General features: G+C 43.8%; 4 protein-coding genes and 2 long non-coding RNA genes across 6 annotated transcripts; 4 read left to right on the top strand and 2 right to left on the bottom strand.

The window, feature by feature from the left end:
* The first annotated feature begins 5,261 nt into the window (after positions 1-5,261).
* Positions 5,262-11,828, top strand: LOC140588983 (E3 ubiquitin/ISG15 ligase TRIM25-like). Its single transcript, XM_072711641.1, has 3 exons — positions 5,262-5,893; positions 10,897-10,992; positions 11,574-11,828. Exons 1-3 carry the CDS (start codon positions 5,303-5,305, stop codon positions 11,826-11,828), a joined length of 942 nt encoding a protein of 313 aa, XP_072567742.1. The 5' UTR covers positions 5,262-5,302.
* Positions 11,829-31,555: 19,727 nt separating this feature from the next.
* Positions 31,556-32,420, bottom strand: LOC111838764 (uncharacterized). The gene is made up of 3 exons (XR_011990203.1): positions 32,325-32,420; positions 32,086-32,139; positions 31,556-31,696 (listed from the first exon to the last, which is right to left on the bottom strand). It is a non-coding gene; the product is annotated as an uncharacterized lncRNA (long non-coding RNA).
* A 3,679-nt stretch (positions 32,421-36,099) lies between these two features.
* LOC140589023 (uncharacterized) lies at positions 36,100-37,729 on the bottom strand. The gene is made up of 3 exons (XR_011990204.1): positions 37,614-37,729; positions 36,755-37,067; positions 36,100-36,414 (listed from the first exon to the last, which is right to left on the bottom strand). It is a non-coding gene; the product is annotated as an uncharacterized lncRNA (long non-coding RNA).
* Positions 37,730-50,565: 12,836 nt separating this feature from the next.
* Positions 50,566-56,870, top strand: LOC140588724 (E3 ubiquitin/ISG15 ligase TRIM25-like). The gene is made up of 2 exons (XM_072710650.1): positions 50,566-51,197; positions 56,412-56,870. The coding sequence occupies exons 1-2, from the start codon at positions 50,574-50,576 to the stop codon at positions 56,532-56,534; spliced, it is 747 nt and encodes a 248-aa protein (XP_072566751.1). The 5' UTR covers positions 50,566-50,573; the 3' UTR covers positions 56,535-56,870.
* An 11,917-nt stretch (positions 56,871-68,787) lies between these two features.
* LOC140588723 (tripartite motif-containing protein 16-like) lies at positions 68,788-121,075 on the top strand. Its single transcript, XM_072710649.1, has 6 exons — positions 68,788-69,395; positions 74,479-74,574; positions 75,156-75,389; positions 75,561-75,720; positions 111,953-112,012; positions 120,109-121,075. The coding sequence occupies exons 1-6, from the start codon at positions 68,805-68,807 to the stop codon at positions 120,639-120,641; spliced, it is 1,674 nt and encodes a 557-aa protein (XP_072566750.1). The 5' UTR covers positions 68,788-68,804; the 3' UTR covers positions 120,642-121,075.
* Positions 104,695-111,582, top strand: LOC140588954 (E3 ubiquitin/ISG15 ligase TRIM25-like). The gene is made up of 4 exons (XM_072711599.1): positions 104,695-105,285; positions 110,336-110,431; positions 111,013-111,246; positions 111,418-111,582. The coding sequence occupies exons 1-4, from the start codon at positions 104,695-104,697 to the stop codon at positions 111,580-111,582; spliced, it is 1,086 nt and encodes a 361-aa protein (XP_072567700.1).
* Positions 121,076-144,179: the final 23,104 nt, after the last annotated feature.

A 144,179-nucleotide genomic window follows, 5' to 3' on the forward strand; every position in this document is an offset into this window, starting at 1 on the left:
GGTAATTTGCTGAACAACGCAGCTGTGAAACGCGATCCAGGTAAAACTTTTTTAGACAGCATAAATAATATTGAAGCATTTGTTTCAAGCAGACTGTTAAAGGCAAAAGCGACAAAGCATTTTAGACTTTGTAAAGAAACCATAGTAACCGCATGTATGATACTGTGTATGGTTAGCTTTTTGTAAAAACGAACTACAGTACACCCCGCAGGTTTTTTGTGATTTTGTGAGCGATCTTTGTGTTTTCAATGTTGGAGAATATAATTAAAGGTTTGTATCGAGAAACGACGGTGGTTTTTATTGTATACTGGTAAATCTCTGCTGTTAGTTGGTGCACATATGCCTTTTGTTAGCCAACATGTATGTCGGGGCCGGCTCTACGCTGGGGCAAGAGGGGGCAACGCCCCCTTAAGCAAACGTCCTGCCCCCTTAAATCAAACTTTTAGAAGTTGAGGAAGAAAATAATAATTACCCACAAACTGAATATGGACAAGATTTACTACAGTAGCTGAAAAATCCACTGAAAAAGGCACAAACGAGATGATAAGTTTCACTTCTTGTTCGCTCTTTCCTATGGGCTGATATTTGTGCCACTAGAAACTGAATATGAATTTTGTATATTTGAATCTGCAGTTATCCGCATTACAAAACTGAATCTGAATTTAATAGTTTGAATTTGAATTCCAGTAACTCGAAATAGCATTTATCCTACCTCGAAAAATTCAGTTTGCGAATTCAATTTCAATCTAGCGTGACACACCTAACTCGAGATAGTATTTATCCTACCTCGAAAAATTCAGTTCGCAAATTCAATTTCAATCTAGTGTGACACACATCCGGGTCCTTGAGAAAAAGTAATCGACCGCAGATTCACAACGCAACTCATTTCCACGTTTACGACAGTTCTGCAGGTCGGGGTAAAGAGTAGGCGTGTGCCGGGGTGTCGCAAGTGCAAATATTTTTATTATGCATTTATTTATTTTTCTACTTCCTCTGTCTCTCACCCCTTTCTCACTTTCTCTCTCTATTTTTTTCCCACTAACCCCCCCTGTCAGCTCCGGCTTTGTGGCGCAATGACATACAACCGATTAATAAAGAGTATACCTCAAGTAAGAAGAGGAGCTTAAATCCGAAGCTCCACTTGGCAAAATAAAAGTGTTGGCACAATAAAGCACCCAGACTAACATCCTGCTTGCTAAACTGCCGGACACGACAAGGGGAAAAAAAAAAAAAAACAAAATTCATATTCAGTTTCTAGTGGCACAAATATCAGCCCATACTTTCCCTCCGCGTTCTGTTTGTGCGCGGGCTCACACGGCACTCGGCAGAGATCCCCCACTCACCCTCCCCCCAGCTAAACATCCAATCACTGTTAGTATGCAAATGAGCCAGTTTCTCAGTAGGCAGGGCAGAGCGAAATGAGCTGCGCGATTGCGGGAGGTTTAGAGGAAGCAGCAATCTCTCTCGTCAAAATCATAGCGACTCGTGAGATCATGGTTCAAATTATTTTTGTCTATTTGGGGGGGTCTTGATCGGACCCCCCAATCAAGACCCACCCAAATAGACAAAAATAGCAGTTTGGGGGGGGGGGGTCTTAAAATTTTTCTTTTGTTTTTTTTTTTTAAAGAAAGATAACCTCACCTTGTAGGAAAATTTTATGTAAAACGATTTCAGACACCCCTAGTGTGGACCGTACCATTTTAACCACCTCGGCGCTAGAAGCAGCTTAGCCAGTCGGTTACGTCATTCATTCTCATTGAGCGACTTGTTCGTTGTGATTTCAAGATTTCAAGATTCTTTATTCGTCACATACATAGTTATAACAAGTACAACATGTAGTGAAATGAACCCTGACCGATCCTATTTTTCAGTTTTATATTTCAAGACTGAATATATAAATTGATTTGTGAAATGTGAATTGATTTTTTGTTTTTCATAACTTAGCCTACCCTTTTTAGTTTTGGTAATATTGGCAATAGTGAAAAGTGTTTTGTTGGGTTCAAATATGTTTGATATAGGCCATCCAATTAAGGTAAATGTCATGTTTTTACTTGTTTTAATCTGATGAGGAACATTTTATTTTATTTTTTGTTGTTTTACTTTTCAGTTTTCCCCCTGAGGGATTGCCACCTTACTGTGGTCAGGGGCTTTGCGTGCTTCAGTAACCCTAAGAGCTACACCAGCAGAAGCTTAGCCTTCAGGTGGGACCCCCAAGTTGGACAGGTTTTAGGGTAGAGGCCTGACAAAGTGCAATCCAATTACATGACAAAAACAGTTATCCAGAGCACCACCCCACCCCTTTCCCGCCTTTGTCGCCACCATGTGCCCCCTTCACATTTCTGTCTTCCCCCTCATATATGCATGTCTAGAACCGGCTCCGATGTATGTACATATTTATAGCATGCCGATCGCGTCAAACAAATCGCGGCAATGCCAAAAACACCAAAAACCCGTGCATGTACATTCTCAGTTACTAACGCACATAAATAAATTTCAAGCACATGTTAATATATTGCTGCCATATTGGTTTTCGGTTATCTCGATCATCGGTTATCTCGACGCTTTTTGGCAACCCCATAGGCCGGCGACATAACCGGGTTCGACTGTATATGAATAATCAGCCTGTTCTAGTTTAAATGGAAATATATTATTGTTAATAAGCTGAGTCTGAGAGTTTTATTTATTTGATAGTTTATTTCACATTTCTTGTTTGTAAAGGCTAAATACAAATAATAAGTGAACCTTATTTTTTTTGTACTGTTTTTGTTTAAAAAAAAATTATATAATTTTAATAGGAGGAGCCTGGAGGTATTATAGACTTTGCAAATTCAGTTTGTGTGTGTCCTCTGCAGTTTTTCCTGAGGCTTTTTAATATTGTCCATATCAATATCGGAATTATATCGTATCGACCAAAATTAAGAGATATATCGTGATATAAGTTTTTGCCATATCGTCCAGTCCTATGTATACTGTGTTACCGGAAGTACATGTGTAAGAAGGGAATATTCCGGTTGATGAAGTGCGCGGGTTAGTTCTCCTACGTGGTTTTCCCGCTCCGCTTGTATACTGCTGCTTGCGTGCGTGAACTTAGTAAAGTTATACGGTTACTCCTGCTTCCTGCTCCTTATTTGACACCAGCCATCACAACAGATTTATTACACAAAACCGAAAACACTACAAACACGACAAAATCAAAAGGACCATGAGGGGTCAAAAACTAAAGGGGATAAACAAAGACTAGATAACAAAAACTGGGCAGGTAAACAGAATACATATCTAACCTCACAAAACTTAAGACAATCACATGCTCAACACATTGAGCCACATGACCAGACAGGTAACAGGGGAGAACAAAGACTAACATAAAGAACGGGATGACCAGCAAATTCCTGCTGGCCAAACGGGAAGGGACACAGAAGGACCACAACAGGGGCTGACCCTGACACTCCGCTTCTCCCTCCTTCTCGCAGTGAGCTCTGGGGTCCGTTTGGAAGCCCAGACCGCCGACCAGAGGGTAGCCTGCTGTCGACATCCACCTGCCGAAACATCGCTTCCGCTGCCACTTTTCTAAGCCGCCGGAGGTTTTCGCACACCTCCTCCGCTTGTTGCGCGTCGCCGGGCAGGAACATTTCCTCTAAAATGTCCCTGCTCCGGTTGGCAAAAGCCAGAGCCGCTGGATCCACTCTTACCTCGGGCTGCCGTAGCCAATAAAGTACGAGGTACTCCTCTTCCTTGAGGTTATGCGCTTTCTTTTGGAGGTCTGTCATTCTGTTACGATCAGTAGCAGTGCGCAAGACGGGGAAGCAGGAGAAGGAGATGTAGGATTGGGGAATACGGGATTTAATCAACAAAGGGACTAGGGACATGGAACAGGCAACGGACGGTAACACTACACAATGATACTTCAATGACAAACCTAGGGAAACGGACATAAGACGCTGACTACAATACACAGGACTTAATCAGAGATCACTCAAAACAGCTGATTACTAACGGGGCAGCACATGTGGTTAAGGAGGGGGCGTGGCACACACAAGGATTGTACTAGCAGGTCATGACACTTACGCCTACCTGTAATTAAACCTCGTATTCCCCGATACCTTGACGTCTGCGCCATTGTCTCCATTCCGTCCCCGCTCAGCACGACAATATTATTATAATTAAATGTATTAATGGTTTATTATTAATGATATTAAAATAATTAATGAGAAATCTTTATTTTAAAATGTATTTTATTATATAATAATAATTACTGTTACTGTCTATCATTGTCCAAATGTATTTTTACTGTCTAAATATATGTATTCAGCTAGTGTAAACATGCATGATGCTACAGTATCACAGCGAATGCGAGGCTGAGACTGAAGCGTTACCCTTTGTTTCCGCTGAGAGACGTGCTGCGTGACTCATTTCCCCACGCGTGCAAGTTATCTTAGGTCAGTGCTCACGGTTCAACTTCTGAGATTCAGATTGAGTTCTAGGTCATTTTCTTTCGAACTGGTTGGTTTGACTTTTAAGAAATTCGACTTCTAATGAGTTTGAGAACTGAGGTACCACTGTATGTAGAATAATGTAAAAAACAAATATGTGGATTGACAGTACTTGGCAAAGCTTGTTCTGTCTAAACCTGACACAGTCTGTCTATAACTGCACATACCTGCATGTTTCACCTGAAACCACATGATCCCAAACATGTTTCTAAACAGACACAGAAATTCATTCTCAGTAGAACTGCTCTCTTATACCTTTCTACCTAACACAAACACACCCCCAGCACACAGCCAGAAAGAAAATGAAGATATATGACATGTATACCCTTTATTTTCATGAATATTATATATAGAACAATGTAAAAAACAAATATGTGGATTGACAGTATTTATCAAAGCTTGTTCTGTCTAAACCTGACATTCTGTCTATAACTGCACATACCTGCATGTTTCACCTGAAACCACATGATTCCAAACATGTTTCTAAACAGACACAGAAATTCATTCTCAGCAGAACTGCTCTCTTATACATTTCTACAAAATTTCTATCTACTATACAAAATAAAAGAAGTAGGATTATAGCTTGTTTCTGGAAAAACTATGTCAGTAACAGATATTCTCATAAAAGCTAAATAAATGTCTGTTGTGTGTATAGTTTGCATAATGTACTATTTTAGTTATAAATTCCAACTCCAGTGTTTGCTCAGTCTGCTCTTCTCAGTCTGGCCTCAGTCCAAAACCACACCTACTGCAGCCTGAGAAGCAGGAAGTGAGAGAAAACGAAACTGAATCATATCAGTGTTCATGGTAAAATGGCAGAAGCCAGTTCCGCACTGGATCCGAACCAGTTCAGCTGCCCAGTCTGTCTGGATCAACTGAAGGATCCAGTGACTACAGCCTGTGGACACAGTTACTGTATGAGCTGCATTAAGAGCTGCTGGGATCAGGAGGATTATCTTGGAGTTTACAGCTGCCCCCAGTGCAGACAGACCTTCATACCCAGACCTGTTCTGGGCAGAAACACCATATTGGCTGAGGTGGTGGAGAAACTGAAGCAGACTGGACTACAAGCAGCTACTCCTGCTGACCATTATGCTGGACCTGGAGATGTGGAGTGTGATTTCTGTACTGGGAGAAAACACAAAGCTGTCAAGTCCTGCCTGGTGTGTCTGGCCTCTTACTGTGAAACTCACCTCCAGCCTCACTATGAGTCTCCAGCTTTTAAGAAGCACAAGCTGACTGATACCACTGGACGTCTGCAGGACAAGGTCTGTTCCCACCATGACAGACCGCTGGAGGTTTACTGCCGTACCGACCAGCAGTGTATCTGTCTGCTGTGTGTGATGGATGAACACAGAGGCCATGATACAGTCTCAGCTGCTGCAAGAACGACGGAGATAAAGGTCAGACCAGAAGTTTTCTTATATAAATATAAAGTTAATTTTAAATAAATGGATTTTGTCTTAACAAATGTTGCCACAAATCACTCAGAACATCTGATTTGGTAACATGAAAGAAAAATTAACTGAAAGTGCACGTTTAAAAAGTTCTGATTTAATTGCTACTGAAACTCCTTCAAACATCGAATCATGTGGCTGCAGCTGAATATATACAGCAAGCAAACAGGGTCAAGAGGTTCACTTACTGTTTGGCTGAGCATCTGAATGGCTGAGATGTGTGAGCAAAGAGGGTTTAAATATGGTGTGATCACACATACAGTGGCTAACAATTAACTGGGCTAGAACTGGGGCCTGTTTCAGAAAGCAGGATGTCTTGCTCAGTCAGACAGCTTGTCAGATTTAAGGTAGTCTGGCCTAAATATAAGTGAATGAAGAAAAAGGCCATTTAATCTGGGGCACATTAAATCCAACAAGTTATCTGGCTAAGAAGAAATTTTGCTTTTTGAAACCGGTCCCTGGTTTTGCTAAATGGCTGTCCGACTTGCTGCACTGGAACGTGTTTAACTCGTCTGTAACGTCATTCCCAGCTCAGAGTTCCGGCCTCTGAGGTAAATGGAGCTCAGCATAAGAGTCGCGACTCCATCATCTCAGAAACAGCCACAGTCCTGGATTTTAATTTCACACACTGCAGTGTGTAGACTTTACTGAGAATGGTGCAGTAAACATGAAACAGCCCGAGTGTAAAGTAAAAGGAGCAAAGTAGTCAGGGCTGGAGTGGGACTGAATTTCTGACCAGGAATTCAAGCCCCCTGACAGCCCAATATAAAACTATATAAACAATTACACTGTTATTATATGTTTCAATTCACACGTCCATTTTCTAGGCTACTGAACACACATTCTTACCTACATGCTTTAATTTTACATTCATGTAATTTTTACTGGCACATTTCACTAATATTAATAAACCGTGGAGCAGCTTTGACATAAATAATGAAGCTTCGTCACAGTGCGCTGTCCTTGTGTCTCTTCCCCGTGTGGCCGGCAGCCATCGCTGTCCTTGTGTCTCTTCCCCGTGTGGCCGGCAGCCATCGCTGTCCTTGTGTCTCTTCCCCGTGTGGCCGGCAGCCATCGCTGTCCTTGTGTCTCTTCCCCGTGTGGCCGGCAGCCATCGCTGTCCTTGTGTCTCTTCCCCGTGTGGCCGGCAGCCATCGCTCTCCATCCGCTTTGTCGTCTCATTGTCTTTGACCCTAGTGTGTTCTTCCTTTTCCCCACATGGCTGTATTTGACTCAGTGGGTTGAGTGTGGGGCACCGAGGCTGGGACCAGCAGGTCATGGGTTTGAGGCTGGTCAGAAACCAAGCTCACCTCTTCCATTTCATTATTGGTTTTCTTCTCTTCCTAGTGATTCTTAGTTCTGTGTTCTCCTTGTGAAGCTTGTGCCTTGTTTTATTATATTCCACTGGTTTATATATTTTCCAAGTGTTGAATTCCTAGTGTGTGATTAGTGTTTTGTTGGAGTTTTCCTAGTCTTGTGTTCATTAGTATAAGTTACTGCACCTGTTTCCTGTTTTCCCTGCGCTGTTGTTATTGGTTAATTGTCTTATGTGTCACATCTGCCTCTTCGTTAGTTCGGTTGTCTGTTGTATTTAAGTGCTTGTCATGTTTCTTGCTGATTCCTCGTTTGTGTGTTGCTGGTGGAATGTTAGGTCATTGTCTTTAGTCACAGCCTGTTTTTCTACCTGGTTGCTTTTCCTGATTATCTTCCCTTAGTTGCCCATAGTGATGGCAAAACAAAGCTTTCTGAAGCAATTGTTTCGAAAAATGGTTCAGTACTCTAAGATTTTCTAAATGGTGAACATTAGTGACACTAGGTGGTCAAATAAGTAAATAGCAGTTCATTTTGACTGAGTGTAGTGCATCAAAATAAATACAAATAGGCAAACATTCAAGTAGTCTGTAGTGCTTTATGAACCTGAACGTACTGGTTAAATTGGGCTGTGCAGTTTCTTATGGATTGGGCTACCTCTGAATTACCTGGGAAGGGGTGCTTGGGTAACTCGAGGGGGTATTGGACTACAGATGTTTGTTGAGGAACAGTATTTGTTGAACAGTGTGGGGACTAAGTTGGTTATGTTTTTTGTTTATTCACAACTTCTGCTTTAGAGAATATCCACTGACACGCAATGGAGGATGCTGGAGTGCAGAGAAACTGTATCGCAAGTTCACATGTGTGTTTACACAGCCTTCTGCATATCCCAGAACTGCAAAGGGTCTTCAGAATGCAGTATATTTGGGTCACTGAGGTACTGCTGAACCTCCACAGTAGCATCTGCTGTAGAACCCTTGACCCGTTTGTTCTCCCCCATCACATCACTGTCCAGAAGATCCTACAGACCTGGAACTAAAATGACAAAACATGAATCATTAAATACACTGTGCATTTTGTACTGTGCAATAATAACTGTAATCCCAGTTCAGTTTAATTGAACATTTTCATTAAAACGTGAAAGGTTGCAACAGTACCGGTATGCATTGCAGTACCAGATGAGGTTCCTGCAGGCTCTGGTTCTGGTGCCTGATTGGCTACAGAAACCTGCAGTTTTATATCCTGGATCCAGCAGTGTGCCCAGTGTCATTATGCTCATGGTCTCAAAGACTGACAGCCTCTCAGTGAGCAACTTAAAGAGGTTCTTGCAGAACTGCTGGGCCTTGACATTCTGTGTCTGGGACAGTTTCAGATTCACAGCATGTCTAAGCTTGCGGATGAGAGGAATTACCTTGGATGCTGATACTCTCTTCTCTTCAGAAAGTGCAACAGTTGCCTCATTGAAATGTCATAAAACACCCAGACACTCATAAATTACATGATATTCCTCTGAGGTCATGGTTGTGAGCTCTGTCCTCAGAGTGACCAATGCAGCACCAGCTGGCTCTTCTTGATCATGTGATCATTGCAGCATCGAATAGGTGCTATTCCAGCTGGTTTCCACTTCTTGAATCATTCTGAGAGTGGGTCTGCCCATCTGCTGTTGGATTTGACAAAGCCTTTCTCTAGCAGTTGTACTGTTCTGAAGTAGGTCACGATCTGTCCTTCCTTGGATCTGATATCGCCAGGGTCCTTGTGTCTGATCAATGGCTTCACAACCAAATTCAGTGTATGAACAATGCAGGTTGTGTGTCTGACACAGGTAATCATATTTTGTGCAGCGTCAGTGTCAAGCATCGGACTTTATTTTGTATTCCCCACTCCTCCATCAAGGCTGCCTTGACTGCAGCCATGTTTTCTGCAGAATGAGACTCTGGGAATTTTCCTGCTCCCAATAATACGGCAGACAGCTCAGTCTTATCCTTTATAAAATGGCATTTGACTGCTAAATAAGCTTCCATATGTATGGATGTCCACGTGTCAGATGTTAGACTTACTGCTTTGGCTTTTTTCACCTCTTCCTTTGCTTTCTCTTTGTCTTAAATATTTCTTCCACCAGACCCTTTCATGTTTGTCTGGATAGGAGAATGTAGGTTGGATCCAGGATTCCCACAAACTCCCTAAATCCAGCATCGTCCACTATGGTGAAGGGTTGTGAATCTTTCACAATCATATTGACCAAAGCCTCATCAATCATTTGCTTCTTGGTCTCTATACTGGGAATATTATACAGATTATTCGGTAATACCCTCACCCAAATCTGATATTATGTATTCATACAATTAAACTGAACCTTAAACACAATAATGACTAATGATGATTATTATTATTGTTATTATTTTTATTATTAAATTTTTAATAATAAATTAATATTAAATTATTATTGTGATTAAAACTTATGCTGCAGTGTGTGCGCTGATATATTTGCTCTACAGCATGTTTGAAACCGGCATTGAGGTTTTCGCCTCATTTTCAGTTTCCAAAGCAGCCACATGGCTGAGTGCAGAACCAAGCTTCAGATGACCATGGTCACATGTTTAGGGAGGAACGGAGGAAACCTCGAAGCTGTGCTTCAGAATGTAGTGAATCGGTTTTTTTTGGCACATATCTCAGAGCTTCGGTGTCAAGCTTAACATCACTAGCTGCCCCATTCCCTCTGTTAGTCTGCGTGTCGTTTTCTTACCTACTTTTTCCCTGGTGAGTTCTGACCCCTTGTTGTTCCTTTATTTTATGTCTTTCCAGTTTTGTTCAGTTTCCTTAAATCCCTTTGTCTTGGAGCTTTTAAGTGGATCGTCACCTTGTTTCCCTGCCTGCACCAGGCCGCGCCCCAACATGCACATTAAATATATGATCTGTGCAAATTCTGAAACATCTTTAATAAATCACATTTTACACATTTTCTTTTCTGAATTTGCATGTAACATCAGTGATGCACACTATGATACGGTTTCTGTATGAATGGGTCACAACAGTCCAATATTAAACCAACTTCCCAGCAGATTCAGAGTTTTTAGTGTCACAGGAGAAAAGATGCATTATTGTTGTTCACAATGCAGTTTACTACACAGTGGCCCATTATCAACTGACATGCGATCTGACATAAATCAAATAGGGCGTCAGTTGAGTAGCCGGTCCTGCAATGCAGCCCAGGACACATTCGCCTTCACATTGCTGTAAGAATGTGGCCATATGCAGCCCAGACCACCTCCCAATGTGGGTTGAGTGAGCGGATCTCAGTGCATCCTCAATGTGTCCTGGGTGTGTTCACACCTGCAATTAGTGCTGTGCACTTGTGATTGGATCACCCAGGACGCATGTTAATACCAGGTGGAAACAGAACCAAAGGGTCTATGTCCATCTTATCATACCTACAGTCAATAAATAATTTATGAATATCCATCCATCCATCCATCCATCCATCTCCTAACCAGTAATCCCAGTCAGGGTCATGGGGACCTGGATCCTTTCCCAGGCAGCACAGGGCCCAAGGCTGGGGTCCACCCTGGACAGGATGATTAATGAATATGATCTCAGCTAATGAAACAAACTTATTTTGTCATCTTGTTTGCTGTCTGTAGAAACAAATTTGTGAAACACAGAAGGAATTTCAGCAGAGAATCCAGATGAGAGAGAAGGAGCTGCAGGAGCTGAGAGAGGCTGTGGCCTCAATCACAGTGAGTATGAACCTGAAGAGAAGATAACAGCTGGCTTGTGATCATGTTGAATCTTCTCTCAGATTCAACACATTGCAGATTTATAGAATTGTGGGGATTAATCAAAATAATGCTGCTGAGGGTTATTCTAGGTCAGAAATTTAATGGGACAAAGTTGCTAGATAACAGAGTTTAACCAGGCATTGCAGCAGTAGTAGCTTATTTATTTAGAAAAATACCATAAAATGCCCATTTGAGAAAAATGCAACTTTTCTCAACCCAGCATAATGCAAATAAACACCAAGAAAGTCACCTATTAAACTGAGACCTATTGGTGGCAACCAACCTGCCCCACACGGCCACCAGTCTCTGCCAAATCCCTGCAGCTGACAGTGTATGAGCTTAATGAGGGATCATCTCCAATCAGTGCTGGCTGGGTTTCAGTACCTGAGGCATCCAGCATGGTGACGCTCCAAACCCCAGCCCTGTGCTGTTTTTATACCTCCTATCGGCTCACATCACTATCGTACAATGAGGCTCTCTGGAGTCTCAAAAGGGGCCAATTGTAATTTACTGTCCTCTGCTCCCTGTGTCACCAACAGAGATCAGCACAGTCAGCAGTGGAGGACAGTGAGAGGATCTTCACTGAGATGATCCGCTCCATTGAGAGAAGATGCTCTGAGGTGACACAGCTGATCAGAGATCAGGAGAAGGCTGCAGTGAGTCAGGCTGAAGGAGACATGAAGAGGCTAAAACAGGATATTGATGAACTGAAGAGGAGACACTCTGAGCTGGAGCAGCTTTCACACACAGAGGATCACATCCATTTCCTCCAGGTAACAGAACAGCTACTTTGACAATAAGAAAACCAGAGTAATCAAATGGATGCATGTTCTCATTTGTATTTCAGCTAGTCTGTCATTTGTCAGATGTTAATGGTCTTGTTAATTAGATTTCTATACACATTTGTTTTGATGAAGCTGTTTAATCAGACTGTGTGTCTGTAGAGTTGCCAGGGTCTTCCTGTCACCCCTGAAGCTGGATTTGGACCCAGAATCTCCATCAGTCCACGCTGCTCTTTAGAGAACATGAGGAAGGTGGTTTCTGAGCTGAAGGATCAACTGGAGAATGTTTGCAAAAAGAAAATGCCGGAGATCCATCATGCAGGTTGATAAATAAAAACATTTTTCAGTCTGTTCATGTTAATATAGACCATGCAGAGAGAGTATGCAGTACAGTCAGCCTCACGTTTGTGTCACCAAGTCAGTTTCTGTTTCCAATAAGATTAAATCTTTATGAAAACTAATGAGCTCTAAATTCTACAGGATACAAAACCCAGATCACAATTCATGTTTCTTCTACATTACAGAATCCAAATATCTGTATCAAGTGTAACTTACCATGATTTGCAGTTTGTTAAAATGCCTGTTATTGTCTCTTATAATTATAATACCCTACTGTTGTCTCCACAGTGAGTGGAGTCCATCTCCCACAAGTAAATTCCTTTTACTCACATCCCTGTTTCTCTCTGTCACCTACTAGTTACCAAAGACACCATCCTTCCGGTATTAGTATCCAGGACCAGAGCAGAATTCTTACAATGTGAGTCTGTTCACACACACGCTTCTCTCTCCCTGTATGAGGTGGAGTGTGTTTTATTGTCTTTCGTTTTCTTCTGCTAGGGGAGCTTCTCTTTCTCTCTCCCGCTGTCTCCTGACCTTTCACATTTACATGAGCTGCTTTTTGTCAGTAGCTTTTGAATCCACTTGCAAAGCAAAACAAGTTTATTCAGGGTGTTTTTCCACTGCACCAGGTACGGTACTTTTGGTACTTTCCCTTTTCCATTGACTTCTGGTTGAGTACCAGTACCAAAAGTTCCAGTACCCAAAGTACCCTTTCTTTTTTGGTACCTTGGAACTTTGAGGTGGGACTTGCAAAAGCATTCATTGTTGATTTAAAAGATACATGTAAAAAGCATAAAAGCCCAAAAAACAAAAAAATAGTTAACTAAAAAGAAGTTACATTGTAGGCTACTAAACTCAATTACTGCTTAATTTAACTGAAAATTGAAAAGCTGTAGCAAACAGTAACGTTGTAAGCCCTGATTATAATGAGCTGACAGTGTTTGCAGACCTCAGGTCTTCAGGAAGCTTGTACCACAGACAGGGAGCATAGAGACTAACAGCTGCTTCATCCTGCTTGGTCTTCATTCTGGGACACTGAGTAAACGTTTCACAGATGCCCTCATGGGTCTGGATGCTTCATAACGTTACGGAAATTAGTGCCATTTAGTGCCTTGTAGACAAGTAAATATATTTGAAAATCAATCCTGTGATGCATAGGAACCCAGTGCAGTGATGTAAGGACCTGTGTAATATGCTCTACTTCCTTGGTGTTAGTGAGGACTCTGGGAGCAGCATTCTGGATGAGCTGCAGCTGTCTGACGGATTTATTACCAAGACCTGCGAAGACACGATTACAAGAGTCTAGCCTTCAGAAAATAAACACATGAACAAGCTTTTCTGTATCTTGAAATCCTTTCATTCTTGCTATGATTTTAAGGTGGTGGGAGGCTGATTTTGTAATTGTCTTTATGTGACTGTTGAAATTTAGGTCTGAGTCCAGAACTACACCAAGATTTCTAGCTTGATTTGTAGGTTTCAGTGTCATGGATTCATGGTGAGCAATAGCTTTCAGTCTTTCTGACTGAACCAATACAGGGATTTGGGTGCTGGGAACACAGGAGGATGGGCCAGACCCAGGGAAAAGAACATGGACGCATCAAAGGAAAGAAATTAACAAAACATAACACCTCTTCCCTACCCTGTTAAGATAACTAAAACCAAAGATAGAAAATAAAAACCCAGACTACACTAGGCTTACTCACCCGAACGTAAATACAGAAGGTGGCACTCGACCTCTAACCCAGTGTGTTTATACAGAGAGAGGACCTACGTGTTAATGTATGTGCACACACTTCTTACCTGTTAAATTTCACAAGGGGGGGGGGGGGGATTGCAGAAGACAGGAGGAGAGTATCAAAGACAACAAATTCACCAAATGACACTAACAGCACATCCATATCTCCCCTCCTAGACACATAGACACAGCCAGCTTTTGAATGCTAGGCCCCTCCCATCAGGAAGAGACCAGTCGGGATTGGTTAGATCTTCCACTGGAATACTGAGCACCAATGATGGGTTGCCCTGTATTTCAGATGGATAGGGCTTAACAGCCAGGAGCAGCAGTCCTGTTCTTGACAGATCTGGGAAAAGAGGGAGAAAGAAAACAGATATCTACACACACACACCCCCCCCCCCTTCCCATGTGACACTATAGTCACATGGGGACACTGTAATGTAGAGTTGTGTGTCATCTGTTTAAATGTAATAAAAGGTTTTGGTAACACTTCACTGAAGGCCATATTTTTAGTAATAACATTCATAATGCATTACATAACAGTTAGTTCCGACCAAGAAACCTGATTGGATGAGAGGCGTTCTGTGAGTGCCGTTATCAGAGTATAACCGCATTCAGACATCTCACACTTTACAGGTGTATCTATAAACCATTACATATGAAGGGTTGCCAGGTCCATGGTTTTCCCGCTCAATTGGGCATTTTTTGTGATAAAATTTTTATGTAACAATTTTAACATAGAACAAAACACAACAAACCCCCCCCCCCTCCCCCATACCCTGAGACAGCATGTAAGCGAAAAGAAAAAAACACAGACACACACACACATATATATCATCCATCAAGTCGCCGGCACACCCAGCCCCAGAGAGAGTGCAGCTGAAAGCTGAGGACAAAACAGCGATACAAGTAGAAACAGTGAAAATAAAGACGTAACAGAGTGAGATTATTTAATTAAAATAGATGAGTAGATAGGTAAATAAATAAATAAGTGAGTAAATAAATAATGCAGACTCACGCAGTGACCCCCAGCCAGCCCTTGACTAGCTGCCCATGTTGAAGCTCTGAAGAGTAGAGCTAGAGGGATTATTAATTCAGGCCGCAGACAGTGTGAGCAGCAGCAAGTTAAAGAAGGTAGACGTCCAGACAGAGGGAAAGGCGGTCAGGAGATTTACAGTGAGAGGTTAATAACAACTTAGCTGCCAAGGAGGCGGATATCAGGAGCCTGTGCTGGGAGAGAGATAGGGAGAGAGAGGAGAAGTTCAGAGGAAGAAGGACTGCAGGGGAGAGAGGAATAGAACAGGAATAAAACGATGTGAGAGATCTAGCTACGTAATCGCAAAGAGCAGCAACAGGAGGACAGTCCCAGAACATATGGAGAAACATGCCAGGGACTGGAAGGGGACAGAGGTGACATAATGGATCAGGCTCTAAACCCATGAGATGGTGTTTCCTGGGAGTGGGGTACAATCTATGGACAAATTTAAATTGTGTTTGCTGATGATTTGTATTTTTAGAACAGTTTTTTCCATCTGCCAGATGGCAGTGACAGAGAGAGGTTTGTAAGAGGTTTGCTGAGAAGGGAATAGAGACTGGACACAGGCTTAGAACTGGGGGAGAGAGTCGAAGCAAATGTGCAGAGCGGATGAGGAGGAAGAGGAGAGGAGAAAGAGTGACTACAAGCCCTAAGCACAGACCTCAGCTGGAGGTAAAAAAGAATGCAAAGAGGAATGAAGGTTAAACATGGACACAAGAGACTGAAACGTTTTGAGACCCAAGCTGTTAAAAATATCACCCAGAGTAGAAATGCCAGACGATGACCATGGTGAGCTGGAGATGGGGCCTCCAATGTTCAGGACAGGGTTGTGGAACAGCGGAGTGCGGGGGTGTCACTTCGGGAAGGGGCTCAGCAATCGCTCAACCCTCCTCCATGTACGAAGGCCATGGGAAATAACTGGACCAACAGAGGACAAGATAGATTTTAATTTAATGGGCAAGAAAGGGAGAGAGGTTAGACAGTGGGGAATGACATCCTGCTTGGATGAGAAGCCAGACAGGGGTGGATTGATCCAACTCCCTTAGGGTGAAAGCATGGTGATACAGTTCAAAATTTGGGAGGGCGACACCCCCATCTAACCGGTCACGGAATAGAGTGGAATGTTTAACAGAAGGTCTCTTACCATCTCAAAGAAATACAGAAACTACAGACTTAACAGAAGCCCAGTATCTAGGTGGAGGAGGAAGCGGAAGTAAGGAACTAACAAAATTAGTCCCCTGGAGGACGTTCATTTTAATAATGGCCAGTCTCACCTGGAATGAAAGGGAAAGAGACCATGAGGAGATCGAGATTTTAATACCCTCCAGAACATGGTGGAAACCAGCAGCTGTAAGCTCCGGGACAGAGGGGTAGATGTCTAACCCCAGGTATCTGAAGGAGTCCGCCTGAGGAATAGAAGAAGGAAATGAAGAAGAGCGACAGGCAGGATTCAGTGGAAGGAGAGAAGACTTTGACCTGTTAATCTTATAGCCAGAGAGGGATTCATATGTTTAAAACAAATTAAGGATGTGAGGTGTCACACCCTGCTCCGTACGATCCCGATGTGTGCCACGCCCCCCTCATTACCTCGTGTTCAACCCTGATTGTGCTCGCCTGTGTCCTATTAAGTCTAGCTTGTCTTGTGTATTTAGTCCTCGTCTGAGTCAGTCTTCCCCAGACTTGTCATTGTATTGTCATGTGCTGTGCTTTGCCCGTCTTTTGTTCATTAAACCCCCGTTTCCCTGACGTCCTGGCTTGCTCGCCTAATTCCCTGCTCGCCCACATCGCCCGAGCGTGACATGAGGAAGATCAGTGGGGGCATTGCTAAGATAAAGTAGCAGATCATCAGCATATAAGGAGACTTTTTGAGGAACAGGATAGGAGAAATAAGATCAGAATGACAGAGGCCTGCAGCTCGGGGCTCTAATGACAGATTAAAGAGTATATTATATGATAAGGGACAGCCCTGCCTGGCACCTCGAGAAAGTCAAAGAGGAGGAGAGGAGTTGGCATTAGTCAGGAGGACTGAGGAGGGAGAGGAGTAGAGGGTCTGGACCAAGTTGGTAAAATACGGGCCGATGCCCATTTGATCGAGGAGCCTCCATAAGAAAGTCCAATTCATCCGGTCAAATGCCTTCTGTGCATCTAAGGAGAGAAGGGCAGCAGGGAAGAGAAAGGAGCTGCCTGAGGAGAACATGGTCTTGGAGAAGACCAGACCCAGGATCTGCAAACAGAAACATACCGAACATCATCAGAAGCTGGTCCAATTTGAAGCGATGCCACTTCTTGTACATACAGTTCATGTGTACGTAGAAGTTTCTTGTGTCTGTCAAAACTGTTTGGTTCACTTGTTAAGCTTTTATTATTTTTTTAGAGTAAAGTAGTAATTCCTGGCATTGAAGAATATCTGCATCATGCACCATCGACCATCGCGAGCCAAACCGCTGGCAAAGGCGACCATGGCGTTACGAAGGAAGCCCTTAACAGGCATCCAGCAGTAGGCTGGGTCATCAGCTGAGCCGACATTTTTATTCAAGAAAGCCCAGCAAAGATTATACTTCCTGTGGCAGCTGAAAGAAGCAAGCCTTCCCCCTCCCATCCTCACCATGTTCTATAGAGGCACCATCGGGAGTGTTCTGACTAACTGCATCACCATCTGTTATGGCAGCTGCAACAAATCTGACCACAAGTGCCAGCAGAGAGTAGTGAAGACTGCAGAGAACATTATGGGATGCCTCTCCCTTCCCTACAAGCCACTTCTCGCAAACGCAGTGTCCACAAGGCCTGCAGCATTGTGCAGGACCCATCACATCCCTCACATGGTCATTTCACACTCCAGCCATCTGAGAGAAGATACTGCAGCATCAGAGCCGGGTCTGCCAGGCTGCGTGGCAGTTTTTGCCCCCAGGCTGTCAGGCTCCTCAACACCATGCTGCCCCCCAGGATCCCTCACTCTGCCTCATCACTGCCTCAACCCCCCCTTAAGCCACAACTAAAGGCCACAGACCGACCCTTAAGCGCTGCACTGCACTTAACACTTTGTCACCCTGACATGGGGGCGATAAGAAGAATCCCCATTATTCTCTGTCTGCTCCATTATTCTGCTTCTATTCCTACTTTCGGCTGTTAGAAATTTTAGACGTCTTACTGCTATTACTACTATTATCATGCACTGTTTCACACTGTGAACTCAGGCTGTTACAATGTACATGATGGTGAATTCAGGTCTAATTGATTAGATAAATACATCATATATTTAATATAGTTCTAACAATATTACACATTACTGTATATTGCACAATGCATTCTTCTTCCTAAATTGCACTATCCTGTATGTCCTTTGCACATTGTCTTGTCTTGTTTTTTTATATTGCACTAAGTTTATGTTACACTGAGAGTCCCTGAGCGTCATCATTTTGTCTCTCTGTATACTTATATATGGAGGAGATGACAATAATGTTCACTTTGACTTTGACTTTGATCTCGGGGTCTTGTTCACGGTGCAGCAATTTGGATAAAGAGGGAACTGAGCTGGAAGGCGAAGCTTTCGATTTACCAGTTGATCTACGTTCCTACCCTCACCTATGGCCATGAGCTCTGGGTAATGACCGCGAAAATGAGATTGTGATACAAGCAGCAGAAATGAGTTTCCTCAGCAGAGTGTCTGGGCTCAGCCTTAGAGAGAGGGTGAGGAGCTCAGACATTGGGGCTCAAAGTAGAGCCGCTGCTCCTCCGCATTGAAAGGAGTCAGCTGATGGTTCGGACATCTATCTAGGATGCCTTCTGGACGGCTCCCTGGGGAAGTGTTTCAGGGCATGTCCAACTGGGAGGAGGCCCTGGGGCAGACCCAGAGATTATATATTATATATACCCTAAGAGATTATATATAATATATACTACATTATAGATTATATGTTATATATACTAGATTAGATAAGTGGCACAAAATGGATGCATGGATGGATGGATGGATGGATGGAACTGTATTGAAAAATAACGCTAATTATGAAAGCAGGCAAGTAAGAATTTCAAGTTATTTCTAGTTCAAGTTCCATTGTACTTTGTATACATGACACTGCTTTCTTATAAACTTATACTGCCATTAAATTTTGAAGCCGCTGTACACAGAAGGACACAATAGTGTTTGGAATATTTTCTTTCTTGCCTCTGAAAAGACAGTTCGTCTGGCCACTCATTCTTAAAAAATCAGTACCGTATGTAAAGACAATGTCCCGCGACAAAACGTGACCATACTGCCACCCCAATTTCAGGTGGTACTGCATCTTGCGCATGCGTCGCGTTATCCTCATGTAGAGGCACAGACGAAGCATGGTAGTTTGCAAACCCTACAGGCGATTTACAAGGTAATAAAACTGTCACATGCATATAAATGCGTGAAAATCTCACGCCAGCCAGTTGATCAAAGTTGGCAGGCCTGTGAACTGGCGCTTTGAATTTGTAAAACGTAGGGAAATATACACAGCCCTCATTGCTGTGGTACGTGTGCAGGGAATATCAAAATAATAATTTACCAATAATAATACTTAAATAGGACACGTGCGCATGTGCAAAGTACACAGCTTGACCGAACTATTAACGTTTCCGTGTACGCATGCGCAGTGTAGATACGCGAGTGTTGCGCTTTGCGGAGAACCAGCCTAGATGCGTCCGCGTCCGCGTTGGGAGCATCACGTCGGCTCGCTGCTGGAGAGAGGTGTGTGTCCAATGTGGTTTGAAAGAAGTTCATATTGTGACGTATATACAAGCTCACTTTTAGTGGTAATCTTTGTCGTATAATTTTATGGTTAACATGTTTGATGATTGCTGTTTGTAATTTTATTTACCTGTAATTAAGCCTATTAGTTTAACGCGCATCATTTTGGCGCGTATTCCTGCCGGCGTCGCGCGGGCATCCGACATTTCCTGAGGTATTTCACATACTTGAATTCCTGCTTCGTTTTTATATTTTATGTATCATACAGAATAACATAACGCAGGCTAAAGTGCAGTTCGGTCCACAGCGAGTCTCTCAGCGCGGCGTGTCTCTCAGCGCGGCGTGTCTCACAGCGCAGGGGGCAGCCGGAGCGCCGCAGACTCGGGCGGCTACATGAGTATATTGGGAATAAAATGTGTGTATTGGAGCGAGTTCTGTGTTAGTGAGTGTGTGAGGTGTGACACTGATAATGATGGAGATGCTGGGCTTCGTGATGGGATTAATCGCTCTTCCTCTTGCCTACAGACTCCTGCCAGCTGACGCTGGACCCCAACACAGCAAACAGCCGCCTGTCTCTGTCAGAGGGGAACAGGAAGGTGACAGAGGGGGCAAAGCAGCCATATCTTGATCATCCAGAGAGATTTGACAGCTGGCCCCAAGTTCTGTGCAGAGAGAGTCTGACTGGTCGCTGTTACTGGGAGGCTGAGTGGAGTGGAAAAGGAGCCTGGATAGGAGTAACTTATAAAGGAATCGGGAGGAAAGGAGGGAGTACTGACTGTCTGCTTGGATTCAATGACAAGTCATGGAGTCTGTTCTGCTCTCCTGACAGTTACTCTGTCCGGCACAATAATAAACAGACTGACATACCCATAAAGCCCTCAGGCTCCCGCAGAGTAGGAGTGTATCTGGACTGGGCGGCTGGTACTCTGTCCTTCTACAGAGTCTCCTCTGATGGACTGACCCTCCTGTACAGCTTCACCTCCTCATTCACTGAACCCCTCTGTCCAGGGTTTAGGGTTTATTATAACTCCTCCATGTCCCTGTGCATGCTGGGATAGCTCACTGTGTGCTGGAGGAATCATTTTTATCTTATCAGAGTGTCACATGTCGCCGCTTCTCCATGGCAAAAAGGTAAAATCTGCTTTTTAACCAGTATAACCCTTTTTACTCTGTCTGAAGTGTGACGTGTCAGACAAAAATAAATGAATGTTTGTTCAGTTGCCAAACTCATGCAAAATGACTGTTTTTCTCTGACTTCTGTTCTGTGTTGTCTGTGAATGCACAAAAACTGCCAAAACAAATTCATAGTACATGCAGTTGTACCAATTAAGTCAATTCTGATTCTGAATAAAATAAAATGTAATGAAATGTAATCCTGATGAGTGGGGGGACTTTTCCCCTCCCCTGTATATATACATTTAATATATTTCTGTCTATATACAGTATTTGCTACCTGTACACTGACAATAAAAGCTTCCTATTCTGTCCTATTAATGTCCCGGTTCAGTGCTGCCCAAAGCGTAACTGAGTAACACACGTAATCCGCGTCTCTGGTCGCAGCAGCCTGATATCGCAGCGGCGATGCTTTGGCCAGCAGGGGGCGGCAGACGGCAGACATTTTATTAACTCAAAACCTACAGCGGTCCTCAGGTAACTGAGTAAAGACAAATAATATAATCAAATTAATCACATGTTAACTAAATATAGATAAATGACATAAAATCTTAATAAAGTAGTACTACAACAAAAATTTTGTGATGTTTCAAAAAAACACCTGATCATCAATGATGGCATGTAGGTGATTACCAATTACCAGAAAAAGCATGAATTCTGTTTCATTAGGAATACTAATATATATATATATATATATATATATATATATATTTAGGTTTTTTTTTAAGTTTCTTTTTTACTCCACACAATTTAGGAATGACACTGTCAGCCACAATGTGTCCCACAATACACTCACAGCAGCATTGCAGCAATACAGATATATCACTGAACACAAAGGAAAGGTGGATTCTTACTCTGACGTCCCTGTCCGTCCTCTAGTGACGAGCTCCACATTCTGTGCTGCTGCCTCTGCTGGCCGCTTGTTTGTTTCTCTCCCCCCTGTCTAATTTAGATGTGGTGCACCTGTTCCCCTGGGGGGGGGGTCTATAAGGTGGGTTCCCGGCTAAGGGGGGAGGAATGGATCCTGTGGCAGCCACCACGCCGGCTTCGGCTCTGCATCGGTGTTTCATTGTCCTTTTCTGTTATGTTCTCTCCTGTTTGTGCTCTTTGTTAATAAATTACCCCTGACAATCGAGCCATCCTGGGTCTGAGTCCGTTTATGCTGCGTCTGACAGCAGCCGGAACGTAACACTTACAGAGACTAAAATGCATGAGCATAAGGGTTTACAGCCTATATGCACAAGCATTTCTCTCACATCTGTGATATACTTACAGACAGTGTCACACATGCAAACAGGGATATTTATGCCTCTGGTGACATAAGGGGGGGGGGGGGGGGGGGGTAGGTGCAGAAGGAAGCAAGTTTCCATTTGTTATTTACAACGGATGCACTACGTGTATGTTTGTATCTGCTGCTTTCAAAAGAATTACCTCCTGAGATCAGTAAATTTTATCCAATTCTTAATCATTGAAATTCTTAAAACGTCGACAATATTGTCATGAGTAAGAAGCGTATTGGTCAATTACAAAAAATTCGCATGCAGATACAGTATAAAGTCAAAGTAATTAAACATCTGGGGCCAAGAGCCTGAAAGACCACAAGTCCTGCTACCGGTTATTGTGTTTGTGTCTGCAGCCAAGTTTCCAGCAAATCCAAATAACTCTGGCCAATGCCATAAACCACAGGCATCACCCTAACGATAAGTAGTGGATGTACATTGGAGCAGTGAGTAGTGGTTTACATTTAGTCCCATGTGACACTAGGCTTTTCTCCCAGGGGTGTAAGGTTAGAGAGACCTACCAGACAGAAAACTACCAGTATTTTTTTTTCATATTTACTAATGTATATTTACATTTATATACTTACTTATTTACATTTTACTTATTTATCAGACGCTTTTATCAAAACAACATACAAATAAGGAAGCAAACTGATACGGTGCTGGGCGTCACCCCGGTACCCGAAGTGCTTGGAAAGATTAAAAACTGAAAAACATTGGATCAAAGATCGAGTCCAAGCGCATCAATTATTAATAATAATACTTAAGAATATCAGTGCTCAGCATCAGCATGTATGGGCCCTCAGGACCTATGATGATGAGCACAAAAACACCCACGCAAATTCCCAAACTGCACAATATTGTGTTTTGAGTGAAACCTCAATGAGTCTTTAGGTCCGGATACTGTAACAATACCCAGGAACTCGGGCGTTACATGCAATTCCCAAAGCGCACCACTAGATGGCGGCTTCCTGCCGTGAGCTGAAACAGCCGCCGGAGGGCTGATGCGCGGCAAGTTTCCCCAGCCGCCAACCAGCGTGTATCAGGGCTTTTGCCTGCTGCTTTCCTCCAGCTTATTTTCTTGTGTAACTTGGTGCTGTGCTCCTCGCCATATAAACAAACTCAGCCTCGCAAACATTAAAAAACCTGGATGCTATAAAAGGATCGTTCTCCCATAGTCCCATATTCGGTTCTGATTTCATCCGACATTTTCACTATCCTTTTATGTTGCTGCAAACGTAATCGTATGATTACATTATATCGCGACGTCCCTTGTCCCTCCTCCCAAGTTTTGTTGAAGCTGCATGAAGGTCTGACTTACTTTTGTAATGTTTAAAATGTGTTGATCATTTTGTCCACTGCAAAAAAGAAGCGTTTACTTTTATTTTGGAGATGTTTATTTGCAAAGCAATTTACAATTGAGAAAGCAGGGAGCTGAGCAGCAAACTTAGGGCAGTGTGACTATGCAGGTATGGACTCAAATACCCACGGTCAGCAGAATGATGTCACCATTGGGCCCTGGGGCAAGACCCTTAACCCCCCAACTGCCCCAGAGACTGTCTGACCTGCTTTCTCAATCGTATGTCACTTTGGATAAAAGGATCTGTTAAAATAAGTGTGATTGCTAAAGTTTATCTGTTAAAGAAGTGGTTGCTCATCACATTCTGGGTTCAGGTATGACCCAGACTGAGGCCACGCCTCCGCACACTAAACAGAACCATGAAATATGATGGCAGCCCTGGTCCCAGAGGGAGGGGCTCAGAATGTATGTCAGTTCCTCGCCACTCCGACAAGATGTGGGTTTTTAGGGTGACAGTGGTAATTCCCAGCTCCCCCGGTCAGTCCCTGGAACACCGCCATGGGAATCGCACATCTATGTCCTGTTCACGTTTCTGCACCCTCCCAGAATGCCTTGCTCGCTGGACTCTCTGTCATAAAGACACCTTTTGTTCCCAGCTCGCAAACACTGGAGGTCCCGTGAAGAGAGGAGGCAGGCGATAGACTAAAAGAGGTTCAGGCTTCTACACACACAGCCCCCCAAAGCCAAAATGGACTCAGGCAGAACGTTCTGTTCCCCTGGTAACCCTGTGCCTTGACAGATCAAGATAAGACCTTCTGTGGGGCCTCTGAGTCCACAACTATATTAGTGATGTAGAATCGATGTCTGGTGATCTCATTATATTTGTTTTTATATAAATATACACTCACCTAAAGGATTATTAGGAACACCTGTTCAATTTCTCATTAATGCAATTATCTAATCAACCAATCACATGGCAGTTGCTTCAATGCATTTAGGGGTGTGGTCCTGGTCAAGACAATCTCCTGAACTCCAAACTGAATGTCAGAATGGGAAAGAAAGGTGATTTAAGCAATTTTGAGCGTGGCATGGTTGGTGGTGCCAGACGGGCCGGTCTGAGTATTTCACAATCTGCTCAGTTACTGGGATTTTCACGCACAACCATTTCTAGGGTTTACAAAGAATGGTGTGCAAAGGGAAAAACATCCAGTATGCGGCAGTCCTGTGGGCAAAAATGCCTTGTTGATGCTAGAGGTCAGAGGAGAATGGGCCGACTGATTCAAGCTGATAGAAGAGCAACTTTGACTGAAATAACCACTCGTTACAACCGAGGTATGCAGCAAAGCATTTGTGAAGCCACAACACGCACAACCTTGAGGCGGATGGGCTACAACAGCAGAAAACCCCACCGGGTACCACTCATCTCCACTACAAATAGGAAAAAGAGGCTACAATTTACACGAGCTCACCAAAATTGGACAGTTGAAGACTGGAAAAATGTTGCCTGGTCTGATGAGTCTCAATTTCTGTTGAGACATTCAAATGGTAGAGTCAGAATTTGGCGTAAACAGAATGAGAACATGGATCCATCATGCCTTGTTACCACTGTGCAGGCTGGTGGTGGTGGTGTAATGGTGTGGGGGATGTTTTCTTGGCACACTTTAGGCCCCTTAGTGCCAATTGGGCATCGTTTAAATGCCACGGCCTACCTGAGCATTGTTTCTGACCATGTCCATCCCTTTATGACCACCATGTACCCATCCTCTGATGGCTACTTCCAGCAGGATAATGCACCATGTCACAAAGCTCGAATCATTTCAAATTGGTTTCTTGAACATGACAGTGAGTTCACTCTACTACAATGGCCCCCACAGTCACCAGATCTCAACCCAATAGAGCATCTTTGGGATGTGGTGGAACGGGAGCTTCGTGCCCTGGATGTGCATCCCACAAATCTCCATCAACTGCAATATGCTATCCTATCAATATGGGCCAACATTTCTAAAGAATGCTTTCAGCACCTTGTTGAATCAATGCCACACAGAATTAAGGCAGTTCTGAAGGCGAAAGGTGGTCAAACACCATATTAGTATGGTGTTCCTAATAATCCTTTCGGTGAGTGTATATCAGTGGAGATTTCTTTAAGACTGCAAGGGAAGCTCAGCTTCCCCTATAATGTCACAAAATTAATGGTCAAATTATGTACTATTGTATTAACATTTTATTGACTAAAAATGCGTTAGGAAACGTTCATCTCAAAGACGAGTTCGTTCAGAATCAGTTAGATATAGCAGGTCGGAAGAGTGGCAGAGATTCTCAAAGCAACTCACATGTTGGGGTAAATTTCTTCCAGCCTCTTCTCATGCAGGAAGGTCAAGAGTTCCATGTTTGTCATATTCTTTGATGGCAATGCTGGGAAATTCTGCATTTCCTTTGCAAGTTTTGTGCCATCAATGTCTGGCTGGCTGTCATGGGTCAGAGCAGTACTTAAAGTGTGACACTTCTGTAGCAGGTCTTCTTCTCCTAAGTAGGGAAAATTGAGGAGCACACCAAACTCTCCAAGATTCTGAAATCTTTCATCAAGAGAAGAGATGGCAGTATCCACGACCACATTAAAAAATGTGGTTTCCATTTTGCGCAGTGCATCTTGTATGGGCTCATCTGGAGACTCCTAGCCAAAGTGTCTTTTTGTGGTTCTCAACCGCTTTTGTTTTTCAGCCTCCACGTTCATCTCTTCACACATCTCCTTTGCAGTTGTCTGTGCATCAGAAAATCCAGTGTTTCTGTAACTGGTGAGGGAATCTCTGGTTTTCTTCAGCAAGTCGACAGCCACATCAAGCTGCATGGAGGGTGAATGTATCAGTTTACTGACATACCAGATCTTGCTGAGAATGTCATACCGTATGGCAGTACAAATGCAAAAGCGATAGGATCCAATCTCCTCAGTCAAATACTGGGCTTCAACTCTTACCACAGGGTCTGCAGTTGCTCACCTCCAAAAGAGCCTCTCTGATTTGCCCGACATATTACAGGGTCCTTACCCGACATGTTACAGGGTCCTTACCCAACATGTTACAGGGTCCTTACCCAACATATTACAGGGTCCTTACGAGGTGCACGATCACATGCACGACTAGAGTTCTACAGAAGAGCAATACTCTGTGTGAGCTGAGCCAACTGCTCCTGCTGACGCTTCAACAGTTCTCTCACTTCCTCCATCGCAGCCGACTGGGATGAATTACCAGCACCCTGAGGACCACCTTGAACCCCATACTGAATACTGAAAAATGCAGGTATATCAATATATTTTCAGAACGAGATATGGGATTACAGAATACCCTTTATATCAATATACCTTTATTGTGCTTTAAAATTAGGGCTCTATTAAAGAATTTTAATAGAAACTTATAGTATTCCTTCCTGACTGTAAACAACTCGATGGCTTTGCTGTAATGAATGCTGTCCGGCGAGCAGGCAGGAAGCGGGGAATGACAAGGCAGGCAGACCAGATTCCAAAAAGCAAATGGGTTTATTCAGATGAACAGGACAGACAACAACAAACATCAATGACGGATCTGGGGAAAAAGGCCTCAGACGCGGACTAAATACACAAGACAAGCCGAAAATAACAGGAAACATTTGATCACAATCGGGGTAGTACGCGTAGGTAATGAGGGGGCGTGGCACACAGGAGGATCGGACGAGCAGGTCGTGACATTTGCATTATGATGGTTGGACTCTGAGCACTGGAAAGGTTCTTTTAGAATAATGTGTTCATCATCTGGCACAGTCTGCAGTTTTTGGCCAACTCAGCCAGATATCAGGTAATTTTGACCTATTTTTGGAATTTTGTTGCTTAACGCAGGCCAGACGATTAATGAAATAATCTTGAACACGCATAAAAAATTTTTTATTCCTTAACTGAAATACCTGGCCTGTAATGGTTAAATGCAACTCGCTAGTACAGTACGCGGCAGGTGGTAAAGTGTTTTTTTCTCTTTTTCTAACTATTGTCGTAACCAGTGTCTGATTGATATGTAACATTCGAATAACATGAAAATCGCCATCCATATAAGGTACCTTAAACTGTATCGGGGGGTGATTGTCTAATGCTGTCATTCCATTTATTCATGCTACAAAGTGCCACCACAATAATGGCGGCAGTCCAAGATGGCAGCCCCCACAAAGAGCTCATTGCATTACTATATACAGGCAACCAAATAGTAGCCACAGTCTAAGACCTAGGAGTTTACTATACAAAGTGACGAGTGCCAGAATATGACGAGAAACCCTTCATGTTTCCTGTAGTGTTTTCCCCAGAGTGACTGCGGCAGCATGTGCACCTGCTGAAACCGGCCATGCAGACGCAGTCATGGAGCAGGTAGAGGAGGCCTATCCACCTCAGAGCCACACACTTTCTTTCTGCTGTGGGGAGCCAGAACACAATGACCCAAACTGCCCCACTCAAGCACTGCATCCTCACCTTGATCAGCAGCCGGGAAACGTGGGGTGGGCTGGACTTTGCAAGACTTATATGTCGGCAAGCCTGTATGTCGACTGCCTGGTGGACGGGATGCCCTGCCAAGCCCTGGTGGACACAAGGTCCACCATCACCCTGCTCTACCCATTTGTGCTGCCCACACCAACAGGGCCACACCGGGCAGCTGGGGGGCAACAAATGTCCAACTGACCTTGGTGATAGTCAAACGCGTGGTCATGAAGATGAAAACGCAGCTGCAAGTCATGCTGACTAGACACACACTGGTGCAGAAGGTTTAGCTATCAGACATTGCTGACCACTCTATCATCAGATTACTTACTTATTTGTCTGGGGGCCGCCATCGATGTGCCTGGGACAGCCTTCCACCTCAGGGTAGACCTGGTAGTCCTCCAGCATGACAGACATCCGTGCAGTGAGGGAAGATGGTGACCCGCAGCTCCCATGGTAAAGCCACCACCAGTGTCACAGTCACAACCTCACCTGAGGTTGGTGCACGAAGTCTACAGGGCTGGCAGGACACTGAGGTGTGTGTACATTGCTGCAACATTTGCAAGATACAGAAGGGTCCTAACCAGCAGTCCCAGGCTCCTCTGCAGTCATACCTGGTGGGCACCGTGTGGGGGTGGATGTCCTGGGCCCCTTGCCCTGCATGGAGGCCAGGAACTGCTACATGCTGGTTCCCATGGAAGTGGCTTGAGGCATACATGACCCCTAACCAGACTGCCACCCTCACAGCAGCGAAGCTCCTGGAGTTCAATGAGGTGTGTTGGCGGCTGGGGATCGTGAAGACCCGCACCTCCCCCCTTCATCCCCAGAGTGACGGGCTGGTGGAGCAGTGACCAAACTACACCTGCTCCAAGGGAAACTCCCTCTTAGGGTATACTAACATTAGTCAATCTGTACCGTGCAGTTCAGTTGATTTGACTATTGTGATCACTCCAGTCTGTGCCCAAAAGGAATGGATCGGATTGGCTGTACAGATTGCATCATTTTTTTTTCTACAAGACTATGTTGTGAAAAAGTTGTGTGTAAGAAGAATATTGGGAGGCTGTCCAGTGCCATGGTTTGATTCTTGTCCCTAATCTGTATGAGTGGATTTTGCTTGTTCTCCCTGTGTTTATGTCTTCCTCATTTAGGAGCTCTGGGTGTCTCCTTGGGGGTATTCCAGAAAGCTTGGTTAACTTACCATTTGGTAAATCTTAACCTCTGGGTTGATATACCCCAAACCCGCATACCATGAGTATGTCGGTTCCAAAACACCTGAGAAGAGTAAGTTCAATCAACCTCCTATCGGTTACCCAGAGTTAATGCGCGTGCACCGTGCATACATAAAGACGTTTTCAATTGATCGCCGATTTCACGAGTCAGAATGGAAAATCAAAGTGAAAAAAAGAGAGCGGCATACTTCACAGAGGCGGAGTTGGAAGTTTTAATGCACGCATATGAGGAATTCAAGCCAATAATAATGAAAAAAAGCAATACGGCTGCATCGGCTAAAGAAAGAGTTGGCTTGGCAAAAAATAACGGACAGAGTAAATGCGTGTGTATTAAATTGCAAATTTGACATCGCCTCCCCTTTTATTATAATGCAAAATAATTAAACACTTAACAAGGCAAAAAATTAAGGATACAAAATCAAGTTACCTGCACATTGATACTATGAATAGATTTCCTCCGCTATCTCGCTGTACTTGTATAGTGACAATAAAGACATCTATCTATCTATCTATCTATCTATCTATCAACATAGTCTCCCTCATTTATTGAAGGAGCTTTAATAGGAATGTAGGTGCCATCAATGCACCCAATTATGAATGAATGAATGCCTTTTATTGTCACTATACATGTATTACATGTATTCCAAATTACATTTGGAAACCCTGAAATAGAAAGTCATATATGGAAGTATCAAGTGTGTGTGTGTGCAGGATGAATACATGTAGGCTATAGATATAAATAGTATGACTATATATTAAATATGCATCATAGATTTTACTACAAAGGACAAACCTACCACTCTGTGGAATTCCTCTTTAATAACACGCAGAGCTCTATGGACAGGGAACTGTACAAACGTATGTAAGAAGCGTTAAGTACCAGACATACTGTAGTGAACGGCTCTGGGCGTGGTCGCTCCTTGCGATGTTAATGGGGAACACCTGTGATTAGGATTGGGGGTGGGGGGAGGGGAGGGGGAGTTATAAAGAGGACGTCTATTTCGGGGGGGGGAGAGTGTTCTTTGCGCGGTGTTTTGTAGAGAAACTTTGGGGTGCTGGAGAGCTGTCAGCAAACTGTGGTGTGTCCGTCGCCGGTGGTAGACCGGCCGCGGATGAAGCTAGTTAGTTACGGGGGGGGGTAATGTTTTGAAGGATAGGCATCGTGATTTAAAAGGCTGGCAGCAAGGTACAGCGGGTTAAAACGACCCCTGTTGATCAAGGAACCCCAACTTCCCCTTCCCTGGAGAATGCGGGGGGGCCGGGTGTGCTTCTTCCCAGGGGAGTAACCGCTTTTAATATTGTATATCTGGAATGAATGAGAGTATGTATGTGTGTATGAATTTTATCCCCGGATTACGGTCGTGAGTAGGAGGGCGGGGTTAGAAGGTGCATCGGGAATGGTTTGTTTGCCGTGTGTAAGGGTTTGCACGAGTGTTGTGATTCTAAGCTTGCTGTGCTGCACACTTGGATTCTGAGTGGAGTGGGGGGGGAATTGCGGTTGTATCATTCCTGGTGAGATGTGTGTCAGCCCTCGGGAAGGGGTTGTAATCCGGAGAAATATTTAATAAAGATTTTCTCATATTTTGGCGTCCTTATTTGGCTGGACCTCCCCAGCCTCTTTAAATAAAAAAAGGTGGTGGCAGCGAACTTTGACAAGGTGCTCTAGTGAGTATACTTGTTACAATACTGTGCGAACGGCTCTACACACAGTTGCCTTTCCTATATGCTCTGTGTCGCCCATATTGTACAAAAAATGCCCTGACGCCAAAAACCGAAGTGCTATGCACAGGATGTTTTCTGTGCTAAGCACAGACCCGCGGTTTGGGTTTGTGACATTTGCAATATGCGGTTTCAAGAGATGTTAAGTAAATGAACGATTCTTTTGAAAACTGATAACGCTTTTTCAAATAATCATTAGGAAATGACAAGACATCAATACGCGGTCTTATAACTGTCTCCCGGCGAAAAAAACCTTGTATAATTTATGCCTCCACGTTCACAGGATCGTCATCAAAAGGGCACGCCATGCTCAGTAACCTTCTGCAACAAACTTACCCTGGAACATAACCTGCTCAGTAGCAGGTTATCTTCAGGGAGTAAGCTGCTATGGTTACGTACATACCCAGAAAGTTAACCTCCGTTTTTGGAACCGAAAGTTGAGGTTATCCACTAACTTACCCTTAAACTTACCCGGGTATGTCACATAACCTGCTTTCTGGAATACCCCCCTTGTCTCTGAAGATTTGATGTCCTTGTGATGTCCTGTCTGCAGTGCCCTAAGCATCCTGGGATTGGCTCCAGGAAGGTTTAAGGGGTTTCAGAATCACTCAGAGGCATTTCATAACCAAGGTCCCAAGAATACATCAGAATCCAATAATGTGACACGAAATTCAATCTTTTTTTTATTTGTATTAAAAATAAAACACAATAGAAATCATAAACAGCTTTTGTCATTCTCCTTCAGTACATCAATGAGCATCAACATCATCATTTCAGGGCCCATCTGACAGGGGCTGGAGGCGTCTTGCCGTTTTCTATTTCTGAGCCACGGCGCTGTAGACGACCTCGTGTGGATCTGCTGCAGCCTGGGGAAGCAGACAGAAGGTCTGAGTTTAGCTAGAGGTGCATTTCAGCTTTGGGGTTGCAGCTGTGCAGGTGGGTCATTGTACTGATTGACTGACAGTGCACTATAACATATTTTGCAAACAGCTACGTACATTGTTGATTGGTATGTAGAGTTTACCAAAGTAGCGACTTTTAAACTGGACAGTTAGCCTTTCCAACGTTATACAAAATGATACTGCACATGAATGTATAACATTACAGCCATTCTCTAAATGTAATGTGTCTGTCCATTAGTCTGTGAACATCAGTGCACCGGTAATTTATTCACATCCTGAGTGAAATGGGGGCATAGATGCCTGTTAGCTAAAGACAACAACAGTGTGAGGCTCCAGGAGTGAAAGGGAAACACCTTTTTCCTCTGTGTGGTCGTGTTGCTGTAGATCACATTTGGGTCGGCTGAGGTCTAAGGGAGAACATACAGTGTTACTGGGTTGTATTATATTTCCAAGCTGAATAAACCCAACTAAAATGCATGAATTTTTATTTATACCACAATGTTTGTGCAACTCAAGTAAATTTATGATTTGATAGAAATATTGTTTCCTGATGGATGAGTCTCAGTTTACGTTCAGGTCTCCAGGCTCTTACCATGATGTCTAATGGCATGACCTGGGTAGATGAAGGAGCTGCATTTCTGGCCTTTGCAGTTACTGAGATGTATGTCACTTCATCCCCTGGGTCTACAGACGGCTGGAGACGGAAAAAACACAGTAAATGGCTACTGTAATCATGTACCATTATAGTGTTACACTATATAATTACAGAATGGATACATACTGTAGATGGAAACTGTAATCATGCACCGTTACTGTTACACTGTATAAGTACAGAGATAACACACACTGTAAATGGGTATTGTAATCATGTACCATTACTGTTACAGTTTAAAACTGCAGATTCAGTTAACTAATGCAAATTAAGAACATTAGAACTATACAAACGAGAGGAGGCCATTCGGCCCATCGAGCTCGCTTGGGGAGAACTTAACTAATAGCTCAGAGTTGTTAAAATCTTATCTAGCTCTGATTTAAAGGAACCCAAGGATTCAGCTTGCACTATGTTATCAGGAAGACTATTCCATACTCTGACTACACGCTGTGTAAAGAAGTGCTTCCTTAAATCCAGTTTGAAATGTTCTCCCGCTAATTTCCACCTATGGCCACGAGTTCTTGTATTTGAACTAATGCTGAAGTAACTATTCGGTTGAACAGCATCCAAACCTGTTAGAATCTTATAGACCTGGATCATTTCCCCCCTCAGTCTCCATTGCTTGAGGCTGAAAAGATTTAGCTCAACTAACCTTTCCTTGTATGACATTCCTCTAAGACCAGGAATCATTCTTGTGGCCCTACGCTGCACCTTTTCTAAGGCCGCAATTTCCTTTTTAAGATATGGTGACCAAAGCTGCACACAATATTCTAGGTGAGGTCTCACCAAGGAATTGTATAATCTTAGCATTACCTCCCTTGACTTAAACTTCAGAATAGGAGCTCAGCATTTGATTCACCAAAGGTTGTTCTCATTAGCATACAATAAAACATTCGACTACACAGGTTGTCTTTATGCATAAGCGTAACATTTCAAGTGTAATGCATTCAGTACATTTTATAAAACACATCATTTTCCTACCAAAAAACATATGAAGATAAGACTGTGTATAATTACATGTCACAGTGCTCAGAGCAGCAGGACAAGTGCTATGAAGATGTCTGATGGAGAGATAAGATTGCTAAAGGATGCCATGCATGGTGTGTGGTGTAAGAGCTCATGCTTATTAGCATGATCTGCTCATTGCTGTGCTGCGGTTTTCACACCTTCAGCTCTGCTAAGCCACACTTATATGGCAGAAGACCAGACCAGACTGCAGTGGACAATTCACAGCTGGACTCCGTGTCACACAAATGTTCACACAAAGCACCTTAAATGAGATGTCCAAAGATACACTTACACTGAGGGCAGCTGTGTTTTCTCGATTCCTGTTTCTGGCCCGTACCACCTCTAAAAAGAAAAACAATGGTAATTTAGTTAAAACTGACTCAGTTGACTTTGTTATATATAGCAGTCAGAGGTTTTCAATAAAGTTTCGAAAGCGGCCATCCTCACCGGATCTTTTCCTCAGTATCATGGTAACCAAGACAACAGTGAGCAACAGCAACACTCCTACAATCCCCACAGAGAGCAGCAGTGTGGTGTTACTGGGGAAATAAACATGATGGATTTCATGTTATCTGGGTTTTATCTCCCCAAGATCTGCATACGAATCACACCCAGCAAACATGTATATTTGTAGGGTATCAATCTAAAGATGGAGAGGGAAGGTACAGTAAGGAGCGTGCGCTGATACAGCGTGTTGTCGCACCACCACATGACAAACCACCTCAGGGATGAGAAGCCAAGGGCAGCCGTGCGATACCTCAGCACCACACTAGTCCGAATGGAATGGTGTGAAGTTTTTCTCAGAGGCGGAACCAATCCTGCCACCAACCCCCAAATTTTCCCCGGAAGTTGCAGGACTTGCTTTCAGGGCTGGATGTGGATTAACGTCATATCCAAGAGGAAGTAACTGCAGGTTACTGAAAGTAACATGATTGAAGTGAATAACTACCAGTGATGGGGAAGCTACTTCTAAACGGGAGCTTTTCAAGCTACAAGCTACTTATGATTCAAAGTAGCTAAGCTACAGCCAAGCTACTGTTTTAATATAGTAGCTTAAATATTGAAGCTACAGAGAAGACGTATCTAACTACATCACAGCTGTTTCATCTGGTAATACTTAATATTTGTGCTCTAGGATACTCTGAAAGCATAATGAAAAAAATGTGGAACGATCTTAAAAGTTGAAATGAATATCAGTTTTTTTAACACTGAAATGTCAAATCACAAAAAAGGTATAAACCGAGTACTTCACAATTGCTTTGTTAAAATTAGAAAGGTTACAACAAGAGATTCTGATCATCTGTCCAAGATCCAAAGTGCTCCGATGCATTTTAATGAAAAGTGTCAAAAAAAATTGTTTGCCATAAAGTATTTTCAATCCTTTAATATCCATCCCCAGAGTATTCAAGCAAAATCACCAATTTTTTATCTTTTTTATCTTTTTATATATATTTTTATCTTTGTAAAAAGATAAAAATAATATAGGTTGTCATTGATTTACGATTATAATCGCTTCCAAATGACTGGTGGTAAGACAGCCCTTCGTTTTATATGCCAAAATTTGCATATGTGTAGTATACTGTGTAACAAAATTCTATCATCTTTAAGTCATATTGTTTGGTGTTCTTAATCTTTTTATCATTATTATAATATTTTAATGAATTCATTATTTTTTATCATCATTTAAGTTACTAAGATACAAACAGATAGGGATGTGTACTGTACTGTGAGCGCTGGCCTGAGCACGAGGCGAACGAATGAGCGTCTCGCGGAGATGCTCGTGCTGCAGACAGTCAGGGGGGGAAACTGTCATATACTCACGCTGAGCAACAGTACGTCGTGCTGCCAGACGCGGCGCAGTCGCATACCTGCAGTCTCGGAACAGTCGTAAAGTCAACCAGTCATAAGTCGCATAGGTCGTAAGTTGATGACGACCTGTAGATTTTTTTTTAACAATGTAGCGTTTTACCATGACATAGCTATTTGTAAAAAATAGCTTCAGCATTTTAAAAGTAGTTGCACTACTGAAAAGCTACCGAATAAAGTTGAAAGCGTCGCTAATTTTAGTTAGATTCTCCGCAACACTGATAACTAGTATGAAGGAAAATGTTACATTCTTTGCAAGCAAGTAATCTCACCTTAAATCGGACTTAATGAGGCTCTGTCCAGTTATATTGGGAGTCAAAGTAACACGTGGATGGGTCAGTGGTTCTGTCTTTTGCGTAGTTGGGACATGAATTACTGTCAAGGACAATCAGAAAGATCACTGGATTAGTTCAGTGTTAATGAAGACTGAGAATGTGGCACCAGCACCAAATGTAAATACACAAACACACACACAGTGCAGGGATGCGTGTTAAACAGCCAGCATCTGATTCACTGCAGTGCTATTGGTCCAGATCTCAGTTACTTTTTACATTGATATAAATATACAAAATAAGCTGCATTACAGCCACAGACTGTGTTCATACTAGACCAGTATATATTTTGATATCTGTCTTTGAGTGACAGCATTAAACTCTGGTTCTGATTGGTTGACGCTGTATGGAAACACACCCTCTGACTTCATCACAGTGTGACAGGCAGAAGCACAAGGTCACCATGGACTCATTTAGTGTGAATCACAACCCAGGAACAGCTCTCTCTCTCTCTGTGTCTCAGGGTCAAACAGAAGCACATTCAGGAACTGACATCTTACCTTCCTGGACTATCAGGGGCATAACGGAACGATAGCTTTGTGCTGCAGACGCCTCCACAGCACACCAGTAATAGTCAAAGTCCTCCTCCTGCAGGTCCCTTATGGTCACAGTAAACACCATTTGGTCACGGTCATCAGAGACTGACACTGTCTCTGTACTCTGTTCCCCATCTGACTGTGCTATTCTGGAGCAGGAATCCCATTCATATCCTCTACACAAGTATTTGGTTTTATCTTTATAATTTTGGTCATAGTAACACAGGATGGTGACAGATCCTCCTCTCAGTGCAGAAACCCAGCTCTCAGTCCTCACACTCTGAGCATCTATGGGGAGAGAACATGAATGACAGAGCATCAGAAACATATAATAATGCAGGATGAACATGCAGGTAACTTATGACTGTAGAATCAGGGGGAGACAACCAAGTGAGATGAAATGTCCTGGTCAATAAAGGGTTAACAGGCCTGAGTTTGACGTAGAGACTGGGGTCTGTTTTACACAGAGGCAAGGAATACAGAAGAAAGGTGTAGGAGATGATTCAAAACCCAATATATTTCCTACAAGACTGATAAATGGTTTTGAAGCCTCATCATTAGCAGCAATGAACCGAAGCTGGGGTGAAATTACATTGACATTAATAAGAAAGAGATTATATTAGCTTACTTGGAGTAACCAGGAAGAACAGACTGACAGACGTTTCCTTAGTTCTTCCTTCACCCACAGAACACCAATAATGTCCCCAATCCCACTGCTGCAGGTTCGTCATGGTAACTAGGAAGACTAAGTTATCGGGATCATCAGCGATGGTCTGTGTCGCTTTAGTAGCTGATGTGCAGGGGGGGGCGATTTCCTGATTTACACCAGTATTTCACACTGTTTTTATGCTCCTGACCATAGAAACACGGGATGGTGATGGATCCTCCCGTTTGTCCTCTTAAATAACTGAATGTCTTCAGGGTGGAACTTCTTTCTTTAGCTTGTAGGAAAACAAACAGTCAGTCATAGGATTATCATTGGAAAAGTATATGAATCACCCAGCTTCCATCTGCTTATCATATATACATTTGCACATGTACTATTGGGGGCCGTGTGTAAATATTCAGGTGTTCAGGCTCCTGTAGGAATATTTAACATAAACCAGGAGGCGTGAATCCTGCCGATGCACCAGCCATCACCCCCAGCCAGGACGCGTCAGGATGGCGTTTCATTGTAAAAACAGGCAGCACCAGTCTGTCATTATGTCAACTGCACCTGCACCACATGGTGATTAGCTTTCATTTGTTTATTTCTGATTAATATTGTTTACACTGTCTTTGCACTTTGTCTTCGTTGTTGCCTTTTGTGTTTCTACCTGTACACTTCATGTATCCCTCTGCTATTTTTGATCTTATTTTATCCTATTTTAGCCAGCGCTGTGCAAAGGATATATTTTATATAATTGTTGTGATGTTGCTTATAATGCAATTGCTTTTTTGCAAGGTACTACAAATGAATGTGCTTTTAGGATGATTAAATAACATACCTGTAGCAATCAGCATGTATTCTTCATCAGAGGTGGCCTTATGTCTCCAGCCATCATCCACAGCACACCAGTACCTACCGTCATCTGACTTCTGCAGGTTCCTCATGGTCACAATGAAGTAGGGATGGCACGGTTCATGAAAAAAAACCGAACCGTTCGGTTCGCTTGTCTCGGTTCGGAGCATGCATGCGTCGCACGGTTCGACGGTTCATGACATGCGCAATGTAGCCTCGTGCCCCGTATGTGACGTCAGTGTGTTTCCCTTTCGCGTGAAAGAATAGGCTATATGCACAGAGCGTTGTGACGTAGTTCCGGTAAAAGTTCAGCCAGCTAAGTAATTTCCGGTAGCCTTTCGTTTGCTGCGTTTAGCTCGTGTTTTCGGCGTTACCACCGTCTCTGAAGAAAACGTTTAAATTTCAGCCAACCGATAGCACAACATCTGAACACTGTTGTGCGCCTTTGTTGTGTGACTTTATTTAATGTGCGGTTAGGCACTTTGTTAAAGAAAATTAAGTTATCTGTGACAAAGCACTCCAGTGAGTGTCATGCCTCGATCGTCCGCTCTTTCCGTGTGCCACGCCCCCTCGTTAACCCTGTGTGGATTCCCCGTGTTTACCAGCTGTTATTGATTGTTGTCAAATTTGTCATTACTCCATTGTATTTAGTCCGCGTTTCCGTTTCTTTCTCCAGTCCGGTCATTATATTGCAATTCTGCTTTACCGCTCGTCTGTGTTCCTTTTGCTCATTAAACCCCGCATTCCCCCGATCCTAGGTCTCGATCCTCGCCTCTGCTTCCCCGGTCAGCATTGTAACAGTGAGCCTGCTTCCATGCTGCAATGTGAACATTTGCCATGTTCCTAAAAATTCTGTTTATTGCACAGTGTCTGATCACACAGACCTACAGGCTATTGCCAGATGATCATACTAGACATATCAACTGGACATATTTTGAACTATTACAGATTGATGTCTTGCACATACACAGAAACTGGATTTTATCGATTACTCAAGAACATTCAATATAATTAATACCAATTTTTTTCACGTTATATATATATATATATATATATATATATATATATATATATATATATATATATAACGAACCGAATCAGGCTTAATCAAGATAGGTGATCTATCATTTTAACGATCCCCAATTAAATTAACCCCGTGGACCGGACAAATACAAAACGAATGATTAAACATTATATGCGTCTCTTTTTGTATGTTTTCTAAATAAGACCGCGTGCCCATACCCAACTGTAATAGCGATTAAAGCGATCTATTCTTTTAGCATTTATGTTAAGGCAAGACTTTTATTTTATTACTGTTCTGGGATTAATAATGTTTAATAATTTTAATAATGTGCTTTAAGTCAAGTCAAATTCAGTTTATGCATGATTACATGATATAGCTTTTTTAATACTGTATCCTAAATTGTGGATAATTAAGCTATATATCATATGCTGAAGTACATTTCTGGAGTGTTAAAGATTAAAAGAAAAAATAACAAGAACCGTACAGAACCGAAAACCGTGACCCTAAAACCGTGATACAAACCGAACCGTGGGTTTTGTGAACCGTGCCACCCCTACAATGAAGACTAAGTTATGGGGATCGTCAGTGATGGACACCCTGTCACTAGGTGTCACAATGCTGCAGGATGACATCCCATGTTTCCTTTTACACCAGTATTTCACACTGTATTTATACTGCTGACCATAGAAACACGGGATTCTGATGGATCCTCCTGCTGGTGCTTTTAATTGCTTCTGTTTGGAGCTTCTTACAGGGACGATTGCTACAAGAAAAACAACTAACCTGCCAGTAACGTGTCATGGTCTTTGGAAAACTAATTATATAGTTAGACAGATAGATAACCGTGTTGCTATTGATGGTTTCTAGAACCTAGCCTGTCTTCTCACCCTGCTTATGGATTGTTGCCTGCTTTTGGTAAACGTTGTATCCTACATTGTTTCTGACCTTGGCCATTATGTTGACCTACAATTCCTTGATATCAATTCCTTGCCTGTTAGGCCAGATTACAATCTATTAAACTCAGTGATTCTGCTTTGAAATCTCAGACAAGATTATGTCAGTTTTGCTGTATTTTACTTTTCTTCTTCAATCTAACATTTCATTTAGAATTAACATCAGTGTAATAGATAACTAAGATCTGCTGATACTGCAGGATCTAAATAACATCCCAGCTAATGTAAAAGTAAAAGCTCACAGATCAGCCGATGTTGTACAATCTACATCTACACAGTCAGAATGCCTCTGCAGTCTAACATGCTCCTTTCTGCAGTATCATACACATAATGCACTATCAGTGATAATGGTGCCGTGCTGAATATGAGTTTGTGACATGAGGAACGGTGCAGAGAAGAAGCTTCAGTCCCTCAGAATGTCAGTATACAAGCTTAGAAACAGCACTTAGTAACAGTAACCTGCTGATCTGTATACATGACTGGGGGGTCCAGCTGTCCTGCATTACAGGGGTTAATTCAAGTCTATTCATTTTCATACAGCACCTTTCACAACACAGTCACCCCAGCACTTGACAATCCATTATTACATCATTTTTACAAAATGGTGCATGAAACAGGGAAAAAGAGGAGAGGGAAAGAATGAATGTCAGAAGACAGTAGAGGAGAGTATTACGTACAGTAGAGGAGAGTATTACATATGAGCACTGAGTTAAAATATACAAATCAGACAGAGGGATCCTAAATAAGCCATTTCGGTAAGATAATCTGAAAGGAGAATATCCACACTGGTAAACGTGGCCACACCAGTCTGACATGGTAATACAAGATATTTTACTGTCATTTTTTATTTGCAATCATAATGGATTTGTTGTTTTATACACTAAATTTAAGAATGTGAGCAGAACCAGCAAATATGGTCGATTTACACACTGATAACAGCTTTGTCTGTAGTTTACTCAGTTATGGTCAGTGGCTGAAAGCTTCACTTGCGCAGGCAGACATGTTTGCTGTTGTCTCTGCTCCTGTATACAAGACACTAGTGTTACATGCTAGTTAATAACTTTTATATCAGATTGCGAAATATTTCTTAAAGTATGAAAGCCAGTCATGACACAGGATCCAGAAACCAGATTTCTGCAGAATCCCAAATCATCCTGATTTTACACAGCCCAGTTTACATTAGGAAGTTACTGGGGTGTCATAAAAATGCTCCTGAAAGAGTTTATATGTCTCTCCTGGTCATTTTTACAATCCGCTGGTGTCAGGGTGACTTCAGTATCAAACTTCAATCGCAAACTGAACTTAAGACCTCAGAGAACAAGGACCTTTGACCCAGCAGGGGGTTGTATACGATATGCTTCATCTTCATTAGTCTTATTAATACCACCCGATGTGCAAAGGCTTTGAGATGTTTATCTTTGAGTGTGGAGTCACATGACTGTGGCAGAGAGGTGACAAAATGACACAGACCCACAGCTTAAAAATAGCCTGTTTTATTACCACAAAACCATCTTAAGCTGCATCGCCTTCAGCAAAGCCTGCATACGCCCCTCTGTTCGGCTGTGCGGCCACCTGCCTGCATTTTACTTCTGCTAAACTGTACAGAGAGCCGTGTTGGTAAGTGTGGGTCACCAGCTTCAAAGGGGGGAAAACTGCCAAAGCCAGCAGTGACAGAGTGTCAATCTTCACACCCGGCATCAAGTGACACGTCCATCAATACATCTGTTTGCAGGTAAAACATGCTGCACATTTACCATCACATGCTTAGTGTTAATCTTTAGTCTGCGTATTTATGTCTTTGTTACGTGCCGCTGTTTTAACTCCGCCCACGACCTGGCCTGGCTCCACCCCTACCTCCGGACCCCGCCTTCGTTTCCTGCCCGGCCCGACCTCGTCACGTCCGTCCGGAGAGGGATAAAAGCCGAACAGAAAGACTCTTCGGGAGCTTAGCTCATTGCTTGATTATTTGTTGGATTGCTTTATTTGGTTTGATTATTTGTGTATGACTTTTGATTTCCTTGACTACCGATTCTTTGCCTTACCCCTTTCTGTACTTTCGCCCGGTCTGCTTGATTTTCTGGTTATCGATCTTTTGCTTGCTTTTGGTTTACGTCTTCGCGCGCCCCTCTCACTTTGACGCTTTACTGTGTGTATGTTTTGTGTGATTGTTTGGTGCTTAGGGAGTGATTGCCGGTTTTGTTTGGAAGTTTTTGTGACTGTTTTTGGATAGGGAGTTAGGAGTATCACTTGTTGTTTGGTTTTACACTTAGTTAAGCTAGAATTGGGTTGTGTTGGACAAGTGGGTTTTTGTTTCTTATTTTGGCGATAATCACTCCTGAGTCTTTCTGCACTAAACCATTTGTTCTGTGTCTGTCTTGCGTGAATAAAATATAAAAAAACTATAAAAATATCCCCTTTGTCCACGTGTGTTCCCTTGTACACCACACCCTGTGTTCCCCTCGTTCCCCTTTCCCCATTCCCTTCCTCTGTTACACCCTAACCCCTAGACAGGGTCGTAACAGAATTGGGGGCTCGTCCGGGATATTCCTGTCTGGGATATCTTCGTTCCTCTGTGTTGTCCTTCTGTGTACTTTCGGTTTTGCTTGGCGGATTGATTGTAGTGGGGATAGTTGGTGTACTTGGGATTGCAGTATGGCTACCTTTGACCTGCTTGAGTTTACCCTGAACCCCACGCAGGAACACTTTGAATCTTGCAGGAAAGCTGACCTAGTAGCCATTGCGGGGTTTTTCAACGTTAGGATTCCGATCTGTGCGTCGAAGCAGGAAATTAAGCGGGTCCTGCACGACGAATTAGTCATGCAAGGTATTCTGCCCGAGCCAGGTGAACTTTCGGGTGTTGCACCTTGCCCACACCGGTCTCCTGCGTCGGCGGAAGCAGAAGGCCCGGTGCCAGGGGTTCGCATGGATCCCGGAAGTCCCGGCTCGTCTAAGGAGGAGATTCTCCTCACAATTCGACTCCGAGAAACCGAACTGGAGATTAAGAAACAGGACTGCCAAGCCCAAATCTTACGAATTAGGGCTTTGGAGTTGGAGGCAGAACGGGATGCTAACATGCAAAGGGCGAGGGCAGGTCCAAAACCGCCTGTTCCTCACCCTCGTAAGGTAAGCTCGCCCCTTGATGCCGACCGCTCCACCGCTCGTGCCGGTGTAGGTTCACTGGACGAGAGTGTGCGTCCTAATGCTCCATCTCCCCCGGTTCCTACTCGATCCCCTGAAAGGGAAACTACTGGCTTTGATGTAAGCCGACACATTGGACTTGTGCCCATTTTTAGGGAAAATGAGGTAGACGCTTACTTCCCCATCTTCGAACGCATTGCGACCACCTTGAATTGGCCCCGGCATCTTTGGTCCTTACTGCTGCAATGCAAACTCGTGGGGAAGGCTCAAGAGGTCTGTTCAGCCCTTGGTCTGGAGCAAAGTCTCGACTATGACATTGTGAAGGCTACAGTGTTGAGAGCATACGAACTAGTGCCTGAAGCCTATCGGCAGAATTTCAGAAAACAATGTAAATCCGCTACGCAAACCCACGGGGAATTCGCTCGAGAAAAGGCAACACTGCTAGATAAATGGTGTACTGCCAGCGGTGTGACTGACTTTAGTCAGCTTAAGGAACTTATGTTATTGGAAGAGTTCAAGAATTGTGTACCCGATCGTGTAGTCGTTTACTTAAACGAACAGAAAGTTACGACTCTTGTTGAAGCTGCCACCTTGGCAGATGAGTTTGTACTGACGCACCGTACTGTGTTTGCCCCTACCCCTTTGCCACGCAAACTGAATGCTAGACCAGTATCGGAAAAGGCTACTCCTGCGACCTCGACTACGGAAACCCGTGCTTGTTACTTTTGTCATGAGATTGGTCACCTTATTTCAGTTTGTCCTGCGTTACAACGCAAGAACGCTCGTTTAAATGTGAAAAAGGTACTTGTGACAGATTGTGTTCCCGTCTCTGTTGCCCCGATCTCACCTAACTCTGTTGAACCCTCCTTCCAGCCTTTTGTATTCCATGGTTTTGTGTCACTTGGAAACTCTGATGTGAAGTGCCCCATCACTATATTGCGGGACACTGGTGCTGCTCAGTCCTTCATTTTGGAATCTGTGTTGCCCTTTGATAACTCGTCTTATGCTGGTTCTGATGTGTTAGTTCAAGGTATTGAACTAGGAACCATGAGAGTGCCTCTCCACCAGGTTTGCCTAGAAACCAATGATTTTTCGGGTGTTGTAAAAGTTGCTGTTCGACCTCGACTCCCTGTTTCGGGTGTATCTTTTATTTTGGGGAATGACATTGCGGGAGGTAAGGTAGTTCCCCTACCTGAGGTAGCGTCAGAACCAGAGAGTGGCTCTGACAACTTAGAGATTGATTTCCCTAGTGCATTTCCCGCTTGTGTCCTTACTCGTGCCCAAGCACGGCAATTAGCGGACATTGACTTAGCTGATTCCTTTATGGCTGAAAGTGATGTACCTATTCTGCCCCCATGTGCTAGTCCCCCACCCATGAAAGAACCAGTTTTACCTCAGGGTATAGATGAAGTATGTACTCGTACTGATCTGATCGCAGCTCAAATAGCTGACCCGTCTCTGACGGAGTGTTTTGATTTGGCCGTAGAAAAAGCGACTTTAGCAGACCATTCTGTGGCGTACTTTATAGATCGTGGTCTGTTGATGCGGAAGTGGACACCTCCTCAGACTCCTTTCGATTGGGCTATACTATTCCAAATAGTAGTTCCGTGTACCCTTAGAGACCAGGTACTAACTTTGGCTCATGACCACCCGTGTTCTGGACACTTAGGCATTAGAAAGACGCTCGCTCGTGTACTAAAGTACTTCTATTGGCCTGGTATAAATTCGGAGGTTAAGAAATACTGCCGCTCGTGTCACATTTGTCAGCTGGTAGGAAAGCCAAACCAGGTAATTCCCCCTGCGCCCTTGCGTCCTGTCCCAGCTATCGGGGAACCATTTGAACATGTTATCATCGATTGTGTGGGTCCCTTGCCCAAAACTCGTTCTGGGAATAATTATATTTTCACCCTTATGTGCGCCGCCACTCGTTACCCGGAGGCGATACCTATTCGAAATCTTCGGACCAAAGGCGTGGTACGAGCTCTGATTAAGTTTTGTACTACTTTCGGTTTACCGAGGTACGTGCAGTCCGACCAGGGTTCAAACTTCATGTCCCTATTATTTTCCCAAGTGTTGACTGAATTGAATGTTAGGCACTGGAGACCCGGTGTCTATCACCCGGAGTCTCAGGGTGCTCTTGAGCGGTTCCACCAGTCCTTTAAAACAATGTTACGAACCTTTTGTTTGGAGGCAGGAAAGGATTGGGACGAGGGAATCCCCCTACTCCTGTTCGCCATTCGGGATACCATACAGGAATCCACCGGATTCAGTCCGGCTGAGCTCGTTTTTGGGCACACCGTGCGCGGACCTTTAAAGGTTCTCCAGGAACAGTGGCTGTCCCCTGGTCCACCCCCTCAGAATAAGAACATATCGGTTTTTGCTAAGTCGTTACGTGAACGCCTGAGTGCGGCTCGGGAACTGGCCAAGCGTTCGCTGTGGTCTTCACAGAACGCAATGAAGGCTCGATTCGATGTGAAAACTAGAGAGCGTGTTTTCCAGGAGGGAGATCAAGTGTTGGTCCTCTTACCCCTGCCTGGCTCGTCTTTACAAGCGCGTTTCTCAGGTCCTTATAGGATAAAGGAAAAGCTTAGTCCACTCAATTATGTCATCGAAACTCCAGATCGAAAGCGGAAAACCCGAGTGTGTCATGTAAACATGTTAAAAGCGTACGTTGACCGCACAGTCTCTGTCCCCTCGTCCGCTCCTGTTGTGCTCTCCTCTGCCCTCGCTACTGTGCCGGTGCGAGACTACTCGCCGGAGATCGATGGGTTACTTCTTGGTAGGAATTGTTTGCCCTGTGCTCGTTTGCCAAATTCGGAAGCCCTTGAAGCCCTTATGGAAAGGCTTGACCACTTGCCCCGCGCCGCTAAATCAGATATTCAAGCCCTAATTCGTAGGTTCCCCTCCCTGTTCTCCGGCACCCCTTCGCAGACCCCTGTTTTGGTACACGACATTGATGTGGGAGATCATATCCCTATCAAACAGCACCCCTATCGCGTCAGCCCTCGTAAGCGGGAGCTGTTAAAAAAGGAGACTGACTACCTGTTGGAAACGGGTCTCGCCATGCCTAGTTCCAGTCCTTGGAGTTCACCGTGTTTGCTCGTCCCAAAACCTGACGGTACGTTTCATTTCTGTACGGATTATAGAAAAGTGAATGCGGTTACTAAGCCAGACGCTTTTCCCCTTCCCCGAATGGAAGATTGTGTAGACCGCATCGGTTCCGCCAAATTCGTCACCAAACTCGATCTCCTGAAAGGTTATTGGCAGGTTCCATTGACCCCTCGTGCTTCGGAAATATCTGCTTTCGTCACCCCAGATACCTTCATGCAGTATACAGTTATGTCCTTCGGGTTGCGGAATGCTCCGGCTACGTTCCAACGGCTTATGACTAGAGTTCTGGGAGATGTGCCGAATTGTGAAGCATACTTAGATGACGTGGTCGTGTATTCTGATTCATGGGAGAATCATTTAGCAGCATTGGCGCAAGTGTTTACTAGGCTCAGGGATGCTTCCTTAGTGCTAAACCTAGAAAAATGTGAGTTCGGTCAGGGCACGGTTACGTACCTTGGTAAACTAGTGGGACGCGGAACAGTGAAGCCTGTCGACGCCAAGGTCCAGGCTATAACATCTTTCCCTATTCCCAAAACTAGAAAGGACCTTCGTCGCTTCCTAGGCATGGCAGGCTACTATCGTTGCTTTTGTCGGAATTTCTCCGATGTGGTGTTGCCCCTCACTAATTTACTTCGTAAGGGCGCCGAAATGATTTGGTCTGCTGAATGTCAGTCGGCTTTTGACGCGGCTAAATCGTTACTCTCCAGTTCCCCTGTCTTAGCTACCCCTGACTTTAGTAAGCCCTTCAAATTAGAAGTGGATGCCAGTGGTACCGGTGCCGGCGCCGTCCTTCTCCAGGAGGGTGATGCAGGTCTGGACCATCCTGTCTGCTATTGGTCGAAGAAATTTGTTAAACACCAATTGGCATATAGCACCATTGAGAAGGAAGCCCTTGCGTTGTTACTTGCCCTACAGCAGTTCGAAGTATACGTAGGTGACAGTGTTCAGCCAGTGGTCGTGTTCACAGACCACAACCCCCTGCTGTTTCTGAATAGAATGCGAAACAACAACCAACGTCTCATGCGCTGGTCTTTAATTATACAGGCTTTCAATTTGCAGATTCTCCACAAAAAAGGAGCCAGCAACCTGGTGGCGGATGCCCTCTCACGCTCCTGATGAATTTGTAATGTGAATATTTGATGTGTGTTGTGATGGAAATTATGAACCCTACGAGGTTCACACTTATGGGGGGGGGTGTTACGTGCCGCTGTTTTAACTCCGCCCACGACCTGGCCTGGCTCCACCCCTACCTCCGGACCCCGCCTTCGTTTCCTGCCCGGCCCGACCTCGTCACGTCCGTCCGGAGAAGGATAAAAGCCAAACAGAAAGACTCTTCGGGAGCTTAGCTCATTGCTTGATTATTTGTTGGATTGCTTTATTTGGTTTGATTATTTGTGTATGACTTTTGATTTCCTTGACTACCGATTCTTTGCCTTACCCCTTTCTGTACTTTCGCCCGGTCTGCTTGATTTTCTGGTTATCGATCTTTTGCTTGCTTTTGGTTTACGTCTTCGCGCGCCCCTCTCACTTTGACGCTTTACTGTGTGTATGTTTTGTGTGATTGTTTGGTGCTTAGGGAGTGATTGCCGGTTTTGTTTGGAAGTTTTTGTGACTGTTTTTGGATAGGGAGTTAGGAGTATCACTTGTTGTTTGGTTTTACACTTAGTTAAGCTAGAATTGGGTTGTGTTGGACAAGTGGGTTTTTGTTTCTTATTTTGGCGATAATCACTCCTGAGTCTTTCTGCACTAAACCATTTGTTCTGTGTCTGTCTTGCGTGAATAAAATATAAAAAAACTATAAAAATATCCCCTTTGTCCACGTGTGTTCCCTTGTACACCACACCCTGTGTTCCCCTCGTTCCCCTTTCCCCATTCCCTTCCTCTGTTACACCCTAACCCCTAGACAGGGTCGTAACAGTACAGAGGCAAGATCGCGATATTTTCCTCATTCGAGTAAATGCTCTCGCTCTGGAAGCATCGCTCTGTGTTTTTGCCATTATGTCTCCACACTTTCAGGTATGTCGACAGTATTTTGCAGTGATTTATAATACCTTCTCAATGTAAGTTAGAGTTTCGCGAAGGTATATGTAGCATTCAGGTAACTGTAAGTGAAGCTTTGCTGAATATCTTAATGCGCGTGCCAGCGAGGTCCGTTTGTTAGCTGGGTTTCACGGACTGCATACCGCGCTAAAGCTATTTTGTCAACTTACCTCCATATGCTTATATGTGTTTTATTTGGTTGTTTTACGTACCGTTTGCCTGGTAACGTATCAGCGTGGCCGCAATCTTTGGTGGGGACCTGCTTCGCCTCCAGTGCCTTCATTTCTGTTTAGGATGGAGGTTTATGTACAATTAAAATATTTGTAACTCATTGAATTTTCAACCGATTTTCATGCGGTTTGGTTTGTTAGAAAAGGCAGACATGTAGTTATGATACAGGACGTTTTAGATTAAAAATGTATACTGTGTGTGTGTGTGCATGTGTGTGTGTGTGTATATAGCCTATATATATATACTGCATATATATACACACATACAACATACGCAATACATAATATACTGTACTATAGCATATTAATAAATATTAATAAATATTTTAATAAACAGTTGATTGTTGAGTTTATTTCTTTCACTTTCTCGCTCTCATGCACTCACTATATGTACAAGGGGGATTTACGTCTGCATGACTTTCCTCACCTTCAAAATCATGACATTAAAATCAAAAATTAAAAACAAAAACCAAAAATTAAATTATATACAAAAAGCCTGGAATGAAGACCCATATAATTTGGTGCAGAGTGATTTGCAGAGCTCGCCCCCTAGTGGATATAATCAGGAAGCTCAGTCTAACCAAAATCCGTCTGTATCACAATAAGCCTCCTGTTAGAACACAATCCTATGAAACAGTCATGTTAACATCAGCTGTAGTTAAACTATATTCTTCCTTGGTTAATGGGAGCCTCTTAGACATTGAGACAGGTTAGATTTTTCCTATTTCACACTAAGAAGAACATTTTGTGGAAATATATTATGTCTAATTTAGTTGAAGTGTATAACTAAACAGCATAAAATTACACAATATTTAAATTCTTAAATGTCATTGTGAACACACCACAGTGAACCATCCGATGAAACAAAGGCTATGAAATTTTTCCAGATTTTATATGTAAACTCTGCATTTAACAAATGTTCTTTTGCCATGAAGGTCTAACACTGTCCATGACACCACCGGGAAAGAGATTGGACAATCAATTGAAGCACACCATTTTTTATTGATGAACAATATTTATTGCTCTACCACTCTGTCTTATCCTCTCACACACATATGTAGACAATACACACAATATAAGAAAACAAATAACTATAAAATAAGCTGAAAGGCTCATAGGTTAAAATAAACCAGAATGTAAAACACAAAACAAGAATCACTCAAAAATTAAACTATCGATCATTATCATCCTCCTCCTCCCTTGGGCACCATTGTGGGTGTTCTGGGCACATGTCCGAATGGCCGATGCACATGTTGTGCAAGAAACAGGCTGCCATGATCACCATGACCACAATGTCAATTCCAGTGTCCTGCAAGTCACGGGATTTAATCAACAAAGGGACTAGGGACATGGAACAGGTAATGGACGGCAACACTACACAATGAGGCTTCACTGACAAACCTAATGAAACGGACTCAGACGCAGACTAAAATATACAGGACTTAATCAGAGATCACTCAAAACAGCTGATTACAAACGGGGCAGCACATGTGGTTAAGGAGGGGGCGTGGCACACACAAGGATTGTACTAGCAGGTCATGACACTTAGGCCTACCTGTAATTAAACCCCGTATTCCCCGATACCTTGACGTCTGCGCCTTTGTCTCCGTTCCGTCCCCGCTCAGCACGACAATATTATTATAAATAAATGTATTAATGGTTCACTATTAATGATATTAAAATAATTAATGAGAAATCTTTATTTTTAAATGTATTTTATTATATAATAATACTTACTGTTACTGTCTATCACTGTCTAAATATATGTATTCAGCTAGTGTAAACATGCATGATGCTATCACAGCGAATGCGAGGCTGAGACTGAAGCGTTACCCTTTGTTTCCGCTGAGAGACGTGCCGCGTGACTCATTTCCACACGCATGCAACTTATCTTAGGTCAGCGTTCACGGTTCAACTTCTGAGATTCAGATTGAGTTCTAGGTCATTTTTTTTCGAACTGGTTGGTTTGACTTTTAAGAAATTCGACTTCTAATGAGTTCAAGAACTGAGGTACCACTGTATATATAATAATGTAAAAAAACAAATATGTAGATTGACAGTACTTGGCAAAGCTTGTTCTGTCTAAACCTGACACAGTCTGTCTATAATTGCACATACCTGCATGTTTCACCTGAAACCACATGATCCCAAACATGATCCCAAACAGACACAGAAATTCATTCTCAGTAGAACTGCTCTCTTATACCTTTTTAACTAATTTCTATCTACTGTACAAAATGAAAGAGTAAGGATTATTGTTGTTTTCGGAAAAACAATGTCAGTAACAGATATTCTCATAAAAGCTAAATGTCTGTTGTGTGTATAGTTTGCATAATGTACTATTTTAGTTATAAACTCCAACTCCAGTGTTTCCTCAGTCTGCTCTTCTCAGTCTGGCCTCAGTCCAAAACCACACCTACTGCAGCCTGAGAAGCAGGAAGTGAGAGAAAATGAAACTGAATCATATCAGTGCTCGTGATAAAATGGCAGAAGCCAGTTCTGCACTGGATCCGAACCAGTTCAGCTGTCCAGTCTGTCTGGATCTACTGAAGGATCCAGTGACAACAGCCTGTGGACACAGTTACTGTATGAGCTGCATTAAGAGCTGCTGGAATCAGGAGGATCGTCTTGGAGTTTACAGCTGCCCCCAGTGCAGACAGACCTTCATACCCAGACCTGTTCTGAACAGAAACACCATATTGGCTGAGGTGGTGGAGAAACTGAAGAAGACTGGACTACAAGCAGCTACTCCTGCTGACCATTATGCTGGACCTGGAGATGTGGAGTGTGACGTCTGTACTGGGAGAAAACACAAAGCTGTGAAGTCCTGCCTGGTGTGTCTGGCCTCTTACTGTGAAACTCACCTCCAGCCTCACTATGATTCTCCAGCTTTTAAGAAGCACAAGCTGACTGATGCCACTGGACGTCTGCAGGACAAGGTCTGTTCCCACCATGACAGACCGCTGGAGGTCTACTGCCGTACCGACCAGCAGTGTATCTGTCTGCTGTGTGTGATGGATGAACATAAAGGCCATGATACAGTCTCAGCTGCTGCAAGAACGACGGAGATACAGGTCAGGCCAGAAGTTTTCTTATATAAATATAAAGTTAATTTTAAATAAATGGATTTTGTCTTAACAAATGTTAGTGCAATTGCCACAAATCACTCAAAAAAAGTCTGGTTTGGTAAAATGAAAGAAAAATTAACTGAAAGTGCAAGTTTAAAAAGTTCTGAATGAATTGCTACTGAAACTCCTTCAAACATCGAATCATGTGACTGCAGCTGAATATATACAGCAAGCAAACAGGGTCAAGAGGTTCACTTACTGTTTGGCTGAGCATCTGAATGGCTGAGATGTGTGAGCTAAGAGGGTTTAAATATGGTGTGATCACACATACAGTGGCTAACAATTAACTGGGCTAGAACTGGGGCCCGTTTCAGAAAGCAGGATGTCTTGCTTAGTCAGACAGCTTGTCAGATTTAAGGTAGTCTGGACTAAATATAAGTGAATGAAGGAAAAGGTCATTTAATCTGGGGCACATTAAATCCAACAAGTTATCTGGCTAAGCAAGAAATTTTGCTTTTTGAAACCGGTCCCTGGTTTTGCCAAATGGCTGTCCGACTTGCTGCACTGGAACGTGTTTAACTCGTCTGTAACGTCATTCCCAGCTCAGAGTTCCGACCTCCGAGGTAAATGGAACGTAGCATAAGAGTAGCGGCTCCATCATCTCAGAAACAGCCACCGTCCTGGGATTTTAATTTCACACACTGCAGTGTGTAGAGTTTACTGAGAATGGTGCAGTAAACATGAAACACCCAGAGTGTGAAGTAAAAGGAGCAAAGTAGTCAGGGCTGGAGTGGGACTGAATTTCTGACCAGGAATTCAAGCCCCCTGACAGCCCAATATAAAACTATATAAACAATTACACTGTTATTATATGTTTCTATTCACACATGCATTTTCTAGGCTACTGAACACACATTCTTACCTACATGCTTTAATTTTACATACATGTAATTTTTACTGTCACATTTCACTAATATTAATAAAGTGTGGAACAGCTTTGACATAAATAATGAAGCTTCGTCACAGTGCGCTGTCCTTGTGTCTCTTCCCCATGTGGCCAGCAGCCATCGCTGTCCTTGTGTCTCTTCCCCGTGTGGCCGGCAGCCATCGCTGTCCTTGTGTCTCTTCCCCGTTTGGCCAGCAGCCATCGCTGTCCTTGTCTCTCTTCCCCGTGTGGCCAGCAGCCATCGCTGTCCTTGTGTCTCTTCCTCCTGTGTCCAGCAGCCATAGCTGTCCTTGTGTCTCTTCCCCGTGTGGCCAGCAGCCATCGCTGTCCTTGTGTCTCTTCCCCGTGTGGCCAGCAGCCATCGCTGTCCTTGTGTCTCTTCCCCGTGTGGCCAGCAGCCATCGCTGTCCTTGTGTCTCTTCCCCGTGTGGCCAGCAGCCATCGCTGTCCTTGTGTCTCTTCCCCGTGTGGCCAGCAGCCATCGCTGTCCTTGTGTCTCTTCCCCGTGTGGCCAGCAGCCATCACTGTCCATCCCCTTTGTCGTCTCATTGTCTTTGGCCCTAGTGTGTTCTTCCTTTTCCCTACATGGCTGCATTTGACTCAGTGGGTTGAGTCTGTGGCACAAAGGCTGGGACTATCTGGTCATGGGTTTGAGGCTGGTCAGGAACCAACCTCACCTCTTCCATTTCATTATTGGTTTTCTTCTCTTCCTAGTGTTTATTAGTTCTGTGTTCTCCTTGTGAAGCTTGTGCCTTGTTTTATTATGTTCCACATGTTTCTGTATTTTCTAAGTGTTGAATTCCTAGTGTGTGATTAGTGTTTCTTACCTTCAGTGTTTGTTGGAGTTCATTGTGAATCTTGTGTTCATTAGTATGAGTTACTGCACCTGTTTCCTGTTTTCCCTGCGCCGTTGTTATTGGTTAATTGTCTTATGTGTCACATCTGCCTCTTCGTTAGTTCGGTTGTCTTTTGTATGTACAGTAAGTGCTTGTCCTCCTGTTTGTTGTTGATTCATTGTTTGTGTGTTGGTGGTGGAATGTTAGGTCATTGTTTTTAGTCACAGCCTGTTTTTCTACCTGGTTGCTTTTCCTGATTATCTTCCCTTAGTTGCCCATAGTGATGGCAAAACAAAGCTTTCCGAAGTGATTGTTTCGAAAAATGGTTCAGTACTCAATGTACTGGTTAAATTGGGCTGTGCAGTTTGTTATGGATTGGGCTACCTCTGAATTACCTGGGAAGGGGTGCTTGCATAACTCGAGGGGGTATTGGACTACAGATGTTTGTTGAGGAACAGTATTTGTTGAACGGTGTGGGGACTAAGTTGGTTACGTTTTTTGTTTATTCACAACTTCTGCTTTAGAGAATATCCACTGACACGGAATGGAGGATGCTGGAGTGCATAAGAACTGTATCGCAAGTTCACATGTGTGTTCACACAGCCTTCCGCATATCCCAGAACTGCAAAGGGTCTTCAGAACGCAGTATATTTGGGTCACTGAGGTACTGCTGAACCTCCACAGTAGCATCTGCTGTAGAACCCTTGATCCGTTTGCTCTCTCCCATCACGTCACTGTCCAGAAGATCCTGGAACTAACCTAGAACTAAAATGACAAAACATGAATCATTATATACACTGTGCATTTTGTACTGTGCAATAATAACTGTAAACCCAGTTTAGTTTAATTGAACATTATCATTAAAACGTGAAAGGTTGCAACAGTACCGGTATGCATTGCAGTACTAGATGAGGTTCATGCAGGCTCTGGTTCTGGTGCCTGGATGTATGTTGGTGTGCATGGGTTATGCTGGGCCTCCTGTAATCTTAGGCTGGATGCACACTCTGCTGTATGGCGTTTCACAGCAACCTGAGCATTAGATTGGCTACAGAAATCTGTAGTTTTATATCCTGGATCCAGCAGTGTGCCCAGTGTCATTATGCTCATGTTCTCATAGACTGACAACCTCTCAATGAGCAACTTCAAGAGGTTCTTGCACAACTGCTGGGCCTTGACATTCTGTGTCTGGGACAGTTTCAGATTCACAGCATGTCTAAGCATGTTGATGAGAGGAATTACCTTGGATCCTGATGCTCTCTTCTCTTCAGAAAGTGCAACAGTTGCCTCATTGAAATGTCATAAAACACCCAGACACCCATAAATTATGTGATATTCGTCTGAGGTCAGGGTTGTGAGCTCTGTCCTCAGAGTGACCAATGCAGCACCATCTGGCTCTTCCTGATCATGTGATCATTGCAGCATTAAATAGGTGCTATTCCAGCTGGTTTCCACTTCTTGAACCATTCTGAGAGTGGGTCTGCCCATCTGCTGTTGGATTTGACAAAGCCTTTCTCTAGCAGTTGTACTGTTCTGAAGTAGGTCACCATCTGTCCTTCCTTGGATCTGATATCGTCAGGGTCCTTGTGTCTGATCAATGGCTTCACAACCAAATTCAGTGTATGAACAATGCAGGTTGTGTGTCTGACACAGGTAATCATATTTTGTGCAGCGTCAGTGTCAAGCATCGGACTTTATTCTGTCTTCCCCACTCCTCCATCAAGGCTGCCTTGACTGCAGCCATGTTTTCTGCAGAATGAGACTCTGGGAATTTTCCTGCTCCCAATAATATGGCAGACAGCTCAGTCTTATCCTTTATAAAATGGCATTTGACTGCTAAATAAGCTTCCATATGTATGGATGTCCACGTGTCAGATGTTAGACTTACTGCTTTGGCCTTTTTCACCTCTTCCTTTGCTTTCTCTTTTTCTATCTTAAATATTTCTGCCACCAGACCCTTTCATGTTTGCCTGGATGGGAGAATGTAGGTTGGATCCAGGATTCCCACAAAATCCCTAAATCCAGCATCGTCCACTATGGTGAAGGGTTGTGAATCCTCCACAATCATATTGACCAAAGCCTCATCAATCATTTGCTTCTTGGTCTCTATACTGGGAATATTATACAGATTATTAGGTAATACCCTCACCCAAATCTGATATTATGTATTCATACAGTTAAACTGAACCTTGAACACAATAATGACTAATGGTTATTAAATTATTAACAATATATTAATATAAAATTATTATTGTGATTAAAACTTACGCTGCAGTGTGTGTGCGCTGATATATTTGCTCTACAGCATGTTTGAAACCAGCATTGAGGTTTTTGCCTCATTTTCAGTTTCCAAAGCAGCCACATGGCTGAGTGCAGAACCTAGCTTCAGATGACCATGGTCACGTGTTTAGGGAGGAATGGAGGAAACCTCAAAGCTGTGCTTCAGAATGCAGTGTATCAGTTTTTTGGCACATACCTCAGAGCTTCGGTGTCAAGCTTAACATCACTAGCTGCCCCATTCCCTCTGTTAGTCTACGTGTCGTTTTCTTAGCTACTTTTTCCCTGGTGAGTTCTGACCCCTTGTTGTTCCTTTATTTTGTGTCTTTCCAGTTTTGCTCAGTTTCCTTAAATCCCTTTGTCTTGGAGCTTTTAAGTGGATCGTCACCTTGTTTCCCTGCCTGCACCAGGCTGCGCCCCAACATGCACATTAAATATATGATCTGGGCAAATTCTGAAACGTCTTTAATAATCACATTTTACACATTTCCTTTTCTGAATTTGCATGTAACATCAGTGATGCACACTATGACACGGTTTCTGTATGAATGGGTCACAACAGTCCAATATTAAACCAACTTCCCAGCAGATTCAGAGTTTTTAGTGTCGCAGGAGAAAAGATGCATTATTGTTGTTCACAGTGCAGTTTACTACACAGTGGCTCATTATCAACTGACATGCGATCTGACATGAATCAAATAGGACGTCAGTTGAGTAGCCGGTCCTGCAATGCAGCCCAGGACACATTCGCCTTCACATTGCTGTAAGAATGTGGCCATATGCGGCCCAGACCACCTCCCAATGTGGGTTGAGTGATCGGATCTCAGTGCATCCTCAATGTGTCCTGGGTGTGTTCACACCTGTAATTAGTGCTGTCCACTTGTGATTGGATCACGCAGGACGCATGTTAATACCAGGTGGAAACAGGACCAAAGGGTCTTTGTCCAGTCTATCCTACCTACAGTCAGTAAATCATTTAAGAATTTCCATCCATCCATCCATCCATCCATCTCCTATCCGCTTATCCTGGTCAGAGTCATGGGGACCTGGATCCTTTCCCAGGCAGCATAGGACCCAAGGCTGGGGTCCACCCTGGACAGGATGATTAATGAATATGATCTCAGCTAATGAAACTTATTTTGTCATCTTGTTTCCTGTCTGTAGAAACAAATTTGTGAAACACAGAAGGAATTTCAGCAGAGAATTCAGATGAGAGAGAAGGAGCTGCAGGAGCTGAGAGAGGCTGTGGGCTCAATCACAGTGAGTATGAACCTGAAGAGAAGATAACAGCTGGCTTGTGATCATGTTGAATCTTCTCTCAGATTCAACACATTGCAGATTTATAGAATTGTGGGGATTAATCAAATTAATGCTTGTTGGGTTGAAATTGTTTATATATTATCACTCACGTGTATTCTGAAGAATGCATAACTTGTTCCATGTAGCAACTGTGTAAATGTTTAACAGTAATTTTCCATCACGTGCAGCAGACGAGCCCACCTAGACAGGAAACACCTACCACTCCTCCGCTGTCGCAGCAGATACCGGAGGTAGTACCAAATAACGAGCCGACAACAGCGCCTAAAGAGCCAACACCCCGTTCTGCTCCAGTAGCCCCATTGGCACCAGAATCTCCTTTCCATCCAATGATGACCCGAAGCAAGGATCTTTCACTGTATCCAGTGAAAGACTTAGAGTCATGCAAAACTAAATTCCACCCCAGTAGCGAAGATGGGGCATCAACCCCAGAGTTCCAATGCCCCATGGGGGAAGTCGTGAATCCTGATAGGGGGCAGGACGGAACAGGTCCCGAAACAATGTTAGTGTACAGACCCTGGACAGCAGAGGATAGGTCAGCTGCTTTAAAAGGGATTCCCCCTGTTGAGGAAGGTGTAGGAGAATTTTGGGAAGCGGTGTTAGAACTTCAAGGCAGCTTCCACCTAAATGGGAGAGAAATGTTCCAGTGCCTGAGGCAACTGTTTAATCACAAATGGTGCAGAGTTGCAGGAGATTTCACAGGGCATGCGCACGACGGAACACCCCTCCCGCATGATTCAACTGCCCTGAGACACAGCCTAAGGCAGCTAGAAGAAAGAGTCAGAGAAAGATTTTTAAGGAGAGCAGATTACGGTAAAATCTCACTATGCAGACAGAAAGAAGGGGAAGAGCCAGAAGACTTCCTAGACAGATTGAGACCAGTTTTCAGAAGTAATTCAGGCATTCCCCCAGATAGTGATGAGGCCGGAGTATACCAACAACAATTAAAAAGGGCATTTCTTGCCGGTCTAAGGCCTGAACTTAAACGGTATATAGATAAACATTGGGTCCATCAGAATACAGGCTCAGTGCAGCAAGCTATAGAGTACGACCAGCACGCACAAAAGGCACAGAAACAAAAAGGAGAAGCGACCTTCGCGGCCTCTGGCGATACAATCGCAGTAGTCTATTCAGGCCCCCAGAGCAGGGGAAGTTACAGAGGCCGAGGAGGTAGAGGTAGAGGTCGAGGAAGAGGTGGTAGGCCAGAAAACTCGCCTCAGTATGATAACAACTGCTGGAAGTGTGGAAAACCAGGTCATATAGCTAGGCAGTGTAGAACTAAGCGCGTAAATAACCCAAACTGAGACAGAAAATGATCAGCAGCCATGACGCCGAGCTGAGAAACCGCAGGCACCATTTCCTCCACCCCCGCTAGGGCCCCCACTAGATAGGGAGGAGGAGGACGTTGACCTTCAAGCAGTGTGTCAGCTGATAGCGCTTAAACAGCCTGCAGAACTGCCTCGGCGGCGGTTTATTATAAATGGAAAGACTGATATAGATAAAGACACCTGGAAGAGAATTTTGTCCAACAGTGGAAAGTATATAAAAGAAGCAAGAGGCAAATTTATTCAATATAAGGTATTACATAGGTACTATTACACACCGGTTCGACTTTTTAGAATGGGTTGTATGGAAGATAATAAATGCTGGAAATGTAAAGAAGATTTATCTCCCAACAAACATATCCTGGGCTCTATGGGAATGTTCAAAGATTCAACCTTTTTGGAAAGCTGTGTTAAAATATGTAGGAGAATGTTTGGGTTTTGACATTCCATTATCACCCAGGATATGTTTGTTGGGAGATAAATCAGAGATCTTACAGATCAAAAACAAGGAGTTCTCTCTTATTACAGTGGGGGTGGTCATAGCAATACGACTGATACTTAAATTTTGGAAGGATATTCAATGTCCTACAATTAAAATGTGGATTGAATTTATGACTGAGAGTGTATCATATGAAAAACTGTTAGCTAAATTGAATCAAAATTATAGAGATGTGGACATATGGGAGACATTTATTCAGACTGTGGTTTCAAAGGATGACTGATAATAGATCCATGTTTAGATTGTGACTTGCCTAACCTGTTGTGCTCTACAGTGCTATCTCTGGTTATTACTCAGTGATCACCATTGTTGTGTCCGTTTTTTTTTTTTGTTTTGTAAATAGTACTGTACATTATGCTAGCTGTTGTTCAATTTTTGTACTTGTATGTTATGTTTAAGAAAACCAATAAAAACTTCATTTTCAAAAAAAATAAATAAATGGAAAGACATGATTGTTTATGTGACACGGGAGCCTGTAGAACAGTATTAACTACAATTCCGGCAAAAGCAACGTTCTCTACGTCAACAGTATATGTGAGAACAGCCGGAGGGCAATCTGAGACCCATCAATTAACTAATCCCATAACGGTAAGAGATGAAGAGACAGGGACAAAGTGTGAGGTCCAAGTTCTGGTGAGCCCGTCATGCCCAGTAAATTTACTAGGAAGAGACCTTATGGTCCAGATGGGCATAAGCGGTGTTGCCACGACCACAGGCATGAAAGCAATAATAGACAGGCATGCTCTAGTAGTCCATGGGTCGTCAGTTCCGCAGTATTATTGGTCTCTGGACCTAGGCCAAACACCACAAGCTCGGGAATTGCTAAGGAAAACTAGAGTAAAGCAGGGAGCAGATAAGGTCCGATTTATGCCCGACGATGGCCTTCATGTGACCATGTGGTACAAACCCACACCTGGCCCCGACTACCGATATGATCGGCAGTTTCACGCTATGGGACCACCCCAGGTCACATTGCAGTATCTGTATGTTAATCCCACGACTGGCTACGCTGCAGCCTCAGTGTTATTGGGTCCTAAACAACAAAATTTATTTAGGGAAAAGGTGCCCCATGTGTCATTATCAAAGCCACCTCAGGATAGATGGCAAGATCTCAGGTATTTCGTGGAAGATGCCTCTCACAGATCTGCCTATTATCAGCCAGACCCAAATTCAGATTGGAAACATGATAGAAGCACAGGGGTTTGGAGGTTCCCCCTCGGATGGAGAATTAAAGTCACACCTGTGACACATTTAGATGAACCTGAATGACAAGATCTATTATCAGCTGAGGCAACGGAGGACCCAGAACTGAGCCACATCCCTGAGGGATTGTGGTCCAACTCCCCTACGGATGTAGGATTGATTAAAGGGTTCCCTCCTTACAAAGTGACCCTGAGATCAGATCACCGCCCAGTGGTACATCAGTACCCATTAAAGCCTGAAGCTGAACAAGGCATAGCCCCAGTAGTGCAGGACATGCTGGCATCGGGGATACTGAGGGGGGCGCCAGAGTCCACGTGTAATACCCCTATTTTCCCAGTGCAAAAAACGAATACGGGTAAATGGAGAATGGTACAGGATCTGAGACTAATCAATGACATCGTGCAACATGCAGCACCAGATGTCCCAAACCCCCATCTCCTACTCAATTCATTGACACCAGACAAAAAATATTTTTCGGTAGTGGATCTGAGCAATGCGTTCTTCTCAGTACCCCTACATCCAGAGTCACAACATTTGTTTGGTTTTACCTATAGGGAACAAAAGTATACATATACCAGACTCCCACAAGGGTTCTCAGAAAGTCCACATGTGTACACCATGGCCCTCAGGTACTCAATGAGCACATGTCCCACGCCAGCCCATAGTCAAGTGTTACTATACGTGGACGACATACTGATAGCCTCAGACACAGAACAACACTGTAAAGAAGCTACACTAACAGTATTAAGGCATCTGTACGAAACCGGACATAAGGCATCAAAACAGAAATTACAATACTGCCGGACTGAAGTAGTGTATCTAGGACATAGACTTTCCCAGTATGGTCGTTCACTGCTAGAATCCAGGAAAAAGGCAATCCAGGAAGCACCCAAACCACACACGAAGCAGCAGATGATGTCCTTTTTAGGACTCTGCAACTACTGCAGGGCATGGCTCCCAGATTATGCAGCCTTGGTCCAACCCTTACAATCCCTAATATACGGGAAAGACATGGCCCGAAGGGACAAAATTGAGTGGACCAGAGAAGGGGAAGCAGCATTCACAAACCTTAAACTAATGCTGCAAACTAACACTACATTGGCTCTGCCAGACTACAAACAGCCCTTCACCCTATGTGTTGACGCGAGTCAAGGCTACATGAATGCCGTATTGACACAGCCATTTGGGTCTAAAGACAGACCATTGGCATTTTACTCCAAACGCTTAGATGCAGTTGCAGCAGGTTTCCCCCAATGCCTACAGGCCTGTGCAGCAGCAGCGGAGGCTGTAAAAATGTCAGCAGAATTAGTGTTATGCCACCCACTCACTTTGAAAGTTTCACACTCAGTTTCATTGATACTGTTACAGACACCACTTCCCTTCCTGACACATGCTAGACACCTCACTCTAGTTTCACTTCTACTTTCACAACCAAATATCACATTGCAGAGATGTGGCCCTTTAAATCCAAGTACTCTACTTCCATCAGCTATGGATGGTGAACCACACTCATGCAAAGCCACAGTAGAGGAACAAACAAACCAAGACATGATATTTCTCAAACGCCACTATCCAACTCAGTAACTGTATTTGTTGATGGTTCGGCGTCAAAAGACAATACAGGGAGAAATAAGGTCGGCTATGCTGTAGTTTTGACTGATAAAGTACTTGAAGCTAATGCACTTCCCCCGACATGTTCAGCCCAAGCAGCAGAATTGTATGCTGTCATCAGAGCATGTGAATTGTACAAAGACAGATCATTGACGATATACACTGACAGCCAATATGTGTTCGGAGCGATTCACCATCACTCCAAAGTATGGAAGAACAGGGGATTTAAAACATCGCAGGGCACCTCCCTAGCACACACAAACCTGTTATTACGATTATTAGATGCCGTACAGCTACCATCTGCTCTTGCACTATGTAAATGTAGAGCCCACCAAACTGGCACCACCTTAGCTACAGTAGGAAATAGTTTCGCAGATGCAACAGCAAAGGCAGCAGCACAGAAACAACCTACATTGAAAATGACGGATCTCCTACTGATTGACGCAGATATACTATGTGATTCTCAAAAACATGCGCCGCTCTCAGAAGTAAAAGCCTGGCTCAATAGAGGAGCAATCCAGATTAGTGATATCTACCACATCGACGATAAGCCCGTACTTCCAAAAAATTTATACAAAACAGCGGCATTGGTGAGCCACGGGAATACCCATGTCTCAACAGGAGGGATGGTACATATAATACATCAACATTTCTATACTATAAATTTTTCTGATTATGCGAAACACTTTTGTAGATCATGCCTCATCTGTTGCAAGCATAATTCCCAGGGCAACCTGAGACCAAAGAGAGGGCAGTTTCAAATCATTCACATGGACTTTATAGAGCTGTCATGGTCACAGGGAAAAAAGTACTTTTTGGTAATAATTGATACGTTCTCGAAGTGGGTGAAAATATACCCAGTAAAACACTGTGATGCGATAACGGTGGCAAAATGTTTGGTAGGCAGTTATTTCCCTACATATGGCATTCCCCAAACCATCAGATCGGATAACGGTACCCATTTTGCAAATCAAACAATGGACCTGTGCTCACAAGCGCTAGGGTTTAAACTAAAGAATCATTGCGCATACCATCCTCAGAGTGCAGGATTAGTGGAAAGAACCAACGGTACCATAAAAACTAGGCTAAGAAAAACAGTGGAAGAGACAGGGAGGCCATAGCTGGAATGCTTATCTCTGGTAAAATTGTGGATGAGAATCACGCCAACCCCAGCAGGTCTTACGCCGTTCGAAATGCATGGTAGGCCTTTTCCCCTAGCTACAGAGATGAGTGACATAACAAAGGCGCACAGGGAAACAACACTTGCAGATTGGATGAGCAAACTGCTGCGCACTCAAGAATTACAAAGACCCAGTAGTCTGCCAGTAAATTCTGCTTCTGTATTACAGGACAACCTCAAACCAGGAGATTGGGTTCCCGTCAAGGTCCTCCTTCGGAAGGACTGGAGCTCTCCCAGGTGGGACGGGCCGTATCAAATGCTCCTCATGACCCCAACAGCCGTGAAGATAGCGGAGCGGCCATCGTGAATTTACAGGAGTCACTGCAAGCTCATTAAACCCCTACAGGAGCCAGTACAACCGACGGAGTAGCAGTGGAAGTCCGCTACAAAGGCGTGGTAACGGTAAAGGGTGCCGACGTCTCAACCCGGTGAAGAAACCAACTGATCTGCACTCACTTTTAGAATGGCTTACTGTAAGCGGTTCCTTGTGAAATGGCTTCTGGCCCCCCTGACTGTAGTCGGCGGAGTGCTCTTGTGGACGAGGTCGGCATCGGATAAAACTCGCCGCACCTCCAGGTGGACGCACGATGGCTCCCACTTGAGACCTCTTACAACTAACCACTCACATCCCTATATGCAGAATTACTGGTATCGCTACGTACACGACACAGTTACGACTTGCCCTGCCGTGTCAGTAACTTGCCAGGGTATATACAGAAATCCAGAGGTTAAATTTAACACTTTTTAATACCTTTTTTAATACTTTCTCAATATTTTTAAAAACCCGCACGGCATTGAGTTGCAACCATTTTTAAAGATTTATAATGTTACACAATTTTAGCCTGTACAACAGAATTTAAATAGGGAACATGGGTCAGCAGAATAAATTTAGTGACTGTGATTTTGAAAACATCTTGCATTTAACTTCTTCAGTCACAAGTCCATATCTTTATCCACTAGGCCAGGGGTCTCCAACTCCGGTCCTGGAGAGCTACCGTCCAGTAGGTTTTCTATCCTACCCGGCTTCTGATGAGCCACACCTGTTCTCAGGTAAATACCAGGAGCAGGTGTGGCTCATCAGAAGCCAGGTAGGGTAGAAAACCTACTGGATAGTAGCTCTCCAGGACTGGAGTTGGAGACCCCTGCACTAGGCTATTCATGGCAAGTGCCTTAATTGTTTGGCTTTTTCTTCAATGAGTTTGTCGATTTGCACCAGTTGACCAACTGCTCTCATCCATGCATTCCTGATTTATGAGTTGTGCATCGCATATGCGAAAAGCGAGCGCTGACTGTCATTATCATAAATTTATCACGCTGATTTAAACTCTTGGTGTGTAAACCTTGTAGTTGCCTGCAGGCATCTTACATTAGCAAGGTAAGTTTGGTGATAATTAATGCAGCTAGCGAATTACTTACACAAAAACCTACTACTTGGGGTTGCAATAAGTTATCGTATTGACCAGTAAACGACAAGAAACATAAACAACACAATCAACAAAAATCTGCTGCCAAGTCAATCAGTACTTGTACTGATCGCTTGCTCCATTTTGATCGCGGTTCCCGAAGAGAACTCCATCGGCAATCTATGGCTCATCCTGCTAGTCCCGGATGTAGAGGGTTGAATTTCGGATCGTGAAATTGTGGCAGCGTATTTGAAACAGCGAAAATAATGGGACTGAATATTGTAAAGCAGAAATAAGAGGACTGAATGTTACTGCTTGAATAATAAAGATGCGAATAAAACACATGGAATCTTTTCAACTGAATTTGTTCTTTTGAAATTTATTTTGAGGCGAAATTAAATTAACTGAATTCATGTGGTTGAATTATAAACATGCACTTTAAAATACGTATCTTTTGGAACTGAATTTTGGAAGCCGAATATTTTTGTACTGAATATTTAGGCAATGAAATTACGATTGAAATGTTTTCAGTTGAAATGTTCAATGTTTAAATGTATGCACATATTAAATTACAGTCCCCAAAAATTCAAAGCGTCATTAATGCAATCCGTTTTTATTCGATAAGTGTAATTCAACGTGTTTTTTTTCCATCAACGACTTTTGTCATTAATTTACTTCCATAGTCCTTAAACGCTGGGTCCTCTAACCACTTACGTGCAAATTTGCACTTACCCATGATGACTATGACTTAGCTTTTCTGAGTGTAAGCAGCCAACATGTATTTCAGCGCGCAAACTCTTTAAGACGTCGCTCGACCACCGAATATCACGTCAGCATCACAGAGATCATCTATGAATGAAGGAATGAGCTAATCCACATTTAAAATAATTTGCGAGAAATTTAGCAGATAAACTTTAAAACACAAATGGACAATTTGTAGTTAAAAAAAATCTAAAATTTAATACCTCGTAAATTTTTTAATACCTTTTAATACTTTTTAATGGCTTTAATTTTTGCTTATGTGCTTTACTACCTTTTAATACTTTTTAAAACCCCGCGGACACCCTGCTTGCAGACGTTGTAAAAAGGTTGGGCACTTCGCTAAAGTGTGTCGCTCTACTCAGTCTAATGCACGTGAAGTGCGTGAAATTCAACTGCTTGAATTTACGGCGCTTTACACGGAATTCCCGGAGAACATGCCCAGTACAATTATCTGCCCTGTGACGATTTCGGTGCCAGATTGCCAGTCCTGTGTTGTGGACTTGGTTGTTGACACGGGCTCATCAGTTTCCATTCTGCCTCACAGCATTTACTCACATAGATTCAGTAACGCTCCATTGACTCCACCTGCAGCCAGGTTGGTGACGTACTCCAAAGCTCACATTCCTGTTTTTGGGTGTTTGTCCGCGACTGTTTCTCTACGTGACCATACAGTCCCTGCGACTTTCTTTATCGTACAGAATGGCACACCACTCTTAGGAAGAGATTTAATGTCAGGACTACAGGTGTGCATAGCCGATAATTAAGTTCTCTGCCCTGGGCTCAGTACTGCTTTAAACTCCGCTGCTCCTGTGCTAGAATGTGCTATTACGTCACGCCCTGCTGTCGGTTGCGTGAAGAATTTCATTCACCGTGTGAAAGTTGATAGGACTGTGCTGCCAGTATGCCAAAAACTGCGTCGCCTGCCTTTTTCAGTCAGAAATTCTGTCTCGGAGGAATTAATGCACTTACAGACTGCGGGTATTATTGAACGAAATGATGCATCTGCTTGGGTATCACCGATTGTGGTTGTGCAGAAGAAATCGGGAAAAATCCGTTTGTGTGTTGATCTGCGGGAACCGAATAAAGCGGTTATTGTCGATTCCTTCCCCTTGCCTCATATGGATGAACTATTGTCTGCTCTCATGGGATCTACTGTGTTTTCCACTATTGATCTGACCAGTGCTTACCATCAGGTACCTTTGCATGAGGACAGTCGGGACCTGACAGCTTTCATTACGCATGAGGGGCTTTTCCGGTTTCGCCGTGTTCCTTATGGATTAGCATCTGCACCTGCTGCTTTCCAAAAGATGATGTCCATTGTTCTTGCTAACGTGCCTGGAGTGGAATATTACCTGGATGACGTCATTGTTCATGGGAGGGATATGGCTGCTCACGATAGAGCTTTGGAAGCTGTTCTACATAGATTACACTCTGCTGGTCTTCAGTTAAATGAGGAGAAATGTCATCTTCGACAGCTCAGTTTACCTTTCTTGGATCACATTATTTCGGCAGAGGGTCTGTTGCCTGATAAGGGACGGATACAAGTAATTGTCGATGCTCCTGCGCCTACTGATGCTTCCACCTTGCGCTCTTTCCTCGACATTCCAGTGGACTGATGCAGCACAGGAAAGTTTCGAGAAGGTAAAGGATATGCTATTAGTTAGTCCTGCCTTGGCTCTCTTTGACCCTACTCTGCATACTGTCGTCTCTATGGATGCCTCAGACTACAACCTGGGTGCCGTACTGTCACAAGTCGGGCTTGACGGTGTTGAACGTACTGTGGCGTTTGCATCACGGACACTGTCCACCACGGAACGTAAATATGCTACAGTGGAGAAAGAAGTACTTGCTTGTGTGTGGGCGGTTGAGAGATGGCGTACTTACCTGTGGGGCCATCGTTTCACTTTGTGGACGGATCACCAAGCACTCACGACACTGTTGACAACAAAAGGTGTTGGTTGTGCGGGTCTGCGTGTCGCAAGATGGTCTGCACTTCTCCTGTCATTCACCTATGATGTGGTGTACCGTCCAGGTGCTCAAAATGCTCCCGCTGACTGCTTGTCTCTCTTGCCCTTACCTGTTACTTCACTGCCTGACGCTTCGTCTGCTCCTGATGACATTGACACAGAGGTAGTTGCTCTTCTTTCTTCTGTTTCGGATGCTCTGTCCGTTTCTGACTTCACATCTGCTTGTACTGCTTGCCCGGAACTGTCCAAGCTTCGTGTCCAGCTGGCGCGTGGCTGGCCTCAGTCATCGAAGGGTTTAGATACTGCTCTGTTGCCAAACTACAGACTTCGTCATGAACTCTCTGTTAAGGATGATCTGGTGTTTCGTGGCTCCCGCCTAGTTGTACCTCTTGCTCTTCGTTCTAGACTCGTGTCCATAGCACATGAAAGTCACCAAGGTCTGGTGAGGACAAAACAACGCCTTTGCGACCTTTATTGGTGGCCGAAAATGGATGACCTTGTCCACTGTACTATCAGCAGCTGTTATGTGTGCCAACTGAGTGATAAATCGGCTCAGCCACATCCTGCTCCTCTGCAACCTGTTCAGTTGCCTGACGGGCCCTGGCAGAAAGTGGCTGTGGATATTGTTGGACCTTTCGAAACTGCTGCGCCTGATTGCAGGTATGCGATTACTATGACTGACTACTACAGTAAATGGCCAGAGGTTGCCTTTACCCCCAATGTTACGACTGCTTCAGTTATTGCCTTTTTGTCTTCTGCATTCAGTCGTTATGGCAACCCACTGAGCATTGTAACTGACAATGGTGTCCAGTTTGTTTCTGCCCCTTTTGCTGCCTTCCTGCAGGAACGACAAATACGTCACCATAGGTCTTCTCTCTACTACCTTGCTGCGAATGGAGCTGTTGAACCGCGTCCTCAAACAGACCATTCAATTGGCAATTCAGCAACATCAGCCCTGGAAAACAGCTGTGACAGACTTTTTACATGTCTATCGTGTCAGGACGAGGTACTCCTCTTCCTTGAGGTTATGCGCTTTCTTTTGGAGGTCTGTCATTCTGTTGCGATCAGTAGCGGTTCGCGAGACAGGGAAGCAGGAGAAGGAGACGTAGGATTGGGGAATACGGGATTTAATCAACAAAGGGACTAGGGACATGTAACAGGCAATAGACGGCAACACTACACAATGAGGCTTCAATGACAAACCTAAGGAAACGGACTAAGAGGCGGACTAAAATACACAGGACTTAATCAGAGATCACTCAAAACAGCTGATTACAAACGGGGCAGCACACGTGGTTAAGGAGGGGGCGTGGCACCCACGAGGATCGTACGAGCAGGTCATGACACCTGTAATTAAACCCCGTATTCCCCGATACCCTGACGTCCGCGCCTTCGTCTCCGTTCTGTCCCCGCTCGGCACAACAATATTATTATAATTAAATGTATTAATGGTTTATTAGAAATATTAAAATAATTAATAAGAAATCTTTATTTTTAAATGTATTTTATTATAAAATAATTACTATTATTGTCTATCATTGTCTATATGTATTTTTACTGTCTAAATATATGTATTCAGCTAGTGTAAACATGCATGATGCTATCACAGCGAATGCGAGGCTGAGACTGAAGCATTACCCTTTGTTTCCGCTGAGAGACGTGCCGCGTAACTCATTTCCCCACACGTGCAAGTCATCTTAGGTCGGCGTTCACGGTTCAACTTCTGAGATTCAGATTGAGTTCTAGGTCATTTTCTTTCGAACTGGTTGGTTTGACTTTTAAGAAATTCGACTTCTAATGAGTTTGAGAACTGAGGTACCACTGTATGTAGAATAATGTAAAAAACAAATATGTGGATTGACAGTACTTGACAAAGCTTGTTCTGTCTAAACCTGACACAGTCTGTCTATAATTGCACATACCTGCATGTTTTACCTGAAACCACATGATCCCAAACATGTTTCTAAACAGAAACAGAAATTCATTCTCAGTAGAACTGCTCTCTTATACCTTTCTACCTAATTTCTATCTACTGTACAAAATCAAAGAGTAAGGATTATAGCTTGTTTTCAGAAAAACAATGTCAGTAACAGATATTCTCATAAAAGCTAAATAAATGTCTGTTGTGTGTATAGTTTGCATAATGTACTATTTTAGTTATAAACTCCAACTCCAAAGTGCTCAGTCTGATCTTCTCAGTCTGGCCTCAGTCCAAAACCACACCTACTGCAGCCTGAGAAGCAGAAAGTGAGAGGAAACGAAACTGAATCATATCAGTGTTCGTGGTAAAATGGCAGAAGCCAGTGTCGCAGTGGATCAGAACCAGTTTAGCTGTGCAATCTGTCTGGATCTACTGAAGGATCCAGTGGCTATTCCCTGTGGACACAGTTACTGTATGAGCTGCATTAAGAGCTGCTGGGATCAGGAGGAACGTTTTGCAGTTTACAGCTGCCCCCAGTGCAGACAGACCTTCATACCCAGACCTGTTCTGGGCAGAAACACCATACTGGCTGAGGTGGTGGAGAAACTGAAGAAGACTGGACTACAAGCAGCTACTCCTGCTGACCATTATGCTGGACCTGGAGATGTGGAGTGTGACGTCTGTACTGGGAGAAAACACAAAGCTGTCAAGTCCTGCCTGGTGTGTCTGGCCTCTTACTGTGAAACTCACCTCCAGCCTCACTATGAGTCTCCAGCTTTTAAGAAGCACAAGCTGACTGATGCCACTGGACATCTGCAGGACAAGGTCTGTTCCCACCATGACAGACCGCTGGAGGTCTACTGCCGTACCGACCAGCAGTGTATCTGTCTGCTGTGTGTGATGGATGAACATAAAGGCCATGATACAGTCTCAGCTGCTGCACAAAGGACGGAGATACAGGTCAGGCCAGAAGTTTTCTTATATAAATATAAAGTTAATTTTAAATAAATGGATTTTGTCTTAACAAATGTCAGTGCAATTGCCACAAATCACTCAAAACAAGTCTGGTTTGGTAACATGAAAGAAAAATTAACTGAAAGTGCAAGTTTAAAAAAGTTCTGATTGAATTGCTACTGAAACATCGAATCATGTGGCTGCAGCTGAATATATACAGCAAGCAAACAGGGTCAAGAGGTTCACTTACTGTTTGGCTGAGCATCTGAATGGCTGAGATGTGTGAGCTAAGAGGGTTTAAATATGGTGTGATCACACATACAGTGACTAACAATTAACTGGGCTAGAACTGGGGCCCGTTTCAGAAAGCAGGATGTCTGGCTCAGCCAGACAGCTTGTCAGATTTAAGGTAGTCTGGCCTAAATATAAATGAATGAAGTAAAAGGCCATTTAATCTGGGGCACATTAAATCCAACAAGTTATCTGGCTAAGAAGAAATTTTGCTTTTTGAAAACGGTCCCTGGTTTTGCTAAATGGCTGTCCAACTTGCTGCACTGGAACGTGTTTAACTCGTCTGTGACGTCATTCCCAGCTCAGAGTTCCGGCCTCCGAGGTAAATGGAGCTCAGCATAAGAGTAGCGGCTCCATCATCTCAGAAACAGCCACCGTCCTGGGATTTAAATTTCACACACTGCAGTGTGTAGAGTTTACTGAGAATGGTGCAGTAAACATGAAACAGCCAGAGTGTGAAGTAAAAGGAGCAAAGTAGTCAGGGCTGGAGTGGGACTGAATTTCTGACCAGGAATTCAAGCCCCCTGACAGCCCAGTATAAAACTATATAAACAATTACACTGTTATTATATGTTTCTATTCACACATCCATTTTCTAGGCTACTGAACACACATTCTTACCTACATGCTTTAATTTTACATACATGTAATTTTTACCGGCATATTTCACTAATATTAATAAAGCATGGAGCAGCTTTGACATAAATAATGAAGCTTCGTCACAGTGCGCTGTCCTTGTGTCTCTTCCCCGTGTGGCCAGCAGCCATCGCTGTCCTTGTGTCTCTTCCCCGTGTGACCAGCAGCCATCGCTGTCCTTGTGTCTCTTCCTTGTGTGGTCAGCAGCCATCGCTGTCCTTGTGTCTCTTCCCCGTGTGGCCAGCAGCCATCGCTGTCCTTGTGTCTCTTCCTTGTGTGGCCAGCAGCCATCGCTGTCCTTGTGTCTCTTCCTTGTGTGGTCAGCAGCCATCGCTGTCCTTGTGTCTCTTCCCCGTGTGGCCAGCAGCCATCGCTGTCCTTGTGTCTCTTCCCCGTGTGGCCAGCAGCCATCGCTGTCCTTGTGTCTCTTCCCCCTGTGTCCAGCAGCCATAGCTGTCCTTGTGTCTCTTCCCCGTGTGGCCGGCAGCCATCGCTGTCCTTGTCTCTCTTCCCCGTGTGACCAGCAGCCATCGCTGTCCTTGTGTCTCTTCCCCGTGTGGCCGGCAGCCATCGCTGTCCTTGTCTCTCTTCCCCGTGTGGCCAGCAGCCATCGCTGTCCTTGTGTCTCTTCCCCGTGTGGCCGGCAGCCATCGCTGTCCTTGTGTCTCTTCCCCGTGTGGCCAGCAGCCATCGCTGTCCTTGTGTCTCTTCCTTGTGTGGCCGGCAGCCATCGCTGTCCTTGTGTCTCTTCCCCGTGTGGCCAGCAGCCATCGCTGTCCTTGTGTCTCTTCTCCGTGTGGCCAGCAGCCATCGCTGTCCATCCGCTTTGTCGTCTCATTGTCTTTGGCCCTAGTGTGTTCTTCCTTTTCCCCACATGGCTGCATTTGATTCAGTGGGTTGAGTGTGGGGCACCGAGGCTGGGACTATCTGGTCATGGGTTTGAGGCTGGTGAGGAACCAACCTCACCTCTTCCATTTCATTATTGGTTTTCTTCTCTTCCTAGTGTTTATTAGTTCTGTGTTCTCCTTGTGAAGCTTATGCCTTGTTTTATTATGTTCCACTGGTTTATATATTTTCCAAGTGTTGAATTCCAAGTGTGTGATTAGTGTTTCTTACCTTCAGTGTTTGTTGGAGTTTTCCTAGTCTTGTGTCCATTAGTATAAGTTACTGATTGGGCTACCTCTGAATTACCTGGGAAGGGGTGCTTGCGTAACTCGAGGGGGTATTGGACTACAGATGTTTGTTGAGGAACAGTATTTGTTGAACAGTGTGGGGGCTAAGTTGGTTACGTTTTTTGTTTATTCACAACTTCTGCTTTAGAGAATATCCACTGACACGGAATGGAGGATGCTGGAGTGCATAAAAACTGTATCGCAAGTTCACATGTGTGTTCACACAGCCTTCTGCATATCCCAGAACTGCAAAGGGTCTTCAGAACGCAGTATATTTGGGTCACTGAGGTACTGCTGAACCTCCACAGTAGCATCTGCTGTAGAACCCTTGACCCTTTTGCTCTCCCCCATCACATCACTGTCCAGAAGATCCTACAGACCTGGAACTAAAATGACAAAACATGAATCATTATATACACTGTGCATTTTGTACTGTGCAATAATAACTGTAAACCCAGTTTAATTTAATTGAACATTTTCATTAATACATGAAAGGTTGCAACAGTACCAGTATGCATTGCAGTACCAGATGAGGTTCCTGCAGGCTCTGGTTCTGGTGCCTGATTGGCTACAGAAACCTGCAGTTTTATATCCTGGATCCAGCAGTGTGCCCAGTGTCATTATGCTGATGGTCTCAAAGACTGACAACCTCTCACTGATCAACTTCAAGAGGTTCTTGCACAACTGCTGGGCCTTGACATTCTGTGTCTGGGACAGTTTCAGATTCACAGCATGTCTAAGCTTGCGGATGAGAGGAATTACCTTGGATGCTGATACTCTCTTCTCTTCAGAAAGTGCAACAGTTGCCTCATTGAAATGTCATAAAACACCCAGACACTCATAAACTACATGATATTCCTCTGAGGTCATGGTTGTGAGCTCTGTCCTCAGAGTGACCAATGCAGCACCACCTGGCTCTCCTTGATCATGTGATCATTGCAGCTTCAAATAGGTGCTATTCCAGCTGGTTTCCACTTCTTGAACCATTTTGAGAGTGGGTCTGCCCATCTGCTGTTGGATTTGACAAAGCCTTTCTCCAGCAGTTGTACTGTTCTGAAGTAGGTCACCATCTGTCCTTCCTTGGATCTGATATCGTCAGGGTCCTTGTGTCTGATCAATGGCTTCACAACCAAATTCAGTGTATGAACAATGCAGGTTGTGTGTCTGACACAGGTAATCATATTTTGTGCAGCGTCAGTGTCAAGCATCAGACTTTATTTTCTATTCCCCACTCCTCCATCAAGGCTGCCTTGACTGCAGCCATGTTTCCTGCAGAATGAGACTCTGGGAATTTTCCTGCTCCCAATAATACGGCAGACAGCTCAGTCTTATCCTTTATAAAATGGCATTTGACTGCTAAATAAGCTTCCATATGTATGGATGTCCACGTGTCAGATGTTAGACTTACTGCTTTGGCCTTTTTCACCTCTTCCTTTGCTTTCTCTTTTTCTATCTTAAATATTTCTTCCACCAGACCCTTTCATGTTTGCCTGGATGGGAGAATGTAGGTTGGATCCAGGATTCCCACAAACTCCCTAAATCCAGCATCATCCACTATGGTGAAGGGTTGTGAATCCTTCACAATCATATTGACCGAAGCCTCATCAGTCATTTGCTTCTTGGTCTCTATACTGGGAATATTATACAGATTATTGGGTAATACCCTCACCCAAATCTGATATTATGTATTCATACAATTAAACTGAACCTTAAACACAATAATGACTAATGATTATTATTATTATTGTTATTATTATTAAATTATTAATAGTAAATTAATATTAAATTATTATTGTGATTAATACTTACGCTGCAGTGTGTGTATGCTGATTTATTTGCTCTACAGCATGTTTCAAAACCGGCATTGAGGTTTGCGCCTGATTTTCAGTTTCCAAAGCAGCCACATGGCTGAGTGCAGAACCAAGCTTCAGATGACCATGGTCACGTGTTTAGGGAGGAACAGAGGAAACCTCGAAGCTGTGCTTCAGAATGCAGTGTATCAGTTTTTTGGCACATATCTCAGAGCTTCAGTGTCAAGCTTAACATCACTAGCTGCCCCATTCCCTCTGTTAGTCTGCGTGTCGTTTTCTTAGCTACTTTTTCTCTGTTGAGTTCTGACCCATTGTTCTTCCTTTGTTTAGTGTCTTTCAAGTTTTTCACAGTTTCCTTAAATCCCTTTGTCTTGGAGCTTTTAACTGGATCGTCACCTTGTTTCCCTGCCTGCACCAGGCTGCGCCCCAACATGCACATTAAATATATGATCTGTGCAAATTCTGAAACATCTTTAATAATCACATTTTACACATTTTCTTTTCTGAATTTGCATGTAACATCAGTGATGCACACTATGACACGGTTTCTGTATGAATGGGTCACAACAGTCCAATATTAAACCAACTTCCCAGCAGATTCAGAGTTTTTAGTGTCGCAGCAGAAAAGATGCATTATTGTTGTTCACAGTGCAGTTTACTACACAGTGGCTCATTCTCAACTGACATGCGATCTGACATAAATCAAATAGGGCGTCAGTTGAGTAGCCGGTCCTGCAATGCAGCCCAGGACACATTCGCCTTCACATTGCTGTAAGAATGTGGCCATATGCGGCCCAGACCACCTCCCAATGTGGGTTGAGTGATCGGATCTCAGTGCATCCTCAATGTGTCCTGGGTGTGTTCACACCTGTAATTATTGCTGTCCACTTGTGATCAACCAGGACGCATGTTAATACCAGATGGAAACATTACAAAAGGGTCTATGTCCAGTTTATCCTACCTATAGTGAGTAAATTATTTATGAATATCCATCCATCCATCCATCCATCCATCCATCCATCTCCTAAACTGTAATCCCAGTCAGGGTCATGGGGACCTGGATCCTTTCCCAGGCAACATAGGGCCCAAGGCTGGGGTCCACCCTGGACAGGATGATTAATGAATATGATCTCAGCTAATGAAAGAAACTTATTTTGTCATCTTATCTGCTGTCTGTAGAATCAAATTTGTGAAACACAGAAGGAATTTCAGCAGAGAATTCAGATGAGAGAGAAGGAGCTGCAGGACCTGAGAGAGGCTGTGGCTTCAATCACAGTGAGTATGAACCTGAAGAGAACATAACAGCTGGCATGTGATCATGTTGAATCTTCACTCAGATTCAACACATTGCAGATTTATAGACTTGTGGGGATTAATCAAATTAATGCTGCTGTGGGTTATTCTGGGTCAGAGATTTAATAGGATAAAATTGCTAGATAACAGAGGTTAACCAAGTTTTGCAGCAGTAGTACCTTATTTATTTAGAAAAATACAATAAAATGCCCATTTGAGAAAAATGCAACTTTTCACAACCCAGCATAATGCAAATAAACACCAAGAAAGTCACCTATTAAACTGAGACCTAATGGTGGCAACCAACCTGCCCCATACAGCCACCAGTCTCTGCCAAATCCCTGCAGCTGACAGTGTGTGAACTTAATGAGTGATCATTTCCAATCAATGCTGGCTGGGTTTCAGTCCCTGAGGCATCCAGCACCATGACGCTCCAAACCCCAGCCCTGTGCTGTTTTTATTCCTCCTGTCAGCTCACATCACTATTGTACAATGAGGCTCTCTGGAGTCTCAAAAGGGGCCAATTGTAATTTACTGTCCTCTGCTCCCTGTGTCACCAACAGAGATCAGCACAGTCAGCAGTGGAGGACAGTGAGAGGATCTTCACTGAGATGATCCGCAACATTGAGAGAAGACGCTCTGAGGTGACACAGCTGATCAGAGATCAGGAGAAGGCTGTAGTGAGTCAGGCTGAAGGACACATGGAGAGACTGGAGCAGGAGATTGATGAACTGAAGAGGAGACACTCTGAGCTGGAGCAGCTTTCACACACAGAGGATCACATCCATTTCCTCCAGGTAACAGAACAGCTACTCTGACAATAAGAAAACCAGAGTAATCAAATGGATGCATGTTCTCATTTGTATTTCAGCTAGTCTGTCATTTGTCAGATGTTAATGGTCTTGTTAATTAGATTTCCATACACATTTGTTGTGATGAAGCAGTTTAATCAGACTGTGTGTCTGTAGAGGTGCCAGGGTCTTCCTGTCACCCCTGAAGCTGAATTTGGACCCAGAATCTCCGTCAGTCCAAGCTGCTCTTTTGAGAACATGAGGAAGGTGGTTTCTGAGCTGAAGGATCAACTGGAGAATGTTTGCGAAAAGAAAATGGCAGAGATCCATCATACAGGTTGATAAATCAAAACATTTTTCAGTCTGTTCATGTTAATATAGACCATGCAGAGAGAGTATGCAGTACAGTCAGCCTCACGTTTGTGTCATCAAGTCAGTTTCTGTTCCCAATAAGACTAAATCTTTATGAAAACTAATGAGCTCTAAATTCTACAGGCTACAAAACCCAGATCACAATTCATGTTTCTTCTACATTACAGAATCCAAATATCTGTATCAAGTGTAACTTACCATGATTTGCAGTTTGTTAAAATGCCTGTTATTGTCCCTCATAATGATAATACCCTACTGCTGTTATCTCCACAGTGAGTGAAGTCCATCTCCCACAAGTAAATTCCTTTTACTCACATCCCTGTTTCTCTCTCTCTCCTTCTAGTTACCAAAGACACCATCCTACCGGTATTAGTGCCCAGGACCAGAGCAGAATTCTTACAATGTGAGTCTGTTCACACACACGCTTCTCTCTCCCTGTATGAGGTGGAGTGTGTTTTATTGTCTTTCGTTTTCTTCTGCTAGTGGAGCTTCTCTTTCTCTCTCCCGCTGCCTCCTGGCCTTTCACATTTACATGAGCTGTTTATGTCAGGAGCCTTTGAAGTTTATTCAGGGTGTTTTTCCACTGCACCAGGTTCGGTACTTTTGGTACTTTCCCTTTTCCATTGACTTCCAGTTGAGTACCAGTACCAAAAGTTCCAGTACCCAAAGTACCCTTTCTTTTTTGGTACCTTGGAACTTTGAGGTGGGACTTGCAAAAGCATTCATTGTCGAATTAAAAGATACATTTAAGAAGCATAAAAGCCCAAAAAACAAAATAATAGTTAACTAAAAAGAAGTTACATTGTAGAGGCAGTGTATTACTAAACTCAATTACTGCTTAATTTAACTGAAAATTGAAAAGCTGCAGCAAACAGTAACGTTTTAAGCCCTGATTATAATGAGCTGACAGTGTTTGCAGACCTCAGGTCTTCAGGATAATACCCTTACCCTGTTAAGATTATAACTAAAATCAAAGATAGAAAATAAAAACCCAGACAACACTAGGCTTACCCACCCGAACATAAATACAGAAGGTGGCACTCGACCTCTAACCCAGTGTGTTTATACAGAGAGAGGACCTACGTGTTAATGTATGTGCACACACTTCTTACCTGTTCAATTTCACAGGGGGGGGGGGGGGGATTGCAGAAGACAGGAGGAGAGTATCAAAGACAACAAATTCACCAAATGACACTAAGAGGATTTGTGGAGAGAAAGGGAGAGAGAGGAGAAGTTCAGAAGAAGAAGGACTGCAGGGGAGAGAGGAATAGAACAGGAAGGACCGATGTGAGAGATCTAGCTACGTAATCCCAAAGAGCAGCAACAGGAGGACAGTCCCAGAACATATGGAGAAAGGTGCCAGGGACTGGAAGGGGACAGAGGTGACATAATGGATCAGGTTCTAAACCCATGAGATGGTGTTTCCTGGGAGCAGGGTACAATCTATGGACAAATTTAAATTGTGTTTGCTGATGATTTGGATTTTTAGAACAGTTTTTTCCATCTGCCAGATGGAAGTGACAGAGAGAGGTTTGTAAGAGGATTTGTGGAGAAGGGAATAGAGACTGGACACAGGCTTAGAACTGGGGGAGAGAGTCGAAGCAAATGTGCAGAGCGGATGAGGAGGAAGAGGAGAGGAGAAAGAGAGACTACAAGCCCTAAGCTCAAACCTCAGCTGGAGGTAAAACGAATACAAAGAGGAATGAAGGTTAAACATGGACACAAGAGACTGAAACGTTTTGAGACCTGAGCTGTCAAAAATATCACCCAGAGTAGAAATGCCTGACGATGACCATGGTGAGCTGGAGATGGGGCCTCCAATGTTCAGGACAGGGTTGTGGAACAAAGGAGTGCGGGGGTGTCACTTCGGGAAGGGGCCCAGCAATCGCTCAACCCTCCTCCATGTACGAAGGCCATGGGAAATAACTGGACCAACAGAGGCCAAGATAGATTTTAAGGGAACGAAAGGGAGAGAGGTTAGACAGTGGGGAATGACATCCTGCTTGGATGAGAAGCCAGACAGGGGGATGCTGGGGAGGATTGATCCAACTCCCTTAGGGTGAAAGCATGGTGGTACAGTTCAAAATCTGGGAGGGCGACACCCCCATCTAACCGGTCATGGGTTAGAGTGGAATGTTTAACAGAAGGTCTCTTACCATCTCAAAGAAATGCAGAAACTACAGACTTAACAGAAGCCCAGTATCTAGGTGGAGGAGGAAGCGGAAGTAAGGAACTAACAAAATTAGTCCTCTGGAGGACGTTCATTTTAATAATGGCCAGTCTCACCTGGAATGAAAGGGAAAGAGACCATGAGGAGATCGAGATTTTAATACCCTCCAGAACATGGCGGAAACCAGCAGCTGTAAGCTCCGGGACAGAGGGGTAGATGTCTAACCCCAGGTATCTGAAGGAGTCTGCCTGAGGAATAGAAGAAGGAAATGAAGAAGAGCGACAGGCAGGATTCAGTGGAAGGAGAGAAGACTTTGACCTGTTAATCTTATAGCCAGAGAGGGATTCATATGTTTAAAACAAATTAAGGATGTGAGGAAGATCAGTGGGGGCATTGCCAAGATAAAGCAGCAGATCATCAGCATATAAGGAGACTTTTTGAGGAACATCTTTAACCAGGATAGGAGAAATAAGATCGGAATGATGGAGGGCTGCAGCTCGGGGCTCTAATGAAAGATTAAAGAGTAAGAGCGATAAGGGACAGCCCTGCCTGGCACCTCGAGAAAGTCAAAGAGGAGGAGAGGTGTTGGCATTAGTCAGGAGGACTGAGGAGAGGGAGGAGTAGAGGATCTGGACCAAGTTGGTAAAATATGGGCCGATGCCCATTTGATCGAGGAGCCTCCATAAGAAAGTCCAATTCATCCTGTCTAATGCCTTCTGCGCATCTAAGGAGAGAAAGGCAGCAGGGAAGAGAAAGGAGCTGCCTGAGGAGAACATGGTCATGGAGAAGACCAGACCCAGGATCTGCAAGCAGAAACAAACCGAACATCATCAGAAGCTGGTCCAATTTGAAGCGATGCCACTACTGGTACATACAGTTCATGTGTACGTAGAAGTTTCTTGTGTCTGTCAAAACTGTTTGGTTCACTTGTTAAGCTTTTATCATTTTTTTAGAGTAAAGTAGTAATTCCTGGCATTGAAGAACATCTGCATCATGCACCATCGACCATCGCGAGCCAAACCGCTGGCAAAGGCGACCATGGCGTTACGAAGGACGCCCTTAACAGGCATCCAGCAGCAGGCTGGGTCATCAGCTGAGCCGACATTTTTATTCAAGAAAGCCCAGCAAAGACTGTACATCCCGAGGCAGCTGAAAGAAGCAAACCTTCCCCCTCCCATCCTCACCATGTTCTATAGAGGCACCATCGGCAGTGTTCTGACTAACTGCATCACCATCTGCTATGGCAGCTGCAACAAATCTGACCACAAGTGCCAGCAGAGAGTAGTGAAGACAGCAGAGAACATTATGGGATGCCTCTCCCTTCCCTACAAGCCACTTCTTGCAAACGCAGTGTCCACAAGGTCTGCAGCATTGTGCAGGACCCATCACATCCCTCACATGGTCATTTCACACTCCAGCCATCTGAGAGAAGATACTGCAGCATCAGAGCCGGGTCTGCCAGGCTGCGTGGCAGTTTTTACCCCCAGGCTGTCAGGCTCCTCAACACCATGCTGCCCCCCAGGATCCCTCACTCTGCCTCATCACTGCCTCAACCCCCCCTTAACCCACAACTAAAGGCCACAGACCGACCCTTAAGCACTGCACTGCACTTAACACTTTGTCACCCTGACATGGGGGCGATAAGAAGAATCCCCATTATTCTCTGTCTGCTCCATTATTCTGCTTCTATTCCTACTTTCGGCTGTTAGAAATTTTAGACGTCTTACTGCTATTATTACTATTATCATGCACTGTTTTACACTGTGAACTCAGGCTGTTACAGTGTACATGATGGTGAATTCAGGTCTAATTGATTAAATAAAAACATATATTTAATATAGTTCTAACAATATTACACATTACTGTATATTGCACAATGTATTCTTCTTCCTAAATTGCACTATCCTGTATGTCCTTTGCACATTGTCTTGTCTTGTTTGTTATATTGCACTAAGTTTATGTTACACTGAGAGTCCCTGAGCGTCATCATTTCGTCTCTCTGTATACTTATATATGGTGGAGATGACAATAACGTTCATTTTGACTTTTTGATCTCATGGTCTTGTTTATGGTGCAACAATTTGGATAAAGAAGGAACTGAGCTGGAAGGCGAAGCTTTCGATTTACCAGTTGATCTACGTTCCTACCCTCACCTATGGTCATCAGCTCTGGGTAATGACCGAGAAAATGAGATTGTGATACAAGCAGCAGAAATGAGTTTCCTCAGCAGAGTGTCTGGGCTCAGCCTTAGAGAGAGGGTGAGGAGCTCAGACATTGGGGCTCAAAGTAGAGCCGCTGCTCCTCCGCAGAGAAAGGAGTCAGCTGATGGTTCGCACATCTATCTAGGATGCCTTCTGGACGGCTCCCTGGGGAGGTGTTTCAGGGCATGTCCAGCTGGGAGGAGGCACTGGGGCAGACCCAGAGATGATATATTATATATACCCTGAGAGATTATATATAATATATACTACATTATAGATTATATGTTATATATATTAGATTAGATAAGTGGCACAAAATGGATGGATGGATGGATGGATGGAACTGTATTGAAAAATAACACTACTTATGAAAGTAGGCAAGTAAGAATTTCAAGTTAAAATTCCATTGTACTTTGTATACATGACACTGCTTTCTTATAAACTTATACTGCCATTAAATTCAGAAGCCACTGTACACAGAAGGACACAATAGTGTTTGGAATATTTTCTTTCTTGCCTCTGAAAATATACAGTTCTTCCGGCCGCTCATTCTTAAAAAAATCAGATGCCACTTTAATACTATCTGTACCATCTGTAAAGACAATGTCCTGTGACAAAACGTGACCATACTGCCACCCCAATTTCAGGTGGTATGCACCTTGCGCATGCGTCACGTTATCCTCATGTAGATGCACAGACGAAGCATGGTAGTTTGCAAACCCTACAGGCAATTTACAAGGTAATAAAACTGTCACATGCACATTGTTGGCATAGTCATTTACTCTAGGTATATGTAGGGATAGATTATATATCACTTTGTACGGAGGAAAAACACACGTCATACGTCGGTTCTCCGTAAACCGGAAACAGAAGAGGCTTCTTTATTGGTACAGCCGCATTTATACAAAAATGGACGTTGTACGCATGATGAATGAGATCACATACGTTAACACCCCCACTTGATCTCATACAATACAGAATATCTACTACTGCAACAGTATAACAGAGACACATATTTCTTATTTGGGTGATTTGTATTTACACACCAAACATAAATTTCACAAATCTCTCCACCTTAAACTTAGTCATGGGTTTAGTCATGACGTCTGCCACCATATCCTCTGTTGGACAGTACTCAATCAAAATTCTCCCATCAGTAACAGCCAAACAAACAAAATGATACCTAATGTCAATGTGCTTACATCTTTGGCGGCAAACTGGATCTTTGGACAATGCTATCGTGCCTTGATTGTCCTCAAAGATTTTTACTGGTGCATACTGACAATTATTCTCTATCCCATTCATCAGTTGTACAAGATACAGACTCTCCTGTGTAGTCGCAGCGAGTGCCATGTATTCAGCTTCACATGTTGATAAAGCAACTGTGGCCTGCTTTTTAGACTTCCACGAAATCAGTGGACCATATTTAGTGAGACTAAAGCAATATCCTGTGGTGCTTCGTCTGTCATTTAAATCGGCCGCCCAATCAGCATCGCTATATGCCACCAGTTTCAGATTTGTCTCACTTTTTCTGTAGCATAACTCATAATGAATTGTACCTTTCAGATACCTCATCACATGCTTAGCTGTCAACCAGTGTTGGTCATTTGGTTCAGACATATACTGTTGACAACTTACTCACCACCCAGCTTAGGTCAGGCCTAGTACATGTCATTACGTAAATCAGACTTCCTACGACCTCATGGTACGTTTTGGCATCAACAGGGTCTGCACCACTGTTGTACTCTGTCTTTTGTTCACATGGGGTTGACCTTGGCTTGCAAGCTGACATGCCAAATCTTTCCAGTACCTTCATTATGTACCTTTTCTGATTCATTTTTACACTCCCATTATCTTGTTCAAAATCAATTCCAAGGAAATATCTCAGCTTTCCGAGATCCTTCATCTTAAATTTTACAGCAAGTGTCTTCTTTATATAATTCAACAAATCCTCATTGCTAGCAGCAACAAGTAAATCATCAACCCAAATTATAAGTATTGCTCTCTCATTACCAGTTTCTTTGGTATAAACACAATAGTCTGCGGGGTTTTGTGCAAAACCATTTTCAGTTAAGTAATCATTAAGCATCCTGTTCCAGTTTCTACCGGATTGTTTGAGACCATAGAGTGACTTGTTTAGTTTACAGACTAACTTTTCACCCATGTCAGATTTTACCTCAAATCCCTCTGGTTGTTCCATATATACATCACAATCAATAGGAGCATGCAAATACGCCGTCTTAACATCCATCTGGTGTAAATTAAGATCATATTGTGCTGCCAATTGCATCAGAACGCGTATTGAGGTAAGACTGGCAGTTGGAGAGAAAGTCTCATTGTAGTCCACTCCCATCACCTGATTGTAACCTTTAGCGACATATCTGGCCTTATAGGTTTCTGTCTGATCTGCATTACTTTTGACAGCATATACCCATTTACCCCCCACTTCACGTTTGCCCTCTGTTAGGGTAGTTAGTGTAAATGTATTGTTCTCCTGAAGAGAATCCATCTCATCTTTCATAGCTTTACCCTAAATCTCTGCTTTAGGTGAGCTCATAGCTTCTTTGAATGTTTGTGGCACATCACACATCCTATAACAATAGTCAATGCTAATTGATGCCTGATCATTAGACCTTGCATCAGTAACATACTCAGAGAGGTACAGTGGAGCCCTCCTATCCCTTTTGGGGTAGCGAGACTCAATTCCCTCAATCTGAGCTGTATCAGTCATATCCCTGCTATCAGAAGTACCCGGGGATTCTTTTACCTTCCCTTCCTTCTGCTTAGTTACAGTTACCGTCGGTCTAGATGACACATATCTTTCCTCAAGGAAATCCTTATCAAACATCAGTGAGTCTGTCTGAGTTTCTTTCTCTCTTATATTCTTTGTGACAAACTTCACCAGTCGGTGTTTCAGAACTTTCTTTGTGTCAGGGTAGTAGACTAGATATGCAGGGCTGTTTTTGTCATAACCTACGAAAATTCCCTTATCGCATCTTGTGTCTAACTGCTTCTTATCATGCTTGTATGCGTAACATACAGACCCAAATACTTTCATCCTAGACAAGTTGGGTTTCTTGCCTGTAAGCATGTAGTGGGGCGTTTGACTTGTCCTGCTATTAAAGCATCTATTGCGTATCACTGTAGCTGTCATTATAGCATATGTCCACAACTCTTTTGGTAGATTACACCCAATTAACATGCATCTCGCCATGTCAAATAGTGTGCGCCAAATCCTCTCTGCTGTGCCATTTTGATGTGGCGAATACGGTGCAGAGAACTCATGTCTAATGCTATTCTTATTAAGCAAAGACCGAAATTCATGTCCCGTGAACTCAGTGCCATTATCAGACCTAATGCACTTCACATTCCCATAAGGGGTTACATCAGCTAGAAACCTTTCTGCAGCTTTCGCTGTATCACTCTTATCTTTCAGGAAATATACAAACACTGTACCTGAATAGTCATCTGTAAAAGCAAGAGCATACTTAAATCTATCTTTTGCTATAGGGTCTATAGGACCGGCCAAATCAGTGTGGACGAGCTCAAGTGCTGCTTTCGCACGAGCATCTCCTTCCCTGTTTCTGCTTTGCACAAATTTACCTTGAGTGCATACCTCACAACTCAGTTTAGACTTGTCAAATTTACCCTTAATCTGCATGCCCTCTACAACATCCTGCAACCTGGAAACATCATCATAATTGCAGTGACCTAGTATTTCGTGCCAAGTTTGAATATCATAACAACCATTACAAAAATCACTGGTGTCATTACTTTCACTAACAGTGTCCAAGTAATACAGTCTATTATATTGTAATGATATGTGGGTGTGTGTGTGGAGGGGGGAGGGATTGGTGTGGAAGGTTAATTAAGTGGCTACACCTGGGTTGTGAGGAATGTGGGGTTAAGAGAGAGGGCTTGGGCGGCATAGGAGAGACTGGTTCTGGGAGGGAGGTGCCGCTCGTATGCCGTGTAGGGCTGCCGGCGGTGAAGTCAGATAGCGGGCTGCAGGGACAGGTTCTGGTGTGGTAGGGGAAGGATAGTTAGGACGGGGGTAGTTAGGAGTGCATGATTGCCGCTTAGTCTGGGGTATTTGATAAAGGTGATAAGCGGCAACCCCGTAGTGACGTAGTGGGGGCGGAATTCCCCTTCCGCGTGGTGCCTTAGCTTGCGGACCTGTGTGAATGTTCCTTCCTCGGGGGGAGGGTTTTGAACCTCGGGAGGGGGGGACGTTATGTTTTAATTTTGTCCTTGTATGTTTGTTTTGTGTTTTTTAAAGTAAGCAGCGTAGCCCGTTAGGGATCGGGGCGGGACTAGAGGTGGTACTGGTCCCGTAACGCTTGTCTGTGCCTGAAGTGTGGGGATTACTGGGTATTGCAGTGCTATTGGTGTGCCGTGCCCTAATGGGGATGTTGTGTGCTGTGGGATCCACTGTGTGGTAATGTGGGTTAACACATGTTTGGAAGGGTTGGTTTGCTACGGGGAGACAGTGGGGCAAACCCTTTGTGAGCCTAACCCCGGTCTGATGGGTCGCTGCATGAATTGTACTGAATAAAGTTATCTTAGTAATTGTAGCAGAAGCTTTGTGGTGGTCTCTTCTCCTCTTATAGCCTCCGACGCTATTGTAGGTTTATTACAATATTCTTTTATCTCAAACTTTGTACCACTTTGATGGAGGAGTTCATCATGTCCCTGCTCGAACTTGATTGACGCTCCGCTGGTTGTCGCTGCTTTTACCGAAAAGATGTCCTGTGGATATGTCAGGATGAACAGCGCGTCTTTCAGTGTAGCCTTCATTCGCTCTCCCTAGCGGTTCATCAGGTTCACCTCCGCGTCGCCGTTGGTGCCATCGGCCAATTCAATAAAGTGTTTCTCTGGCCGGAAAGTGTGATCAAACTTCTTGAACTTTCCGATGTCTGTTATAATGTGCGACGTTGCTCCGGTATCAACCATCAGGCCTCTGTGTTTCAGTCCGCTTGGTTGGAGATGGCTGGCCTTGAACGTATATGTGTGCTCGCACTCTTCTTCATCAGCCACTTGTTTTACAATGTCCTTTCTCTTACGCCTGCAAAGTGCATCTGTGTGTGTCGCGCTTTTGCAGTGCCCGCACCATTGTTTTCTCGGTCGTTCGCTTGGACATGCCCGGGCCTTGTGTCCCTTCACTCCGCAGTTGTAACAGACAATGTCGGGGCCTGTAGCGATCCCTCTCCCTCGAAAAGTAGCATTTGCTTTCATCACGTTATCATCCGAGCTGGCGCGATATTTCTCAGTGTCCTCAAAACTTCTCAGTTTTGTCTTAAATTCCGCAAATGTCAAATACTCGTCGCCTTGTGTAACATGGATAACAAATGGCTTAAACGACTCCGGCAAACCTTTCAGAATCATCGCAATCAAAAGTCCATCACTCAGTTTTTCTTCGGCATTTCTAAGTGCTGTAATTGCTGTTTCAGCCCTAATAATATAATCTGTTATACTTCCATTAGTGCTTTTCTGTAGAGAAGTTAACTCCGTGTACAGGCTAATCACTCTAGGTTTCCCTTTACCTGCGTAATAGTCTCTCAATATCTGAAGAGCTTTTCTTTCATTATCCGTTGCATCTCTCATAACTAACGAGAGGCTTTTATCATCCAAGAACTGAATCATTTCTGCATATACCTCTTCATTTTTCTTTCTGTCGTTTTCAAACTCGTCGTCTTCATCGTCTGAGGTGGGCTGACTCAGGATGGTATCTTTCAGCCCCAGTAAGTAGGTATGTCACAAAAAATTTCAAAGTTGTTGGATTTTTACAAAAATCAGAAGAAAGGGCTTGATAAGACCCTTCCAATGATACCAAGAACTTCTTTCTGTGATGAATGGCAAGAAAGTTATAGGATATTTTGTAACGCCAATTAAGGTTTATTAACGTCCACTTATTAACAGATGAAACAATAGAGAACCATACTTGACTTTGTGACCTGTTTATGGTGTTCAGAAAAATGAGCATAACTCTGTTATTGTTTTTCAGATTTTAATAAACTAGGTATCATTAGAAAGCTTATTCCTTGCCTAACAGTCTCAGATACACTGAAAATAAAACAAATAATTATTTAATTTATTTGTCTGTCAATTAATACTCACCGGAGAATGTATGTAGTGAATAATACAAAGAATGTCTTTTCAAAGAGTCCACAGCATCAAATTAAAAAGTATTTTGTGTTATCATTATAATCCATTCAATAATAATACATTTGAAAAGCATTGCCCATAGTAAAGTATCAAAAGGTACAGGAGCAAAGTAGCTGTCACTTTAACAAAACACTAGGTCCCCACTAATGAGGTCAGCCCCAAGTTCATATTTGGTCAACAATGTGTCCTCTGCATTTTCATCATGTGTCTCATTTTCCTTCCAATAAGCAATTGTGAAGTAGGCAACACCATTCCTTTTTTTCTGCTTTTCAATTTTACCACAGTATACAGTTCTTGAACTGTTGTCCTCATCATACCGAGTATGCAGGATTTTCTTACCCACAACAGTACCACACAAAATTCTCTCAAGATCTGCCTTTGTCATTTCATCAAGCTCTGGAAATGTTGTACCAATATCCCTCACATCTACACCTTGCAGCTTTTTATCCACTTCCTTCTCCACTTCCTTCCTCTGTTTTACAATTTTTTCCTGAATCTTTGAAGCAGCTCTTTTCATCAATTCAATTCTAATTTCATCCTGCTTTTTCCGACTGTCCTTTCTCTTTAATCTAGCTCTACCTACTGTCACGGTACGTGCAACACGGATAGGGAAAGCAGGCGAACGGAAGCCAGGGATCGGGGAATACGGAGTTTAATGCCAAAACACAGAGCACGCAACAAAACAACATCAATGACCGAACTGGGGATACAAACGGAAACGCGGACTAAATACACTGAACTAATGACAACAATCCGAAACAGCTGTAAAACACTGGGATTCCACATGAGGTTAACGAGGGGGCGTGGCACACATTAGGATCGGACGGAGCGGGGTGTGACACCTACAGCCCAGTCCACAACTGCTTCCCTTGTTGATTTGCTCAAACTATCCAAATATGGCACAACACGGTTCTTTTTAGCCCTCATCTTTGCTCTTAAGAAGTCTATTCTGGCATTTTTCGACTTCTCTTTCTCAATGCTGTACATCCCCATAATTTCTTCCGCATCTATGTTGTGCAGACGGGCTGAAGCTGTTTCCTCTTCAAGAGCACTGGTCAGTTCCATCTCAAAATAGCGTTTATACTGGCGCTCCAAAACAGCAATGACTGCATTCAGACATGTCTTTACAATGACTCCAAACTCTTCCTTACTGCCAGATCCTCCTCTTAAAACTCTCAGCTTGTCAAGAGTTGCATCACTAGCACTCAGGGGACGCCCAAAGAAGTCTGTAGACCAGGTGAGAATCACAAGTGGATCTGTAGAGGCAAGTTTCAAACAAGCCACAACATCCTTGACAGTCCGAATGCCATCAATATGGCTTACTTCACTGTCCATTGATGTATAGAACATCTGCATCCATGGGCCAGTGAGCAACTTGCCTAAGAGCCCAAGACCTTGGATTTCTAATATTGCAGTCGGATTCTGGAAGTCCTGTCTAATACTTGACTGCAGGCCCCCACAAGAAACACTTCCAATAGTGAAGAATTCAAGAAATGTGTCATAGTGCTGATACAGAATTCCACAATTATGGAAAAGGACGTGCAAACGATTGCCACGGTACCTAGGGATTAGACCACGTGATAGCTTCTTCTTGTCAAGGAATGTTTTAAAACCCTTAGGGTCTCCCTTCCCATCTTTATAGCGGAATTTATTGATCTGAAGCACTAAATTGCCTGCCATAGAATCCTTTCCAAATAGATGACCTCTTGTGGACTCCATACCTTTTAATGCTGAGCGACATGTGGATGCAATGGTATCTAGGGGATGAAGGTGGCAATTAAGTTAATTTAATACTTTTCCCCATGTCTCATTCACTTTCTGGATGGCTGCATGGTTCACAGCAACTCTGTCTGTCATCATATTTGAAATGTTGTTTATCATGGTGGATCTGGTATATCCATAGTCCTCCTGGTGGAAGTCGGCATAGACACTGGCAAGGTTGTCAATAGAATGCGTCACATGATCATGATAATCATCAGCAGTCCCGCCAGCAAGCTCATCAATGTCCACCACTTCACATTCCTCTTTTGATGTCAAGTGTATCGAGTTAATGTGAGTCCCTTCCTGGGTGGTGGCATCGAACCCTAACGTCAAGCCTGGTTTCTTCATGACCCACTCTGCTGCCTTGAGATCAGCAATTACATCAAGTTCTTGTACCATCTGATCAATGGCAGACCTCTGAGGTATCGAGGTTAATTTTTCTCCTGACCTTTTGGCATCACTTTCAATTAGAAGCGGAATACTTTTTGTTGGCACTTGGTTGACAATATGATCATACATTCTCATGCGTGTTTCTAAACTATATGTCTTCCCATCCTTTTTTGTTAGTTTTTCATCCTTCTGAGCTAATTGTTGCAAACTTTCTTCCAGTTCTAGTATTCTGTTTTCCAAACTAAGGATAATCTCATCTTTCCTTGAAAGTTCTTGCTTCACCTTGAGATGTACCTCCATAGAAACAAAATTCTTTGCATGACTTTCATGCCTTTTTTTCCACGTGCTTTCTTTAGACGTTCATGGTTGCAACGTAATTTCGCATAGTCAGGCACCTTCTCTGTCTTATCACAATTACAATTCCCGTACTTGGCGTCTTTTAACTGTTTTTTCAACAAAGTTATTTGTGCATCCTTTACTGTCACTGAATGCTTCTTTCGTTGAATTTCCTGGTTTAAATACTTAACTTTAGCAAATCTTGTAACATCAAGTTTGTCTTAAAGATCTTTTATGCGTTTCACATACTGTTTTTTTCCAGAGCTCCGCATTTTTGCCACAAAATCAAGCCTTTTTTTCATTTTAGCTTTCTTTGGCGTGAGTTCTCCCATTCCACGCTTATAAGAGACTGGGGTGACAAACTCACTAGGCCCAGAAACAGGTACACTTGGAGATTCAGTAACTGCCAGTAGCTCGCTATGATCAGAGTCTGGCACACTTGAAGGACCAGGTTGAGGTTCTGCAACTGCCATTTCATTCGGTTCAAGTTCTGTTGCAGCTGTTGATTTAGAGGGAAATTTAAATGTTTCGTTACAAAATTCCACAAATCGTTCTTTATCGCGACTGAGGTTTTGGAATGTCATGAACCAGTTAGTTATTGACTGCAGATCATTTGGTTTCAGTGAATATGATTCACCAAAGGCCTTGTGAACTCCACAAATGGTTCTGGTGATGGACTTCTCATTTTCAAGGTAAATATGCAGTATGTGCCTGTTCAGAACTGTCTGATCTCCGGGAGTTGAAGAAAAGAAGTCTTTGAGATGCTGCCTTGCTATGCCAGCCCGTGCTGGTTGTGGCTATGCCAGCCCGTGCTGGTTGTGGAGGATTACGTTTTCTCTTCATGTTAAAGGTAACTGAAAAGACAATATGCAACTATTTCTGGCCTTTCCAACCCATTCAAAATTATCAATCATCTGTGTTACAAAAGCAAGCGATGGGTATCTACTCCATTTTATTACAAGAATATACACTCACCTAAAAGATTATTAGGAACACCATACTAATTGATTGATTTCCTTTATTGCTGTTGCAATTCACCATGTCACTAGTCACAAGTACCAGCGAAAAGAAGGCCATCAACCCGACCATACATACACAAACATTATAGGGGGTAGACAGGTCAGGAAGACAGGGGACTATAGGAAAACTCAGAGAAACAAGATTACGTGAGGAGAGTGGAGGTGAATAAAAAAAACAGCCCCCAGACTGTACTCCAGTAGGGAGTACAATATAGGAACAGAAAAAAAAAACACCTCAGCAATAAGCACATAGTCACCACATCTCACAACACTAAAGTCGAGACTTGCAACAGGGGAGGGGAATGGGGAGGTGGAGGTAGTCCAGCATAGACAAACAGCCGTCCGGTCCTGCAGCCAAACGGCGCTGTACAAGGACCCGCTCGTTCATGCTGGGGGTATGAAGCGGCGAAGGCGTGGGATGGGGGTAGGGTGTCCTTGTGGTTGGGGGAGAGGAATGCAAGAGAGTCTCACTGCCTTGTTCTTCAGGGGGAGTTGTTGAGCTCAGCAGAGGCCTTGGCCAAGGCCCGTGCTGATTAGGGGGGAGCCAAAAGCAGATAAAATGGGGTTGTTTGGGTTTTCAGGCGAGAAGCTGTAATTTCGCAGCTCCTCTAATGTCAACGCTGGTCTCCGCCATCCAAATTCCTCTGCAGAGCCGTGAGCCTCTCCGTGATGATATCAAAATTAATTAATACGGTGTTTGACCCCCTTTTGCCTTCAGAACTGCCTTAATTCTACGTGGCATTGATTCAACAAGGTGCTGAAAGCATTCTTTAGAAATGTTGGCCCATATTGATAGGATAGCATCTTGCAGTTGGTGGGATGCACATCCAGGGCACGAAGCTCCCGTTCCACCACATCCCAAAGATGCTCTATTGGGTTGAGATCTGGTGACTGTGGGGGCCATTTTAGTACAGTGAACTCATTGTCATGTTCAAGAAACCAATTTGAAATGATTTGAGCTTTGTGACATGGTGCATTATCCTGCTGGAAGTAGCCATCAGAGGATGGGTACATGGTGGTCATAAAGGGATGGACATGGTCAGAAACAATGCTCAGGTAGGCCGTGGAATTTAAACGATGCCCAATTGGCACTAAGGGGCCTAAAGTATGCCAAGAAAACATCCCCCACACCATTACACCACCACCACCAGCCTGCACAGTGGTAACAAGGCATGATGGATCCATGTTCTCATTCTGTTTACGCCAAATTCTGACTCTACCATTTGAATGTCTCAACAGAAATCGAGACTCATCTGACCAGGCAACATTTTTCCAGTCTTCAACTGTCCAATTTTGGTGAGCTCGTGCAAATTGTAGCCTCTTTTTCCTATTTGTAGTGGAGATGAGTGGTACCCGGTGGGGTCTTCTGCTGTTGTAGCCCATCCGCCTCAAGGTTGTGCGTGTTGTGATTTCACAAATGCTTTGCTGCATACCTCGGTTGTAACGAGTGGTTATTTCAGTCAAAGTTACTCTTCTATCAGCTTGAATCAGTCGGCCCATTCTCCTCTGACCTCTAGCATCAACAAGGCATTTTTGCCCACAGGACTGCCGCATACTGGATGTTTTTCCCTTTGCACACCATTCTTTGTAAACCCTAGAAATGGTTGTGCGTGAAAATCCCAGTAACTGAGCAGACTGTGAAATACTCAGACCGGCCCGTCTGGCACCGACAACCATGCCACGCTCAAAATTGCTTAAATCATCTTTCTTTCCCATTCTGACATTCAATTTGGAGTTCAGGAGATTGTCTTGACCAGGACCACACCCCTAAATGCATTGAAGCAACTGCCATGTGATTGGTTGATTAGATAATTGCATTAATGAGAAATTGAACAGGTGTTCCTAATAATCCTTTAGGCTAGTGTATATTCATAAACACATATAACCTCATTTAAAAGCCTTCACATCATTTTAAAGCTGTAAATTCCATGCTGAAAATCATGCTATTTTCGGCTCTTGCTGCACTGTTCACCACAAAACATGGCCGGCTCTCGCGGCAGATCCAAAAAAGTGAACTGCTGATCGATAAATTTTGCTCAAAATACGCCTAAATACAATACACTAACTAAGAAATATAATTATCATAGTTTGAAGAATAATTCCTCTTACCTTTATTGTCCCAACGAAGGTTTTAATGAGTGAAATTTTCGGTAAGATCGGGAGGAAATTTCGAAGTTATCAGAAAGTCAGATGACCGTGTTTTGAATGGAAATCCCCGGATGAAGGTGTGTTTTACGTTATCAGAACGGGTTACCCTAATAGACACAAAAATAACACAACAAAAAGGCAAAAACTATTGGGATACCCTGGTGCTCTGGGGAATGGCGACCAAATTGAAAACGAGGCTGCCTGCCAAAGCCCCTATGGCGCAGAACTGGTGATAGTGACATACCTACAGTAAGCGCAGATGGCCTAAAAACTTTGTCTTCCAAAGTTCGTAATTTTTCTCATCTCCGTCAAAGCACAACCTTTGCCACCTACTTCCTACATCCCGCGCCCTGGGCCCATAACCTGTTGGTGTAGCCATTTACTCTAGGTATATGTAGGGATAGATTATATATCACTTTGTACGGAGGAAAAACACACTTCATAAGTCGGTTCTCCATAAACCGGAAACAGAAGAGGCTTCTTTATTGGTACAGCCGCATTTATACAAAAAGGTACGTTGTACGCATGACGTATGAGATCACATACGTTAACACATATAAATGCGTGAAAATCTCACGCCAGCCAGTTGATCAAACTTCGTAGCCCTGTGAACTGGCGCTTTGAATTTGTAAAACGTAGGGAAATATACATAGACCTCACTGCTGTGGTACGTGTGCAGGGAATATCATAATAATAATTAACTAATAATAATACGTAAATAGGACACATGCGCATAAGCAAAGTACACAGCTTGACCGGAGAACTATGAACGTTTCCGTGTACGCATGCGAGGTGTAGATACGCGAGTGCTGCGCTTTGCGGAGAACCAGCCTAGATGCGTCCGCGTCCGCGTTGGGAGCATCGCGTCGGCTCGCTGCTGGAGAGAGGTGTGTGTCCAAATTGGTTTGAAAGAAGTTCATATTGTGACGTAAAGACAAGCTCACTATTAGTGGTAATCTTTGTCAAATAATTTTATGCTTAACATGTTTGATGAATGCTGTTTGTAATTTTATTTACCTGTAATTAAGTCTATTAGTTTAACACGCATATCATTTTGGCGCGTATTCCTGCCGGCGTCGCGCGGGCATCCGACATTTCCTGAGGTATTTCACATATTTGAATTCCTGCTTCATTTTTATATTTTGTGTATCGTACATAATAATAGAGCGCAGGCTAAAGTGCAGTTCGGTCCCCAGTGAGTCTCTCAGCGCGGCGTGTCTCACAGCGCAGGGGGCAGCCGGAGCGCTGCAGACTCGGGCGGCTACATGAGTACATTGGGAATAAAATGTGTGTATTGGAGCGAGTTCTGTGTTAGTGAGTGTGTGAGGTGTGACAGTGATAATGATGGAGATGCTGGGCTTCGTGATGGGATTAATCACTCTTCCTCTTCCCTACAGACTCCTGCCAGCTGACGCTGGACCCCAACACAGCAAACAGCCGCCTGTCTCTGTCAGAGGGGAACAGGAAGGTGACATGGGGGGCAAAGCTGCAGCCATATCCAGATCATCCAGAGAGATTTGACTGGTTGGTCCAAGTTTTGTGCAGAGAGAGTCTGACTGGTCACTGTTACTGGGAGGCTGAGTGGAGTGGAGATGGAGTCTGGATAGCAGTGACTTATAAAGGAATCAGGAGGAAAGGAGACAGTTATGACTGTCGGCTTGGATTCAATGACAAGTCATGGAGTCTGATCTGCTCTCCTGACAGTTACTCTGTCCAGCACAATAATAAACAGACTGTCATACCCATAAAGCCCTCAGGCTCCCGCAGAGTAGGAGTGTATCTGGACTGGGCGGCTGGTACTCTGTCCTTCTACAGAGTCTCCTCTGATGGACTGACCCTCCTGTACAGCTTCACCTCCTCATTCACTGAACCCCTCTGTCCAGGGTTTTGTGTTTATATGAACTCCTCCATGTCCCTGTGCATGCTGGGATAGCTCACTGTGTGCTGGAGGAATCATTTTTACCTTATCAGAGTGTCACATGTCGCTGCTTCTCCATGGCAAAAAGGTAAAATCTCTGCTTTTTAACCAGTATAACCCTTTTTACTCTGTCTGAAGTGTGACGTGTCAGACAAAAATAAATGAATGTTTGTTCAGTTGCCAAACTCATGCAAAATGACTGTTTTTCTCTGACTTCTGTCCTGTGTTGTCTGTGAATGCACAAAAACTGCCAAAACAAATTCATAGTACATGCAGTTGTACCAATGAAGTCAATTCTGATTCTGAATAAAATAATATGTAATGATATGTAATCCTGACGAGTGGGGGGACTTTTCCCCTCCCCTATATATGTGTACATTTTATATATTTCTGTCTATATATTGTATTTGCTACCTGTACACTGACAATAAAGGCTTCCTATTCTGTCCTATTAATGTCCCGGTTCAGCGCTGCCCAAAGCGTAACTGAGTAACACACTTAATCCGCGTCTCTGGTCGCAGCAGCCTGATATCGCAGCGGCGATGCTTTGGCCAGCAGGGGGCGGCAGACGGCAGACATTTTATTAACTCAAAACCTACAGCGGTCCTCAGGTAACTGAGTAAAGACAAATAATATAATCAAATTAATCAAATGTTAACTAAGTAAAGATAAATTACATAAAATCTTAATAAAGTAGTACTACAACAAAAATTTTGTGATGTTGCAAAAAAACACCTGATCATCAATGATGCCGTGTAGTAGGTGATTACCAATTACCAGAAAAAGCATGAATTTTGTTTCATTAGGAATACTAATTTATTTAGGTTTTTTATAAGTTTCTTTTTTACTCCACAGTAATGAGACTGTCAGCCACAATGTGTCCCACAATACACTCACAGCGGCATTGCAGCAATACAGATATATCACTGAACACAAAGGAAAGGTGGATTCTTACTCTGACGTCCCTCCCCGTCCTCTAGTGACGAGCTCCACATTCTGTGCTGCTGCCTCTGCTGGCCGCTTGTTTGTTTCTCTCCCCCCTGTCTAATTTAGATGTGGTGCACCTGTTCCCCTGGGGGTGGGTCTATAAGGTGGGTTCCCGGCTAAGGGGGGAGGAATGGATCCTGTGGCAGCCACCACGCCGGCTTCGGCTCTGCATCAGTGTTTCATTGTCCTTTTCTGTTATGTTATGTTATGTATATAATCTAGCAAATGCTTTTATCCATAGTGACGTACACTTCAGAAAGCAAGATCAGCTGGTGCCTGGAGCAGCTGGGGGTTAAGGGCCTTGCCCAAGGGCCCAACAGTGAAATCAGTTTTCCGACCAAGGGATTTGAACCAGCAACCTTCCGACTCTGGGATTTGAACCATCAAACCTCTGACAATGGGATTTGAATCAGCAACCCTTTGATCACCTGCACTCTCCCTGAATAAGTTATTGATTGTCAGTCTTGTAGAAAAAAAATGTGTAAATATGTGTTTGGTGGCAGATCAGCTGTCTAATGATAGAAAATATTATGAGTTCATGTCAGCCTGCATAGACAGAGTAATCAGAAGCCCAATGTGCAGACCGGAGGAGGGTATAGTTTGTGATTCACTTGCAGGAATGTGGCCGTCATAAATCACAGAGTTATAGCTCTGAAAAGGGAGTTTCTCAGGAGCACTTTTCAGGGAGGAAAAGTCAAAGTCAGCTTTATTGTCAATTTCTTCACATGTACTAGACATACAAAGAAATCGAAATTACGTTCCTCACTGTTCCACGCGCAGACAAGACATGACCGGATAGGACAAACAGTAAAGTGCAAAGGCACAACAAAAAACACATTCTAACTACAGAGTAACAGTATATAAAGTGCAGGTAGCTTAAGGCATATACTCTTAGAAATTAGAGTGTAATAATAAGTGTTTCCAGTATTATAAAGTGTTTATGTGCTGAGACATTCAATAATAGCAGCTGTAATGGTAATAATAATAATGGTAACAGATGTGTGCAATTTGCATAGTGCAGAGGTAGTTGCTCCTGTGGGTCAGAGTCCAGAGTGTTTTCTTTTGGGAGGGGGGGGGCAGATTCCTGGTCACTTGCCAGTCTGGTGGCTCTGTTGGCTGGTGCTGAGTGTGTGGGAGGAGAGAGTTTAGTAGTCTCACAGCCTGGTGGATGACGCTGTTGCTGAGTCTGGTAGTGCGGGAGCGGAGGCTCCTATACCTCCTTCCAGAGGGCAGGAGGCTGAACAGATTGTGTGCGGGGTGGCTTGCATCGCTCACAATTGTAATGGCTTTGCGGGTGAGGCGGGTGGTGTATATATCTTTCAGGGAGGGAAGTCGTGCACCAACGATCCTCTCAGCTGTGCTCACAATGCGCTGTAGGGCTTTCCTGCTGTATTCAGTGCAGCTCCCTCCCCACACAGAGATGCAGCTGGAAAGGATGCTCTCAATGGTTCCTCTGTAAAAGATGGTCATGATGGGTGGAAGAGATAATTATCTGAAGGCAGATTTATTTCCGGAATACTGTATACCCCACACTGGGCATGTCTGGAATACTGCAAGTGGAGAAAACACAAAGCCGGAGATAAGGCCGCTTTGAATCTGCTTCCCATCTCAGTCTCCAGCCAGAACTGGAGACACGCACACAAACACAGACTGGGAAGAAGGCTCTGTTTTGGAGAAACACTATGAAGATGGACTGTGGCTGTCAGTAGGAGACGTTTTATTTTATCATAGCTGGAAAAGGCCTTAATCAGCTCCTCCTGGACCTCAGGTCATCTGAACAGAGAGACCTTAAAGCAGAACAGATTAACAGCCCAAACTAACTAAATACAATGACGTCCTTATTCTGAAATTTGTGCAGCTGGATGTTTAACAAAGCCAGCTGGTACAGGGCCTGGTTTTGTAGCTTATAGCCTCACACTTCCAGGGTTGTGGGTTTGAGTCCCACCCCTGCCCTGTGTGTGTGTGGTTTCCATGGTCACCCTAGTTTCCTGGGGTCCCCTGCCTTCCTGTAAGAGACCCTCAGTAACCCTGTACTGGGTAAGAGGATGGATATTTGACAAAGTCTTTGAAATCCGAACCATGTAACAGCCCAAGCCCTGTTGTGTTTGGCAGCTTCAGGGTAATAAATCTGACCCCCTTATCTCAAATCCACCATGATCTGATACAGCGTCTTTGGTGGCCATTTCAACCTCCAGCTTAGAGAAGAAAAGAGAAAACAGTTCCTCAAATCTGTTCGATGGTTGATTTTTAAATATCAAAGAACCCATCCATCCATCCATCCATCCATCTATCCATTTTCTGAAACCGTCTATCCTGGAGGCTATGGGCGCAAGGCAGGGAACAACCCAGGATGGGGCGCAAACCTATCGCAGGTATCGAACAACCAAGATCTGAAAATGGCAGCCATATAATTGGTTGGGTCATTTTTCCATACAGGTCCCAAACAGACATCATCCCCCCAGACAAGCAAATCAGAGCATTTCCTTTCAAATGACATTTAAATGCTAGTGATGATGTGATTATACAGTTATGTCACATAAAGTCACATAATAGTAACAATTAATAGTGAATGAAAGGCAGAATATGCCATTAACACAGGGCCACAAAAGTTAATAATCATTTGTATTCATTCCGCAGATGATGTTATACAAACAGACTTTTTCTTGAGAAGGCAGACGCAGGCAGTCACTGGAGCGTTTGGGGTTAAGGGCCTTAGTCACACAAGCATAGTGATATAACCCAGTGAGCCAAACACCAACCCACATCACTTACCTCTGGCAGAATTAACCTTTGCAAGCATGTTTGGCACGAATGTACAAAACCGATGCACTTTTAAATAAATAATTGTACTTATCATCACAGTTCAAGTTTCAGAAGTGTTTCTGCTACTCTTTAGTAAGGTTGCAAATTCCATCTGTCCAGCCAGGTATCCAATCAAGATACACACACACACACACACACACACACACACGCAGATGTAGGGTAAACATATCCTTATGGGGACCGCTCATTCATTTCAATGGGAAAAATGCTAACGCTAACTATGACAACCTTAACCCCTACCCTGCCCTAACCATAACCATAAGTAACCAAACAAAATACAAGTTTTTACATTTTTAGTTTTTTCATAGCAGTCACCGATTTTTATAAAATAGAGTTTTCCCTTATGGGGACCAGGAAACCGGTCCTCATAAGGATAAAAAACAGATATTTATCACGTTATGGGGACATTGTGTCCCCATAAGGATAGGTAAACCCACTCGCACACACACACACACACACACACACACACAAAGGTTTGTAATTATACCTTTGTAGGGACACAGTTCATATGGGGAACATTTTAATTACATGACACCCTTAAGTAGACGAGGCCAACAGCAGTGTTCAGGGTGATATGCAGAGCTCGCCCCCTAGTGGAAATAATAAGGAAGCTCATTTTAACCAGAATCAGTCTGTATCACAATAAGCCTCCTGTTAGAACACAATCCTATGAAACAAGGAATCATATTGTCAGCTGTAGGCAAACTAGGTATATTATTCCTTTGTTAACATTTTATTTAATAAAAATGTCTTATTTTTCTTGTTTCATTTTGTAGAAAATACAGATACTTCTGTTTTTTGAAAATTTATTATGTTTTTGTTGAATTGATCCTTTATTTGTTATTTGCACAGGTACATTCCAGTGCTTCTCATTGCCTCCCCCATATTGCTCTGCATGAGACACACAGACACATACAGGAGAGCAGACTTGGGGTCACAGCACAGGGTCAGCCAGTGTGCAGCACCACTGGAGCTGGGGGTTAAGGGCCCTTTATTTTATATGCAAAGTTGTCATATGTGTAGGATACTATGTAACAAAATTATATCATCTTTAAGTCATATTGTTTGGTGTTTTTTAAACCTTTTATGTTTATTGTTTTTAGTTCATTATTGTTGTAACCATTTTACCACATTTAAGCCTCTAAGATACAAACAGGAATGTGTACTGTACTGTGAGCACTGGCCTGAGCACCAGGAGAACGAACGAGCGACTCGCGGAGATGCTCGCGCTTCCGACAGTCAGGGCGGAAACTGTCATATACTCACGCTGGGCAACAGACGTTCGGCCAGACACGGCGCAGTCGCGGCCATAGACATAAATACGTATAAAATTATAAACAAAATATACAAAAAGACCTAGAAAGAAGACCCATCCAATATGGCGGCGACGCTGACCTACGTTCCGGTACGTCTGCATATTTATGTCTTTGCATACAGAGGGGAATGAATAAATATAAAGTGTTATACACTGCTCAAAAAAATTAAAGGAACACTTTTTAATCAGAGTATAGGATCAAGTCAATTAAACTTCTGGGATATTGATCTAGTCAGTTAAGTAGCAGAGGGGATTGTTAATCAGTTTCAGCTGCTTTAGTGTTAATGAAATTAACAACAGGTGCACTAGAGGGGCACCAATGAGACGACGCCCAAAACAGAAATGGTTTAACAGGTGGGGGCCGCTGACATTTTCCCCTCCTCATCTTTTCTGACTGTTTTTTCACTAGTTTTGCATTTGGCTACAGTCAGTGTCACTACTGGTAGCATGAGGTGATACCTGGACCCTACAGAGGTTGCACAGGTAGTCCAACTCCCCCAGGATGGTGCATCAATATGTGCCCTTGCCAGAAGGTTTACTGTGTCTCCCAGCCCAGTCTCAAGGCCATGGAGGACATTCCAGGAGATAGGCAGTTACTCTAGGAGAGATGGACAGGGCCATAGAAGGTCCTTAACCCATCAGCAGGACCAGTATCTGCTCCTTTGAGCAAGGAGGAACAGGATGAGCACTGCCAGAGCCCTACAGAATGACCTCCAGCAGGCCACTGGTGCGAATGTCTCTGACCAAACAATCAGAAACAGACTTCATGAGGGTGGCTTTGTAGCGCGCTTCGTTTCGCGCCACAAAGAACTCCACGACACCACTGGCTTCGGTGGACCACGTCTGCAGTTTATTAAAGACAGGACAGGGATTAACACCACGCAAACACACTCTCAATTCTTTGATCTGTCTCGCTCAAGTCCGAAGCTGTTCTGACTACACTAAATAATAAATACATCCGGTCTCACTCACTCACTTTCTTACACATGTCAGGTATCACACACACAATTCAATCTGATAACCGTATCGTGAAAATAACGAACGTACTATACTGTAGTTTCACACTTTGAAAATACAGAAAACTGTTCTAACTTAACATTACAATAACATATGATCGTATAGTGGTAATTATTTTACTGGGATCTCATACCTGCAGTTTATTAAAGACAGGACAGGGATTAACACCACGCAAACACACTCTCAATTCTTTGATCTGTAAAAGTCGAAAGAAGAGAGAATAGTGAACCGCTGTCCCCATTAACACGATAACTGCAACTAATTAACAACTCAAAAGATAATACGTCTACAAATCCACACATTAAACATAAAATGACAATATACTTTTTACAAATTTAACTGCACGATGTTTTTTAAGAACGTAATCCACCTTTTTAATTTTATCTAATAAACAAAGGTCAGTAGAAAAGTACCGCGCCATTAAAAAATGGCGCGGCGACAACTTGAACCAAGCCATTAACAGCTCACAAACACAAAACTCACGATATAATGAAAAAATAATACTAAACGAATCCACTGTTCGACTCAATCCAGCATTAAAACAAATCATCCACGGATATCACTTAACATTTTGACTCAATCTTAAATATTTTAACACTATGTCACGGAGCACATTCACAATGTACCTGTCTCGCTCAAGTCCGAAGCTGTTCTGACTTGAGCGGGACGCGATTGGCCAACTCGACAACAGGAAGTGACATCACATGACACAAAACTTAATACATTAATTTAAAACAAAAATACATATCCTTCACATACTCTCACAAGGCTGCAAATAATATTACTTATAGAAAGAAATGAAAATAAAGAACGAAATTATAATCTATTCATTAAACAAATAGTTTGCTGGAATGGTCAAAATCAAAACACTACAGCTTGAGGGCCCGACGTCATCTAGTGACCCCTGTGCTCACTGCCAGACACTGTGGACCTCGACTGGCATTTGCCATAGAATACCAGAATTGGCAGATCCGCCACTGGCACCCTGTGCTTTTCACAGATGAGAGCAGGTTCACACTGAGAACATGTGACAGATGTGAAAGGGTCTGAAAAGTTGTGGAGAATGTTATGCTGCATGTAACATTGTTCAGCATGACCGGTTTGGTGGTGGGTCAGTGATGGTCTGGGGAGGCATATCCATGGAGGGACACACAGACCTCTACAGGCTAGACAACAGTACCTTAACTGCCATTGGGTATTGGGATGAAATCCATGGACCCATTGTCAGACCCTACGCTGGTGCAGTGGGTCCTGGGTTCCTCCTGGTGCACGACGATGCCCGGCCTCATGTGGCGAAAGTATGCAGGCAGTTCCTGTAGGATGAAGGAACTAATAGCACTGATTGGCCCCCATGCTTGCCTGACCTAAATCCAACGGAACACCTCTGGGACATTATGTTTCAGTCCATCCGACGGCGCCAGGTTGCACCTTAGACTGTCCAGGACCTCAGTGATGCCCTGGTCCAGATCTGGGAGGAGATCCCCCAGGACACCATCCGACGTCTCATTAGGAGGATGCCCCGACATTGTCTGGCATGCATACAAGCATATGGGGGCCATACAAACTACTGAGTACGATTTTCAGTTGCTGCAATGAAATTTCAGGAATGTCGACGTGTTTCATTCTGTTTTGTCCAGATACCATTTGAAGTACATGGCCAGCTGGGCTACAGCACCACTTATTAGCAAATTCCGTCTCTTCACTCCTGCTTAACCGGTGTCATGCAATCCCTCACACCCCTTTCCATGACTTGTAGTCTGTCAGCCCTGTTGTACTTAGTGAAACAGAAACTAGATAGAATGCTGTTGTGTCTGCATTGGCCAAGCCAGAGTGTCTGTAAATCAAGGTAAAACATTGAATTTACACCTGGAAATGTCTGCACAAGTATCTGGACTCCCGTAAATTGCAGTATACAAAGTATATTTAGATTTTAATGGAGATTTTCTGTTCTGCTTTATGTGTATCTGTAGTTTCCCACATACATCCAAGTTTCATGACATTGCATGGGAATTTGCCAAGCCCATATATGTCAGCTTCCACTGCTTTTTGTCCTGTGAGAACAGAATGCATTACTCATGATTATGATACCATGCCCATATTTTCATAAAATGACAGGGATCCCACGAAAAAAGTGGCTGGTAGGAAAGTCTGACAGCTGGAGAAATACTGCATGGAGGAGAACATGAGGCAGGATCTGTGAAAGACCTATTAAGCTTCTGTTTTGAGGCAAGACCTGAGAGAATGGCATAGCCCACACAGGTGTAGCCAGGGTCTCTGCCTGTCAGTCTGTGCCGCCCAGTACTGACAGGACGTGGGTCTCAGACACTGAGGGACATAGCTGAGGCGGCCGAGGAGGACCCCATGGGTATTACTGACGACAGAGGTGAGGGACATAGCTGAGGCGGCCGAGGAGGACCCCATGGGTATTACTGACGACAGAGGTGAGGGACATAGCTGAGGCGGCCGAGGAGGACCCCATGGGTATTACTGACGACAGAGGTGAGGGACATAGCTGAGGTGGCTGAGGAGGACCCCATGGGTATTGCTGATGACAGAGGTGAGGGTCATAACTGAGGTGGCTGAGGAGGACCCCATGGGTATTACTGATGACAGAGGCGAGGGACATAGCTGAGGCGGCTGAGGAGGACCCCATGGGTATGACTGATGACAGAGGTGAGGGACATAGCTGAGGCGGCTGAGGAGGACCCCATGGGTATTACTGATGACAGAGGTGAGGGACATAGCTGAGGTGGCTGAGGAGGACCCCATGGGTATTGCTGATGACAGAGGTGAGGGACATAGCTGAGGTGAAAGCCTCCGCAGGTTGGGAGCCTCTTTCCCCAGCTAAGGGATGAAGGACGTCCCTCCAGCCCAGGGGTTCTGCAGGAAAGTCCCAGGACCATCCATACCTAACCCCTAATCCAGCCTTAGCCCCAAGCCCCTGTCATATACCTGTGGATCTCAGAAATATCAGCCCAGCTGCACTTGTGCCTAAGCAACACCTTGACAGCTGTATGTTTGCAGTGTGATGTTTGCATCATTCATTTGTCAGTTTTGGAAACAGTATGTGCTACATACTAGAAATATAAATGTAAATATGTGCAAGTGGGTATGTCAGTTATGTCTGAAGGCAGAGAGATCACGCCTGCTTAGGTAAAGGATGGGGAAACAGGTCAATCCTGTAAGTTAACATTCTAAAAGTCAGCTACAATTCCAATACAGTTCTTAATTCCAATAAAGTTCATACTAATTCAAAATTCTGTAGCATTCAATTGTGATTTCAAATCAATTCTAACAGTATATGTGATTGTCGGGAGGTGTGGGGCTTCAGGGTGTAACCTCTGGCTCTGCCACCCCCCCCCCCCCCACTCTGTATGTGAAGTTTGCATGTTCCCCCAAAATGAGTTTTCTCCTGCTTCAGAGACTGAAAACATGTGGCCAGCCGATAGGGATCTCTAAGCTGTCCTTAGTGTGTGATTGTGTGTGTGAGTGTGTGTGTGCTCTGCTATAAACTAGTATCCTATCCATCGTGTCCCCTGTCCTTAGTGTGTGATTGTGTGTGTGAGTGTGTGCTCTGCAATAAACTAGTATCCTATCCATCGTGTCCCCTGTCCTTAGTGTGTGATTGTGTGTGTGAGTGTGTGCTCTGCTATAAACTAGTATCCTATCCATCGTGTCCCCTGTCCTTAGTGTGTGATTGTGTGTGTGAGTGTGTGCTCTGCTACAAACTAGTATCCTATCCATCGTGCCCCCCGCCCTGTGCCCCCTGGGACAGGCTCCAGGCTCCCCTCACCCCTGTACAGGATAAGCAGTAATGGAGGACGGATCCACACTGTTCCAAAGAAAGGGCTCCAGCTCCTTCAGGACTTCAGACCAGCTGCTCTCACTTCATGCCTCCAGGCTTGTGGGTCTGGTTCCCACTCCTGGTTCTGCATGTACAGCTTCCATGTTCTCCCCGTGTTCCTGTGAGTTTCCTCAGGTTTCCTCCTGCTGTCCAAGATCATGCAGTTTGGTGAATTAGTGTCTCTAAATTGTCCTCAGCATGTGAGTGAGTGTTTTCCCAGTGATAGACTGGCATCCTATCCAGGGTGTCCCTGCCCTGTGCCCTGTGCCTCCTGTTATTGGCTCCAGGCTCTGTCCCATAACCCTGTACTGGATAAGCGGTTATTGGTATTTGTTGGATATTTTATCTAGTATTTAATCTTTCTGTTCCTGGGGTTGGCTGAAGCTGATCAATTAACTTATGGCATAAATACGAGATTTTAACTTAATAGTGTTTAACGAAAATGATGTCCTAACCTATAATTCCATATACCTGTATGTTATACTGTACCTCATAGCACAATAAAATAAATCAAATTACTTTTTTTCCAGTAAATCTGCTTCATCTGGAGAAAAAAGGAAAAAGACAATCTTCTAAACAAACACAAAAATTCATTCTCAATAAACTGCTCTCCTATATCATTCTATCTAATTTCTACATAAAAAAATCAAATCCTAAGCTTGTCTGGGAAATTAGTAACAGTTATACACATAAAAGTTAAATAAATGTCTGTTGTGTGTACAGTTTGTATAATGTAATATTTTACTCAGTCCAAAACCACACCTACTGCAGCCTGAGAAGCAGGAAGTTCCTCTCACTCTCACACACAGGCGACGAAACTGAATCCTATCAGTGTTTGTGGTAAAATGGCAGAAGCCAATTCCACACTGGATCCAAACCAGTTCCGCTGTACAATCTGTCTGGATCAACTGATGGATCCAGTGACAACAGCCTGTGGTCACAGTTACTGTATGAGCTGCATTAAGAGCTGCTGGGATCAGGAGGATCATCATGGAGTTTACAGCTGCCCCCAATGCAGACAGACCTTCATACCCAGACCTGTTCTGGGCAGAAACACCATACTGGCTGAGGTGATGGAGAAACTGAAGAAGACTGGACTACACGCAGTTACTCCTGCTGACCATTATGCTGGACCTGGAGATGTGGAGTGTGATTTCTGTACTGGGAGAAAACACAAAGCTGTCAAGTCCTGCCTGGTGTGTCTGGCCTCTTACTGTGAAACTCACCTCCAGCCTCACTATGAGTCTCCAGCTTTTAAGAAGCACAAGCTGACTGATGCCACTGGACATCTGCAGGACAAGGTCTGTTCCCACCATGATAAACCCCTGGAGAGCTACTGCCGTACCGACCAGCAGTGTATCTGTTATCTCTGTACGATGTATGAACACAGAGGCCATGATACAGTCTCAGCTGCTGCAAGAACGATGGAGATACAGGTCAGGCCAGAAGTTTTCTTATATAAATATAAAGTAATTTTAAATAAACGGATTTTGTCTTAACAAATGTTAGTGTAATTACCACAAATCACTCAAAACAAGTCTGGTTTGGTAAAATGAAAGAAAAATTAACTGAAAGTGCAAGTTTAAACAGTTCTGATTGAATTGCTACTGAATCTCCTTCAAACATCAAATCATGTGGCTGCAGCTGAATATATACAGCAAGCAAACAGGGTCAAGAGGTTCATTTACTGTTTGGCTGAGCATCTGAATGGCTGAGATGTGTGAGCTAAGAGGGTTTAAATATGGTGTGATCACACATACAGTGGCTAACAATTAACTGGGCTAGAACTGGGGCCCGTTTCAGAAAGCAGGATGTCATGCTCAGCCAGACAGCTTGTCAGATTTAAGGTAGTCTGGACTAAATATAAGTGAATGAAGGAAAAGGTCATTTAAACTGGGGCACATTAAATCCAACAAGTTATCTGGCTAAGAAGGAAGTTTGAGTTTTGAAACTGGTCCCTGGTTTTGCTAAATGGCTGTCCAACTTGCTGCTCTGGAACGTGTTTAACTCGTCTGTGATGTCATTCCGAGTTCAGAGTTCCAACCTCCGACGTAAATGGAGCTCAGCATGAGTAGCGGCTCCATCATCTCAGAAACAGCCACCGTCCTGGGATTTTAATTTCACACACTGCAGTGTGTAGAGTTTACTGAGAATGGTGCAGTAAACATGAAACAGCCAGAGTGTGAAGTAAAAGGAGCAAAGTAGTCAGGGCAGGAGTGGGACTGAATTTCTGACCAGGAATTCAAGACCCCAGACAGCCCAATATAAAACTATATAAGCAATTATATGTTTCTATTCACACATCCATTTTCTAGGCTACTGAACACACATTCTTACCTACATGCTTTAATTTTACATTCATGTAATTTTTACCGGCACATTTCACTAATATTAATAAACCGTGGAGCAGCTTTGACATAAATAATGAAGGTTGGTCACTGTGCGCTGTCCTTGTGTCTCTTCCCCGTGTGGCCAGCAGCCATCGCTGTCCTCGTGTCTCTTCCCCGTGTGGCCGGCAGCCATCGCTGTCCTCGTGTCTCTTCCCCGTGTGGCCGGCAGCCATCGCTGTCCTCGTGTCTCTTCCCCGTGTGGCCGGCAGCCATCGCTGTCCTCGTGTCTCTTCCCCGTGTGGCCGGCAGCCATCGCTGTCCTTGTGTCTCTTCCCTGTGTGGCCGGCAGCCATCGCTGTCCATCTCCTTTGTCGTCTCATTGTCTTTGGCCCTAGTGTGTTCTTCCTTTTCCCTACATGGCTGCATTTGGCTCAGTGGGTTGAGTGTGTAGCCCTGAGGCTGGGACTATCTGGTCATGGGATTAAGGCTGGTCAGGAACCAACCTCACCTCTTCCATTTCATTATTGGTTTTCTTCTCTTCCTAGTGTTTATTAGTTCTGTGTTCTCCTTGTGAAGCTTGTGCCTTGTTTTATTATGTTCCACATGTTTCTGTATTTTCTAATTGTTTAATTCCTAGTGTGTGATTAGCGTTTCTTACTTTCAGTGTTTGTTTGAGTTTTCCTAGTCTTGTGTTCATTAGTATGAGTTACTGCACCTGTTGCCTGTTTTCCCTGCACCGTTGGTATTGGTTAATTGTCTTATGTGTCACATCTGCCACTTTGTTAGTTCGGTTGTCTTTTGTATTTAAGTGCTTGTCATGTTTCTTGCTGATTCACTGTTTGTGTGTTGGTGGTGGAATGTTAGATCATTGTCTTTAGTTACAGCCTGTTTTTCTACCTGGTTGCTTTTCCTGGTTATCTTCCCTTAGTTGCCCATGTGATGGCAAAACAAAGCTTTCCGAAGCAAATGTTTTGAAAAATGGTTCAGTACTCGAAGTTTTTCTAAATGGTGAACATTAGTGACACTAGGTGGTCAAATAAGTAAATAGCAGTTAATTTTGACTGAGTGTAGTGCATCAAAATAAATGCAAATAGGCAAACATTCAAGTGGTCTGTAGTGCTTTATGAACATGAATGTACTGGTTAAGTTGGGCTGTACAGTTTCTTATGGATTGGGCTACCTGTGAATTACCTGGGAAGGGGTGCTTGTGTAACTCGAGGGGGTATTGGACTGCAGATGTTTGTTGAGGAACAGTATTTGTTGAACAGTGTGGGGACTAAGTTTGTTACGTTTTTTGTTTATTCACAACTTCTGCTTTAGAGAATATCCACTGACACAGAATGGAGGATGATGGAGTGCAGAGAAACTGTATCGCAAGTTCACATGTGTGTTTACACAGCCTTCTGCATATCCCAGAACTGCAAAGGGTCTTCAGAACGCAGTATATTTGGGTCACTGAGGTACTGCTGAACCTCCACAGTAGCATCTGCTGTAGAACCCTTGACCCGTTTGCTCTCCCCCATCACATCACTGTCCAGAAGATCCTACAGAACTGGAACTAAAATGACAAAACATGAATCATTATATACACTGTGCATTTTGTACTGTGCAATAATAACTGTAAACCCAGTTCAGGTTAATTGAACATTTTCATTAAAACGTGAAAGGTTGCAACACTATCGGTATGCATTGCAGTACCAGATGAGGTTCCTGCAGGCTCTGGTACTGGTGCCTGATTGGCTACAGAAACCTGCAGTTTTATATCCTGGATCCAGCAGTGTGACCAGTGTCATTATGCTCATGATCTCATAGACTGACAACCTCTCAGTGAGCAACTTCAAGAGGTTCTTGCACAACTGCTGGGCCTTGACATTCTGTGTCTGGGACAGTTTCAGATTCACAGCATGTCTAAGCTTGCGGATGAGAGGAATTACCTTGGATCCTGATACTCTCTTCTCTTCAGAAAGTGCAACAGTTGCCTCATTGAAATGTCATAAAACACCCAGACACTCAAAAATTATGTGATATTCCTCTGAGGTCAGGGTTGTGAGCTCTGTCCTCAGAGTGACCAATGCAGCACCAACTGGCTCTTCTTGATCATGTGATCATTGCAGCATCGAATAGTTGCTATTCTAGCTGGTTTCCACTTCTTGAACCATTTTGAGAGTGGGTCTGCCCATCTGCTGTTGGATTTGACAAAGCCTTTCTCTAGCAGTTGTACTGTTCTGAAGTAGGTCACGATCTGTCCTTCCTTGGATCTGATATCGTCAGGGTCCTTGTGTCTGATCAATGGCTTCACAAACGAATTCAGTGTATGAACAATGCAGGTTGTGTGTCTGACACAGGTAATCATATTTTGTGCAGCGTCAGTGTCAAGCATCGGACATTATTTTGTATTCCCCGCTCCTCCATCAAGGCTGCCTTGACTGCAGCCATGTTTTCTGCAGAATGAGACTCTGGGAATTTTCCTGCTCCCAATAATACGGCAGACAGCTCAGTCTTATCCTTTATAAAATGGCATTTGACTGCTAAATAAGCTTCCATAAGTATGGATGTCCACGTGTCAGATGTTAGACTTACTGCTTTGGCCTTTTTCACCTCTTCCTTTGCTTTCTCTTTTTCTATCTTAAATATTTCTGCCACCAGACCCTTTCATGTTTGCCTGGATGGGAGAATGTAGGTTGGATCCCGGATTCCCACAAACTCCCTAAATCCAGCATCATCCACTATGGTGAATAGTTGTGAATCCTTCACAATCATATTGACCAAAGCCTCATCAATCATTTGCTTCTTGGTCTCTATACTGGGAATATTATGCAGATTATTGGGTAATACCCTCACCCAAATCTGATATTATGTATTCATACAATTAAACTGAACCGTAAACACAATAATGACTAATGATGATGATTATTATTATTATTTTTAAATCATTAATAATAAATTAATATTAAATTATTATTGTGATTAAAACTTACGCTGCAGTGCGTGTGCGCTGATATATTTGCTCTACAGCATGTTTGAAACCAGCATTGAGGTTTTCGCCTCATTTTCAGTTTCCAAAGCAGCCACATGTCTGAGTGCAGAAACAAGCTTCAGATGACCATGGTCACGTGTTTAGGGAGGAATGGAGGAAACCTCTAAACTGTGCTTCAGAATGTAGTGTATCAGTTTTTTGGCACATACCTCAGAGCTTCGGTGTCAAGCTTAACATCACTAGCTGCCCCATTCCCTCTGTTAGTCTGCGTGTCGTTTTCTTAGCTACTTTTTCCCTGGTGAGTTTTGACCCATTTTTGTTCCCTTATTTAGTGTCTTTCCAGTTTTGTTCAGTTTCCTTAAATCCCTTTGTCTTGGAGCTTTTAAGTGGATCGTCACCTTGTTTCCCTGCCTGCACCAGGTCGCGCCCCAACATGCACATTAAATATATGATCTGTGCAAATTCTGAAGCATCTTTAATAATCAATATTTTACACATTTTCTTTTCTGAATTTGCATGTAACATCAGTGATGCACACTATGACACGGTTTCTGTATGAATGGGTCACAACAGTCCAATATTAAACCAACTTCCCAGCAGATTCAGAGTTTTTAGTGTCGCAGGAGAAAAGATGCATTATTGTTGTTCACAGTGCAGTTTACTACACAGTGGCTCATTATCAACTGACATGCGATCTGACATAAATCAAATAGGACGTCAGTTGAGTAGCCGGTCCTGCAATGCAGCCCAGGACACATTCGCCTTCACATTACTATGAGAATGTGGCCATATGCGGCCCAGACCACCTCCCAATGTGGTTTGAGTGATCGGATCTCAGTGCATCCTCAATGTGTCCTGGGTGCGTTCACACCTGCAATTAGTGCTGTGCACTTGTGATTGGATCACCCAGGACGCATGTTAATACCAGGTGGAAACAGAACCAAAGGGTCTATGTAAATCTTATCATACCTACAGTCAATAAATAATTTATGAATATCCATCCATCCATCCATCCATCCATCTCCTAACCAGTAATCCCAGTCAGGGTCATGGGGACCTGGATCCTTTCCCAGGCAGCACAGGGCCCAAGGCTGGGGTCCACCCTGGACAGGATGATTAATGAATATGATCTCAGCTAATGAAACAAACTTATTTTGTCATCTTGTTTCCTGTCTGTAGAAACAAATTTGTGAAACACAGAAGGAATTTCAGCAGAGAATCCAGATGAGAGAGAAGGAGCTGCAGGAGCTGAGAGAGGCTGTGGCCTCAATCACAGTGAGTATGAACCTGAAGAGAAGATAACAGCTGGCTTGTGATCATGTTGAATCTTCTCTCAGATTCAACACATTGCAGATTTATAGAATTGTGGGGATTAATCAAAATAATGCTGCTGAGGGTTATTCTAGGTCAGAAATTTAATGGGACAAAGTTGCTAGATAACAGAGTTTAACCAGGCATTGCAGCAGTAGTAGCTTATTTATTTAGAAAAATACCATAAAATGCCCATTTGAGAAAAATGCAACTTTTCTCAACCCAGCATAATGCAAATAAACACCAAGAAAGTCACCTATTAAACTGAGACCTAATGGTGGCAACCAACCTGCCCCATACAGCCACCAGTCTCTGCCAAATCCCTGCAGCTGACAGTGTATGAGCTTAATGAGGGATCATCTCCAATCAGTGCTGGCTGGGTTTCAGTACCTGAGGCATCCAGCATGGTGACGCTCCAAACCCCAGCCCTGTGCTTTTTTTATACCTCCTATCGGCTCACATCACTATCGTACAATGAGGCTCTCTGGAGTCTCAAAAGGGGCCAATTGTAATTTACTGTCCTCTGCTCCCTGTGTCACCAACAGAGATCAGCACAGTCAGCAGTGGAGGACAGTGAGAGGATCTTCACTGAGATGATCCGCTCCATTGAGAGAAGATGCTCTGAGGTGACACAGCTGATCAGAGATCAGGAGAAGGCTGCAGTGAGTCAGGCTGATGGACACATGGAGAGACTGAAGCAGGAGATCGATGAACTGAAGAGGAGACACTCTGAGCTGGAGCAGCTTTCACACACAGAGGATCACATACATTTCCTCCAGGTAACAGAACAGCTACTTTGACAATAAGAAAACCAGAGTAATCAAATGGATGCATGTTCTCATTTGTATTTCAGCTAGTCTGTCATTTGTCAGATGTTAATGGTCTTGTTAATTAGATTTCTATACACATTTGTTTTGATGAAGCTGTTTAATCAGACTGTGTGTCTATAGAGTTGCCAGGGTCTTCCTGTCACCCCTGAAGCTGGATTTTGGCCCAGAATCTCCATCAGTCCACGCTGCTCTTTAGAGAACATGAGGAAGGTGTTTTCTGAGCTGAAGGATCAACTGGAGAATGTTTGCGAAAAGAAAATGGCGGAGATCCATCATACAGGTTGATAAATAAAAACATTTTTCAGTCTGTTCTTGTTAATATAGACCATGCAGAGAGAGTATGCAGTACAGTCAGCCTCACGTTTGTGTCACCAAGTCAGTTTCTGTTTCCAATAAGATTAAATCTTTCTGAAAACTAATGAGCTCTAAATTCTACAGGATACAAAACCCAGATCACAATTCATGTTTCTTCTACATTACAGAATCCAAATATCTGTATCAAGTGTAACTTACCATGATTTGCAGTTTGTTAAAATGCCTGTTATTGTCTCTTATAATTATAATACCCTACTGTTGTCTCCACAGTGAGTGGAGTCCATCTCCCACAAGTAAATTCCTTTTACTCACATCCCTGTTTCTCTCTGTCTCCTTCTAGTTACCAAAGACACCATCCTTCCGGTATTAGTGCCCAGGACCAGAGCAGAATTCTTACAATGTGAGTCTGTTCACACACACGCTTCTCTCTCCCTGTATGAGGTGGAGTGTGTTTTATTGTCTTTCGTTTTCTTCTGCTAGGGGAGCTTCTCTTTCTCTCTCCCGCTGTCTCCTGACCTTTCACATTTACATGAGCTGCTTTTTGTCAGTAGCTTTTGAATCCACTTGCAAAGCAAAACAAGTTTATTCAGGGTGTTTTTCCACTGCACCAGGTACGGTACTTTTGGTACTTTCCCTTTTCCATTGACTTCTGGTTGAGTACCAGTACCAAAAGTTCCAGTACCCAAAGTACCCTTTCTTTTTTGGTACCTTGGAACTTTGAGGTGGGACTTGCAAAAGCATTCATTGTCGATTTAAAAGATACATTTAAAAAGCATAAAAGCCCAAAAAAACAAAAAAAATAGTTAACTAAAAAGAAGTTACATTGTAGAGGCAGTGTATTACTAAACTCAATTACTGCTTAATTTAACTGAAAATTGAAAAGCTGTAGCAAACAGTAACGTTGTAAGCCCTGATTATAATGAGCTGACAGTGTTTGCAGACCTCAGGTCTTCAGGAAGCTTGTACCACAGACAGGGAGCATAGAGACTAACAGCTGCTTCACCCTGCTTGGTCTTCATTCTGGGACACTGAGTAAACATTTCACAGATGACCTCAGGGGTCTGGATGCTTCATAACGTTACGGAAATTAGTGCCATTTAGTGCCTTGAAAGACAGGTAAAAGTACTTGAAAATCCATCCCGTTATGCACAGGAAGCCAGTGCAGTGATTTAAGGACCTGTGTAATATGCTCTACTTCCTTGGTGTTAGTGAGGACTCTGGTGGCAGCATTCTGGATGAGCTGCACCTGTCTGACTGATTTATTACCAAGACCTGTGAAGACACCATTACAATAGTCTAGCCTTCAGAAAATAAATACATGAACAAGCTTTTCTGTATCTTGAAATCCTTTAATTCTTGCTATGTTTTTAAGGTGGTGGGAGGCTGATTTTGTAATTGTCTTTATGTGACTGTTGAAATTTAGGTCTGAGTCCAGAACTACACCAAGATTTCTGGCTTGATTTGTAGGTTTCAGTGTCATGGATTCATGGTGAGCAATAGCTTTCAGTCTTTCTGACTGAACCAATACAGGGATTTGGGTGCTGGGAACACAGGAGGATGGGCCAGACCCAGAGAAAAGAACATGGACGCGTCAAAGGAAAGAAATTAACAAAACATAACACCTCTTCCCTACCGTGTTAAGATTATAACTAAAATCAAAGATAGAAAATAAAAACCCAGACTACACTAGGTTTACCCACCCGAACATAAGTACAGAAGGTGGCACTCGCCCTCTAACCCAGTGTGTTTATACAGAGAGAGGACCTACGTGTTAATGTATGTGCACACACTTCTTACCTGTTCAATTTCACAAGGTGGGGGGGATTGCAGAAGACAGGAGGAGAGTATCAAAGACAACAAATTCACCAAATGACACTAACAGCACATCCATATCTCCCCTCCTAGACACATAGACACAGCCAGCTTTTGAATGCTAGGCCCCTCCCATCAGGAAGAGACCAGTCGGGATTGGTTAGATCTTCCACTAGAACATTGAGCACCAATGATGGGTTGCCCTGTATTTCAGATGGATAGGGCTTAACAGCCAGGAGCAGCAGTCCTGTTCTTGACAGATCTTGGAAAAGAGGGAGAAAGAAAACAGATATTTACACCCCCCCTTCCCATGTGACACAATAGTCACATGGGGACACTGTAATGTAGAGTTGTGTGTCATCTGTTTAAATGTAATAAAAGGCTTTGGTAACACTTCACTGAAGGCCATATTTTAAGTAATAACATTCATAATGCATTATACAACAGTTAGTTCCGAACAAGAAACCTGATTGGACGAGAGGCGTTCTGTGAGTTCCGTTATCAGAGTATAACCGCATTCAGACATCTCACACTTTACAGGTGTATCTATAAACCATTACATATGAAGGGTTGCCAGGTCCATGGTTTTCCCGCTCAATTGGGCATTTTTTGTGATCAAATTATTATGTAACAATTTTTTTTTTTGAACTTTTATTAACAACAGTCAACGTAAATACAAACAATAACCACAGTCCTGAGATTGGGGCCGAATGTAACAATTTTAACATAGAACAAAACACAACAAACCGTCCCCCCCTCCCCCATACCCTGAGACAGCATGTAAGCGAAAAGAAAAAAACACAGACACACACACACATACACTCACCTAAAGGATTATTAGGAACACCATACTAATACGGTGCTTGACCCCCTTTCGCCTTCAGAACTGCCTTAATTTTACGTGGCATTGATTTAACAAGGTGCTGAAAGCATTCTTTAGAAATGTTGGCCCATATTGATAGGATAGCATCTTGCAGTTGATGGAGATTTGTGGGATGCACATCCAGGGCACGAAGCTCCCGTTCCACCACATCCCTAAGATGCTCTATTGGGTTGAGATCTGGTGACTGTGGGGGCCATTTTAGTACAGTGAACTCATTGTCATGTTCAAGAAACCAATTTGAAATGATTCGAGCTTTGTGACATGGTGCATTATCCTGCTGGAAGTAGCCATCAGAGGATGGGTACATGGTGGTCATAAAGGGATGGACATGGTCAGAAACAATGCTCAGGTAGGCCGTGGCATTTAAACGATGCCCAATTGGCACTAAGGGGCCTAAAGTGTGCCAAGAAAACATCCCCCACACCATTACACCACCACCACCAGCCTGCACAGTGGTAACAAGGCACGATGGATCCATGTTCTCATTCTGTTTACGCCAAATTCTGACTCTACCATTTGAATGTCTCAACAGAAATCGAGACTCATCAGACCAGGCAACATTTTTCCAGTCTTCAACTGTCCAATTTTGGTGAGCTCGTGCAAATTGTAGCCTCTTTTTCCTATTTGTAGTGGAGATGAGTGGTACCCGGTGGGGTCTTCTGCTGTTGTAGCCCATCCGCCTCAAGGTTGTGCGTGTTGTGGCTTCACAAATGCTTTGCTGCATACCTCGGTTGTAACAAGTGGTTATTTCAGTCAAAGTTGCTCTTCTATCAGCTTGAATCAGTCAGCCCATTCTCCTCTGACCTCTAGCATCAACAAGGCATTTTCGCCCACAGGACTGCCGCATACTGGATGTTTTTCCCTTTGCACACCATTCTTTGTAAACCCTAGAAATGGTTGTGCGTGAAAATCCCAGTAACTGAGCAGATTGTGAAATACTCAGACCGGCCCGTCTGGCACCAACAACCATGCCACGCTCAAAATTGCTTAAATCACCTTTCTTTCCCATTCTGACATTCAGTTTGGAGTTCAGGAGATTGTCTTGACCAGGACCACACCCCTAAATGCATTGAATCAACTGCCATGTGATTGGTTGATTAGATAATTGCATTAATGAGAAATTGAACAGGTGTTCCTAATAATCCTTTAGGTGAGTGTATGTATCATCCATCAAGTCGCCGGCACACCCAGCCCCAGAGAGAGTGCAGCTGAAAGCTGAGGACAAAACTGCGATACAAGTAGAAACAGTGAAAATAAAGACACTTAATTTAATTAAAATAGATGAGTAGATAGGTAAATAAATAAATAAGTGAATAAATAAATAATGCAGACTCACGCAGTGACCCCCAGCCAGCCCTTGACTAGCTGCCCATGTTGAAGCTCTGAAGAGTAGAGCTAGAGGGATTATTAATTCAGGCCGCAGACAGTGCGAGCAGCAGCAAGTTAAAGAAGGTAGACGTCCAGACAGAGGGAATGGCGGTCAGGAGATTTACAGTGAGAGGTTAATAACAACTTAGCTGCCAAGGAGGCGGATATCAGGAGCCTCTGCTGGGAGAGAGAAAGGGAGAGAGAGGAGAAGTCCAGAAGAAGAAGGACTGCAGGGGAGAGAGGAATAGAACAGGAGAAAAACGATGTGAGAGATCTAGCTACGTAATCGCAAAGAGCAGCAACAGGAGGACAGTCCCAGAACATATGGAGAAACATGCCAGGGACTGGAAGGGGACAGAGGTGACATAATGGATCAGGCTCTAAACCCATGAGATGGCGTTTCCTGGGAGTGGGGTACAATCTATGGACAAATTTACATTTTGTTTCCTGATGATTTGAATTTTTAGAACAGTTTTTTCCATCTGCCAGATGGAAGTGACAGAGAGGTTTGTAAGAGGTTTGCTGAGAAGGGAATAGAGACTGGACACAGGCTTAGAACTGGGGGAGAGAGTCGAAGCAAATGTGCAGAGTGGATGAGGAGGAAGAGGAGAGGAGAAAGAGAGACTACAAGCCCTAAGCACAGACCTCAGCTGGAGGTAAAAAGAATACAAAGAGGAATGAAAGTTAAACACAAGAGGCTGAAACGTTTTGAGACCCAAGCTGTCAAAAATATCGCACAGAGTAGAAATGCCAGACGATGACCATGGTGAGTTGGAGATGGGACCTACGATGTTCAGGACAGGGTTGTGGAACAGCGGAGTGCGCGGGTGTCACTTCGGGGAAGGGCCCAGCAATCGCTCGACCCTCCTCCATGTACGAAGACCATGGGAAATAACTGGACCAACAGAGGACGAGATAGATTTTAATTTAATGGGCAAGAAAGGGAGAGAGGTTAGACAGTGGGGAATGACATCCTGCTTGGATGAGAAGCCAGACAGGGGGATGCTGGGGAGGATTGATCCAACTCCCTTAGGGTGAAAGCATGGTGGTACAGTTCAAAATCTGGGAGGGCGACACCCCCATCTAACCGGTCATGGGTTAGAGTGGAATGTTTAACAGAAGGTCTCTTACCATCCCAAAGAAATGCAGAAACTACAGACTTAACAGAAGCCCAGTATCTAGGTGGAGGAGGAAGCGGAAGTAAGGAACTAACAAAATTAGTCCTCTGGAGGACGTTCATTTTAATAATGGCCAGTCTCACCTGGAATGAAAGGGAAAGAGACTATGAGGAGATCGAGACTTTAATACCCTCCAGAACATGGCGGAAACCAGCAGCTGTAAGCTCCGGGACAGAGGGGTAGATGTCCAACCCCAGGTATCTGATGGAGTCTGTCTGAGGAACAGAAGAAGGAAATGAAGAAGAACGACAGGCAGGATTCAGTGGAAGGAGAGAAGACTTTGACCTGTTAATCTTATAGCCAGAGAGGGATTCATATGTTTAAAACAAATTAAGGATGTGAGGAAGATCAGTGGGGGCATTGCCAAGATAAAGCAGCAGATCGTCAGCATATAAGGAGACTTTTTGAGGAACATCTTTAACCAGGATAGGAGAAATAAGATCAGAATGACGGAGGGCTGCAGCTCGGGGCTCTAATGAGAGATTAAAGAGTAAGAGGGATAAGGGACAGCCCTGCCTGGCACCTCGAGAAAGTCAAAGAGGAGGAGAGGAGTTGGCATTAGTCAGGAGGACTGAGGAGGGAGAGGAGTAGAGGGTCTGGACCAAGTTGGTAAAATACGGGCCGATGCCCATTTGATCGAGGAGCCTCCATAAGAAAGTCCAATTCATCCTGTCAAATGCCTTCTGTGCATCTAAGGAGAGAAGGGCAGCAGGGAAGGGAAAGGAGCTGCCTGAGGAGAACATGGTCTTGGAGAAGACCAGACCCAGGATCTGCAAGCAGAAACATACCGAACATCATCAGAAGCTGGTCCAATTTGAAGCGATGCCACTACTTGTACATACAGTTCATGTGTACGTAGAAGTTTCTTGTATCTGTCAAAACTGTCTGGTTCACTTGTTAAGCTTTTATCATTTTTTTAGAGTAAAGTAGTAATTCCTGGCATTAAAGAATATCTGCATCATGCACCATCGACCATCGCGAGCCAAACCGCTGGCAAAGGCGACCATGGCGTTACGAGGGAAGCCCTTAACAGGCATCCAGCAGCAGGCTGGGTCATCAGCTGAGCCGACATTTTTATTCAAGAAAGCCCAGCAAAGACTATACTTCCTAACACTTTGTCACTCTGACATGGGGGCGATAAGAAGAATCCCCATTATTCTCTGTCTGCTCCATTATTCTGCTTCTATTCCTATTTTCGGCTGTTAGAAATTTTAGATGTTTTACTGCTAATACTACTATTATCATACACTGTTTTACACTGTGAACTCAGGCTGTTACAATGTACATGATGGTGAATTCAGGTCTAACTGATTAAATAAAAACATTGTATATTTAATATAGTTCTAACAATATTGTACATTACTGTATATTGCACAAAGTATTCTTCTTCCTAAATTGCACTATCCTGTAAGTCCTTTGCACATTGTCTTGTTTTTGTTACACTGTGATCCCTGAGCTTCGCCATTTCTTCTCTCTGTATACTTATATATGGAGGAGATGACAATGACGTTCACTTTGACTTTGACTTTGATCTCGGGGTCCTGTTTACGGTGCAACAATTTGGATAAAGAGGGAACTGAGCTGGAAGGTGAAGCTTTCGATTTACCAGTTGATCTACGTTCCTACCCTCACCTATGGTCATGAGCTCTGGGTAATGACCGAGAAAATGAGATTGTGATACAAGCAGCAGAAATGAGTTTCCTCAGCAGAGTGTCTGGGCTCAGCCTTAGAGAGAGGGTGAGGAGCTCAGACATTGGGGCTCAAAGTAGAGCCGCTGCTCCTCCGCATTGAAAGGAGTCAGCTGATGGTTCGGACATCTATTTAGCATGCCTTCTGGACGGCTCCCTGGGGAGGTGTTTCAGGGCATGTCCAACTGGGAGGAGGCCCTGGGGCAGACCCAGAGATTATATATTATATATACCCTGAGAGATTATATGTAATATATACTACATTATAGATTATACGTTATATATATATTAGATTAGATAAGTGGCACAAAATGGATGGATGGAACTGTATTGAAAAATAACGCTACTTATGAAAGTAGGCATGTAAGAATTTCAAGTTAAAATGTCATTGTACTTTGTATATATTACACTGCTTTCTTATAAACTTATACTACCATTAAATTTTGAAGCCGCTGTACACAGAAGGACACAATAGTGTTTGGAATATTTTCTTTCTTGCCTTTGAAAATATACAGTTCGTCTGGCCACTCATTCTTAAAAAATCAGATGCCACTTTAATACTATCTGTACCATATGTAAAGACAATGTCCCGTGACAAAACATGACCATACTGCCACCCCAATTTCTGGTGGTACTGCACCTTGCGCATGCGTCGCGTTATCCTCATGTAGACGTACAGACGAAGCATGGTAGTTTGCAAACCCTACAGGCAATTTACAAGGTAATAAAACTGTCACATGCATATAAATGCGTGAAAATCTCACGCCAGCCAGTTGATCAAAGTTGGCAGCCCTGTGAACTGGCGCTTTAAATTTGTAAAACGTAGGGAAATATACACAGACCTCACTGCTGTGGTACGTGTGCAGGAAATGTCATAATAATAATTTACTAATAATAATACGTAAATAGGACACGTGCGCATATGCAAAGTACACAGCTTGACCGGAGAACTATGAACGTTTCCGTGTACGCATGCGCGGTGTAGATACGCTAGTGTTGCGCTTTGCGGAGAACCAGCCTAGATGCGTCACCGTCCGCGTTGGGAGCATCGCGTCGGCTCGCTGCTGGAGAGAGGTGTGTGTCCAAAGTGGTTTGAAAGAAGTTCATATTGTGACGTAATGACAAGCTCACTTTTAGTGGTAATCTTTGTCGTATAATTTTATGCTTAATATGTTTGATGAATGCTGTTTGTAATTTTATTTACCTGTAATTAAGCCTATTAGTTTAACACGCGCATCATTTTGGCGCGTCTTATTGCCGTTGTCGCGCGGGCATCCGACATTTCCTGAGGTATTTCATATACTTGAATTTCCGCTTCATTTTTATATTTTATGTATCGTACAGAATAATAGAGCGCAGGCTAAAGTGCAGTTCGGTCCCCAGCGAGTCTCACAGCGCAGGGGGCAGCCGGAGCGCCGCAGACTCGGGCGGCTACATGAGTATATTGGGAATAAAATGTGTGTATTGGAGCGAGTTCTGTGTTAGTGAGTGTGTGAGGTGTGACAGTGATAATGATGGCGATGCTGAGCTTCGTGATGGGATTAATCGCTCTTCCTCTTGCCTACAGACTCCTGCCAGCTGACGCTGGACCCCAACACAGCACACAGAGTCCTGTCTCTGTCCGAGGGGAACAGGAAGGTGACATGGGGGGCAGAGCAGCCATATCCTGATCATCCAGAGAGATTTGACTTCTGGGACCAAGTTCTGTGCAGAGAGAGTCTGACTGGTCGCTGTTACTGGGAGGCTGAGTGGAGTGGAAAAGGAGCCTGGATAGCAGTGACTTATAAAGGAATCGGGAGGAAAGGAGTGAGTGATGACTGTCGGCTTGGAGACAATGACAAGTCATGGATGCTGATCTGCTCTCCTGACAGTTACTCTGTCTGTCACAATAATAAACAGACTGTCATACCCATAAAGCCCTCAGGCTCCCGCAGAGTAGGAGTGTATCTGGACTGGGCGGCTGGTACTCTGTCCTTCTACAGAGTCTCCTCTGATAGACTGACCCTCCTGTACAGCTTCACCTCCTCATTCACTGAACCCCTCTGTCCAGGGTTTTGTGTTTATGACGACTCCCCCGTGTCCCTGTGCATGCTGGGATAGCTCACTGTGTGCTGGAGGAATCATTTTTACCTTATCAGAGTGTCACATGTCGCTGCTTCTCCATGGCAAAGAGGTAAAATCTCTGCTTTTTAACCAGTATAACCCTTTTTACTCTGTCTGAAGTGTGACGTGTCAGACAAAAATAAATGAATGTTTGTTCAGTTGCCAAACTCATGCAAAATGACTGTTTTTCTCTGAATTCTGTTCTGTGTTGTCTGTGAATGTACAAAAACTGCCAAAACAAATTCATAGTACATGCAGTTGTACCAATAAAGTGAATTCTGATTCTGAATAAAATAAAATGTAATGAAATGTAATCCTGATGAGTGGGGGGGCTTTTCCCCTCCCCTGTATATGTACATTTTATATATTTCTGTCTATATATTATATTTGCTACCTGTACACTGACAATAAAGGCTTCCTATTCTGTCCTATTAATGTCCCGGTTCAGCGCTGCCCAAAGCGTAACTGAGTAACACACTTAATCCGCGTCTCTGGTCGCAGCAGCCTGATATCACAGCGGCGATGCTTTGGCCAGCAGGGGGCGGCAGACGGCAGACATTTTATTAACTCAAAACCTACAGCGGTCCTCAGGTAACTGAGTAAAGACAAATAATATAATCAAATTAATCATATGTTAACTAAGTAAAGATAAATGACATAAAATCTTAATAAAGTAGTACTACAACAAAAATTTTGTGATGTTGCAAAAAAACACCTGATCATCAATGATGCCGTGTAGTAGGTGATTACCAATTACCCGAAAAAGCATGAATTCTGTTTCATTAGGAATCCTAATATATAGATATAGATATATATTTAGGGTTTTTTTAAGTTTCTTTTTTACTCCACACAATTTAGGAATGAGACTGTCAGCCACAATGTGTCCCACAATACACTCACAGCGGCATTGCAGCAATACAGATATATCACTGAACACAGTGGAAAGGTGGATTCTTACTCTGACGTCCCTCCCCGTCCTCTAGTGACGAGCTCCACATTCTGTGCTGCTGCCTCTGCTGGTGGCTTGTTTGTTTCTCTCCCCCCTGTCTAATTTAGATGTGGTGCACCTGTTCCCCTGGGGGTGGGTCTATAAGGTGGGTTCCCAGCTAAGGGGGGAGGAATGGATCCAGTGGCAGCCACCACGCCGGCTTTGCTTTTGGAAGCAAGTTTCCATTTGTTATTTACAACTGATGCACTACATGTATGTTTGTATCTGCTGCTTTCAAAAGAATTTCCCCCCAACATCAGTAAATTTTATCCAATTCTTAATCATTGAAATTCTTAAAACGTCGACAATATTGTCATGAGTAAGAAGCGTATTGGTCAATTACAAAAAATTCGCATTCAGATATAAAGTCAAAGTAATTAAACATCTGTGGCCAAGAGCCTGAAAGACCACAAGTCCTGCTACCGGTTATTGTGTTTGTGTCTGCAGCCAAGTTTCCAGCAGATCCAAATAACTCTGGGCGATGCCATAAACCACAGGCATCACCCTAACGATAAGAAGTGTGATCCGCTTATGACTGACACGCAGTAGAAACAGGATCCCATCCAACAAGGGACCCACTATAGGCTCACACAGAAATAAAGGAGAAAAACACCAGCTGCCTTTTCCAAGCTGTTTACATTCCTGCAGTTCCTCATGGCGATTGCAACAGCCCGTGTCACATGACCACTGTCATGTCCTACCCATCACATCTGCCTGATCCTCCTGTCTCCTCCCTAGTGAGACCCTGATGATTCATGCCTGTTGCTTGTTGCCCCTCGTTAGTCTTTGCATTTAAATATCTATTTGTCAATGCAAGGGTGTCGGGGAGAGTGATCAGCCCCCCCCGGCTGCCGACCCACAGAGTATGAGACGCGCTGTTTTACTTGCTGCAAGGGTAACCCCACCTCAGGTGTGGCCCCTCGACAGAGTTTATTTATACTATAAGGTAAACATACTGATATCAGGTTACATTGTGGGTGTGAACAACATTTTAGAATGGGATGGAACCAATAGGAATGTGGGAGTGGGAACAGGAACAACAGAACGTGCGTCAGAGGTGGCCTCGTCTGCTGCACGTGATAGAAAGTTACTGTTGAGCATTTACACAGGTGCTACATGGAACAAGTTATGCATCCTTGAGAATACACGTGAGTGATAATATATATATACAATTTCAACCCAACAGTCCCTCCTGTTTATCATGAACCGTGTATTCGACATCCGCCATCCACATCTTGCCTAAACATTTTCTGTGGGCGGCATCACTAAACAACGGTGTCATCATGTTCTTCATCAGCGAGGAACTCTTGTTGGCTCAGGGCAGAGTATGCTACAACAAAAGAATTAACAACCATTCTGCTAATCACAGCTTTACAACATGGTATAATGCAAATGGAAAGAATACAAAGAAAAATCAAACATGTGATAACCATTATTACAACAAATTTGAAAAGTCCGAGCCATCCCCATTGAAATAGCCAATCAAACCAAGATGTGCTAGGGTGAAAGTCCGCGGCCATGACTTTCCGAAGATCTCTGAGACAGTTCATGGCGTCAGTCATGTTAGGGGATTGGACATTATCTGGAATGTATGTACAACAAGTATTGTTCAATAAAACACAAACATGTGAGTGGTTAGTTGTAAGAGGTCTCAAATGGGAACCATCGTGCGTCCACCTGGGGGCGCGGCGAGTGTTATCTGATGCGGACCTCGTCCACAAAAGCAACCCGCTGACTACAGTCAGGAGGACCAGAAGCCATGTTACAAGGAACCGCTTACAGTCAGCCATTCTAAAAGTGAGTGCAGATCAGTTGGTTTCTTCACCGGGTTGAGACGTCGGCACCCTATTGGTTACCGCGCCTTTGTAGCGGTACTCCGTACACTGCTACTCCGTCGGTTGTACTGGCTCCTGTAGGGGTTTAATGAGCTTGCAGTGACTCCTGTGTATCCACGATGGTCGCTCCGCTATCTTCACGGCTGTCGGGGTCGTGAGGAGCACTTGATATGGGCCGTCTCACCTGGGAGAGCTCCAGTCCTTCCGAAGGAGGACCTTGACGAGAACCCAATCTCCAGGTTTGAGGTTGTCCTGTAATACAGAAGCAGAATTTACTGGCAGACTACTGGGTCTTTGTAATTCTTGAGAGCGCAGCAGTTTGCTCATCCAATCCGCAAGTGTTGTTTCCCTGTGCGCCTTTGTTATGTCACTCATCTCTGTAGCTAGGGGAAAAGGCCTACCATGCACTATTTCGAACGGCGTAAGACCTGCTGGGGTTGGCGTGATTCTCATCCACAATTTTACCAGAGATAAGCATTCTGGCCATGGCCTCCCTGTCTCTTCCACTGTTTTTCTTAGCCTAGTTTTTATGGTACCGTTGGTTCTTTCCACTAATCCTGCACTCTGAGGATGGTATGCGCAATGATTCTTTAGTTTAAACCCTAGCGCTTGAGAGCACAGGTCCATTGTTTGATTTACAAAATGGGTACCGTTATCCGATCTGATGGTTTGGGGAATGCCATATGTAGGGAAATAACTGCCTACCAGACATTTTGCAACCGTTATCGCATCACAATGTTTTACTGGGTATATTTCGACCCACTTTGAGAATGTATCAATTATTACCAAACAGTACTTTTTTCCCTGTGACCATGACAGCTCTATAAAGTCCATGCGAATGATTTGAAACGGGTGTTCTGCTACCGGAAACTGTCCTCTCTTTGGTCTCAGGTTGCCCTGGGAATTATGCTTACAACAGATAAGGCATGATCTACAAAAGTTTTTTGCATAATCAGAAAAATTTATAGTATAGAAATGTTGATGTATTATATGTACCATCCCTCCTGTTGAGACATGGGTATTCCCGTGGCTCACCAATGCCGCTGTTTTGTATAAATTTTTTGTCTGGTGTCAATGAATTGAGTAGGAGATGGGGGTTTGGGACATCTGGTGCTGCATGTTGCACGATGTCATTGATTGGTCTCAGATCCTGTACCATTTTCCATTTACCCGTATTTGCTTTTTGCACTGGGAAAATAGGGGTATTACACGTGGACTCTGGCGCCCCCCTCAGTATCCCTGATGCCAGCATGTCCTGCACTACTGGGGCTATGCCTTGTTCAGCTTCAGGCTTTAATGGGTACTGACGTACCACTGGGCGGTGATCTGATCTCAGGGTCACTTTGTAAGGAGGGAACCCTTTAATCAATCCTACATCTGTAGGGGAGTTGGACCACAGTCCCTCAGGGATGTAGCTCAGTTCTGGGTCCTCCGTTGCCTCGGCTGATAATAAATCTTGTCATTCAGGTTCGTCTAAATGTGTCACTGGTGTGACTTTAATTCTCCATCCGAGGGGGAACCTCCAAACCCCTGTGCATCTATCATGTTTCCAATCTGAATTTGGGTCTGGCTGATAAGACGCAGATCTGTGAGAGGCATCTTCCACAAAATACCTGAGATCTTGCCATCTACCCTGGGGTGGCTTTGATAATGACACATGGGGCACCTTTTCCCTAAATAAATTTTGTTGTTTAGGATCCAATAACACTGAAGCTGCAGCGTAGCCAGTTGTGGGATTAACATACAGATACTGCAATGTGACCTGGGGTGGTCCCATAGCGTGAAACTGCCGATCATATCGGTAGTCGGGGCCAGGTGTGGGTTTGTACCACATGGTCACATGAAGGCCATCGTCGGGCATAAATTGGACCTTATCTACTCCCTGCTTTACTCTAGTTTTCCTTAGCAACTCCGGAGCTTGTGGTGTTTGGCCTAGGTCCAGAGACCAATAACACTGCGGAACTGACGATCCATGGACCACTAGAGCTTGCCTGTCTATTATTGCTTTCATGTCTGTGGTCGTGGCAACAATGCTTATGCCCATCTGGACCATAAGGTCTCTTTCTAGTAAGTTTACTGGGCATGACGGGCTCACCAGAACCTGGACCTCACACTCTGTCCCTGTCTCTTCATCTTTTACCGTTATGGGATTAGTTAATTTATGTGTCTCAGATTGCCCTCCGGCCGTTCTCACATATACTGTTGAAGTAGAGAATGTTGCTTTTGGCGGAGTTGTAGTTAATACTGTTCTACAGGCTCCCGTGTCACATAAACAATCATATGTCTTTCCATTTATAATAAACCGCCGTCGAGGCAGTTCTGCAGGCTGTTTAAGCGCTATCAGTTGGCACACCGCTTGAAGGTCAACCTCCTCCTCCTCTCTATCTAGTGGGGGCCCTAGCGGGGGTGGGGGAAGTGGTTCCTGCGGTTTCTCAGCTTGGCGTCACTGGTCATTTTCTGTCGAGTTTGGGTTATTTACACGTTTAGTTCTACAATGCCTAGCTATATGACCTGGTTTTCCACAATTCCAGCATTTGTTATCATACTGAGGCGAGTTTTCTGGCCTACCACCTCTTCCTCGACCTCGACCTCTACCTCCTCGGCCTCTGTAACTTCCCCTGCTCTGGGGGCCTGAATAGACTACTGCGATTGTATCGCCAGAGGCCGCGAAGGTCGCTTCTCCCTTTTGTTTTTGTGCTTTTTGTGCGTGCTGGGCGTACTCTATAGCTTGCTGCACTGAGCCTGTATTCTGATGGACCCAATGTTTATCTATATACCGTTTAAGTTCAGGGTTTAGGCCGGCAAGGAATGCCCTTTTTAATTGTTGTTGGTATACTCCGACCTCATCACTATCTGGGGGAATGCCTGAATTACTTCTGAAAACTGGTCTCAATCTGTCTAGGAAGTCTTCTGGCTCTTCCCCTTCTTTCTGTCTGCATTGTGAGATTTTATCGTAATCTGCTCTCCTTGAAAATCTTTCTCTGACTCTTTCTTCTAGTTGCCTGTGTCTCTAGAGGCTGTGTCTCAGGGCGGATGAATCATGCGGGAGGGGTGTTCTGTCGTGCGCATGCCCTGTGAAATCTCCTGCAACTCTGACTCTTTCTTCTGTCTGTCCAACTTTCCGCTATTCTTAGTGCGCAACATTTTTAGTTTTAAATCGCTCTGTAACTTGAGAAGGTCTGACGTATGGAGGCTTCCTCCAAACCCGTGCTTTCTTCTCCACCTTTGATTACTTATAGTCCCTGCTCCTTCCACATATCCTTCCATAAACTTTTCATCTCCCTCTAAGGATGGCTGTTTACTTTGCCCCTTTCCCATCCTTTTACTTGTCTATTGTTATTACTACAAGGGTCCTGAGCAGAAATTCTCTGGCACGAGATTAGGGAGAGGACACTAACACGGCCTTCTACTGCACACTATCTGTGCAGCGGTGTCAGTTTTCAGGGATGGAACCCGTCCTTGATCTCCCAATCGCCAGTACGTCTTTCTTCTCAGGCAAAGAAACAACAGGACTGGTAGAATCAGCCTAGGATTCTATAAATCACTTAGTCCTCCACATTCACACAAACATTCATACCCGGTTGACTACGGCCAACTCTAGCCTTTGTCAATTAACAGGTCAATTAAATTTTAATTCAACTATTTCTTTTCGGCGAAATATAACCAATTTAGATTATTTCCTTTCGGCGAAATATAACCAAATTTAGATTATTTCCTTTTGGCGAAATATAACCAAATTTAGACAATTTCCTTTCGCCGAAATATAACCAAACTATTTCCTTTCGGCGAAATATAACCAAACGTCTCACCTCTGGGGTCAGTCACGACGGTCGGGGTCTGTCAGGCATCACCAGGCATCGAGCGCAGTCCTAACCACCGGCCTGGTCACGAATTCTCACGTTCCAGGACTTTCTCGACCCGTCTTAGACGAGCGGCTGTCGACAGACTTCGGTGTCGCTCCTCTCGGCGCCCCGGTGATGTCCTCAGGATTCCCCGATCCCCACGGATCACTGGTTTGTGAATCCGGCTCGAAGGACCAAGATTTATGTCGGGGAGAGTGATCAGCCCCCCCCGGCTGCCGACCCACAGAGTATGAGACACGCGCTGTTTTACTTGCTGCAAGGGTAACCCCACCTCAGTGTGAGCTACAAAGGTGTGGCCCCTCGACAGAGTTTATTTATACTATAAGGTAAACATACTGATATCAGGTTACATTGTGGGTGTGAACAACATTTTAGAATGGGATGGAACCAATAGGAATGTGGGAGTGGGAACAGGAACAACAGAACGTGCGTCAGAGGTGGCCTCGTCTGCTGCACGTGATAGAAAGTTACTGTTGAGCATTTACACAGGTGCTACATGGAACAAGTTATGCATCCTTGAGAATACACGTGAGTGATAATATATATACAATTTCAACCCAACAAAGGGGAAAAGGGAGTAGGAACTAGGGGACTAAGGAGTAGTGGACTATGGGATTAGGAACTAGGGGACTAAGGAGTAGTGGACTATGGGATTAGGAACAAGGGGACTAAGGAGTAGTGGACTATGGGATTAGGAACAAGGGGACTAAGGAGTAGTGGACTATGGGATTAGGAACAAGGGGACTAAGGAGTAGTGGACTATGGGATTAGGAACAAGGGGACTAAGGAGTAGTGGACTATGGGATTAGGAACAAGGGGACTAAGGAGTAGTGGACTATGGGATTAGGAACAAGGGGACTAAGGAGTAGTGGACTATGGGATTAGGAACTAGGGGACTAAGGAGTAGTGGACTATGGGATTAGGAACTAGGGGACTAAGGAGTAGTGGACTATGGGATTAGGAACTAGGGGACTAAGAAACGAGGAGACTAGGGACTTGTGGATCATGGAAGTGGGCAAAGGGGGAATTGGGCACTAGGGACTATGAGAGTAGGGTATAGAGGGACCACAAGATTAGAGCACTTAAGTCTAGAGGACTGTGGGACTGCAGTGCATCATCTCCAGAAGCCTGTTTACTCCTGCTGGGCAGCTTTCATGTGGCACCCCCTGCTGAACAGAGGAGTCATTACAGAGGCTGTGCATTGTGTTCAGTCACCTTTCACTGTAAATCAGACATCTGTTCACGATCATTTGTATCTGCTCTGAATCCCTATAGGGTAAAAACTCTGTCCACTTTAGGTAATTCAGAGGCCTTATGCCAAGTTATGTGAGCTCCGTGTTTCATTCTCCGGGCTTCAGTACTGGAAGCAGTCCTGGGTAATTCTGGGAAAGTATGGACCTTAAACAAAACCAAACCAGGGGGGGGATTTTTAGATTTGGGTATATTTTGTAGACATTATTCTGTTCTTTTTGGGAGGTTACTTATTTATTGATTTATTTAATAATGTATTTTTTCTAAATATATGGATAGTGCATAGTTGTAGCTGAAGCAATGTGCCAAGCTTGCAGTTTTGCAGTGTTCATGTGCTGCCACCTTCTGGGCAAATGATGAACTGATTTTCAGATTAAGACCAGAAAACCATGCACGTTATCATGTGAAAACCACTAATGCTGCAAACCTGTGCTTATGGGTTAGGGTTAAGTTTGGGTCTAGGGCCAGGGTTGAGGCTAAGGCTCCAAGGGCTCAGGGTACTTCCAGGCTTGGAGGCCAAGGATGAGGTGTCTCATTCCCCATGTAAGTATTTAATGAAGATCCAGCACCAAGACCCATGGAGCACCAGGGCTCGGGTAAAAGTCACCAGGGGTTGGGAGCCTCTTTCCCCAGGTAAAGGATGAATGATGTCCATCTAGCCCATGGATTCCTGTGAACCTCTCCTTATGCTGGGAGCCTCTTTCCCCAGGTAAGGGTTTAAGAATCTCCCTGTACCTCCATCAAGCCCTGGGGTTCTGGAGAAAAGTCCCAGGACCATCCATACTTTACCCTAACCCCACCCTAGCTCCAAACGTCACGTCCTGCCTCCTCCCTGACGTGGCTCTAACAAGCCATGCCTGCTGTTTGTTGGTCTCACCTCTTGTTCCAGCCCCCATGTTATCCACTCCCAGCTGCCTGCTGTCTGTTCCCTTGTTATTCCTGTATTTAAGTGCTTCCTGGTCCTGTGTTCCCCAGTTTCATCAGTGACGTGGTGCCCTCCGTGTTGCTCATTCCCTAGCCTGCCATTCTGATCCCAGTAAATCCCAGTTTATTGTCTGACAACACCTGCTCTGGAGAAAAGGAGCCCGCCGACTCCACCTCGCTCGCCGTGGGGCGACCTGCCTCCTCATTGTCACTTGGAGTCTGACAACAGGACGCTTTTCCAGGACTTACTGAGGTCCCCCTGCTCGCTGCGGATGTGACCGCTGGCTCCCCAAAGCTCTCCAACACAGAAGAACGGGCTTCACTCCTCGTTCAGAGTGCTGGACCACAGTGGAGGTCGGACTTTGCGTCATTGGAAGTCTGCACATAACTCAGACACGTTTCGGACTGTCCTTCATTCCAGCTAAATGTAATGATCCATTCAACATAATGGTTGAGTTGTTTACATTTTCTAGGTCTATTAGACTTAAAGCTTTTTATCCAAAGGCGACTATGGACTCTGCTGGTATATCTCAAGCTCTTCTATTGCTCAAAAAGTTCCTTTTAGACATAAAAGTATGTTTTTCTCTCCTGCTCAAAATCACTCTGTGGAAAGATTTTGTCAGCTGGTTGAACAAGACACTACTGTCTGTTTTAATAGTACACATCATACAGTAAGGTCATTCGTCTTCGGAAAATAAAGCACTGTGTGAGTTATTGTCTGCTGACGACATTGTCACTAAGCCTGCCGATAAGGGGGGGTTCTAGTTATTCAGGATAAGTCATCTTACCTTGATGAAACAGAAAGGCAGTTTATTCACACTTCTGCATAGCACCTACCTTTGGATCCCACTTTTAAACTTAGTGAGGAGATAAGATCGATATTAAAAAAAAGCACGACCTGATAAGCTCATTGACGACAATGACTCAAACCCTTTATTCCAGAAGTATACACCTGCATACGGAAAAACTGTTCAAGGTAAGAGGGAGAATCACATGTTTATCCACATTTGTTGTATATTTACTGTCATGCCCGTGTGGATTATTTTATGTTGGAAAGACTAAACGTCACATAATAACCAGGATATGTCAGCACAAATGTGCCTTTGGCAATAGGAATGAATCGTCTCCAGTGGCCCGACATTTTAATACAGCAGCTCATGACTGTAACTCCCTACGGGAGTCAACTCTGCTGACCCCTCAGCGCCACCTGACTCCACTGACCCCTCATGTCCTCTGGTCCTGCTGGCCCTCCCAGACCCTCTGGTCCTGCTGGCCCTCCCAGACCCTCTGGTCCTGTGATTCGATGGAGTTCAGCCTCACCTGGAAAGGGGCCTAGGAGGGTCCCCAGCCCCGAGTCTTCGCCCAGCTTCCCTGCATTATGAAAACTCCCCGGATGCCCCATGTTATTCCTTTCTGTGCCTCAGTGTTTGTCTTGCTGCTCTGTCCCGCCTGTATCTCTCCTTGTCTTGTGCATCCTGTGCCCCTGTTCTTGTTGACCCCCCACCTGTCCGTCCTGTTTTGGGGTGTGACAGGACTGCTGTCCCTGTGGTTCCTGGCTTTTCCTTTATCTGCTCCATGTCCTTAGTGGTGTCCTGCAACTGGTCTTATGTCTGGTGTTGCAGTCTGTTTAGTGTTCCGTCTGGTCCTGTCTGGTCCTGTCCTGTCCACCATCTGTTCTGTCGTCCCCTGCCTAGTTCAGTGTCCAGTCTGGTTCCAGCCCCATTGTCTGACCCCTTGGACTTCATGGGGGGAGGGTGCTCTTTTGGTTGGGGGGGGGGGGGGGCACTGTCATGTCTACTATAATAATTAAGATCAAAGCAATCACTTGTTCACTGGACCCAATTCCCACTAAGCTGGGATCCCTGGGAGCTTTGGAAAGACCTATAACTGCGTAATGAATATGCCCCTGTTATCAGGTGAAGTTCCTGACCAACTTAAAGTAGCAGTAAACAGGCCACTGCTGAAGCAGCCAAGTTTGCATCCACAGGAGCTCAGCAATTACAGACTGATCTGTAACGTACTATTTTGTCAAATGTCCTGGAGAAGAACAGTTGCTGCTTAACTTTACTCATACTTGGAGAGACACAACATACTGGACTGTTTCCAGTCGGGCTTCTGCCCGGGACACAGCACAGAAACTGCCTTAACTAAAGTCATAAATGACATAATAATGGCAACTGATGCTGACAGCATGACTGTGCTAATGCTTCTGGACCTTAGTGCAGCTTTTGATACGGTTGACCATCCATGCTCTCTGCCTTCCCAGGATGGGCACCATCTGAGCTGGAGTCCTGGTTCAGTCCCATGGAGGGGTGACATCGTGAATGGGACCTATGAACTGAATCATCCTGGGTGCAGCCTTCAGTGTCACCCTACACAGGCCAACGTGGATAACGGACTCATTGATGGACTTTGTCTTGATCCTTAATCACATCATACACCTGGCTGTTAGCCAGCAAGTCCACTCTCTTCTGTTCTCAGTAATGTTAGTGCCCAGGGGGGGTTGGGCAGCCAGCTGACCTTGGACCCCCAGAGGTTTTTTTTCTACTTACTTGGGAGTTTCCTCCTGTTGTCCAAGATCATGCAGTTTGGTGAATTAGTGTCTCTTGATTGTCCTCAGTGTGTGAGTGAGTGTTTGCCCTGTGATGGACTGGCATCCCATCCAGGGTGTCCCTGCCCTGTGCCCAGTGATGGACTGGCATCCCATCCAGGGTGTCCCTGCCCTGTGCCCAGTGATGGAATGGCATTCCATCCAGGGTGTCCCTGCCCTGTGCCCTGTGATGGACTGGCATCCCATCCAGGGTGTCCCTGCCCTGTGATGGACTGGCATCCCATCCAGGGTGTCCCTGCCCTGTGCACTGTGCTTCCTGTGATTGGCTCCAGACTGTGTCCCATAACCCTGTACTGGATAAGCGGTTATTGGAATTTGTTGGATACTTTTTTGATATTTTATCTTTTTGTTCCTGGGGATGGCTAAAGCTGAAACTTTTGGCTTAAATGTGAGACTTTAACTTAATGGTGTTCAATGAATATCTAGATTAAATTTTCATTATTAGATTATGGAAACATTTTGGGTGGGGAAAAATGATCACTCTGAACCTGGTCACCTGACTCTCCTTCCTAACACAAACACACTCCCAGCACAAACACACCCAGAAAGAAAATGAAGATATATGACATATATGTGCTACACCCTTTATCTTCATGAATATTATATATAGAATAATGTAAAAAAACAAATATGTGGATTGACAGTACTTGCAAAGCTGTACTGTTCTGTCTAAACCTGACACAGTCTGTCTATAATTGCACATACCTGCATGTTTCACCTGTGTTTCACCACATGATCCTAAACATGTTTCTAAACAGACACAGAAATTCATTCTCAGCAGAACTGCTCTCTTATACCTTTCTACAAAATTTCTATCTACTATACAAAATCAAAGGAGTAGGATTATAGCTTGTTTCTGGAAAAACTATGTCAGTAACAGATTTTCTCATAAAAGCTAAATAAATCTCTATTGTGTGTATAGTTTGTATAATGTACTATTTTAGTTATAAACTCCAACTCCAGTGTTTGCCCAGTCTGCTCTTCTCAGTTGGGCCTCAGTCCAAAACCACACCTACTGCAGCCTGAGAAGCAGGAAGTTCCTCCCACTCTCACACACACATGACTGTGAGAGAAAACGAAACTGAAACCTATTAGTGTTCATGGTAAAATGGCAGAAGCCAGTGTCGCAGTGGATCAGAACCAGTTTAGCTGTGCAATCTGTCTGGATCTACTAAAGGATCCAGTGGCTATTCCCTGTGGACACAGTTACTGTATTCCTACTGAAACTCCTTCAAATATCGAATCATGTGGCTGCAGCTGAATATATACAGCAAGTAAACAGGGTCAAGAGGTTCACTTACTGTTTGGCTGAGCATCTGAATGGCTGAGATGTGTGAGCTAAGAGGGTTTAAATATGGTGTGATCACACATACAGTGGCTAACAATTAACTGGATCTGAACCATAGGGGAACCAGTGTATTGGGGAGGCGTATGTGCAGAATAGTTCAGGAATGTTTAAACTAGGGACTGGGGGGGCAGGGAGGTCAGTTAAGAATTTATGTGGGGAGAGACGGAAAGCCCAAATAAATATTAAAAGTAGACACTGTAAAAGGCCTACCATTAGTGGTCTGTATTTGAATGCTAGGAGTATTAGAAACAAAATTAATGACTTAGAGGCTTTAATTTCTTCAGACAATTACGACATTATAGGAATAACTGAAACATGGATGAGTGACAATGATGGTGATGAATATAATATGGATGGTTATACGTTGTTCCGTAGAGACCGGATAGGCAAGAAGGGAGGTGGTGTTGCAGTATACGTAAAAGAAAACTTGCAGGCAAGGGATCTCACTGATAAAAATAAAAATTCAGAAGCTGTATGGATCAAACTTGATGCTAAAGATTCAAATGGCCTAATTGTCGGGGTTTGTTATAGGGCACCTAATGTAGCTGTAGAGGAAAGCAGAATATTATATGATGATATCAGGATTATGAGTAATAAAAATGATGTGGTGGTTATGGGTGATTTTAATTTACCTGGGATACAGTGGGACACAGTCTCTGGCTCTTCTGTAAATGAACTTGAGATGGTGGAATTAGTACAGGATTGTTTTTTTACTCAGTTTGTTAATACTCCTACCAGGGGAGAAGCCCTTCTTGATCTCGTTTTTTGTAATAACCAGGATAGGATTGGAAAATTAGAGGTTTTAGACCCATTGTACGGTAGTGATCATAACATGGTTAAATTCGAGGTTAATTTTAGTGTCCGAAGAGCAAAGTCTAAATTAAAAGTATACAATGTTAGGAAGGCTAACTTTAATGGTATGAGACGGAAATTAGAAACTGTAAACTGGACAGAGTTAAATAGCAAAACAGTTGAAGAGGCATGGGAATTTTTCAAAAGCACATTGTTGCAAGTGCAAGAGGACTTCATACCTGTTTCCAGCAAAACTAAATCTAGGAAACGACAACCAAGGTGGTTTACTAAGGAAATTAAGAATAAAGTCAGGAGGAAAAGGGCTCTGTTCCACAACTGGAAAATAACTAATGATTTCAAAATCAAGCAGGAGTATCTAAGTCTACAGGCAGAGTTAAAAAATGACATTAGGCTATCAAAGAGGGATGTAGAAAGAAAAATTGCATTGGAGGCTAAGCATGACAGTAAAGGTTTCTTCCAATATTTTAACTCCAAGAGAGCACTAAAAGCTGAAATCACTAATTTGCAGGATAGTAAGGGCCTTATAATTGATAACGAAATTGATATGGTAAACGAGTTTAATGATTATTTTTCAAGGGTGTTCACAATAGAGAACACAAGTAACTTACCACCAATTAATACAAATACAGCATCGTCTATGACCAATATATGTATAACTGAGGTTGATGTGATACTAAGCCTAGCTAAACTCAAAATAAATAAATCGCAGGGGCCTGATGGCATCTTACCTTTAGTCTTGAAAGAGATGAGGGATATTATTAGCCAACCTTTGACTTTAATATTCCAGAAATCGTTATCTGCGGGTGTGGTACCATCAGATTGGAAGCATGCTAATATAACACCCATATTCAAAAAAGGGGATAGAAGTAATCCAGCAAACTATAGGCCAATCAGTTTAACTAGCATTACTGGAAAAATAATGGAAGCTATAATTCAAGTGAAAATGGTAGATTACCTAGATGCAAATAACATTATAAAGGATAGCCAACATGGATTTAGGAGAGGTAGATCCTGCTTAACAAATCTGCTTGAGTTCTTTGAGGAAGCTACAAGTGAAATTGATCACAAAAAGGCCTATGATGTGATTTACTTAGATTTCCAGAAAGCCTTTGATGTTGTCCCCCACAAATGGCTCTTGTTAAAGCTTAAAGCTGCAGGAATTTTAGGAACTGTGGCAGCTTGGATCGAAAACTGGCTAACTGATAGGAAGCAGCGAGTAGTTATTAGAGGCACTATGTCACAGTGGGCCTCCGTTTATAGTGGGGTACCGCAGGGTTCAATTTTAGGACCACTATTGTTCCTAATTTACATTAATGATATTGACAAGAATACATACAGTAAACTGGTTAAATTTGCAGACGACACTAAGGTGGGCGGGGTAGCAGATACTAATCTAGCAGCAGAGAGGCTTCAACGGGATCTGGATTTAATTAGCGAATGGGCTGATACTTGGCAGATGAAATTTAACACAGATAAATGTAAGGTAATCCATGCAGGGAGCAGAAATATACAGTACAGATATTTTATGGGTTCCACTGAAATAAAGGTAGCTGATTACGAGAAAGATCTCGGTATATATGTTGATGCTTCCATGTCCCACTCTCGCCAATGTGGGGAAGCAATAAAAAAGGCGAACAAAATGTTGGGTTATATCTCTAGATGTGTGGAGTTTAAGTCAAGGGAGGTGATGTTACACTTATATAATTCCTTGGTAAGACCCCACCTAGAATACTGTGTGCAGGTTTGGTCACCATACCTCAAGAAGGACATTGCTGCCTTAGAAAAGGTGCAACGAAGAGCTACGAGAATGATTCCTGGTCTTAGAGGAATGTCTTACGAGGAGAGGTTAGCGGAACTGAATCTGTTCAGCCTTGAGCAAAGGAGACTAAGGGGGGATATGATTCAGGTCTATAAGATTCTAACGGGTCTGGATGCTGTTCAGCCAAATGACTATTTCAATATTAGTCTAAATACTAGAACTCGTGGCCATAAGTGGAAATTAGCGGGAGAACATTTTAAAACAAATTTGAGGAAGCACTTCTTTACACAGCGTGTGGTCAGAGTATGGAATAGTCTTCCTGCTATTGTAGTGGAAGCTAAAACCATGGGTTCCTTTAAATCAGAGCTAGATAAGATTTTAACAACTCTGAGCTATTAGCTAAGTTCTCCCCAAACGAGCTTGATGGGCCGAATGGCCTCCTCTCGTTTGTAAATTTCTTATGTTCTTATGATGTCATCCAGATACAGCAGTAAGGACTGGCCCTGTTGGTCGCCAAAGATCCTCTGCATCAACTGCTGAAATGTGCTAGGAGCATTGCATAAACCAAACGGCATGCGATTAAATTCAAACAGCCCAAAAGGCATGCAGAATGCCGTCTACGGGCGATCCTGCTCTGCCACCATTACTTGATTATAACCACTAGCCAGGTCTAAGGTGGAAAACCAGTGGGACATGGTGAGGGCATCAAGAGACTCCTCAATATGAGGCAGAGGAAAAGCATCCTTTCTGGTCTTACTATTCAACTGCATAAAGTCTACACAGACGCAACCTGCCATCCTTTTTCCGGACCAGAACAATAGGAGAAGCATAGGGACTACTGCTTTCCTTAATCACCTGTGCCTCCAAGAGCTGATTAATATGCTCTTTCACCAGCTCATATTCAGAGGGTGGTACACGTCCTGGTTAGACAGCACTATAGGCATCATCCATTAATGGAATCTCATGAGTAATTAGATCGATACAACCCAAATCCCCATCATGAACCAAAAACGCTGAAGCAAATTTTCTTAGTAGGGTTTTTGCTTGAGTCTGTGCCTCAGCAGATAGCAAGGAATGCTCCAGAACCTCCACTAGATCCAATGCGGCCATGGTCGCAGACTGAAATGCCGTAATGGATGCACCAGAAAACACCTCGGTGACTGCAGTAGGGAGGCTCACCACACTAACCTCACCCAATGTACCTAAAAAGGTACGGGGGTAGAGAAGCACATCAGTGTCCCCCACATTGGTGACAGATGTACACTGTGCCCCGCACCACCCTGACCAGGCCCGGCCCTAATAAATTTGGAGCCCTAGGCAAGACTTTAGGTGGCGTCCCCTTGCATCGCAGTAAATTCCACTGCTAGTGTACATATACTCACAAGAAACTGAATAGCTTTGTCTTAGACATTCTTTTATGTAGATAAACCAATTGCACATTCAAAATACTTAGAAAGAAATACAAAAAATGAAATGAATATATGAAATACAATATAAATAGCTTATATAAAGTATTAGATTTAAATATTCCAAAAATAAAAAGTGGCATAACTTAAATTATAAATACAATATAAATAAGGCACTGCACAAAATAAGACATTAAAGAAACCAGTATGCACAAAAAATTACAAAGCACAAAAAATTACAAGGATTTAAATAAAAAATTTTAACAAAAAGGTGATCTTACAAAGACCTCTGGTGGTGGTTTTTGGTACTGCCTTAACTTGAATGTCTTAAACTACACCACCATTTCCTCAACCTCACATAACCTGTTTGAGCTTAGAGAAGCTTCTTTCAGCAGCAGCCACTGTAACAGGAAGAGTGGCAGAGATTCTCAAAGCAACCCACGTGTTGGGGTAAATTTCTGCCAGCTTCATCTCATGCAGGAAGGTCAAGAGTTCCATGTTTGTCATATTCTTTGATGGCAATGGTGGGAAATTCTGCATTTCCTTTGCAAGTTTTGTGCCATCAATGTCTGGCTGGCTGTCATGGGTCAGAGCAGTACTTAAAGTTTGATACTTCTGTAGTAGGGAAAATTGAGGAGCACACCAAACTCTCCAAGATTCTGAAATCTTTCATCAAGAGAAGAGATGGCAGTATCCACGGCCACATTAAAAAATGTGGTTTCCATTTTGCGCAGTGCATCTTGTATGGGCTCATCTGGAGACTCCTAGCCAAAGTGCCTTTTTGTGGTTCTCAACCGCTTTTGTTTTTCAGCCTCCACGTTCATCTCTTCACACATCTCCTTTGCAGTTGTCTGTGCATCAGAAAATCCAGTGTTTCTGTAACTGGTGAGGGAATCTCTGGTTTTCTTCAACAAGTCGACAGCCACATCAAGCTGCATGGAGGGTGACTGTATCAGTTTACTGACATACCAGATCTTGCTGAGAATGTCATACCGTATGGCAGTACAAATGCAAAAGCGATAGGATCCAATCTCCTCAGTGAAAGACTGGGCTTCAGCTCTTACCACAGGGTCTGCAGTTGCTCACCTCCAAAAGAGCCTCTCTGATTTGCCCAGCCTAATACTTTACTGCCTCGATGCTTTTTATTCTGCTTTCCCATCTAGTCTCAGCCGATGAAACCATGCTGGGAAAACAACTCTCTGTATCTCAAGATAGCTGATATAGGGAATAGCTAGTCCATTGGCAGCTCAAAACTCTAACCAATGGCAATCTTGAAGTTGCTCATGACCTGAAGGCACAAAACACTGCAGTGATAGTGGACACCATAGATCCAGTGTCATCCAAACAGGGCACCTTAACTCCACTCATGTCCACCTCCAAATGCAGGCAAGATGACACTAACCGGGAGGCATTCCCCAAATCACTTAATTGTTACTTGTGCCAGAAACAGTCCCAACCGAACTTTGGCCCCCCAGTTCAGTGGGCACTAGTATTCCGACTGCTGCACAGGACGGGGCTGACTATTGGGCTGTGAGGATACCCATTGTCGGGGCAGATTACCAGGAAGAACACGCGAACCATCACATTCCCTGGCAAAGTGACCAGGCTGCTGACAACGCCGACATGTTACAGGGTCCTTACCCGACATATTACAGGGTCCTTACGAGGTGCACGATCACATGCACGACTAGAGTTCTGCAGAAGAGCAATACTTTGTGTGAGCTGAGCCAACTGCTCCTGCTGACGCTTCAACAGTTCTCTCACTTCCTCCATCGCAGCCGACTGGGATGAATTACCAGCACCCTGAGGACCACCTTGAACCCCATACTGAATACCGAAAAATGCAGGTATCAATATATTTTTAGAACGAGATATGGGATTACAGAATACCCTTTATATCAATATACCTTTAAGGTGCTTTAAAATTAGGGCTCTATTAAAGAATTTTAATATAAACTAATAGTATTCCTTCCTGACTGTAAACAACTCGATAGCTTTGCTGTAATGAATGCTGTCCGGCGGGCAGGCAGGAAGCGGGGAATGACAAGGCAGGCAGACCAGAATCCAAAAAGCAAACGGGTTTATTCAGATGAACAGGGCAGACAGCGACAAACATCAAGGACGGATCTGGGGAAAATGGACTCAGACGCAGACTAAATACACAAGACAAGCCGAAAATAACAGGAAACATTTGATCACAATCGGGGTAGTACGCGTAGGTAATGAGGGGGCGTGACACACAGGAGGATCGGACGAGCAGGTCGTGACATTTGCATTATGATGGTTGGACTCTGAGCACTGGAAAGGTTCTTTTAGAATAATGTGTTCATCATCTGGCACAGTCTGCAGTATTTGGCCAACTCAGCCAGATATCAGGTAATTTTGACCTATTTTTGGTATTTTGTTGCTTAACGCAGGCCAGACGATTCATGAAATAAACTTGAACACGCATAAAACAATTTTTATTTCTTAACTGAAATACCTGGCCTGTAATGGTTAAATGCAACTCGCTAGTACAGTACGCGGCAGGTGGTAAAGTGTTTTTTTTCTCTTTTTGTAACTATTGTCGTAACCAGTGTCTGATTGATATGTAACATTCGAATAACATGAAAATCGCCATCCATATAAGGTACCTTAATCTGTATCGGGGGGTGACTGTCTAATGCTGTCATTCCATTTATTCATGCTACAAAGTGCCACCACAATAATGGCGGCAGTCCAAGATGGCAGCCCCCACAAAGAGCTCATCGCATTACTATATACAGGCAACCAAATAGTAGCCACAGTCTAAGACCTAGGAGTTTATTATACAAAGTGACGAGTGCCAGAATATGACAAGAAACCCTTCATGGTTTCCTGTAGTGTTTTCTCCAGAGTGACTTCGCCAGCATGTGCACCTGCTGATACTGGCCATGCAGACGCAGTCATGGAGCAGGTAGAGGAGGCCAAAGAAATTCTGGCCACGGTGCCTTATCCACCTCAGAGCCACACACTTTCTTTCTGCTGTGGGCAGCCAGAACACAATGACCCAAACTGCCCCACTCAAGCACTGCATCCTCACCTTGATCAGCAGCCGGGAAACGTGGGGTGGGCTGGACTTGGCAAGACTTACATGTCGGCAAGCCTGTATGTCGACTGCCTGGTGGACGGGATGCCCTGCCAAGCCCTGGTGGACACAGGGTCCACCATCACCCTGCTCTACCCATTTGTGCTGCCCACACCAACAGGGCCACACCGGGCAGCTGGGGGGCAACAAATGTCCAACTGACCTTGGTGATAGTCAAGCGCGTGGTCATGAAGGGGAAAACGCAGCTGCAAGTCATGCTGACTAGACACACACTGGTGCAGAAGGTTTAGCTATCAGACATTGCTGACCACTGTATCATCAGATTACTTACTTATTTGTCTGGTGGCCGCCATCGATGTGCCTGGGACAGCCTTCCACCTCAGGGTAGACCTGGTAGTCCTCCAGCATGACAGAATCCGTGCAGTGAGGGAAGATGGTGACCCGCAGCTCCCATGGTAAAGCCACCACCAGTGACAGAGTCACAACCTCAGCTGGAACTACCAGGAACAGCAGCACCACGGCAGGGCAGTCTCCCAAAATAACCTAGGCTGTCCAGGAATTGTGGCAGCGCAGCACTCAGAACCTGATGGCAGAGCAGTGGCATGAGCTCAAGGCTCTGATGGACTCGTTCCAGGACATATTCACTGCCAGGAATGAAGACTGCCAGCCGATTTCTCTGGTGTGGCCATCCACTGGGCAGGGTTGTGGCTGAATCCCCGGAAATGTTCCCACCTTCGGCAGGTCATCAGTGGGGAAGATGTGGCCAATGATCCAAGGAAGACTGCGGCTGTGTAGAACTGGCTGGCTCCACGGACTGTGGTGGGGCTGCACAACTTCCTGGAACTTGGACTTCACCAGCATTGAAAAGTCACTACACTTGTCTTACAGAGCAGGGAAGTGGTTTTGCCTGGATAAATGCCTGCAACACGCCTTTTATCTAGCTCCTTGTGGCACTTTCAGATGCTCCTGTGCTAGCCTACTCAAACCCCCACCCTCTATTCATCATGGATACAGATGCTAGCAAAGAGGGACTAAGCACAGTGCTTCCACAGGCAGGACCCGACGAAGAGTGTGTATTTGTGTATTTCAGTCGCACACGAGGTAGGCAGGAGCACAACTACTGTGTACAGTAACTGTGTAGTCGATGGTGCAGGCCTGCAAGAACTTCCATACCTACCTCCGCTGTCGCGTCCCTCACGTGGCTCCTGAATTACCGGAACCCAGAGTGACAGCTGGTCTGCTGACTGGAGGTGCTGACCCTGAAAGAGCATGAGAGCCTGCTGTAATAGCACTGGCGATCACTGGAGGGCGCAGGAGAGCTGCTCCAGCTACTGGTGTCCTGGAGCCTGTGCCTTGTTGTGCTGAGGTTGGTGCACGAAGTCTACAGGGCTGGCAGGACACTGAGGTGTGTGTGCATTGCTGCAACATTTGCAAGATACAGAAGGGTCCTAACCAGCAGTCCCAGGCTCCTCTGCAGTCATACCTGGTGGGCACCGTGTGGGGGTGGATGTCCTGGGCCCCTTGCCCTGCATGGAACTGCTACATGCTGGTTCCCATGGAAGTGGCTTGAGGCATACGTGATCCCTGACCAGACTGCCACCCTCACAGCAGCGAAGCTCCTGGAGTTCAATGAGGTGTGTTGATGGCTGGGGATCGTGAAGACCCGCACCTCCCCCCTTCATCCCCAGAGTGACGGGCTGGTGGAGCAGTGACCAAACTACACCTGCTCCAAGGAAAACTCCCTCTTATGGTGTACTAACATTAGTCAATCTGTACCGTGCAGTCCAGTTGATTTGACTATTGTGATCACTCCAGTCTGTGCCCAAATGGAATGGATCGGATTGGCTGTACAGATTGCATCATTTTTTTTTCTACAAGACTATGTTGTGAAAAAGTTGTGTGTAAGAAGAATATTGGGAGGCTGTCCAGTGCCATGGTTTGATTTTGCTTGTTCTCCCTGTGTTTATGTCTTCCTCATTTAGGAGCTCTGGGTGTCTCCTTGTCTCTGAAGACTTGATGTCCTTGTGATGTCCTGTCTGCAATGCCCTAAGCATCCTGGGATTGGCTCCAGGAAGGTTTAAGGGGTTTCAGAATCACTCAGAGGCGTTTCATAACCAAGGTCCCAAAAATACATCAGAATCCAATAATGTGACATGAAATTCAATCTTTTTTTTATTTGTATTAAAAATAAAACACAATAGAAATCATAAACAGCTTTTGTCATTCTCTTTCAGTACATCAATGAGCATCAACATCATCATTTCAGGCCCATCTGTCAGGGGCTGGAGTCGTCTTGCTGTTTTCTATTTCCGAGCCACGGCGCTGTAGACGACCTCGTGTGGATCTGCTGCAGCCTGGGGAAGCAGACAGAAGGTCTGAGTTTAGCTAGAGGTGCATTTCAGCTTTGGGGTTGCAGCTGTGTAGGTGAGTCATTGTACTGATTGACTGACAGTGCACTATAACATATTTTGCAAACAGCTATGTACATTGTTGATTGGTATGTAGAGTTTACCAAAGTAGCGACTTTTAAACTGGACAGTTAGCCTTTCCAACGTTATACAAAATGATACTGCACATGAATGTGTAACATTACAGCCATTCTCTAAATGTAATGTGTCTGTCCATTAGTCTGTGAATATCAGTGCACCGGTAATTTATTCACATCCTGAGTGAAACGGGGGCATAGATGCCTGTTAGCTAAAGACAACAACAGTGTGAGGCTCCAGGAGTGAAAGGGAAGCACCTTTTTCCTCTGTGTGGTCGTGTTGCTGTAGATCACATTTGGGTCGGCTGAGGTCTAAGGGAGAACATACAGTGTTACTGGGTTGTATTATATTCAGGACTGTGCCAACACTGTTTCCAAGCTGGATAAACCCAAATAAAATGCATGGATTTTTATTTGTACCACAATGTTTGTGCAACTCAAGTAAATTTATGATTTGATCAAAATATTGTTTCCTGATGGATGAGTCTCAGATTATGTTCAGGTCTCCAGGCTCTTACCATGATGTCTAATGGCATGACCTGGGTAGATGAAGGAGCCACATTTCTGGCCTTTGCAGTTACTGAGATGTATGTCACTTCATCCCCTGGGTCTACAGAGGGCTGGTGAGGGGAAAAAAAAACACTTTAAATGGATACTGTATAAGTGTTACTAGTGTTACACAATATAATTACAGAATGGATACATACTGTAGATGGACACTGTAATCATGCACCATTACTGTTACACTGTATAAGTACAGAGATAACACACACTGTAAATGGGTATTGTAATCATGTACCATTACTGTTACAGTTTAAAACTGCAGATTCAGTTAACTAATGCAAATTAAGAACATAAGAACTATACAAACGAGAGGAGGCCATTCGGCCCATCGAGCTCGCTTGGGGAGAACTTAACTAATAGCTCAGAGTTGTTAAAATCTTATCTAGCTCTGATTTAAAGGAACCCAAGGATTCAGCTTGCACTACGTTATCAGGAAGACTATTCCATACTCTGATTACACGTTGTGTAAAGAAGTGCTTCCTTAAATCCAGTTTGAAATGTTCTCCCTCTAATTTCCACCTATAGCCACGAGTTCTTGTATTTGAACTAATGCTGAAGTAACTATTCGGTTGAACAGCATCCAAACCTGTTAGAATCTTATAGACCGGGATCATGTCCCCC

Source organism: Paramormyrops kingsleyae, chromosome 4, assembly GCF_048594095.1.
Source record: "Paramormyrops kingsleyae isolate MSU_618 chromosome 4, PKINGS_0.4, whole genome shotgun sequence".
NCBI classification, from domain to species: domain Eukaryota; kingdom Metazoa; phylum Chordata; class Actinopteri; order Osteoglossiformes; family Mormyridae; genus Paramormyrops; species Paramormyrops kingsleyae.

Excerpts from the sequence above, each read along its gene's own strand:
- LOC140588983 (XM_072711641.1), top strand. The coding sequence starts at position 5,303 with ATGGCAGAAGCCAGTTCCGCACTGGATCCGAACCAGTTCAGCTGCCCA. Across the intron at positions 5,894-10,896 it reads CAAGAACGACGGAGATAAAG|AAACAAATTTGTGAAACACA; the intron begins GTCAGACCAGAA and ends TGCTGTCTGTAG. Across the intron at positions 10,993-11,573 it reads AGGCTGTGGCCTCAATCACA|AGATCAGCACAGTCAGCAGT; the intron begins GTGAGTATGAAC and ends TGTCACCAACAG.
- LOC140588724 (XM_072710650.1), top strand. The coding sequence starts at position 50,574 with ATGAAACTGAATCATATCAGTGCTCGTGATAAAATGGCAGAAGCCAGT. Across the intron at positions 51,198-56,411 it reads CAAGAACGACGGAGATACAG|AAACAAATTTGTGAAACACA; the intron begins GTCAGGCCAGAA and ends TCCTGTCTGTAG.
- LOC140588723 (XM_072710649.1), top strand. The coding sequence starts at position 68,805 with ATGGCAGAAGCCAGTGTCGCAGTGGATCAGAACCAGTTTAGCTGTGCA. Across the intron at positions 69,396-74,478 it reads CACAAAGGACGGAGATACAG|AATCAAATTTGTGAAACACA; the intron begins GTCAGGCCAGAA and ends TGCTGTCTGTAG. Across the intron at positions 112,013-120,108 it reads CAGAGCAGAATTCTTACAAT|ACTCCTGCCAGCTGACGCTG; the intron begins GTGAGTCTGTTC and ends TCTTGCCTACAG.
- LOC140588954 (XM_072711599.1), top strand. The coding sequence starts at position 104,695 with ATGGCAGAAGCCAATTCCACACTGGATCCAAACCAGTTCCGCTGTACA. Across the intron at positions 105,286-110,335 it reads CAAGAACGATGGAGATACAG|AAACAAATTTGTGAAACACA; the intron begins GTCAGGCCAGAA and ends TCCTGTCTGTAG. Across the intron at positions 110,432-111,012 it reads AGGCTGTGGCCTCAATCACA|AGATCAGCACAGTCAGCAGT; the intron begins GTGAGTATGAAC and ends TGTCACCAACAG.